The sequence below is a fragment of the Loxodonta africana genome, chromosome 15, assembly GCF_030014295.1.
Source record: "Loxodonta africana isolate mLoxAfr1 chromosome 15, mLoxAfr1.hap2, whole genome shotgun sequence".
Lineage (NCBI taxonomy): Eukaryota > Metazoa > Chordata > Mammalia > Proboscidea > Elephantidae > Loxodonta > Loxodonta africana.
This window is the reverse complement of record NC_087356.1, coordinates 75,923,279-76,026,667: the sequence shown is the minus strand read 5'-3', so window position 1 is coordinate 76,026,667 and position 103,389 is coordinate 75,923,279. Positions and strand designations below refer to the sequence as shown.

Genomic DNA, 103,389 nt, shown 5'->3' with positions numbered 1-103,389 from the left:
GGATATAGGCACCTTGACTCTTACCTACCCCCAAGTAGGTTCTCTGCCCATTCCAGAAGCTGAAAAAGCCTTTTCCCCACTTACTTTGGGCATGCTTTAATTCCAGTGTCCTGGTGCCCTACTGGAGCCCTGGTGGTGCAGTGGTTAACAGCTCAGCTGCTAACCTAAAGGTCTGCAGTTGAAATCCACCAGCCGCTCTTTGGAAACCCTGTGGGGCAGTTCTACTCTCTCCTACAGAGTTGCTATGTGCCAGAATTAACTCAACAGCAACGGGGTTTCTTTGTTTGTTTTGGTGCCCTACTGGCACAGGGATGCCAAGTTCTCGCATAATAAGACTCTCAGAAATCTGTTCCAGAGTTTCTCAAGGGAGCAAACACATTAACCCTTTCCTATTCATTTGTTTATTGAGCTGGGTATCTACAAAGATAGAGATAAGTATATTTTGAAGGTAGAGAGCATTTGGTAGAGTCAGGAGGAATTCCAAGATACTGGATTTAGCAATTGGTATGAAAAGTGGTGCCTTTTACTGACATGGCAAAGACTAGAGTAGGATGGGATTTGGAGGAATGGATAGAGATCTCTATTTGATCTTTAGATTATCCAAGTGGAAATATTAAATAGGCAGTTAGATACGTGTGATATGGAGAAGGCTGGGTTGATGATTTGAAATTCACCATCATGAAGATGCTATTTAAATCTAGGGCAATAGATGACATGACCTAGGGAGAGACAAGAGAGAGGAGAGAAGAGGGCTTTGAACTGAGCCCTAGAAAACCCTAACATTTGGAGGTAGGGTAGAGGATGAAACCTCTAAGGAGAATAAGGAGCAGCCAGCATGAAAGACAAAAACAAGAAGCAAGTGATGCGGCCTTCACCAGAATGAGTCCAGCACAACTAGATGGTGCCCAGCTACCACAACCTACTGCTCTGACAGGGATCACAGTAGAGGGTCCCAGACAGAGCTAGAGAAGAATGTAGAACAAAATTTTAACTCACAAAAAAATACCAGACTTACTGGTCTGACCGAAACTGGAGAAACCCCAAGAGTATGGCCTCTGGACACCCTTTTAGCTCAGTAAGGAAATCACTCCTGAGGTTCACCCTTCAGCCAAAGATTAGACAGGCCCATAAAACAAAATGAGACTAAAGGGGCACATCAGCCCTGGGGCAAGGACTAGAAGGCAGGTGGGGACAGGAAAGTTGGTAATAGGGAACCCAAGGTTGAGAAGGGAGAGTGTTGACATGCTGTGGGGTTGTTAACCAGTGTCATAAAACAACATGTGTGCTAACTGTTTAATGAGAAGCTAGCTTGTTCTGTAAACCTTCCTCTAAAATTCAATTAAAAAAAAAAAAAAGAAGCAACTGATGTCCCTGAGGCCAAAAAGAAGGGAGGGGCTGAGTGAGGCAAATGCTACTGTGATTTTAAAATGAAAGCAGAGAAGCATCCATTGGTGACTCTCAGAAGAATGGTTTCAGTGGCGGAAACAATCCACATCCAAGCAAACCAAGAAGTGAATGGTGAGTGAAGACACAGAGACAACATGTGTAGCCACTATTTCATTGAAATTTTACTGGGCCAGGGGCTGGGGGCCATAGAAGCAGTAAGGAAAGGGTACAGAATGTGAAGTCAGGGAGTATTTTTTTTAAGATGGGAAATACCGCAGCAAGTTTATGTTGTGAAGGGAATCATCCGGAAGAGAGGAAGAGACTGGTGAAGCATGAAAGGAAGGGAGAAACTAAAGGATGGACGACCTTGCGTGGTTGTGAGCAGAAGAAATCCAGAACACAAGAGGAAGAACCAGCCTTGTGTAGGTAATGGAATACATCCTCCGTCGTAGCAGAGGAGAAATGGGGCAAGTGCAGGCGGGCTTTTAGGGAAGGTATAGGAAGATAAACGAGTCCACACTGATGGTATCTATCTTTCTCAGAAAGTCTGAAGTGAGGCCATCAGCTCAAAAGGAAGGAGAACATGGAACATAAGAGGTTTGAGGAGACAGAATGTCATTCTAGGGAGTGGGAAACTAGAAAAGCTCAGTAAGATGGGTGGGGAACGCTGAGTGCCTGTGTGTAGTCTGAGAAGTGAGAAGAAGTTAAAGTACGCCCAGTCAGCTCAGTTATGTGAATTTCTCCAGCAGCATTCAGCTCCTCTGCTACAGCACAGTTAGCGTTATCCTGGGATTTGCCACGCAAGAAGGACAGGGCAAAATGAGGAGCGCTTCAATTGAGGATGTTTGCAAGGAAGCAAGCATAATGATAGGCCATGAAATCTAAACTGTACAGCACCTACTACAGTGCCTGGTACACAGTGGACAATAATGAGCTAAGAATAATACTGATCTCCTCTTATATGACTTCCATAACTCACTTATGTATACCAACAAAATTAAAAAGTATAGGTCTCGTTAGTGGAGACAGTATTTGGGCAGGGACTTAGGTTCTATAAATTATTATTTTTTCATCAGCTTTATTGAGGTACGGAAACCCTGGTGGTGTAGTGATTAAGAGCCACAGCTGCTAACCAAAAGGTCAGTAGTTCAAATCCACCAGGTGCTCCTTGGAAACCCTAAGAGGCAGTTCTACTCTGTCCAATGGGGTCGCTATGAGTCGGAATCGACTCGACGGCAATGGGTTTTTTTTTGGTACTGAAGTATAAATCACATACTATAAAATTCCCCACTCTGAAGTGTACAACTCAATCGTTTTTAGCATCACCACAGTCAATTTTCATCAGCTCAAAAAGAAACCCTATACCCTTTAGCTACCATCTCCACTGCTAATCTATTTTCTGTCTGGACTTTCATATGGAGGGAATCATATGATATGTGAACTTTTTGTGTCTGGCGTCTTGCACTTGGCATAATGCTTTGAAGGTTCATCCATGTTGTAGCATGTATCAGTGCTTTTATGGCCCAGCAATATTCCATTGTATGGATATAACACATTTTGTTTATTCACTTGTCCATTGATGGACATTTGGGTTGTTTCTCCTTTTTGGCTATTATGAATAATGCTGTTATGAACATTTGTATACCAGTTTTTGTGTGGACATGTTTTCATTTCTCTTGGGTTACTTAGGTTCCATAAATTCTTGAGCCATAGACATCTAACAAATTCTTTATTTCCCTTTCCCTATTATAAAAGAAAAAGGAAAAAACCCAAACCCATTGCCATCGAGTCAATCCCAACTCACAGCGACCCTAAGGACAGAGTAGAACTGCCCCACAGGGTTTCCAAGGAGTGGCTGGTAGATTCGATCTGCCATCCTTTTGGTTATCAGCCTTAGCTCAACTACTGTACCATCAGGGCTTCACTTTCCCCATTATGGTATTTAATTAAAACAAAAAACCAAACCCACTGCCGTCAAGTCAATTCCAACTCGTAGCAACCCTATAGGACAGAGTAGAACCGCCTCATAGGATTTTCAAAGCCATAAGTCTTTATGGAAGCAGACTGCCACATCCTTCTCCTGTGGAGCAGCTGGTGGGTTCAAACCACTGACCTTTTGGTTAGCAGCTTAACCACTGCACAACCAGGGCTCCTGGTATTTAAGGCTCTATCCTATAGGGTCACCGTGAGTGGAAATGAACTTGCCAGCAATGGATTTGGTTTATATGGCATATCAAATATAAATATACATACACCACACAGAACAAGCAAATTGTTTACTTTTGTGAGCCCTTTGCCTGAAACATTATTCTTAAGAAATTTAGAGTTTAATGGGGTCGCATATATAAGTTACTTGTCAAAACCATTAGAGAAAAATTTGTAAAGTTCCTGGAAGCACAATGGAAGGAGCAATTTAATTTTGTCTTGTAGGTAAGGGTGTCTTTAAAGAGGAACTGATGTATAAACTCAGACTTAAAAGATAAAAAATTTCATTTAAGTCTTGAATGTTCAATAGAAACTCACTTAAGGGAATAGAAAGAACCTATAATAATTATAATAATAGCTGACAATTACTGAGTGTTTACTACGTGCCAGGCACTAAGCACTTTACATACTTTAGCCATTCAATCTATGAATAGGTTCTATTTTTATCCCTATTTTTCTGGTGAGGACTAGAGGGATTGATTACTCAGCTCTTTAGTGGCCCAAATGGAGCTTAAACCCAGGTTTTCCTGATGCTGAAGCCCAGGAAGAGGGAACAGCACCAGCAAGGGCCAGGGGAATGTGAAAGAGCATGAGGTGCTCATGAAGGGAGAACAGTCTGGATGGAGGAGAAAGAATGAGGAGTATATCAGGGGCAAGGGAGGGAGGAACAATGGAAGATGAACCAAGACAGCATCCTTAACTATGGGTGGGTTCCAGTTATCTACTGCTGTGCAACAAACTATCCCAAACTTAGTAGTATAAGACAACCAATTTGTTAATGTCATGGATTTGGTTGGTGTCATGGATTGAATTGTGTCTCCCAAAAATGTGTGTATCAACTTGGCTAGGCCATGATTCCCAGTATTGTGTGACTGTCCATCATTTTGTTATCTGATGTGATTTTCCTATGTGTTGTAAATCCTGTCTCTATGATGTTAACGAGATGAGATGGGCCACAGTTATGTTAATGAGGCAGGACTCAATCTATAAGGTTGGATAGTGTCTTGAGCCAATCTTTTTTGAGATATAAAAGAGAGAAGCGAGCAGAGAGACAGGGGGGCCTCATACTACCAAGAAAGCAGTGCCAGGGGCAGAGCTCATCCTTTAGACCTGGGGTCCCTGTGCAGGGAAGCTCTTAGTCCAGGGGAAGATTGGTGACAAGGACCTTCCTCCAGAGCCAAGAGAGAAAGTCTTCCCCTGGAGCTGATGCCCTGAATTTGGACTCATAGCCTACTAGACTGTTAGAAAACAAACTTCTGCTTGTTAAAGCCATCCACTTATGATATTTCTGTTATAGCAGCACTAGATAACTAAGACAGTGGGTGAGGAGTTCAGAAAGGACACAGTAGGATGGATTGCTCCTGTTCCATAATGTCTCCTGTTCCATAATCAGCTCCAAGGCTGGGGGTGATTCAATGCTGGGGGCTAGAAGGATGTGAGGCTCACTTACTCATACATCCAGTTGTTGATGTTCGCTGTTGGCTGAGACCTTAGCTGGGTTGTTTGGTGAGAATACCTTCACACAACTTCTTCATATGGCTACATAGGCTTCTTCACAGCATGGTAGTTGGGCTCTAAGCACAAGTATCCCCAGAGAACAAGGCCATAGTGTGTGGCATTTTACTCCACAGACTGAGGAAGACAGGTCCATCTAGGTTCAAGAGCAGAGGACAAACACCCCACAACTCAATGAAAGGAGTATCGAAGAACTTGTGGGTGTATTTTAAAACTACCACAGAATCAGAATCAAGTCATTAAATAAGGCAAGACATTTAATTTAAGAGAGAGCTAGTCTACCAGCATTGAGGTGATGTCTATTGCTATGCAACTACCTTCTCCATGTAAAATGTGTGGAATATTACTACCCATTCTTCCAAACTCCCTCCTGATGCTTTCATTTCCTCATTTCCTTTTCCCTTTCTGTAGTCTACTTTACTTCTCTCATTTACAACTTTATGTGAGAAGAACCAAGTTTAAAGGAGTCATATGGGAGTATACCTTGAAGATTTTTAGAGAAAAAGTGATATAAAATTCTAACATACAAATAATGAAATAACATATAACAAAAGAATTTTATATTGGAGAGGATTACCTTTCCAGTGTCTTAGTAGTTGGATGGACCTTTTGGACTAATATTGTATACAATATTTTTAATTATGTCCAATGTTATTTCCAAATTGGTACAATTTTTTAAAATGACGTATGCACAGAGCTCAATGGAATCTCCTGAGGTAAGTGAACAGCTAAACCTTCCAAGACAGATGGATACCTATAAGCTATATTTAATCTTACTGACGTGCCAGGATTACCTATGACAAGTTCCTGGCTTGGAAGCAATGCTTACTGTGATACAACTTTGCTGAGCTAAATATTCACACAGAGTAGAGAGTAACAAGATAGCCAAACAGCTGCATTACTGTCAGCTGTCATTTAAAACATGCCTAAGAACACTTGATTAGATGTTTCCGTGTATCTTCAACTGGGCCTACCAATGGCTCTTCAAAGTGCAACTCAGTAATATAATCGTTAGTTCAATTATGCTCCAATGTTATTCATTTATTTCTTCAGCAAATATTTATTGACCAACTACTGTGGTCAAGTTTTGAGCTAGTTACTGAATGTTATCAACTAGCTATACATTTAGAAGTATGTTGTTTTTAGAGAGATTCCCCTTTAAAATTGTTAATCCTTACTGAAGAGTTCACATAAGATTTATCTTTAGAAGCTAAATCAGTTAAGCACATGAAAAGTTAAGAACAGTATTTGGCTCCAGGAAGAGCTCAATACGTGTTAGCTACTATTATTATTAAGCTCAAACTGCTCACTGAAATTCCCTAAAGTTACCCATATCCATTCTCATTACATTTCTTGAGTGGGGTCAGGGATTAGTAAAAAAGCCAAAAAAGAAGCAGCACTAGAAATGAATTGGCAACTTCCATTTCTAGCTTGGTGAACTGGATATCAACTAAGCCTCCCTTTGAAGACAACTAGAAAAGCTGGACAAATATTTTTTAAAACCTGCTTGTGGAAATCGGGTAACAAATAAAGCAATAAAGGGGCCCAGATCTGGGAGGAGAAATCCAGAGAGGCATTTGGGGCTGTTTCTGCCCTGGTAGTGTATGCTGATTTAAGAAAAGACAATGAGAAGCTTATAAACTGAGCAGTGCTTTTGATAGCACCATGGGGCTAAGATATAACACAAAAACTTGTCCAAAGCCTAAAAACAGGAGTCCTGATAACTCATCATGTTTCAGTTGGTGTATTAGCTTCCTAGGGCTGCTGTAACAAATTACCATAAACTGGGTGCCTTACAACAAAGAAATTTATTCTCTCACAGTTCTGGAGGCTAGAAGTCTGAATCCTGGGTGTTGGCAGGGCCATGCTCTCCCTGAAGGCTCTAGGGGAAAATCCTTCATTGTTTCTTCCAGCTCTGATGGTCCCAGGAATTCCTTGGTTTGTAGATGCATCACTCCAATCTCTGCTTCCTGTCTTCACACGTCATTCTCTGTGTAAGTCTCCGTGTCTGTTCTCTTCTTATAACGACACCAGTCATACTGGATTAGGGACCATACTACTCTAATACGACCTCATGTTAACTTATTACATCTACAAAGACCCTAATTCCAAATAAATTCACATTCACAGGAACCAGGGATGAGGACTTCAACATATCTTTTTTGGGGGACACAATTTAAGCCGTAACAGTTGGGTATCTAAAAGACTACTTAGAAGGAAGGATGAACCATCAAGTAGATGAGCTCCCAAAGATTTTGAAGCCTAAATTCAAATATTCTCTGAAATTGGATTAAGTTTTTCCTGGGTTATTAGTGTTCCTGGTTGTCTGCCCAAAGAAAATATAAACCCTTTCATAGAAACATAATATCATCTTAGGCCTCAAATTACTACTAGAATTTTTAACTTACAATATCTTCCTTGTAATCAAAATTAACCACGCAAATGAAGAGTCAAGAAAATATGAAAGAGAAGCAATGTACAATTGAATTAGACCTGTAGGCACTCCAAATTACAAGTTATGACACATAGACTTAAAAAAAAACAAAACCCTATCCCTAAATTATTCAAAATAAGAAAAAAAATTGACAATTTTAGCAGATAACCAGAAATTATACAAAATAACCATAGAAAAATATAATAAGCAAAATTAAGAACTCAGTGGATGGATTCTATAGCAGTTGAAGAAAGAATTAATGTACTGGAATATAGGTTAGAAGCAAATGGTCATAGTGAATCATAGAGAGACAAATAAATGGAAAATTTAAAAGTGAATGTAAAAGACAAAAGGGCATGCCAAGAAAGCCTCATATACGTGTAAATGGTGTCACAGAAGGAAATAACACATGGGTCAGAAGCTGTATTTGAAAATGTAATTGAAGAGAATTCTCAAATGTGATGAAAGTCCATCAAGCCACAGATATCTTCAAGCACCCTGTGAAATCCAAAGGTGGGAGTGGTGGAAGAAACCACCTAGTGCATCAGTTTAAAACTGCTGAAAATCAAATACCAATATATAAAAAAACAGACACCAAATTTGGTTCTGACTCATAGGGACCCTATAGGACAGAATAGAACGTCCCCATAGGGTTTTCAAGAGCAGATGGTGGACTTAAGCTGCTGACCTTTTGGTTAGCAGCTGAGCTGTAACCACTGTGCAACCAGGGCTCCCAAATACCAGTAGAAAACCTTAAAAGCACCCATAAAAATTTTTAAAAAGATTATACCAAAAAGACCCAGAAATTGAACAATTCAGGAACAATCAACTGTGACCTCTACTATAACACACTAAAAGCAATCAGAGAACTTTGGGAAAATGGCTGATTTCAGGTATTTCTTGTCATAACAAAGAGCAAGAAAGCTGTCAAAGACTACCAGTGCTGTGGTCCAAGTACTCATGAGCCACTTGGAAGAGGATCCCTCTAGCCAAAGATAGAAAAAGTTGAGCATCATAAGAATGATAAGTGCAACACATTAAAACACATCAAAATATTAAATCTATGAATTCATAGTCATACTTAAAAACAACTCATCTGTCATTTTTGGAGCATTTAACTTGGTGTTCTTATGAAATTGTTACCTAAGGGCAACCAAATAATAAATGAGAAAACAGTTCTCTTTAAAGAAATACTCTAGCTAGTAAATTAAGTAAGAACTACATAATTAGAATATCATTTTCCAAATGATTGATGTAGGCAATGATCATTGGTGGCCACCAACATTACAAAAAGAGACAACTCAATATTAAATGCCTCCAGATAGAAGTATTCAATACTACCTCTGAAGTATTCTTGCCAAAAATGTAATCTGAATCAGACCCAGCTTCTAAATTTAATTATCACTATAATGTGTTAAAAATAACAAGGATGCAATTGGCAAAGTCCAGAATATGGGAAACTACAGGACACACAACTTGATTTCTTCAACAAATAAACTATAAGAGGGAAAAAAAAGAGAAGGGAAACCTACAGATTAAAAGAAACTTAAGAGGCGTGTCAACCAAATGCAGTGGGTAGATTTTGTTTGGATCCTCATTCGAACAAACCAACTGGAAAAAAAAAGGCATTTATGAGATACTCAAAGAATTTAAAATGTTGACTGGGTGCTTGGTATTATTAAGTAATTATAGGTATAATCACCGTGATTCCTTATTGTATTAGGTAGAATAATGGTCTCCAAAATGTGTTCAGGAAACCCTGGTGGTGTAGTGGTTAAGTGCTACAGCTGTTAATCAAAGGGTCGGCAGTTCGAATCTGCCAGGCACTCCTTGGAAACTCCGTGGGGCAGTTCTACTCTGTCCTATAGGGTCGCTATGAGTTGGAATCGACTTGATGGCACTGGGTTTGGTTTTGGTTTTTTAAAGATGTTCACATCATAACTCCTGGAACCTGTGAATAGGTTATGTTACATGGCAAAAGGGAATTAATGTTGCTAATCAGCTGACCTTGAGATAGGAATATTATCCTGGATCATCCAGGTCAGCCCAATGTAACTACAAGAAGTGGAAGAAGGAGGCAGAAGAGGAGAGTCAGAGGGAGATGTGACTATGGAAGAATGGTCAGAGAGATGCATTGTTGCTGGCTTTGAAGAAGGAAGGGAACCACAAGCCAAGAGATGTGAGCAGTATATACCTGGAAAAGGCAAGGAAACATTTTTTTTTTTTTTCCTACAGCTTCCAGAAAGGAACTCAGCCCTGCCAATACCTTGAGTTTAGCTCCAAAACCAAAACCAAATCTGTTGCTGTCAAGTCAATTCTGACTCACAGCAACCCTACAGGACAGAGTAGACCTGCCCCACAGGGTTTCCAAGGAGCAGTTGGTGGATTTGAACTGCTGATCTTTTGTTTAGCAGCCATAGCTCTTAACCACTGCGTCACCAGCTCGGTGAGACCCATATCAGATTTCTAATCTACAGAACTGTAAGGTAATAAATTTGTGTTGTTTTAAGGCACTAAGTTTATGGAAATTTTGTTACAGCAGCAATACAAAACTAATATACTTATCTTTTGAAATATTTGCAGGTGAAATGATATAGCTTTTGGGATTTGCTTCAAAATTATTGTGTGGTGGATGAAGGTATAGAAGACACAAGAATGTTCTTAATACAAAGGCATTTGTCGTATTATTTTTTTCTACTTTGATGTGTATTTGAATTTTGCATAATAAAATTTTGAAGATTACCTTCAAAGGAACAAAAATTATCCTGACAGGTGACCTTTCAAAAGAAACAATGAATGCTAGAAGCTAATGGAATAATAACCTCAAAGTCCTGAAACAAAACTTCCTGCTGACCTAGGTTTACCTAACAAAAATATCTTTTTGGAATGAAAAAGATTAAATAAAGACCTTTTTGCAGGGATAATTCATCACCTGCAGTCCCTCACTAAAAATAAAATTTGAAGATTTCTGTCACAAAGAAGGAAAATTATTCCAGATAGAACATTGTAGATAATGGAAAAATAAAAAGCAAAAAAAAAAAAGTGATTATTATACAGGTATTCAAAATGAATACTGACTGAAAAAACCAAACATGGAACAGGTAGAACAAATACAAATCACATTGTAAAATGGTTGATTTAAACCCAAATTTATCAGTATTTGCATTAAATGTAAATGAATAAAATTCTCCAATTAAAAGATAAAGAATGTCAGACTAAATTTAAAAATATCACTCTTATTTTTTATGAGAAATGCATGTAAAATATAAGAACTTGGAAGTAAAAGTATAGGAAGATCTACCAAAAGAAAGCTGGTGTGGCTAGATGCGTTAGTTTCCTACGGCTGCAGTAACAAACTACCACAAACTTTGTGGCTTAAAACAACAGAAATTTATTCTCTCACAGCTCTGGAGCCCAAAAGTCTAAAATCACAGTGTTGGCAGAACCATGCTTCCTCAAAAGGCTCTAGGGGTGAATCCTTCCTTGCTTCTTCCAGCTTCTGGTGGCTCCAAGCGTTTCCTGACTTGGGGCTGCACAACTCCCAATTTTTGCCTCCATCCTCATATGGCCTTTTCCTCTTCTCTGAGACCCTGGTGGTGCAGGAGTTAAGAGTTTGACTGTTAACCAAAAGGTCAGCAGTTCAAATCCACCAGATGCTCCTTGGAAACCCTATGGAGCAGTTCTACTCTGTCCTATAGGGTCGCTATGAGTCAGAATTGACTTGATGGCAACGGGTTTGGCTTTTTTCTTTTTGGTCTCTCTGTGTTTTCTCCTCTTCTGTCTTTTATACAGACACTTGTAATTGGATTTAGGACCCACCCAGATAATTCAGGATGATCTCATCTCAAGATCCTTAACTTAACTACATCTATAAAAACCCTTTTTCCAAAATAATGTCACATTCACAGGTTCCAGGATGTGGGCATATCTTTTTGGGGGCCATGACTCAACCTACTACACTATATTAATATCAGAAAAAATAGCATTTAAAGTAAAAGCATTACTAAAGATGAGTGGGATAGTTCACAAGGAGAGCGAGTTGAATTTACCAGAAAGAGAATATAATTCTAAATTAATATTTATCTGATACCATAGCATCAAAATACTTTAGTCAAAAATTGACAAAGCTACGAATAAAAATGAATGTATCCACAGTCATAGTGAGATATTCTTTAACAAATCTCCCTTAATAACTGATGCAACAGACAAAAAAATCAATAAAAATAAAATATGTTTGAAGAACACAATTGACAAACTTGATCTAATTGACTTATATAGAACACTGAACTCAACAATTGCAGCAAACATATTCTTTTCAAGCACTCACAATTCTATTACAAATTGACCATATTCTGGGCCGTAAAGCAAATTTCAGTAATTTCTAAAGGACTGAAATTATACAGAATGTGTTCTCTAACCGCAGTTTAATTAAATTAGAAATTTACTAAAAATCACTCAAAAGCTTTTATATATTTAGAAATTAAGAAATATACTTCTAAATAAGCCATGGATTACAGAAGAAATCACAACTGAAATGAGAAAATATTTAAAACTGAATGACAACAAAAATACTACATATTAGAACTGTGGCACACAACTAAACCTGTATTTATAGGCATATCACAGTGGTTAAAGAGTTCAGCTGCTAATCAAAAGGTTGGGAGTTTGAATCCACCAGCCATTATAAATGGATGTTTGCAGTTCTACTCTGTCCTATAGTGTCGTCATGAGTCAGAATTGACTCGATGGCAATGGGTTTTTATATAGTTTTAAACACATACTTTAGAAAAGGTGAAAGTTAAGAAAAGAATAGCAAATTATATATGATAAGAGTAGAAGAAAGGAAATAATAAAATTAAAAACAAACAAAAAATAAAACAGGAAAAAAATAACAGAGGTTAAAAAAACAACAATTGTTTCTTTGGGAAGACCAACAAAATTGGTGAGGCTGAAATTTTTGTTTATTTTTTTTGATCATGAAAACTATAGGGTCGCTATGAATCGGAATTAACTTGATGGCAGTGGGTTTAGTTTGGGTTTTGATCATGAAAAAAAGACAGCACAATTACTCAATATCTAGAGTAAAGGGAGAGATTACTGCAGATCCTGAAGATATGACAAAGTTAGTATTATGAGCAATTTTATATTAACGAAGTGAAATTTTATATACAGTGAACAAATTCCCAGAAAAATACAACGTACCAAAACTGACTCAAGAAGAAATTGAAAAAAAAAAAAAAATCCAAATAATGTAATAATTATTAAATAAATTGAATTTGTAATTAGAAGCCATAAAGAAAACTCTAGGTCCAAATGGCTTCACTGGAGAAATCTAAAACACATTTAAGGAAGAAATAATGTCAACATTACACAATTTTTTACAAAGAAAAGAGAGAATACTTTCAATTAATTTTATGAGGCTGATATCCCCTACGCATCTGTCAGTTTGTTGTACTGTGGAAGCTTGCATGTTGCTGTGATGCTGGAAGCTATGCCACAGGTATTGAAATGCCAGAAGCATCACCCATGGTGGACAGGTTTCAGCTGAGCTTCTAGACTCAGACAGACTAGGAAGAAGGACCTTGCAGTCTACTTCTGAAAAAAATTAGCCAGGTGAAAATCTTATGGAACCAACAGAACATTGCCTGTTATAGTGCCGGAAGATGAGCCCCTCAGGTTGGAAGACATTCAAAATACCAACGGGGAAGAGCTGCCTACTCAAAGTGGAGTTGACCTTAGTGATGTGGTTGGAGTCAAGCTTTCGGGACCTTTATTTGCCAATGTGGCACGACTCAAAAGGAGAAGAAACAGTCGCAAACATCCATTTATAATAGGAAGGTGCAATGTATGAAGTATGAATCTAGGAAAATTGGAAATCATCAAAAATGAAACTCATAAATATCAATATTTTAGGCATTAGTGACCTGAAATGGACTGATGTCAGCCATTTTGAGTTGGAAAATCATATGGTCTACTATGTTGGGAGTGACAAATTAAAGAGGAATGACACTGCGTTCATCCTCAAAAGGAATATTTCAAGATCTATCCTGAAGTACAAACATGTTAGTAACAGGATTAACATCCATACGCCTACAAGGAAGAGCAGTTAATATGACTATTATTCAAATTTACACACCAACCACTAAGGCCAAAGATGAAGAAATTGAAGATTTTTACCAATTTCTGCAGTCTGAAATTGATCAAACGTTCAATCAAGATGCATTGATAATTACTGGCAACTGGAATGTGAAAGCTGGAAACAAAGAAGAGGGATTGGTAGCTGGAAAATAATGTCTTGGTGATAGAAACAACGCTGGAGATCATATAATAGAAGCTTGCAAGACCAACGACTTCTTCACATGGTACTGAAGGAAGAGGTGCAAGCTGCACTGAAGACATTGGTGAAAAACAAGGCTGCAGGAATTGATGGAATACCCATTGCAATGTTTCAACAAACGCACGCAACACTGGAGGTGTTCACTCAACTATGCCAAGAAATTTGGAAGACAGCTACCTGGCCAACTGGAAGAGATCCATATTTATGCCTATTCCAAAGAAAGGCAATCCAACAGAATGCGGAAGTTATCTAACAATATCATTAATATCACACGCAAGTAAAATTTTGCTAAGATCATTCAAAAGTTGTTGCAGCAGTACATGGACAGGGAACAGCCAGAAATTCAAGTCAGATTCAGAAGAGGATATGGAACGAGGGATATCATGCTGATATCAGATGAATCCTGGCTGGAAGCAGAAAATACCAGAAAGATGTTTATTTGTGTTTCATTGACTATGCAAAGGCATTTGACTGTGTGGATCATAACAAATTGTGGATAATATTGTGAAGTATGGAAATTCCAGAAAACTTAATTGTGCTCATGAGGAACCTGTACATAGATCAAGAGGCAGTTGTTCAGAAAGAACAAGGGGATACTGCGTGGCTTAAAGTCAGGAAAGATGTGTGTCTGGGCTGTATCCTTTTACCATACTTATTCAATCTGTATGCCGAGTACATAAGCCGAGAAGCTGGACTATATCAGGAAGAACGTGGCATCACGATTGGAGGAAGACTCATTAACAACCTGCAATATGCAGATGACACAGCCTTGCTTGTTGAAAGAGAAGAGGACTTGAATCATTACTGACGAAGATAAGAACTACAGTCTTCAGTGTGGATTACACCTCAACATAAAAGAACATAAATTCTCACAACTGGACCAATAAGTGACATCATGATAAACAGAGAAAAGATCGAAATTGTCAAGGAATTTGTTTTACTAGGATCCTCAATTAATGCCCATAGAAGTAGCAGTCAAGAAATCAAACGTCGTATCGCATTGGGAAAATCTGCTGCAAAAGACCTTTTTAATGTGTTATGAAGCAAAGAGGACTAGGGTGTGCCTGACCCAAGCCATGGTGTTTTCAATTGCCTTATATGCTTGTAAAGCTGGGCAATGAATAAGGAAGACCGAAGAATTGATGCCTTTGAAACATGGTGTTGGTGAAGAATATTGAATATACCATGGACTGCCAAAAGAACAAACAAATCTGTCTTCGAGGAAGCACAGCCAGAATGCTCCTCAGAGGCAAGGATGGCAAAAAGACAGTACTTTGGACGTGCTGTCAGGAGGGCATCACGCTTGGTGAAGCAGAGGATCAGCAAAAAAGAGGAAGATCCTCAACGAGATGGACTGACACAGTGGCTGCAACAATAGGCTCAAACATAACATTGATTGTGAAGATGGCGCAGGACCGCAGTATTTGGTTCTGTTGTATATAGGGTTGCTATGAATAGGAACCTACTCGAAGGCACCTAACAACACTAACAACAACAATAAGAAAAAGACAGGCTAATTCAGTAGAAAAAAAGCCCTAATTTCTTCATAAAAGAGGCTACCCAGATGGCCCATAAACATGTAAAAAGATACTCAACCACCTTACCATCAAGGAAATGCTACTACACAGATACTACTATAAAACCACCAGACTGGCTAAAATGAAAGACTGACAATACCAAGTGTTGATAAAGATGTGGACTAACTGTAAATCTCAAATACTAGTGTCATGAATGTAAATTGGTACAACCACTTTGTAAAACTGTTTGGTAATATTATCTAAAGCTGCACTCTCCAACATGACAGTCACTAGCCACATTTGGCTCTTGAGCACTTGAAATATGTCTAGTTAGAATTACTGTAAGCATAAAATACACACTAAATTCAGAAGACTTAATATGCAAAAAAGAATGTAAAATACCTAATTAATCATTTTAACACTGATGTTGGCAATGGTAATATTTTGGATACATTAGGTTCAATAAAATGCACTATTAAAATTAATTTCACCTGCTTCTTTTTACTTTTTTACTGTGGCTACTAGAAAATTTAAAATTACACATGTGACTCGCGTTTATAGTTCTATTAGACAGTGCTGACATAAAGCTATGTATGATCTACCAACTCTCCTCCTGGATATATTTCCAACAGAAATGTGTATATTTGTGCACTTAAAGACAAGCACAAGAATGTTCATAGCAGCATTATGCATAATACTCAAACCTGAAAACAACCCAAATGTCCATCTACAATGGAATGGATAAGTAAAGTGCAGTGTAAGTATAATATGAGTAAATTATATCTATATGGAACAACACGGAAAGTTCTAACAACATTAAATGAAAGCAGTCATCCCATTTGATTCCATTTATATAAGGTCCTTGGATACTCTATCAGGCAGTTCTACCCTGTTCTATAGGGTCGCTATGAGTTGGAATCGACTCGATGGCAGTGGGTTTTTTGGTTTGGGCTAAGGTTTTAAAACAGTGGAAAATAAACTATAATGTTATAAGTCAGAACAGCAGTAACTTTGAGGAGAATAGTGGGTGTAGTGACTGGAGAAAAGCTCTGACCTGACCTGAACGATGGCTACATGGGTGTTTGCTTTGTGCTAATTCACTGCACTGTATGTTTATGCATTTTGTAGTGTTTTGTATATATGTTATTCTTTACCAAAATGAAAAGTAAGTGTGGTCAGTGAGCATCCTAGAAATCTAATGCAAATGATTTTCATAAACTTAAGAGCCTTTTTCAAAATTAAGCTTTATTATGGTGCAGGACCGGGCAATACCTTGTTCTATTATACATAAGGTTGCTGTGAGTTGGAGCTGACTCAACGACACCTAACAACAACAACGACAACCTTTTAAAATAAATTCTTATGGCTGATCTATCCACGTAAATTGAAGAAAAGCAAATTAACAGTTGTTCGTTTAAAACCATATCCTCCCAGTAAAGCAATCCTGAAACTTCCTTAATAAGTTATTTTTATGACTTTCCAGTTTAAAATAAAAAATCTCTGCCCTTTTTTGGTCAGTAAGCTTGGCATGACAGTCCATTTCCTGACAAATATGTCAATGATGTTGATAAAAATAAAATAGAGAATTGCAGAATTTCAAGGCTTCTTACTCATCTTTGAGTTGCGATCTCTTTGTAAATCTGATGGAAACTCTGCCAGTCCTTCTTGAAAAATGGATATATTTGCATATACACAATGTTTTACCCATGGTTTCAGGTGGTTCACTGTGGTAGTTTATCTAATCTAGGTTACAATATTTGGGAAATAAGGCTCTAAAACGAAACACTGCCCCATCCTGAGCCATCCTTACAATCGTTGTTATGCTTGAGCTCATTGTTGCAGCCACTGTGTCAATCTACCTCGTTGAGGGTCTTCCTCTTTTCCGCTGACCCTGTACTTTGCCAAGCATGATGTCCTTCTCCAGGGACTGAGCCCTCCTGAGAACATGTCCAAAGTATGTAAAACGCAGCTCTAAGGAGCATTCTGGCTGTACTTCTTCTAAGGCAGATTTGTTCGTTCTTTTGGCAGTCCATGCTATATTCAATACTCTTCACCAACACCACAATTCAAAGGCGCCAATTCTTCTTCTGTCTTCCTTATTCATTGTCCAGCTTTGACATGCGTATGATGCGATTGAAAATACCATGGCTTGGATCAGGCGCACATGAGTCTTCAAGGTGACATCTTTGCTCTTCAACACTTTAAAGAGGTCCTTTGCAGCAGATTTACCCAATGCAATGCATCTTTTGATTTCTTGACTGCTGTTTCCATGGCTGTTGATTGTGGGTCCAAGTAAAATTAAATCCTTGATGTTAAAAAAAAAAAAAAAAAATGAAATTCTTGATGTTAGACAGACCTAAATATAAATTGTGCATCTGCTATTTACCAGCTATATGTTGCTGGGTTTATTACTTAACCTAAGTCTTTTTTTTTTTAAGTCTTACTCAGTATATCTGATAGTACCAAACCTACTTCATAATATCATTGTGAGGATTAAAGGAGAGAATCTGTGTAAAATATCTTGAGCAGTGTCTGGCACAGTAAAATCTCCGATAGTAGCTATGAATGTCCTTATTGCATACTCAACCATATATTAAAGACTCAATTGGAGGAACATAGTCTTAGAATCTTAGAGTAGAACAACCAGTCCAATTGATCCAGGAATTATTTATACATTGTTCTAACAGATTCTACTTTTACTCAACTTATTCCAATGACAGGGATCATTAGAACTGATTGAAGCAGCTCCAACTCTTCAAAGTTCTTCCTTATAATTAGGTCAAACCATATAAAATTGCCATTTGTAGGTCAAAACGATCAAATATCAACAATTTCTAAAAAAAAAAAGACCAAAAATTTGCCTTTTTATTACTTTCTCTCACTTTACTTCACCTTCCTTTCTCTCCTTTTATGCCAGTCCTTTAGATATGGAGAATAAATAGTGAACAAGATAGACCTAGTTCTTGACTTCACTGAGGCTTACGTGCTTGTCAAAGAGAAGGCAACAAAAAAATAAGCAATTACATATAATTTTAAGTCTTAAGGAAGTGGAAAATGAGTGATTCAAGCAAAGGCCTAGCAGAAGGAAAATCCCATAAAACATATCATAAGTGAAGAACTTTCTGTGATGATGAAAAAAATTCTATACCTGTGCTGTCCAATACGATTGACACTAGCCACATGCAGCTATGGAGCACTTGAAATGTGGCTAGTGTCATGTGACTGAGTGTGGTGCAATGGGTTTTCTTTTACGTGGCCTTTCTGACCCTGGGTTTGTAATTTTCCAAGGACGATTGGTTGGCCACAATCTGCCAAGGAATTTGTCTCTTTGCTATCCGTATAAGTGGCTTGCAAGGATTGGTGGTTTATGATCCATGTTTACAGAATTGGCTGGGAGGCCACACCCAGCCTGACATTTACCAGGATTGGCTGAGGAGCCCACCCAGTGACTGATAAAAACTCCAGAACATGGAGGCTCAGATGGGGCTTCTCGATCAATGACAGCCGGGAGAGGGGCATGTCCTTTGAACACAGGGCTGAGAATCTCCTCTAAGAGTTGTAATACAGTGCAGGTCAGGGACTATAATACTGAATTGGTAACACTGAAGACCAAGAGAAACTGCAGCAAGCACACCAGAGCTGAATGGCAGAGAAATGGCAGCAGTGGTATGAGCTGTGGGAGCCATGAGACCAGTAGACAGCAGCGGTTGGCAGAGTTGGCCCAGAGAGTGGAGATGGGCACCTCCAAGCAGGAGGTCACCAGTGGAGCAGAGGCTCGGGCACACATCATACAGGCGTTGCCTATAAAACGGTTTTGCCTTGAGAGCACTGGCCCAGTGTTGCCCTAAAGTTGCTGGTTGAGAGCTGGACCAGCAAGCTCAGAGGGCCAGACCCAGTCAAGAAAAGCCTTGGAGAGAGACAAAGACAGAAAACAAACAGCCACGCCATACATGACCTGGGCTGATGACACAGCTGCGGAGAGAGAGATACCTGCTGACACCTGATCCACAATGTGCCCACTAAGTGACACAGAAATGGACATGGGTAATTTGGGACGTGTGAGTGCGTCCTCTTTTAGACATAAGTAGGTTCCTCTCCTACAATACTAAGTGGGGTACTCGTAGGAGTGGAGGGGACTGTTCACCTCAAATCTGTTTGCTTTCTATAAGTAATCTGTTCTTGTTGTTTACCATTTACCTTCTATAAACAACAGTAATGTCTTTCAATTGCCAACACTGTGTACGGGTCTTGTGTGTATGACCCTAAACCCTGGTGGTGTAGTGGTTAAGAGCTACGGCTACTAACCAAAAGGTCAGCAGTTCGAATCCACCAGGCACTCCTTGGAAACTGTATGGGGCAGTTCTACTCTGTCCTATAGGGTTGCTATGAGTCAGAATCAACTGGGCGGCAATGGGTATGGTGTATGACCCAACTGGATCGGATAGTACAGTCCTCATCCCAGCAGTCTTATCTTTGCTTGTAATTTTGAGGCAACTGGCATGTGTTTATGCACACAGTTCACTGAGGATCTGAATTTTTAATTTAATTACCTAGTAACTACCATAGTGTACAGAGCAGGTACAGAGTAAGAGGAAACAAGGACAAGAGATGAGGCTGGAGAAATAAACAGGGCTCAGATCATGGAGCCTTCTAAAACATATTAATAATTGTGGGCTTTCTCCTGAGGGCCATGGGGAATCTGGGGAGGGTTTTAAGCTCTGGGAAATAATATGATCAGATATGACTTTTAGAAAGATAATACTGGCTGTTTTGTGGAGATAGACAAGAGATAGGTGGAGACTTTGATCTTGTCTTTAGGAGTCTTCTCTATAAGGGAAAAGATGGAAACAAAAGACAGAAAAGTTTCTCAAGGATATCTCAAAGAAGTATATAACCAATCATTCCCAGCCATACACAATACTTAAATACGTGTTTATATACATAGTAATACTATTTGTTAACAGTAATGACCCACATTTCTTCTTTTTTTCTCCCAGTTGCTGATAGTGCATCTAACCTATTTTGATCCCCCAAGATCACCTGAGCTCATGAATCAGTCAGTCAACACACTATTTATGCCGCATTCACCTTATTTTTCTTCCTCTGCATACTTCACTCAGCTCTACCCTTCTCATGGTCCTCCGCACGGAGACTACACTTGAAGGTGGTCGTGCCAATGCTCCTGGTGCTTCCAAAGCCATTAATACTTAAAGTGCCAAAAGAGTGCTCAGCTCATCGTGGAAGGCAGAGGAAAGCCCCAACCTGGGCAACCTAAACCACATTGCTTGGCTCACCTCCTTTATCTTCAGATTTCTATAATCAGTTCCTTTAGCTGTTTTCTCTCTAACCCCTCTAAGTCCTACCTATGGGTTAAGGAAATACAAAACAAAACAACAAGTCCCTGGGAACTGATGGTGGTAAGCTGTCATTGGATCCCCCCTAAATAACTGTCTAGAAACCAATACATAGATGTGCAGCATGCACCCCATAACCTTCCCGCCCCCTTCCCAACACACACCACATGAAAGCACACACACCTTATGCATGGAGACCCCTTCAACTCTTAGCACTTCAGCTAAATTCTCTTCAGGAGCAGCCAGAACCACCCCTATTCCATGTACATTCCTGCAAAAGAAACAGATAAAGAAGTACAGAAGCAAGCATAGCCTAACAGTCACATGTAATGTGTTTGGACCTAGGAGAGTATGGTATAACATGAAGCACGTGGTACTAGGCTGACCTGAATTCAAATCTCAGCCTGGTCACTTTTACTAACTGGGTGGTCCTCTTTAAACTTCAGTTTTCAATTCTACAAAATACCTAATTTTAGAAGGTTGTAAAAACTAGAAAAGGCATAAGTACATTGCCTGGTGCCTAAAAGGGGCTCCATAAATGGCAGCTACTATTATTACATTTACATCCTGTCAGTTTGTTGTACTGTGGTGGCTTCTATGCTGGAAGCTATGCTAAACAAAACAAAACAAAACCCAGCGCCGTCAAGTCAATTCTGACTCATAGCAACCCTATAGGACAGAGTAGAACTGCCCCATAGAGTTTCCAAGGAGCACCTGGTGGATTCGAACTGCTGACCCTTTGGTTAGCAACTGTAGCACTTAACCACTATGCCACTAGGATGCTACCAGTATTTCAAATACCGGTAGGGTCATGCATGGCAGACAGGTTTCAGTGGAGCATTCAGAGTAAGACAGACTAGGAAGAAAGGACTGGTGATCTACTTCTGAAACTTAGCCGATGAAAACCTTATGGATCACAAGAGAATATTGTCCTATATAGTGCTGGAAGATTAGCTCCTAAGTTGGAAGGCACTTCATAACAGCCACAACAATAAACTCAAACATACCAATGATTGTGAAGATGACACAGGACCAGGCAACATTTTGTTCTGACATAAATAAGGTCGCCATGCGTACAAGTCAACTCCACGCCAACTAACACCAACAATTATTACACTGGTGTTGGAGTATTAAACCTCACGATGGCACAAGCCTTGTGAAGGGGACACAATAACGGCCAGAGCGCTACCATATCCTGATGAGCACCATGGAACAGTATTAAGTTACAGCCGACAGTTCACCTCGTATAGTTTCTTCATTTTGTGGTTGAGGACACTGTACCCAGAGACAGGAAGCGACTTGATCAGGGTCACAGAGCAAATTAGTGACCAAGCCAGAACACGATTCCAGGTCTGTCCAGAGAGGTGCAGCCCAGTGCTCCTTTCTGTGAGGCAGCAACCTCTCAGCCGCCTCAGCCTCTGGTCTGACAGGCCCCTCTCTCTCTCTGAGGTGCCAGTTTGTACTCTTCCTTTGCACCTGAGGTGTCACTTCACCTGGACGAGCCAGAGAAGCGCAGGAGAGGAGGTGTGTTTCCAGCGAAGCCCAGCCCTGTACAGACATCCCCGTCGCCATGGGAACCCCAACTAGGTTGGAGAGGACCTGCTCCTCTGGCGCCCCCGCCCATTCACGCAGCGGACGTGACACGTGCGGCAGGGTCACGTGTTGTTGTTGGGCCGTGAAAGCTGCTTCCGGGTCAATGCAGGACACTGGGCTCGGGCGGCCGGAGTGGGGGACGCGGTGAAGCGGTGCCGGTCCGCGGCCGGCCGGGACCAGGCCGGAGGCCGAGGGGCGGCGACGGCGGAGGCCGGGAGGGGGGAGGAGAAGAGCCGCCGGAGGAGCCGCCGCAGCAGCTCCCCCGCCTCCCGGGCTGAGGGGTGAGTGGAGCCTAGGCCTGCCGGCTCTGCCGGGTTCTCGGGGCCCGGGGCGCTCCCCTCCGGGGCTGCGGCGGGGAGGCCGCTCCTGCTAGGGCGCGGTGTCAGGAGGCCCGGGGAGGGGACTCCGAGCGCGAGGGTGCCGGCCTGGGGCAGCGGGACGGATGGGAGACCTCCCCGGGCTTGGGGGAGGATGGAGCCTGGCCTGGTTCCGGGACGGGGGCGGAGCGGGAGGGCCCGGGGTGGCAGAGGGAGGCCGGACTCCGGGTTGGAGGAGGGGGTGTGGGGACCTTGTCTGCGGTCCTAGGAGATTCAAGGCTGCTCGCTGTGCTCCATGGGCTTGGGGGATGGGGGGATGCCCCCTGGCTGCGGTGGAGACGTGTCCGGGGCTGCTGAAGAACTAGTAAACTTGTCCCTGAACCACTGAGTCACCCCTGGGGCAGTGTCTCCAGGGAGGTTTGCTGGGCAGAGGAGGGGAGGGGAACATTCCCAGGTTTCTAAAACACTAGGTCGGTTTCTACCCCGGGGGTGATAAAAAAGGGTGCGGTAGGTAAATAAGGGCTTTGGGGAGAATAGATTTGCCCCAAGTTGGGAGATGCTGAGAATGAGAAGATTGGAATAAGACAGGGACTGGGAGGAGGAGGAGAGTAGTCTGTCCTGGGATCTTTGAGGGGAGTGTCAAGACCTGTGTGGAGGAGCTTATCAGTTGAGAATGAGGAAGAGAGTGTTCTAAATCCTCTACGAAGACATTTTGAGAAATGCACAGTGATTCTAGAATTGTAGTTAAGGAAAGTTTGTTGGGAGTGATGAACTGTTCACGGTCAGTGAAGGAAGGAGGAGCTCTACTCTGAAGGTTGCTAGGCTGCAGAGAGCTGGTAGGCAACCGCCTAGAGCTGTTTCAGGCAAGCTAGCTATCCTTTCAGGTCTAAATATAGCCTTAGCAAGGGCATGTCCCAGTACTCTGTCCTGACCTGGGGCTCTTAAATTGGTTTCCAAGGGTCCATCTTGAGCAAAGAGACTGTAGGTGCTGAGGACTAATGAAAACACTCAGCCTTTGTCCCGAGGTGTTAGGGAGTAGCTTTCCAACTTTTTCTTTTATCATGCTCCACAGTAAGAAGTACATTTTTCATCACGATCTAGTACACACCTACATGTGATTGCAAAGTTCCACAAAACAATATAAGCCCTTTTTAAATGTAATGTGTTCTAATGTTTTCTATTCTAGTCTGTTCTGTTTCATTAAAAAAAAAATCCTGCCCTAAATCCATTAAATTGATTTTTGGGTTACAACTTGCAGTTTGAAAAACACTGTCTCTTAGACACATTTGTTGGACTTCAATCAGTGACCCCACGGTGTAAGTTTGTAGAGAGCAAAGGTGAGTTTTTTTGCGGGGGGGGATGTTAGGGGGAGTGAAGTAGGGACAGCCAGGTGCAATTGACTGCTTAATGTTTACAACATGTAGCATATTTGACCCTTGTTTTCTTAAGTACCAGAATCTAATCTTTGATATCTTAATGCTACCTGATCATTTGATGAAGTTTTTGAAATGCGTCCGTGTTTTACTTTCCCTTTAGCCTTTACTGCATCTGACAAATGTGAGATGCCTAGTTCCATTTATTTATCACTACATGATAATTTTATTTTAATGTTCCAGTGTTGTAAAAATACACTAATGTGCTTTTTTTCTCTTTACAAAATCTCAAGTTGAAACCCAGACTGTTCAGACTCTGGTAATTGTTATATGGTATATTTTTTGCTACGTGATTGAAGGTGTAAGGTTCAGGGATTTAGTCTTTATTTTATACTTAGTCATAAACTTAGGTATAACTTCCGAGTTAGTTAACACCTAAGTTTCCTCCATGGAAATGATGTTTTCTTCTGTTTATAAAATAGGTAGGGCCTTTAATGGATAAAAGTTAATAAGTGTTGGTGTACAAAGAGAGAGGGCTTCATGTATTGCTATGTTTAAAGTATTTTTAAAAAGTTGTCACAGAGCCTATTGCTGTGAAGTTGAGTGTCAAGTGATGTTGCCTAATACCAATAGGTGTATTTGTAGGGTATATATCTAAGACCAGTTTATTCATGTTGATCTTTGCTGAGGATGAGTGCATATTGTTTGGAACATGACATTCAAAGGCACAGCCACCAGGAAAGGATTACCAAATTAAACTTAATCAGTGAGGCTACACTGTTGGTTAGTTAGATAGATGCCTTATGAAAGCATCCTCTCATCTTCAAACTTTGTGTGTTACAAAATATATCTTTCTTGCCTTTGACTGTATCTTCGTTACTGATGACAAATGCTGTGTTGGCATGTATCAGCCATCCTTTAAAAAGTATCTCTCTTAATTAGGTAGATATTATTATTTTAAAAAATATTTAGTTTTTAAAAAAGGTTTTCTTTTTGTTTGAAACATTAAGGAAAATTCTTTATTGATTTCAGTTTTTGGAGAATAATTTGTACCTGACAATAAAGAATTGTGGCGAATTTAGCCTGAGTGATTGTGTGTTTGTTTGTTTGTTTGCTTTTTGAGTTTTCATTTTGTAAGTATGTCTACTTATAGCGAGCTTTTCCCGCCTTGAAACCTTTGCTTTCAAACTTGTGTTTGAAAGTCAGATATAGGCAATCCCTGGGTTATGAACGTCTGATTTAAGTACAACCATCAGGATAACCTGTTTCGAACCAACCCCTTTAAAGTCTATTATGTTAAAAATTTGAGGTACATACAGTGGTTTGTAATAAAGGAGCGCTACTTTGTGCCGTGCAGCAAAACATTATTACTGTATCATGACGTTAAAGGTATTTTAGTGTATCTGCAAGTGTTTAATGCTTTTTATGCATAGAAAGGTACATTATATACTATATACTAAAACATATGACTAACCAACGTTAGATATGAATGAACCATATCTAACTGTTCCAACTTATGTACAAATTAGACTTAAAGACAGACGTAGGAATGAAGTTCATTTGTAATCTGGGAACTGCCTGTGCTTACATTTGTTAGAATTTTAAGTAAGATAGGGTCGTATAGCTCTGAAAAATGTCCTTTCATTCATATTATGTGTACCATATTTTTACGCAAATAATGCTCATCTTCTATCTTTGTTAGCCAACTGCACCTGTCTTCCCACAAGGTATTTTTGTAAGTAGCTATGCCAGTTAATTTTACCTGTTGTGTATTATTTGCATAAAAACAGAAACCCTGTGGAGCAGTTCTGCTCTGTCCTATAGTGAATTCGACAGCAAAGAGTTACATGTATACGTTGTTTGGTGCCCTGGATTCAGTTCCAACCCATAGCAACCCCATGAACAGTAGAATGAAACACTGCCTGGTCCTGTGCCATCATCACAGTGACTGCTGTGTTTGAGCTCATGGTAGCCACTGTGTCAGTCCATCTCATTGAGGGTCTTCCTCTTTTTCACTGACCCTTTGCTTCAAGAGTGATATCCTCCAGGGACTGGTCGCTCCTGATAACGAGTCCAAAGTACGTGAGCCAAAGTTTCACCATCCTGGCTTCTAATGAGCATTCTGACTGTACTTTTTCCGAGACGGATTTGTTCGTTCTGACAGTCTATGGTATTTTCAGTATTCTTCACCAGCGCCATGATTCAAAGGCATCAGTTCTTCAGTCTTCCTTATTCATCATCCAGCATTCCCGTGCATGTGAGACGATTGAAAATACCATGGCTTGGGTCAGGCACACCTTAGTCCTCAAAATGACATCTTTTAACACTTTTAAGAGGTGTTTTGCAGCAAATTTGCCTAATGCAGTTCAGCCTTTGTTTTCCTGACTGCTGCTTCCATGGGCGTTGATTGTGGATGCAAATAAAATGTATCCTTGACGACTTCAGTCTGTTCTCCATTTATCATGATGTTGCTTATTGATCCAGTTGTGAGGATTTTTGTTTTCTTTCTGTTGAGGTGTAATCCATACTGAAGGCTGTAGCCTTTCATCTTCATCAGGAAGTGCTTCAAGTCCCCTTCACTTTCGGTAAGGTTGCGTCATCTGCATAATGCAGGTTGTTAGTAAATCTTCCTCCAATCCTGATGCCACATTCTTCTTCATATAGTCCAGCTTCTCAGATTATTTGCTCAACATACAGATTGAATAAGTACGGTGAAAGGATACAGCCCTGACGCACACTCTTCCTTGCTTTAAACCACGCAGTATCCCCTTGTTCTGTGTGAACAATGGCCTCTTGGTCTGTGTACAGGTTCCTCATGAGCACAGTTAAGTGCTGTGGAATTCCATTCTTCTGAGTGTTATCCATGATTTGTTATGAGCCACACAATCGAACGTGTTTGCATAGTTAATAAAACACAGGTAAACAGATTTATGGTATTCTCAGCTTTCAACTCGGATCCATCTGACATCAGCAGTGATATACCTGGCTCCACATCCTCTTCTGAATCCAGCTTGAATTTCTGGCAGTTCCTTGTGGATGTACTGCTGCAACTACTTTTGAATTACTTCCAGCAAAATTTAACTTGCATGTGATATTAATGATATTATTTGATAAGAAGAGTGAGCCCTTCTAGTGTTACATCCATTTGTTGAAACATCTCAATTGGTATTCCATCAGTTCCTCAAGCCTTGACATTCAGGGCCTTCTGCAGCTTTCCTACACTTTTCCTTTTATGACTTTATCATTTAATTCCTAAATGTAGATCCTCCATTCCACTCATTGTATCTTACTTTGTGAATAACATCTCTGCAAATCTCTGCATAGAATGTGTTCCCTTCATGAAATCCTACTCATTTCAGGCGACCTCTTTTCCTTGAAATCTTGTTTGCTTGTATTGTCTGTACTACTTTTCCTATATCGGTTTATATTGTTTGTGTACCTTATTTGTACCTGTTTTAGATTGTAAACTCCTAGAGGCCAGGCAGGTGAAAGATCTTTGAATTTCTAGGACACCTAGCACATGGTTTATCAGAGTGTAGTTCATGGACCAAGTGAATCATAATTGACCGAAATTATGGTTAAAAGTGTGGATCCCTGAATCCCAGCCTAGACTTACTGACTCAAAATCTGGTAGAGCTTGGGAGCCTGCATTTTAACAAGCTGCCCAGGTGATTTTTCTGTACAGTAAAATTTAAGGATCACTGACTTAGTATGATGCTTTAAATTACAGTAAACCAAAACCAAGTCCATTGCCACTGAGTTGATTTCCACTCATAGCGACCCTATAGGACAGAGTAGAACTGCCCCGTTGGGTTTCCAAGGAACGGCTGGTGGATTCGAACTGCTGACCTTTTGGTTAGCACGTGAGCTCTTAACCAGTAGTTAAACACAAATAATTCAGCGAATGACGTAAATGAATCGAGCAATGTCATAGTTCAGCAGATTGGTTTAATTCTAGGGCTTTGAAGTCAGATGGCCAAGATTTGAATCCTGGCTCTGTCACTTAGTAGGTGTGTGACCATAACCTCTTTGCTTCAGTTTTTACATCTGTAAAATGGGGTTAATAATAGTATCCCATAAAGTTGTGAGAACTGAACAAGCTAATGCATGTAAAACAACACAGTACATGGCGCACAATAAACTCCCAATAGGTTTTATCTGTTGTGATGATAATTAGTATGGTATCAGTAGGCATGATAGTAATGAAAAACAGGGTTGTGAGAATACGTTCCATGTCAGTTGTTGTCAATAAGCAAATTGCTGATACAGTTTCAAGTATTCAGGCTTAAAATTGTTTTCTCTTTTAGGTCAACAGACAGAGCATATATATTGTATTTAAAGTTATAAAGGTGTTTTGCCTTCTTTAGAAGGATTAGTGTCACATAGGATGTTAAGTTTTTTTCTCATTCATTTCCACATTGCCTGAGGAACAGAGTCCAAATTTTTAAACAGAGGACTTTAACCACTTACCTTCTGGCCATTACCTGGCAGTCCTTAATCTTCCTGCCTTCTCCCCACATACACTCCACACCAGCTGCATTACATTTCTCACTTTTTCTTGCATGCCACACTCTTTGACTCATTTGTGCCTTTACACATGCTTTCCCCCATCTTTTTCTTCTGGTGAATTCCTGCACATTTCTCTCAAGACTCAGTTTTATGTGTGACTGACCTCAGTGAAGACAGTTATTCTCAAAGTGTCCTGTTCATACTTGTTATGTATTACCTTTGTGCATATTTTCCTTCTTGGAGGAAAATGATTTAGTCCTGATGTGTGTTCCTGGTACATTGTGTATAGTGAATCCTCTGCTAGAGACGGGGGATGTTTGTTATCAGGTTTGTGTTCACCATTTGTTTCGACATCCCTGCTCTCAGCTATCAGCATCATCATGGTGACTATAATTTCTTGAGCACTTATTACATGTCAAACACCTACTAAATGCTTAAAAAATGTTATTTCATTTATCTCCACAATAACTATGATGTCATATTATTCACTACATTTTCTAAACGAGGAAGCAGGCATAGAGAGTTAAGTAACTTGCTGAAATTTCACAGCAGAGTCGTAATTGAACTTAGGGCTAGCTGAAGCTCGTGCTCTTGATCACAGTGCTCTGGTAAAAGCAGGAGATTTAAACAGATGGTACATTTCCAAAACTCAGGACTCTGTGGCCATGTGAAACTTTCATTAATGTCCTTAGGAATGTGACCCGTAACTAGTACTGCTGAGAAAAGGACTGCTGAAAATTGTTCTTAGGTTAATGCTTTTCCAGTAATTTTCAAAATTTCCCTTTTTCCCATTCTGCCATACTTCTCTTTGGTGTCCATGACTCCCATTTCACTGTCAGAAGGTGAAACATGAAAACTTCATGTTTATCCAAAGTAAAATTTATTTTTCGTTCATCCAACAGGTATTTATTGCCATGAGCCACATGGCAGGCTCTGTTCATATAATGCTGAAGTGGACCAACACATCTCAGCTTTTGTGGGGCTTACGTTCTAGTGGAGAGGGACCTTAAACCAGTGAACCCTAAACTAATGATTGTGATTAGGAAAACAGAGGTGAAATGATGACAAGTGATTGTTGGTGGTATGGTGCTATTTTTGATGTGGTGGCCAGAGGCAGCCCCTTTGAGGAGGTAACATTTATGTTGAAATTTTAAATGCCTTAATGAAGCCAGCCAGGCCAAGAACCAGGGAAAGGACATTCCTAACAGAGGAAACTGCAGGTGCAAAGTCTCTTAGAGGGGAAAGAGCTGGGTGGGTTTGAGAATTAGAAAGCCGTTATGTGTCTGAAGCATAGTGGGCTATGAGAAGGGTGGAAGGAGGTGAGGTTAGAGAGGCAAGAAGAGATGAGAGTAAATGAAGCCTGGAAGACTAGTTTAAAAAGTTTGGATTTCATTTTAAGTGTGAAGGGAGGCTATTGGAGAGTTTAAAGGACATGATTTCATTTAAATTCTGAAGAGTTCATTCAGCTGCTTTATGTAGATACCAGGTAGGAGGCTATTGCAGCGGTCTTGGTGAGGTTGATGGTGGCTTGAACAACAGTAATAGGGATCAAAAGAACTGGGATATTTTGGAGGTAGAGTTGATAGGTCTTGCTGATGAATTACATGAGGGTGTGAGAGGAAGAGAAGTCAGATACAACTTGTTCGATGGGAAAGAGTAGCAGGAGGAACAGGTTTGGGAAGGAATCAAGAGTTATGTTTTTGCCCCATGTGCCTCTCCGTGATCATACACACCCCTACCCCACCCTCCAAGGATACTACTATTTTGAATTTTGTGGTTTTTATTCTTTGGGTTGTTTTTTAAATAGTGTTTACCATGTATCTTACCCTAAACAATAAAATGATTAATTTTCCATGTTTTTGGATTATGTATAAATGGGATTGTACTGTGTATAGTGTTATGATTAGCGTTCCCCTCATTTATCATTTCTTGTAAAAGTCATTGATGTTCGTTAGCTATCATTGGTTAATTTCCATTGCTGTGCAACATTTTATATTATGTATGTATCACAATTTATTTCACCAATTGCCTGTTCTGGGATATAAGGGTTTTTTCCCCAAGATTTTGTAACTTCAAAAAATGCTGTTGTTAGGGACATTTTTGTGCTGGTTTCTTGGTGCACATGTACAAGTCCCGCAAGAATTCATACTGAGAAGTAGAATTGCTGGATCATTAAAAAGAAACAAAAAGTCTAACTTGTTGCCGCCGTCGAGTTGATTCTGACTCATAGTGACCCTATAGGACAGAGTAGGGTTTCTAGTGAGTGGCCGGTGGGTTTGAATGGCCCACTTTTTGATTAGCAGCTGAGCTCTTAACTGCTGCTCCACCAGTATATGCATCTTCAACTTTACTAGACAGTGGTCCGTTATTTTCCATGGTGTTTTTGGATGGTGCAAATGGTTAACATGCTCAGCTGCTATCTGAATGGGTTAGAGCCCACCCAGAGTTGCCTTGGAAGAAATGCCCAGCCATCTATTTCTGAGAAATCAGTCATTCAAAACTGGACTTAAGGTGGGGCCAAGATGGCGGAATAGCCAGACGCTTCCTGCAACCCCTCTTACAACAAAGACCTGAAGAAACAAGTGAAATGATTATATTTATGACAAGTTAGGAGCCCTGAACATCAAAGGCAAGGTAAGAAAACGTATTGAGTGGCAGCAGCAAGGAGAGACGGTTCAGAAGCGGAGAGGAGTTACTGGACCTGAATTGCTGGGATCCCTCAGGCACCATTCCCGGGAGTGGCTGGTGGTAGCATTTGGCAGCAGCTTCCTCAGGGAGAAGCAGCCAGCCACACACCGTGCTCACACCTCCAGAACCAGAGAGGAATGGTGCTCTTGGGAAAATTTAAGGAATTGTGTAATTTTACCGCGCCCCCCAGCCCCAAGCCGTCTTCAGTGGCTATTAATTTCCCTGGGCCAGAGATAGGCCATGTTGAGTGCCTGGAGCCATCCTCCTGGCCTTGGAATAAATTCACAAGTGGGTGAAAAGATAATTTGCCAGCTCCACTAACCGGGGAAGCTCAGGACAGAAGCGGCTCCTGTCCAGGCATAAACGGTCCGTGGATGTGGAATACCTTTCCCCCATACATGGACCTGTGTGGGCCTATTTCAGGAGAATAGGCACTTGTTGGCAGACTGCAACTGTTTCAGCTGTGCGATAAAGGGGTGGGTGTTTGATATTTGACACTGCTTTGCCTATTAAATAGAGTCATCACCTGCCCACATCAGGGGGCATAAGGACTGGTGGCTCCACTCAGGTCACACAGCCACCCATGACAAGGGTCCAAGGATAATTGGTACCTCCCAGCCCATATAAGAAAAGCACTGGGTGCCTATGGTCCTTCTGCAGAACCCACCCACCTGTACGCTCTAGGGAACAGGGTTGCGCATTCCTCACATATATTCGGGGGATGGTTCTCAGCCTCCTGCCTTGTTCAGAGCATGACCTCCTGCTGCAACCAAATACCGGTACCTACATCAATCACCCCTGCCCTTCTAAGGCTGTAAGACAGAGTCTGTACCACATACTTAATGATCAGCTACCTGGACACCTGAGCTGAATTCATACAAGAAAAGTTAATGGATTCCTAGACTGATAAATCTGGTAACTACTGTAGCCATCTGGTGACAGGGTGTCAGAGATTCAAAGGCGAAAATAATCAACGTAGCTCACTCAAGCAACCCATTTGGGCATATCAAAACAAAACAAAGCAATAAACTAGGATATAGTAGAAAAGTGCCGTAACAAAAGATAAAACAATACAATAACTTCTGGATGGCTCAGAGACAACAGTCAATATCAAGTCACATAAAGAAACAAGACGATGATCGCCTCAACAGGCTCTCAAAACAAAGAATCAATGGATTTTCTGGATGAAGGTGACTTCCTGGCATTACTGGTTGCAGATTTCAAAAGATTAATATGCAGAACTCTTCAAGACATCAGGAACAAAATTAGGAAGGAGATCAGGCAATACGCAGAACAAGCCAAGGAACACACAGATAAAGTAGTTGAAGAAATTAAAAAGGTTATTCAAGAACATAATGAAAAATTTAACAAGCTGCAAGAATCTATAGAGAGTCAGCAATAAAAAATTCAGAAGATTAACAAAGTTACAGAATTAGACAACTCAATAGAAAGAGGAGCAGAACTGAGCAAGTGGAAGGCAGAATTGGTGAACTTGAAGATAAAGCAATTGATGCCAATATATTCGAAGAAAAATCAGATAAAAGAATTAGAAAAAAAATGAAGAAACTAAGAATCATGTGGGACTCTATCAAGAGAAATAACCTATGAGTGATTGGAGTACCAGAACAGGGAGGGACAACAAAAAATACAGAGAGAATTGCTGAAGATTTGTTGGCAGAAAACTTCCTTGATATTGTGAAAGATGAGAATGTATCTATCCAAGATGCTCATCGAGCTCCACATAAGGTAGATTCTAAAAGAAAGTCACCAAGACATACCATAATCAAACTTGCCAAAACCAAAGAAAAAGAATTTTAAGAGCGCTAGGGATAAACAAAAAGTCTCCTACAAAGGAGAATCAATAAGAATAAGCTCGGACTACTCAGCAGAAACCATGCAGGCAAGAAGGCAATGGGATGACTTATAAAATTGCCAGCCAAGAATCATATATCCAGCAAAACTGTCTCTCAAATATAAAGGTGAAATTAAGGCATTTCCAGATAAACAGAAGTTTAGGGAATTCATAAAAACCAAACCAAAACTATAAGAAATACTAAAGGGAGTCTTTGGTTAGAAGATCAATAATATCAGGTGTCAACCTAAGATTAGAACACTGGACAGAGCAATCAGATGTCAACCCAGGCAGGGAAATCACAAAAATAAATCAAGATAAAAAAACGCTCACAACAGGGAAACAGTGATGTTATTATATAAAAGAGGACAATGTTCAAACAATAAAGAGGGAGTAAAATGTAGTCATAGCTCTTTCATATGGAGAGGAAAACAAGGCGATATAAAGAAGTAAAAGTTAAGTTTAAACTTAGAAAAATAGGGGTGAGGTAACCACAAAGGAGACTAACTAACCTACTCAACAAAATACAAGAAAAAAATAGACTCAAAATCAACAACAATGAATAAGAGGACAAGACAATATATAAACCACTCAGCACAAAAAATTAAGTGGGAAAAAGAAACTCAGCAACACACAAAAAAAGACTTCAAAATGACAGCACTAAACTCATACTTATCTATAATTATAGTCAATGTAAATGGACTAAATACACCAATGAGACAGAGATTGGCAAAATGGATAAAAAAACACGATCTGTCTATATGTTGCCTACAAAAGACACACCTTAGACTTAGAGACACAAGCAAACTAAAACTCAACAGATGGAAAAAAATATATCAAGCAAACAACAATCAGAAAAAAGCAGGAGTGGCAGTATTAATTTTTGACAAATTACACTTTAAAGTTAAATCCACCACAAAGGACAAAGAAGGACACTGTATAATGATTAAAGGGACAATATACCAGGAGGATATAATCGTATTAAATATTTATACACGCAGTGACAGGGCTGCAAGATACATAAAACAAACTAACAGCATTGAAAAGTGAGAGAGACAGCTCCACTACTACAGTAGGAGACTTCAACACAACCACTTTTGGTGAAGGACAGGACATCCAGAAAGCAGCACAATAAAGACTACCCAAAAACCCAGTGCCATTGGCACAGGGAAGATCTAAATGCCACAGTCAACCAACTTGACCTCATGACATATACAGAACACTTCACCCAACAGCAACCAAGTATACTTTTTTTTTAGTGCACATAGAACATTCTCTAGAATAGACCACGTATTAAGTCATAAAGCAAGCCTTAGCAGAATCCAAAACACTGAAATATTACAAAGCATCTTCTCTGACCATAAGGCCATAAAAGTAGAAATCAATAACAGAAGAAGCAGGGAAAAGAAATCAAACATTTGGAAACTGAACAATACCCTGCTCAAAAAAGACTGGGTTTTAGAAGACATTAAGGATGGAATAAAGAAATTCATAGAATTCAATGAGAATGAAAACACTTCCTGTCAGAACCTTTGGGACACAGTGAAAGCAGGGGTCAGAGGTCAATTTATATGAATAAACGCACACATCCAAAAAGAAGAAAGGGCCAAAATCAAAGAATTATTCCTACAACTTGAACAAATAGAAAGAGAGCAACAAAAGAAACCCACAGGCACCAGAAGAAAGCAAATAATAAAAATTAGAGCAGAATTAAATGAAATAGAAAACAGAAAAACAATTCAAAGAGTTAACAAGTCCAAAAGCTGGTTCTTTGAAAAAATTAACAAAATTGATAAATCATTGGCCAAACTGACAAAAGAAAAAGAGGTGAGGACGCAAATAGCCTGAATAAGAAAGGAGATGAGCGATATTACAACAGACCCAACTGAAAAGTATATCAGATTACTACGAAAAATTGTACTCTAACAAATTTGAAAACCTAGAAGAAACAGATGAACTCCTAGAAACACACTACCTACCTAAACTAACACAAACAGAGGTAGAACAACTAAATAGACCCATAACAAAAGAAGAGATTGAAAAGGTAATCAAAAAACTCCCAACAACAACAACAAAAAATCCTGGCCCAGACAGCTTCACTGCAGAGTTCTAGCAAACTTTCAGAGAAGAGTTACCACCACTACTACTAAAGGTATTTCAGAGCATAGAAAAGAACAGAATATTCCCAAACTCATTCTATGAAGCAAGCATGTCCCTGATACCAAAACCAGGTAAAGACTCCACAAAAAAAGAAAATCACAAACCTATATCCCTCATGAACTTAGATGCAAAAGTCCTCAACAAAATTCTAGCCAGTAGAATTCAACAACATATCAAATAATTCATCATGACCAGGTATGCAGGGGTGGCTCAACATTAGAAAAACAAATAATGTAATCCATTATATAAATGGAAACCGTGGTGGCGTAGTGGTTAAGTGCTACGGCTGCAAACCAAAGGGTCGGCAGTTTGAATCCGCCAGGCACTCCTTGGAAAGTCTATGGGGCAGTTCTACTCTGTCCTCTAGGGTCGCTATGAGTCAGGAATTTTCCTTCTATTCCTATTTTGCTGAGAGTTTTTATCATGATTGGTGCTGAACTTTGTCAAATGCCTTTTCTGCATCAATTGATAAAATCATGTGGTTCTTGTCTTTTATTTATATGATAAATATAAATATAAATAAATATTTGTATATAAATACATATTTACATGATATTTATGATAAATATAGACATTTATATTTATATAAAATATATAAATATATTTTATTTGTTTAAACATCTATATATAAATAAATATTTATATTTATGATAAATATAAATATATGATATTTATATAAAATACATAAATATATTTTATTTATATAAATATTTGTATATAAATATTTATATATTGATTTATATAGAAATATTTATATATTTATATTTATCGTATAAATATTTCTATTTATCATATAAATAAAAGATAAGAACCACATTATTTTATCAATTGATGCAGAAAAGGCATTTGACAAAGTTCAATGCCCATTCATGATAAAAACTCTCAGCAAAATAGGAATAGAAGGAAAATTCCTCAACATAATAAAGGGCATTTATACAAAGCCAACAGCCAACATCATCCTAAATGGAGAGAGTCTGAAAGCATTACCCCTGAGATTGGGAACCAGAAAAGGATGCCCTTTATCACCACGCTTATTCAACATTGTACTGGAGGTCCTAGCCAGAGCAGTTAGGCTAGCTAAAGAAATAAAGGACATCCAGATTGGTAAGGAAGAAGTAAAATTATCTCTATTTGCGGATGACATGATCTTATACACAGAAAACCCTAAGGAATCCTCAAAAAAAAACTACTGAAACTGATAGAAGAGTTCAGCAGAGTATCAGGATACAAGATAAACACAAAAAAATCAGTTGGATTCCGCAACACCAACAAAAAGAACATCGAGGAGGAAATCACCAAATCAATACCATTTACAGTAGCCCCCAAGAAGATAAAATACTTAGGAATAAATCTTCCCAGAGATGTAAAAGACCTATACAAAGAAAACTACAAGACACTACTGCAAGAAAGCAAAAGTGACCTACATGAGTAGAAAAACATATCTTGCTCATGGATTGGAAGACTTAACATTGTAAAAATGTTTATTCTACCAAAAGCAACCTATAGATACAATGCAATTCCGATTCAGATTCCAACGACATTTTTCAATGAGATGGAGAAACAAATCACCAACTTCATATGGAAGGGAAAGAGTCCCTGGTTAAGGAAAACATTACTGAAAAAGAAGAACAAAGTGGGGGGCCTTGGTCTACCTGATATTAGAACCTATTATACTGCCACAGTAGTCAGAACAGCCTGGTACTAGTACAACAACAGATACGTAAACCAATGGAACAGAATTGAGAATCCAGACTTAAATCCATCCACATAGAAGCAGCTGATATTTGACAGAGGGCCAAACTCATTTAAATGGGGAAAAGATAGTCCATTTAACAAATGGTGGTGGCATAACTAGATATCCATCTGCAAAAAAATGAAACTAGACCCATACCTCACACCATGCACAAAAACTAACTCAAAATGGATCAAAGACCTAAATATAAAATCTAAAACAATAAAGATCATGGAAGAAAAAATAGGGAGAACGCTAGGAGCCCTAATTTATGGCATAAACAGTATACAAAACATTACTAACAATGCCGAAGAGAAAGTAGGTAACTGAGAGCTCCAAAAAATCAAACACCTATGCTCATCCAAAGACTTCACCAAAAGAGTAAAAAGATTACCTACAGACTGGGAAAGAGGTTTTAGCTATGACATTTCCGATCAGCGTCTGATCTCTAAAATCTACATGATACTGCAAAAACTCAACTACAAAAAGGCAAATAACCCAATTAAAAAGTGGGCTAAGGATACGAACAGGCACTTCACTAAAGAAGACATTCAGGTAGCTAACAGATAGATGAGGAAGTGTGCACAATCATTAGGAATGCAAATCAAAACTACGATGAGATTCCATCTCAGTCCAGCAAGGCTGGCATTAATCCCCAAAACACAAAATAATAAATGTTGGAGAGGTTGTGGAGAGACTGGAACACTTACACACAGCTGGTGGGAATGTAAAATGGTATAACCACTTTGGAAATTGATTTGGCATGTTCTTAAAAAACTAGAAATAGAATTACCATACGATCCAGCAATCCCACCCCTTGGAATATACGCTAGAGAATTAAGACATTTACACGAACAGATAAATGCACACCCATGTTCATTTTATCACTGTTTACAATAGCAAAAAGATGGAAGCAAGAAAGGTGCCCATCAGTGGATGAATGGGTAAATAAATTATGGTATATTCACACAATGGAATACTATGCATTGGTAAAGAACAACGATGAAACATTTCATAACATGGAGGAATGTGGAAGGCATTATGCTGAGTGAAATTAGTTGCAAAAGGACAAATACTGTATAACACTACTATTATAATAACTGGAGAAATAGCTTAAACGGAGAAGAAAATATTTTTTAATGATTATGAGAGGAGTGAGGAAGGGAGGGAGGGAGAAGGGTTTTCACTAATTAGATAAAAAATATCAATTATTTTAGGTGAAGGGGAAGACAACACAATATAGGCAAGGTCGGCAGAACTGGACTAAACCAAAAGTAGTTTCCTGAATAAACTGAAGTCTTTGAAGGCCAGTGTAGCAGGGGTGGGGGTTTGGGGATCATGGTTTTAGGGGATATCTAAATCAGTTGGCATACTAAAATCTATTCAGAAAACATTCTGCATCCCACTTTGGAGAGAGGCTTCTGATTGACAGATGCCATTATCTCAATAGAGAAGCTTTGTTGAGAATATTTTTATTGTTTTTAGGATCATGGTGTTGCTTTAGGAGCCTCTGGGTGGCATGAATGGTTAAGTGCTTGACTACTAGCTGAAAGGTTGGCAGTTTGAACTCACCCAGAGGTACCTTGGAAGACAGCCTGGTGATCTGCTTCTGAAAGGTCACAACCTCGAAAACCCTGTGGAGCAGTTCTCTTGTGCACCCGTGGGGTCACCATGAGTCTGGATTGACTCGATGGCAGCTAACAACAACAACAACGTTGTTATTTTAGTTCATAGGTAAATGTTTAAAGCAAATAATTTTAGGAAAGATGGTATCTCTTAAGATGTTGAAAACAAGTAAATAAACTCATTATTGTGATTCCTATGAGGATCATATTTTGTCATAGGTACTACTAATAACTTAAGGTACAAGTTTTATAAAGGCAAGTACCCTTTGGAAGTTGAAATTTAAATATTACTGCTGTTAGTCCCTCATTCATTTAATGACATTTCTCCTCATAAACATCGGTAAAGGAGCCCAAGAAAAATATAAATGAAGATTTTATAAATCACAGATCAAATCTCTTAGAAATGAGTTTATTGAGATTTGACTCGTTAATTCTTCACTTACCGTTTAAGATCCTCAAGTGAATTGTTTATATTAATTTGATAAGGGTGCTGCGAGAGTAAGAGCCACAAATTTTGGATTTGACCTGTATTCATCTTTATTGAAAAGTACCTATTGTGCTGAAGTATGGCATGTTTTACTAACTCCTGCTTGTGGTCTGTAAGGTCTAGATGTGGATACAAAATTATATATTCAGTATTAAATCTATTGTACCTGTGGTTCTTGCAGAAGATTTTAGCTTGGGCTACTGTCTTAGGCTGGGTTCTCTAGAGAAGAAAAACCAGTGAAGCATATATGTGTGTGTATGTGTGCCAAGACAATGGCTTGCACGATTGTAGAGGCTGACGAGTCCCAAGTCCATGGGTCAGGCATCAGGATGGAGGCTTCTTCTGACTCATGTCGCTGCAGGGACTATTAAACTCAAGATCAGCAACTCATACAGCAGGCTGCTGGCTCACGGGCTACAGAGGCCGACAAATCCAAGATCAACAGGTAGGATGGCAAGCTGCTGGCTCACAGTCTTTGGATGCTGATGAATCCCAAGATTGCAGGCGGTTGGCTCAAGTCCCAAGAACTGAGGTTAGGTGGTAATGAACCAGATGCAGGATCCAGAGCAAGCGAGTGAGCTTTGCCATGATGTCCATATACGTATTGACGCCCTGGTGGCATAGTGATTAAGAGCTTGGCTGTAACCAAAAGGCTGGCAGCTCAGATCCACCAGCCACTCCTTGGAAACACTGTGGGGCAGTTATGCTCTGCCCTATATAGGGTCACTATGAGTTGGAACCGACTCGATGGCACCTATCAACAACAACAAAATGTACTGGATGCAGGCCATACCCCTGAGGAAACTGCCCTTACGACTGATTGGCTGATCACATCAGGGAGGATGACTACATCATATAACTGCCAAACTGCATCATTACATAACTCCTAAACCACTGAGAATCATGGCCCAGCCACGTCTACACACAATCTTAACCATCACAGCTAGATAGGTAGCAAGTATTTCTGACTCTGCCAACTACTTTGTTTACTAATTATGTCACCTTTTCTGAGTCTCTGTGGAGAAGTAGATACAATTATGTATTCCAGTGATAGCTACGAAGCATTTGTGTTTGTAAAGCACTGTAATCTCAGAGTTTATTAATAAACTTGCTTTTCCCACTTTATGAAATGTATTTTATGTACACAATTAGGAGTGATTAGAAAACCCTCTGATTAACACATTGGTTATTGTTAGGTGCCGTCAGGTTGGTTCTGACTCACAGCGACCCTGTGCACAACAGAACGAAACACTGCCCTGTCCTGCGCCATCCTTGCAATCGTTGTTATGCTTGAGCTCATTGTTGCAGCCGCTGTGTTAGTCCAACTCGTTGAGGGTCTTCCTCTTTTCCACTCACCCTGTACTTTGCCAAGCATGATGTCCTTCCCCGGGGACTGATCCCTCCTGACAACACGTCCAAAGTATGTAAGACACAGTCTCGCCACCCTTGCTACTAAGGAGCATTCTGGTTGTACTTCTTCTAAGACAGATTTGTTCGTTCTTTTGGCAGTCCATGGTATATTCAATATTCTTTGCCAACACCACATTTCAAAGGCGTCAACTTTTCTTCGGTCTTCCTTATTCATTGTCCAGCTTTCACATGCACATGATGCAATTGAAAATACCATGGCTTGGGTCAGGCGCACCTTAGTCTTCAGGGTGACATCTTGCTCTTCAACACTTTGAAGAGGTCATTTGCAGCACATTTGCCCAATGCAATGCATCTTTTGATTTCTTGACTTGCTGCTTCCATGGCTGTTGATTGTTGATTGTGGATCCAAGTAAAATGAAATCCTTGACAACTTCAATCTTTTCTCCGTTTGTCATGATGTTGCTCCTTTGTCCAGTTGTGAGGATTTTTGTTTTCTTTATGTTGAGGTGCAATCCAGACTGAAGGCTGTGGTCTTTGATCTTCATTAGTAAGTGCTTCAAGTCCTCTTCACTTACAGCAAGCAAGGTTGTGTCATCTGCGTAACGCAGGTTGTTACTGAGTCTTCCTCCAATCTTGATGCCCCATTCTTCTTCATATAGTCCAGCTTCTCATATTATTTGTTCAGCATACAGTTAAATAGGTATGGTGAAAGAATACAACCCTGACGCACACCTTTTCTGACCTTACACCAGGCAGTATCCCCTTCTGCTGTCGGGACAACTGCCTCTCGATCTATGTAAAGGTTCCTCATGAGCACAATTAAGTGTTCTGGAATTCCCATTCTTCGCAGTGTTATCCATAGTTTGTTATGATCCACACAGTCAAATGCCTTTGCATAATCAATAAAACACAGGTAAACATCCTTCTGGTATTGTCTGCTTTCAGCCAGGATCCATCTGACATCAGCAATGATACCCCTGGTTCCACATCATCTTCTGATCTGAAACCAGCCTGAATTTCTGGCAGTTGCCTGTCAATGATATACTGCTACAGCCGTTTTTGAATGATCTTCAGCAGAATTTTGCTTGCGTGTGATATTAATGATATTCTATAATTTCCACATTCGGTTGGATCACTTTTCTTGGGAATAGGCATAAATATGGATCTCTTCCAATCAGTTGGCCAGGAAGCTGTCTTCCATATTTCTTGGCATAGACGAGTGAGCACCTCCAGCGCTGCATCTGTTTGTTGAAACATCTCAATTGATATTCCCTCAGTTCCTGGAGCCTTGTTTTTCACCAATGCCTTCAGAGCAGCTTGGACTTCTTCCTTCAGTACCATTGGTTCCTGATCATATGCCACCTCTTGAAATGGTTGAATATCGACTAGTTCTTTTTGGTATAATGACTCTGTGTATTCCTTCCATCTTCTTTTGATGCTTCCTGCATCATTTAATATTTTCCCCATGGAATCCTTTACTATTGCAACTTGAGGCTTGAATTTTTTCTTCAGTTCTTTCAGCTTGAGAAACGCCGAGCATGTTCTTCCCTTTTGGTTTTCCATCTCCAGCTCTTTGCACATGTCATTATAATACTTTATTTTGTCTTCTCGAGAGGCCCTTTGAAATCTTCTGTTCAGTTCTTTTACGTCATGAATTCTTCCTTTTGCTTTAGCTGCTCAACGCACAAGAGCAAGTTTCAGAGTCTTTTCTGACATCCATCTTGATCTTTTCTTTCTTTCCTGTCTTTTCAGTGACCTCTGGTCCTTGATGTCATTCCACAACTCGTCTGGTCTTCGGTCACTAGCGTTCAGAGAGTCAAATCTATTCTTGAGATGGTCTCTAAATTCAGGTGGGATATACTCAAGGTCATAGTTTGGCTCTCGTGGACTTGCTCTAATTTTCTTCAGTTTCAGCTTGAACTTGCATATGAGTAATCGATGGTCTGTTCTACAGTTGGCCCCGGCCTTGTTCCTACTGATGATATTGAGCTTTTCCATCGTCTCTTTCACAGATGTAGTCAGTTTGATTTCTGTGTGTTCCATCTGGTGAGGTCCATGTTATAATAGTCACCATTTATGTTGATGAAAGAAGATATTTGCAATGAAGAAGTCGTTGGTCTTGCAAAATTCTATCATTTGATCTCCGGCATTGTTTCTATCACCAGGGCCATATTTTCCAATGACGGATCCTTCTTCTTTGTTTCCAACTTTCACATTCCAGTTGCCAGTAATTATCAATGCATGTTCAATCAATTTCAGACTGCCTCTGCTGATAAAAATGCTCTATTTCTTCATCTTTGGCCCTAGTGGTTGGTGTGTAAATTTGCATAATAGTCGCACTAACTGGTCTTCCTTGTAGGCATATGGATATTATCCTATCACAGACAGCATTGTACTTCAGGACAGATCTTGAAACGTTCTTCTTGATGATGAATGCAACACCATTCCTTTTCGAGTTGTCCTTCCCAGCATAGTAGACTATATGATTGTCTGATTCAAAATGGCCAACATCAGTCCATATCAGCTCACTAATGCCTAGGATATCAATGTTTATGCGTTCCATTTCATTTTTGATGATTTCCAATTTTCCTAGATTCATGCTTTGTACATTCCATGTTCCGATTATTAATGGATGCTTGCAGCTGTTTCTTCTCATTCTGAGTCGTGCCGCATCAGCAAATGAAGGTCCCAAAAGCTTTACTCCATCCATGTCATTAAGGTCGACTCCACTTTGAGGAGGCAGCTCTTCTCCAGTTATCTTTTGAGTGCCTTCCAACCTGGGGGCTTATCTTCCAGCACTATATCAGACGATGTTCCACTGCTATTCATAAGGTTTTCACTGGCTAATGCTTTTCAGAAGTAGACTGCCGGGTCCTTCTTCCTAGTCTGTCTTAGTCTGGAAGCTCAGCTGAAACCTGTCCTCCATGGGTGACCCTTCTGGTACCTGAATACCGGTGGCATATCTTCCAGCATCAGAGCAACACACAAACCCCCACAGTATGACAAACTGACAGACACGTGGGTGCCAATTATGTGCAAAGCTCCAGTCTTTGATAAATACAGAGAAACATTAGAATACGGTCCTTACCGTCAAGAGCTATACAGTTGGCATAGATACAGACAAATATTATATTACTATAAAAAAAATTACTATGCGTGAGTTAAATAATACTGTATATAGGACGAAAATGAAAAGGTGATATGCCAATATGTGATTAATTGCCCACTGAATATTTTAGGCTATAGATACCATGAGCTCAGATCAAATGAAACATATCATGGCAGGACATATCTGAAAACGCTTCATCTCAGAAGTATGTTCTGAATAAGACCTTGAAGGATACATAATATTTAGAAAGGTAGAAGGGAGAGGGGAAGACCTTCCAGTTAAGGAAGAATGGCCTTATAAGTGTCAGACATTTTTACTGTGCTGCAGTCATTAAGTGGCATGTTCCTAGGCCTAAAAAATTAGGTCAAATCTATTTAACAGAAATTGCAAGTCCCCAGCCCTGCATTCATGCTACCATGTTTACTGGGTAGTGATGGTAGTAGTAGTGGTGGTAGCAGTAGAAGTAATAGTAAGCAAATATTCAGTGCTTTCTATGTGTCAAGCACTGTGCTTCAACATTTTTTACCCATATAATCTCCATTCATTTTTTAGTGACCTTATGAGCTAGGAGTTAGGGGCTATCTCTTATCTCGTTATGGATGAGGAAATGGAGGCTTAGGAAACTTAAGTAACTTTCCCACAGTCACAGGGAGTAATGGAGTCAGGATTTACATCCAGGCAGTTTGTTTCCAGAGCAAGCAGGCAATACTGCTGTGACACTCAAATGTGGAAGGAGCTGGTGAATTTTTTGTATGCCCTGTAGACTTCTGTAATCTATCTGTGCGTTTTAGCATCCTGGCAATCACTGTTTATTAGCTGGAGTGGTTTGTAAACCACAGAAGGCTGCGTGCAGCGTGATGAACTAGTAGTCTTCCTGACGAGGCTTTGCTTCTGTAGCTACTCAGGAGCAGAGATAATGGCGTAGTCTGTTCTGTAAACAGCTGACTAATGACCTTAAACGTGTATTCACAGCTGAAAGAAAACATGCGTATATAATTTTCTTCTGATGAAACCTAATCCATTCAAGAAACAAATATTCATTGCTTTTTTAGAGAGACAAAAAAGAGTAATTTTTTCCTCTAATGACTAGACCAGTCAGTACTGCTGCTTATTTTTTTGTTTCAGTTACTTTGATTTGGTTATAAGATGTAATTTTGCTGTTATGTTTTTTCATACATTTGAGTAAGTTGTATTTCTATGGTTTGTGTGTGATGTGATATACTGCTGACATGAAATACTCCTTTTTTGGTAAAGATGGCATGGCTGGCTCAACAGATTAGGATATAGAAAGTATGACTAAGCATGCTGTTTGGGCCACAGAAACCTAAGCAAGTCACCTCAGTTTCTTGTTCTGCAAATAGAGATAAGTGTTAGCCTGTCTGTCTCAGATAGGCTTTAAAAGGATTGTTAATCTCAGTGTAGGGATGCTTGGTTTGGGGAACATCCATTCAAGAGGAAATGTATCTGCTCCTAAACTTTGAGTAAGTGCAGCATTAAAGCTTTGAAACTTTCCCAAATCAAATCTGGGCCAAATAGAAATGTAGGCATAGATGCAAATTTGTTTGTGAAGGAGGTTAAGTTTGCTTAGCTTCAGAGTTGCTGGTTGGGGGTAGAACTCTTCTTGGAAGCTATTGAAGTAAATGGTATAATGAATGTTAAAACTTTTGTTGTTGTGACTGCTCAAAGTATATGTAAAGTGCTTTGTTCTATATTTCAGAATGCCTAATTTAATAGGGGTACTTCAGTACAAGAAGCAATGTTAATTTTTTTCCTCTCTAATACTTTCTCATCAAAAACATAATATTCTTGGGCTAGTGGATTTGGATCAGAAATGTCAAGTGCTGTGTTTACAGTTCTCAGTGGACTACAAGCATGAGAGCCAGTCTTACTCGCCAATGTGCAGTTTTAGAGGAGAAAAGTTTGTCCAACATCAAATGTGTTTTGTATGCAGTGTGATACTTAAGCAGAAAATGTAGACAGGTCCTAGGCAGTACTGTTCACTCATAGCATTGAGTCGTGGTTTTAGACATCTTTGGTGTCACTAATATTATGAAATAAAGAATTTTAGGTAGGTATTTTAATGTTTGTGATGCTTTTAAGGAGAAGCATAGTGCTGCGATAAAAGAGGGTAGCAGTGCCTTACTAATTGGACAGCATGGTTCAAGGAATAGTCAGGACCCTGAATTCACATTTCATTTGGAAGTGTTGGATTTTTTTTTTTTTTTAATCTTCCACCAAGAATCTACCAAGATCTGCTACATTATTACACTTGCTTGCAGTGTAATAGACCGTTGAGAAAAAGACTTTAAGAAACTGGGTGGTTCATAGTAGGGTGTGAAATCGTGGTGGCATGGTGTGGTATAATAATGGATTTATCAGTTACGCTAAAGCTTTTCACTTGGAATGCTTTAGTAATAAATTTATTTAATTGGATAATTTTAATTCTACAGAATAGTTTTAAAAGTTTAATTAGTTTATTTTCCTGGCTTTCCATATATTACATAATGCTCAGGGAAGGAAACCGAGATAGAATTGTAGGTATCAGTACTTTAAGATAAATTAGAAGTGCCATATAGAATAAGACTGACCTGCCGAATCGTTTTGACTTGGACAATGTCACTGAGTGGTTTTTTTTTAAAGACATAGCTCGCATTCATTACTTCAGCCACAAAAGCTTATTAATGGCATATTTTACAAATCTTAAAAATGATTAGATGTATATTTATTGACAGAAGTTTTTTTTTATGAGTTAATTGGTGAGAAGGCAAGTTACAAGACTATCTAAAAGTAGTTCAGCTTTTGTGTAAAAATATATATATCTACGTAGCATGGGAAAAGCAACCTGGAAGGATATAGACCATAAGGTGTATTCTCAGGCTCAGTCTACTTGCTAAATCTGTCAACTGAGGCCTCTGGGTATGGCTATGCCTCTAAAATGGTTCAGATATGAAAAACTTTTTGCAACACTTATTAATGAGCTTAGCTTGGGGAAAAAAAGACACTGAAATGAAATGTCACCTGTCCAGAAAATTTAAAGAAACCTAAAGGCTGCTGACTGAAAGATTGTAGGTTCAAGTCCACCCAGAGGCACCTTGGAAGAAAGGCCTGGCAGTCTACTTCTGAAAAATCAGCCATGTGAAACTGTATGGAGCACAGTTCTACTCTGACACATAGGGTCACCATGAGTTGGAGTCAACTCGATTGCAACTGGTTGGTTAAAGGTGAAATTGTGGAGCCTGTGACCTAAATGCTTACCTTTTGTAAAAATCAGCAAATGTATTCAAAATTAACTTGAAATGGACCAAGGACTTAAATATAAGAACTGAAGCCATAAAACTTGTAGAAGAAAACATAGGGGTAATGGCTCAGAACCTACTTTTTAACAATAGATTCTTATGATACTGAAGGTATGAGTAGCAAAAGATAAAATAGGTGGGCCCTCATCAAAATAAAAACCTTTGCACATCAAAAGATTTTATTAAGAAAGTAAAGAGACAATCTACAGATTGTGAGAAAATTTTTGGAAACAGCATATCTGGATAAGTTGGCATATTTTACAAACCTTAAAATGATTTAAAAAAAAAGATTAGATGTGTATTTATTGACATGAAAAGTTTTTTTTTTTAATGACCTAATTGGTGAAAAGGCAGGTTAAGGGCTTAATATCCAGAATGTATAAAGAACTCTTAAAACTTAATAACAATAACAAAAACAAACAACCCAGTCAAAAATTGGGCAAAGGACTTCAATAGACATTTCACCAATGGCCAGCAAACACATTAAAAGATGCTCAGTGTCATTAAAAAAAAAAAAAAAAATCAAACTTGTTGCCATCGAGTTGATTCTGACTCATAAGGACCCGATAGGACAGAGTAGAACTGCCCCATAGAGTTTCCAAGGAGCACCTGGTGGATTTGAACTGCCAGTCTTTGGCTTAGCAGCCATAGCTCTTAACCACTACGCCACCAGGGTTTCCTCAGTGTCATTACTCATTAGGAAAATGCAAATCAAAACCACAATGAGATATCTCTTCACATAGACTAGAATGGCTATGATTTAAAAAAAAAGGAAAACAACAGCTGTTGGCAAGGATATAGAGAAATTGGAACTCTTGTGCATTGCTGGTGGGAATGTAAAATGGTGCAGCTGCTTTTTGAAAAAGTTTGGCAGTTCCTCAAAAAGTTAAACATAATTACCATATGATCCAGGAATTCTACTCCTAGGTATAGACCCAAAAGAATTGAAAGCAGCAACACAAACAGTGTTCATTGCAGCACTATTCGCAGTAGCCAAAAAGTAGAAACAGCCTAAATGTCTATCAATAGATAAATGGATAAACAAACAAAAAAATATGGTACATAAATATAATGGAATGTTACTTAGCCCTAAAGAGAAATAAAGCCCTGATACATGCTACAGCAAGAATGAACCATGAAAACATTATGCTGAGTGAAATAAGCCAGTCATAAAAGGACAAATGTTGAATGATCCCACTTACATGAGATATCTAGAATAGGCAAGTGTATAGAGGTCAAAGAGGTGTTGAAAACCAAATGTTACTTTGAGGACTAAGGTACACGTGTTGCCCAAGCCATGGTATTTCAGTGGCCTCATATGCATACAAAAGCTGGACGATGACTGAAGAAGACCGGAGAATTGATACATTTGAGCTATGGTACTGGCGAAGAATATTGAACATACCGTGGACTGCCAGAAGAATGAGCAAATCCATCTTGGAAGAAGTACAGCCAGACTGTACTTGGTAAGTACAGTCAGCCTCCTTGGAAGCGAAGGTGGGGAGACTTCATCTCACATACTTTGGACATGTTATCAGAAGGGACCAGAGACCCTGGAGAAGGACATCATCCTTGGTAAGGTGGAGGGTCAACGAAAAAAGGAACACCCTCAACGAGATAGACTGACAGTGGCTGGAACGATGGGCTCAAACATAGCAGCGATTGTGAGGATGGTGCAGGACCAGGCAGTGTTTTGTTCAGTTGTACATAGGGTCGCTATGAGTCGGAATCAAATTGATGGCATCTAAAAACAAGAACGATGATTCTGTTTAACTTTTTCAGAAACTGCCAAAGTGTTTTCCACAGTGCTGTTCCATTTTACAGTCCCACCACAATGCACAAGAGTTCCAATGTTCCTACATCCTTACCGACACTATTTTCCATGTTTTTGATAATAAGCATCCTAGTCTGTGAGAAGTGATATCTTGTTGTGGTTTTCATTTGCATTTCCCTAATGACATTGAACATCTTTTAATGTGCTTTTTTTTTGGCCATTTGTATATCTTCTTTGGAGAAATGCCTATTCAAGACCTTTACCTTATTTTATAATCGGATTATTTGCCTTTTTGCTGTTGAGTTGTAGTTAATTCTTTATATATTCTAGACACTAAACCCTTATCCAGATACGTGATTCCAAAATATTTTCTCCCATTCTGTGGGTTGTCTCTTTACTTCGTTGATAAAATTCTTTCTTGGTTGTACAAAACTTTTTAATTTTGATAATGTCTAGTTAATCTATTTTTTCTTTTTTTGCTTGTCTTTTTGATGTTAATCTAAGAATCCATTGTCAAAAACAAGGTCTTGAAGCTCTACCCCTTTGTTTTCTTCTAAGAGTTTTATGATTTTAGTTTTTATATTTAGGTAGTTGATCCATTTGCAGTTAATTTTTGTACATGTTGTGAGGTATGGGTCCAATGTCATTCTTTTGCATGTGGAGATTAGTTGTTCAGCACCATTTCTTGAAGAGACCCTTTAGCATTCTTTCCCCATTTAATGGACTTGTCACCCTCGTTGATGTTTGAGTCTGTTTCTGAACCCTCAGTTCTATTCCATTGTTCTGTACGTCTAATCCTTGTGCTGGTACCAGAAGGTTTTGATTACTGCAGCTTCATAGCATGTTTTGAAATTGGGCAATGTAAGTTCTCCTTCTTTGTTCCTTTTCAAGATTGTTTTGGCTATTTGGTATCCCTTGCATTTCCATATGAATTGGAAGGTTTGTTTTTCTGTTTTCTGCAAAAAAGGCTGTTGAACTTTTAGTAGGGATTGCATTGAATTTTAGACCACTTTGGGAAGTAGTGACCTCTTAACAATATTAAGTCTGTATTAAGTCTCCAACCCGTGAACATGGATATCTATTTCCATGCCAGGCCATGAACACTGGATGTTTTTAGGTCTTTTTTAATTTCTTTCAGCAATGTTTTATAATTTTCAGTGTACAACTTTTTCACCTCCCTTGTTAAATTTTTTCTATGAATTTTTTTTCTTTATATACTATTGTAAGCAAGATTGTTTTCTTGATTTCCTTTTCAGATTAGTGGTCCATAGAAACATCACTGGTTTTTGTGTGTTGATCTTGTACCCTGTAACTTTGCTGGATTCATTAATTAGCAGTTAGTTTTCTTGAGGGTTCTTTGGGATTATTCTGTATATACCTTCATGGTCATCTGCAAATATAGTTTTACTTCTTTCTGATTTAAATGCTTTTTATTTTTTTTTTTTTCCTTGCCTAATTGCAGTGGCTAGAAAACTTTCAGTACAATGTTGAATGTTGTTATTGTTAGCTGCCACTGAGTCGGTCTCTGACTTATGGTGATCCCATGCACAGCAGAATAAAATGCTGCCCGGTTCTGATTGGTTGAAGATTGTCCTGTTTTGATCCATGGAGTTTTCATTGGCTGATTCTTGGAAGTAGATTGCCAGGCCTTTCTTCCTAGTCTGTCTCAGTCTGGAAGCTCCGCTGAAACCTGTTTATCATCACAGCAACATGCAAGCCTCCACTGATAGATGCTTGCTGGGTGCTCATGAGGTATTTTGGCCAGGAATCGAACTCAGGTTTCCTCCCATGGAAGGTGAGAATTCTACCACTGAACTGCAGTGTTGAACAGCAGTGGTGAAAACGGGTATCCTTGTCTTGTTCCTGATCTTACAGGGGACACTTTCAGTCTTTTCACCATCAAGTATGATGTTAGCTCTGTGTTTTTTATAAGTGCCCTTTATCATGTTGAGGAGTTAACCTTCTGTTCGAGTTTGCTGAGTGTTTTTATTGTGAAAGGGCTTTGATTATAGTAGTTTCATGTCAGAGCTCGTCTAGGTTCTTGAGGGATAAGAATCAGGACGAGCACAAAGCTGGTTCCTATAAGGTGGAGGTCAGATATAACGTCCACTCTCCAACTTCTTCACCACTTCTGATGCCGTCCATTCCCTCCACGGCACTCTCTACTTCTCTACTGGGCGTGGTTAATTCATTGCAATGGCCACACAGAACTCACAGACCATACTCACAGTTATGTGATTTATTAGGGGAGTAATAGGCTACAACTCAGGATCAGAATCAACTTGGAAGTAAGACGATACAACTCAGGACAGGATCATCTTCAGGACAGCTTCCAGCTAGGACCGCTCTCTCAGCTCCTTGGCCATGCTAGTGGCTGACCCTTCTTGGCTGTTCTAGCCAAGCCTCTCAGCTGTTCATGCCCCCTCTGGACAGGGCTCCTGTCAGTCTTTTCTTGGCCCTTAGGCCTTGTCCCCTCTCTGCCTTAGGGTTACAGCTCTCAGCATAGCCAGGCATCTGCCACTGCCAAAGACAGGCCAGCTATGCCTCCACACTGCCACTTGCTCTGCCCAGGCGTTCACTTTTATGAGGCACCTAGCTCCATTGGTGACCTCCTGCCCAAAGGTGCCCAGCTCCGCTTTGCAGATCGACTTCCAATTGCCACTGTCTGCTGGTCTCTGGTTCCTTCCACTCTTCCTGCTGCCCATGTTTCTCTGCTGCTGAGCCCTGCTGTGCTTTTGCACCATCTCATGCCATCTCACACCATCTTCATTGTTGCAGCTTTTGACCTGTATTACAGCTCTTTTAGGAGGTCACCTCCTCTGCTCTCTCTCTGCTGCCCCTCTTCTCTCTGCTTCTTCTCTGAAAAACCTCTGGGAGGTTGGCTGCTTAGTTAAGCAAACTCCTTGTCAGCTCCCTATCAAGACCATAAGCAACCAATCCCCTCAGTGAACCGCAAGTCAGTCAGTCCTATAGGGTGGATTTTCAAACCGCTATTTGAATAGCAAGCCAACCAATCCGTGCAAGGTATGTGAAATAGACCAACCACAGGGCAGACTGTGGCCCAACCAGTCATTTTTGGCAGAATTACGAACCCAAGGCCAGAAAGGCCATATATAAAGAGAAACCATGGCACTGCAATTATACAATTTTTTAAAAATAACCTTTGTTATTTTGGTAGCAAAATATTGGCTAGGGAGCTTTGCCAAATGTATTTTTTCTTCTCTTCTCTGATGAATAGATAATAAAGGTTTGTTGTTTATAAATGGGTCCACCTCAAGTGCCTGAAAGTAAATTTAAACTATTTCAGAGTAATTTCCCCTTCTCCATCATGTTTATGCTATGAAACTCTTGCTGAAGATTTGGCCCCCATCCTAAATTAATGCACATTTTGAATTATTGTAATTTTGTTTCAAAACTGTAAAACAATTCCCAATTATCTACTAGTCCAGTAACTTGAAATCTTAAGGAAATACCTTCCTGCTAAAGGAAACACCACTCTTTTCTCTGTTAAAGTCTCCACGGTATGAGGTGACAGAGAGGCCTGAACCTTCTCAGGCATCCTTAGGCTTGATCCCTTTGTTATCTTCTGCCTCCTAGTGTAGTTTGGCTCCAGAGTCAGGATAATTTGAATAAATTTGGATAATTTAGATGAAAGATTTGGGTAATTAGCACGTTTGACTTTGTTTGCAAAAGAAGAGAAACTGGGCAGTCCTTAGAGTATTCTTCTAGCTCTTCTGTATAATCCATACCGTAGCTTTTGCTTTGTCCTTTTTAAAGCTGTGGTAGAGAAGAGTAGAACAGTGTGATTTGGCTCTGGCATCTTATCCACCTTCATCTCAACTGCCCCTCTCATTTTTTTGGAGTTTAGTTCTGAGATCCTGGGTGTGTTTTGTTTCTGCTATCTAATCTTTCCCAGTGCGGTCATACATAAGTACCTGTATTTGTTCTGCCACCCATTTTATTTCTCTTTTCTTTCCTGGATCCTGAATTTATTTTAAAAATGCTTTCATCCCCAAATATGTCACCTAAAAGTGTTCTGCGTTTTGAATAGATAATGAATGCATATGGTAAGCTCAGATGGTTCAAAAGGGTAAACAGTGAAGAGCAAATCTCCTTTCCAATCTTATTTCTCGTTTCCTCTCTTTAGATTCAACCATTGGTACTAATTATACTAATTTCTATTTTATCCTTCTGGAGATAGTCTATACATAGTTTAGCAAATAAATCCATTTTTATAGATTTAAAATTTATGTTTTGAGACTGTGGGATAGTGTTTGTATATTTTGGAAATGGTGAGTAAAGCAGGTGGTATTTATACTTATGAAGCGTGGTACTCTACTATAAAGTTCCTTTGTGCAGTAAATATTGATCCTGCGTACCAACATAACACTTGTATAGCTCACAGTGTTGGTGGTCAGATATGGCCCATTTTCTCTTCCCAGTTGTGTTGAGTTTCATACTAATTTTGACTTTACCTTTAATTGGGAACATAAAGCACTTACTGTTTGGTAGCAATTGAGGATACTGGATATTTAATCCATCTGACAAAAGTACATGGAGCACCTTATCCTGCAAGGCACGCTTCAGCCTGACTTTCACCGAGCACTTTACAAGAGTGTATCACAGTCAGGATCTTGGGGCGCAAAGGAGTTGAGATTTTCACAGCACACTCAATGACTTCAAAATGGAACCAAGCAACATCACCCAAGATTCCTGGCTCCCTGGCTTTATGCTCCAATTCAGAACACTTTTACAAATGCATTAGAACTCTGCCAGTGGTAGAGGTAGTCAGGTGTGATTTGACACCTGTTATTTCCAGAAAATCATAGATACTCCCCCACTCCCCAAAAAAACCTTTCAAAAGGCTCCAGTTAAAGATCTTTTTTCATCCTGTATTTCCTCATTTTTCAATCTGTTTTGGTTTTCAGCCACCCTTTTCCCACCCGCTGTACCTCCTCAAACTGCCCCAACAGATTTTGAATAGATTTATGTTACTGATGCATTTTGAAATCTTTTTCTAATTCAAAACCCATATATTAAAGTGTACTCCATCTGCATTCCTGGGAAGCTATTCCAATAAAGTATCCTGGAAAATGACCAAATGACAGCACCTGGCATTGCTTTTCAATCCTTTTTTTTTATAAAAAGGGATTAAAACAACAACAACAACAAAACCAGAGACTATTTGGAAGAATTGTTAAAGGCTGGGCCTGAGGAAAAACTTAAGTTCTCATGCTTGCTTGCTTGCATGCTAAGCATTAGTTTATCCTAAATGTCTTTAATCGTACTATCCCTCAGTTTCTCTATATTTAAAATGAGTATATGAGTATTGGAAACCCTGGCGGCGTAGAGGTTAAGTGCTATGGCTGCTAACCAAAAGGTCGGCAGTTTGAATCTGCCAGGCACTCCTTGGAAACTCTATGGGGCAGTTCTACTCTGTCCTATAGGGTTGCTATGAGTCAGAATCGACTCGACAGCACTGGGTTTTATATGAGTATTACCCTTGAAAAAAAGAGGTTTGAGTTTTCAGTGGTTCTGAAGCCTTAAGATGAAAGGTACTGTTCAAACTCAGTGGCCATCATTTTGACAGTGACAGTTCAGTACCCTCCCCTCACACTTTTTATTTCTTTTGAATTGTCAGTTGTACAGAAGGTTGTAATGCAACTTCTACTTTTTGTTAAACGTTCTAAAAATTCTGGCATTGTGCTTGAGACAGGTTTTTTATAAGAGCTGCGGTGCCTGTCAAGGAGCCCTGGTGGTGCAGCCGTTAAAGTGCTTGGCTGCTAACTGAAAGGTTAGAGGTTCGAATCCACCAGCCACTCCATGGGAGAAAGATGTAGCAGTCTGCTTCTGTAAAGATTACAGCCTTAGAAACCGTCTGGGGTAGTTCTACTTTGTCCTGTAGGGTTGTTATGAGTCAGAATTGACTTGTGGGCAACAGGTTATGGTTCCTGTCACTGTGGTATAGCATCTGTTCTATGTCATCTGCTGTTGGTGGTGATAAACTGACATTCAAACAAACAACAAACAACCTTTCAACCTGAAAGTTCCTAAAGCCCTCGATGAACACAGCACAGTTCAGTTTCCACCCAGTCATTGCTGGGATAGGGGACAGCAGTTTTATAGGCACTCATCACTCTCTGGGTAGAAAGAACAAACTGTCTTACACTAAAACAGGCTCTATTGTTAAGCTCACAAATGAGGATTATAAAAACGGGGGGTAGCTTGTATTTTCAAGGTAACTTGTGATATAATCATTATGGGATATATTCCATAGTCTATAAATTGTACAGATGGAGCTTTTATTCAGTGGATAGATGTATTCAGTGAGTGAATACTCTGTGTTCTAGGCATTTGTGAATTGATTTCACAGGGACAGTAAACATGGTCATGGTGATAATCTAGGAAATGGGCCAAGTTTAAAGGCCACTTTTATATCCATGCATTTAAAAACTTCTTATTACAAACCTGAGAGGCAGGTTGTAGCCCATCAAAGGTGAGAAAATTCAAGTAGACAGAATTAGCTAGCTTATGCTTACCCAGCTAGTAAGTAACGGAGCCTAAGTTTTCTATGCCTGTGTTCTTTCTACCATAATATAACTTCCTCTTATAATTAGTAGCACTTGTATATTTTAGAGCTTTACAACACCTCTGTAATCTAAATAATACGTTTGCATATTTTAGAGCTCTACAGCAACCTATAATCTAAGTAGTATAGATATTAACATCTCATTTTACAGATGAAGACATTTGAGCCCCAGAGAAATTGAGTGACTTGCCTGACCACACAAAACTATTAAGCAGTGGAATTGGGTGGGGTTTAAACCTGCTGAATTCTCTCCTGTTTCTGCTTACCATTTTGGAGGCTAGTGATTTTAGTACTCAGCAACATTGATTGAGCCCTTACCATGTGTGCTTTACTGTGGCAGAGGACACTGTTTGACTCCCGTTTATAATTTAATGGTGGAGTTAGGACAATCATGAGAAAAACACCTAACATTCAATGTAATTAAGCTGAATAAGCAAAAACAAATTAATGCAATTGTAGCAAAATAAATAATGTCACCACTAATGGTAAACGATATGGAGTATTATCTGGCTAATATCAAACAGCCTTCTGAGAAGATTTTTAATGCCCATTCTTGCTGCTTTCTTCTAGAACCATGTACCAGTGGTCATTTCTGGCCTCTCCAGCTCTCCTGGCTTCTTCTCTGTAGTCTATAACCATGTTTTTTTTTTTTTCTTTTAAGTCTCTCCTATTTTAGAGAAAAAAATCTTAAACACTTGCTCCTGATTCCCTTCTCACTCCTATCCCTGCCTGGCTTACCATTCTATCTTCCTCCTCTCCTTCTCATCAAAACTTCCTAAAACATTGGCTGTGCATTCTACTATCTGGTTATTCCTTCTTTTCCTTCATGATTCTGCTTTTTCTGCCTGCCCCTTAAATAGCGTGCCCCCAGAGTTCTGTTGTCCTGCTGTTCTTATTCAAAACATTCTCTGTGTGCTGCTCATGGTCAGATCTTCTCCTCCAGCCCACGTTTCTTCAGACTCTTTCCCTGGTACCTGAGAATGAACATGCATAAAATAGAGTTCATTATTGTTTTCTCTTTAACACTGGCTCATTCATATATATATGAATCGACTTGAGGGCACTGGGCTGGGATATATATATATATATATATTTTTTTTTTTAAAGTAAATGGTATCACCATTCATCAGGTCACCTGTACTAGAAGCCTGGGGTCAGCCTGGACTTCACACTCTCCCTCACCCACTGTAATTCCTGAAAAGTTTGCTTTCTAAGTTTATCTTGAATCTGCCCCTTCTTGTATTTGTGCTACTAATGTATCGCCTCAGGCCCTCATCATCTCTCTCCTGTAACTTTCCAACATCTTCCCAATTCTTCTCCCTGCCTCCATTCTTTCTTTCTTTCCTTCTTTTAAAATATATTTATTTTGTTGTTGTTGAGAATATACACAGGAAAACATACGCCAATTCAATAATTTCTACATGTACAATTCAGTGACATTGGTTGCAGTATTTGAGTTGTGCAATGATTCTCACCCTCCTATTCTGAGTTACTCCTCCCCCCGTTAATATAAACACACTCCCCTCTAAGATTTTTACCTAATTTTTTGAGTCGCTATTGTCAACTTGATCCAACGTAGGATAGTTCTTAAAACAGCATAATGCTGAAGGGAGACTTTTTTTTTTTTTTAACCAGTTAAGCTAAACTAAAATTTGTTAGGTTTTAAGAAGACTTCAGGGAATATTTTTGGTTTAAGGTTTAAAGATTATCCTAGGGCAATAGTTCCAGGGGTCATCTAGCCTCCATGGCTCCAGAAAGTCTGGAGTTCATGAGTGTTTGAAATTCTGATGTGCACTTTCCCCTTTTTGATCAGGATTCCTCTATAGAATTCTTGATCAAAATGTTCGGTAATGGTAGCTGGGCACCATCCAGTTCTAGTCTCATGGCAAAGGAGGTAGTAATTTATGGAGGCAATTAGCCACGCATTCCATTTCTTCATCCTATTCCTGATTCTCCTTCTTCCTCTCTTGCTTCAGGTGAATACAGACTAATACTTGTACCTTAGATGACTGCTTGCAAGCTTTTAAGACTCCGTATTCCTTTATTCTTATTCACCCCATATTTATGCACCACATAATTGCCAGTGTGAGTTTTCTAAAAATATTCAATTGTTGTATTCCCTTCCTTAAAACTTTTTTGTTTCTTCTAGTTTTCTGCAGAATAAAGTTCAGCCCCTTGATGTGGCTTACAGGATCTCCTATTTAGATACCCCTGACGCTGTCTTCCTTAGTCGTGCTGCTTCTCCAACACCAAGTCTCTTGTGGTTACACATATGTATCACTGTAGTTTCTCGTTGCTATACCTTTTTTCATGGTACACCTTCTTCTTTGAGTGTTCTTTATCCATCTCCCCTTTTCTGATCACCTCAGTAAAATAAAACAGCTGATATCTGATTGTTAGAATTACAGAGGTCAATTATAGTTGCCTAAAAAAAAAAAAAAAAAAAATTTTTTTTTTTTTTTTTATGGTTTGAACCCAACAAGCAGCTCCGTAAGGAGAAAAGACCTGGTAATCTATTGCCATAAAAATTTCAGCCTAGGAAACCCTATGGGGCAGTTCTACTGTGTCATATAGGATCACTCAGTGGCATACAATAAAAATAAATAAATAATGACATAATTAAAAAAAAATAATGACATGTTTTGGCTGACATTTAATACAGGGCATAGGCCAGCCCCTCAAGGTAATGGGTAATCAGGCTGTGAGATGTTAGCATGTTGTTTAATATTATCTGTTTTAACATACGCTGAAAGGATGGTGGAGTTACTAAATATTTGAACTCTTAACTGAGGTTAGTTAGAGAACATTACCCAAACTGAGAACTTAAAAGAAATGACATTCTGTGTTAGAATTCAGTCCGGCTGTAAGTAACTAAAAGATGGAAAACAACTATAGCTTAAATAAAATAGAAGGTTATTTATCTCTTGCTGAAAAATTGAGAGATATGCAATCAAGCACTGGTATGGCAGCTAATCTCCATGAAGTACTCAGGAACCCAGGCCTCTTTCAGCAATTAGATCCACCATCCTTAGAGTGTGGTCCTTAGGCTTGTGGTCCAAGGTGGCATCTGTTTTCAAGGCACCAGAATTGAGGAAGAGACAAAGAAGGAGGGGCAAAAGGCACATTCTGGCTGTTTTTTAAGAATTGTCCTCAGAAGCTGCCACAGAATACTTCATTTCTAGCTCATCAGCTAGAACTTAGTCATATACCCATTCCTAAATGTAAGTAGCCATGTTTACAATTTAAAATTCTTTTACTGTGGATTTTGAGTGACAGACAGCAGTCTCTTATCTATTATGCTCCTGTCAGCAGAATGGAATCCCTGGGTAGTACGAATAATTAATGTACTCAGCTGCTAACTGAAAGTTTGGAGGTTCGACTCCACTCAGAAACACCTCAGAAGAAAGGCCTAGTGATCGCCTGAAAAATCAGCCACTAAAAATCCTATGGATTTGAAATGTGGCGCCTGGGGTCGTAAATGCTAACAAGCGGCCATCTAAGATGCATCAATGGGTCTCAACCCACCTGGAGCAAAGGAGAATGAAGAACACCAAGGTCACACGACAACTAAGAGCCCAAGAGACAGAAAGGGCCTCATGAAATAGAGACTTACATCATCCTGAGACCAGAAGAACTAGATGGTGCCCGGCCACAATCGATGACTGCCCTGACAGGGAGCACAACAGAGAACCCCTGAGGGAGCAAGAGATCAGTGGGATGCAGACCCCAAATTCTCATAAAAAGACCATACTTAATGGTCTGACTGAGACTAGAGGAATCCTGGCGGCCATGGTCCCCAAACCTTCTGTTGGCACAGGATGGGAACCATCCCCGAAGACAATTCATCAGACATGAAAGGAACTGGACAGTGGGTGGGAGAGAGATGCTGATGAAGAGTGAGCTAATTATATGAGGTGGACACTTGAGACTGCGTTGGCATCTCCTGTCTGGAGGGGGGATGGGAGGATAGAGAGAGTGGGAAGCTGGCAAAATTGTCACGAAAGGAGAGACTGGAAGGGCTGACTCATTAGGGGGAGAGCAAGTGGGAGTACGGAGTAAGATGTATGTAAACTTATATGTGACAGAGTGACTTGAATTGTAAACGTTCACTTGAAGCTCAATAAAAGTTAATTAAAAAAAAAAAAAAAAACCCTGTGCTGCACAGTTCTACTCTTGACACACATTGAGTCACCATGAGTCAGAGCGGATTTGACAACGGTGGGCTTTTTATCAGCAGAATGGTTAACTTCATTGCTCTTGAAAGAGGAACAAGAAATGTGTGCATGTAGGAAAGAAGGAATGTCTTTTTTTTTAAGTAGCATATTAAATAATAGTTTTAATTTCTGAACTTGTGTTTGCTAGAAAAAAGTGATTAAAAGTAGATTATCTTAAGGGAAAGATTAGTAAAAAGGACTGTGGACCACATCTGCCACGGCCTCCACCAGACTGAGTCCAGCACAACTAGATGGTGCCCGGCTACCACCACTGACTACTCTGACAGGGATCAGAATAGAGGGTCCCAGACAGAGCTGGAGAAAAAGGTAGAACACAATTCTAACTCAAAAAAAAAAGACCGGATTTGCTGGGCTGACAGAGACTGGAGAAAACCCTGAGAGTATGGCCTCCGGACACCCTTTCAGCTCAGTAATGAGGCCACTTCTGAGGTTCACCCTTTAGCCAAAGATTGAACAGTCCCATGGAACAAAACAAGACTAAAGGGGTGCACCAGCCCCAGGGCAGGGACTAGAAGGCAGGAGGGAACAGGAAAGCTGGTAATAGGGAACCCAGGGTTAAGAAGGGAGAGTGTTGACATGTTGTGGGGTTATTCACCAATGTCATAGAACAATGTGTGTACTAACTGTTTGATAAGAAACTTGTTTGTTCTGTGAACCTCTGTCTAAAGCACAATAAAAAAAAGGATTGTCTAAAACTATTTGTTTCATGTTACTGACCTTTCTACCCCACTTCTGCAGGCTTTTTGCCCCAATCCTTCTTTCTTTTATTTTATTAACGATACTACAATTTTCTCAGTTACCCAGTTCCACTCTCTTCGTGTTCTGTCTTTCTACATAAACCGGCCAGTGTAATCTTTCTGAAACATCACTTTTAATGTTATTTGTTTGTTTATTTAGAAACTCCGAATGTATGTGACTTGGTCAAAGAACTATTTAGATTGATATGTTCAGTCTAGATCTCCTTTTCAGTCGCTTTTCCGATTACTTACCACGCGAGCCCTGTGCACTAGCCAAAACCTTTCTTGTTATTCTTCGTTGGAAATGATCTCTTCCTCTTCTAAATTTTGTAGCACTTTTCATCTGTACTGCAACTTACACTGTATTGCCATCATTTGTCTGCACATTTAGCTTCCTTAATCGTAAGGTCTCCCAACAGTGTAAGTTCCTGGGGACAGTGGCCATGTCTTATATAGTGTGCAGCCTAGTACCTTATAAGTAATTGGTTCTCAAGAAGTATTTCTTATCTGAGTAATAAGTAATTTTGATGATTTCTTGGTTTCTTGTAGAATTTTAGGAAAGAAAGATGGCTCAACCTACAGGGAGAAGTTTTATGCAAGTATTATGTGAAAAATACAGTCCTGAGAACTTTCCTTATCGCCGTGGTCCTGGGATGGGAGTCCATGTTCCAGCTACACCTCAGGGCACACCTATGAAAGGTAAGAAAGATGGAACCAACACCATTTATTTATTAAAACTTACTTAAGGTGTGGGATTCCCTGGGTGGCACAAACAGTTAAGCACTCGACAGTGAGAGGTGCCATGGAAGACAGGCTTGATAATCTGCCTCCGAAAGGTCAGAGCCTTGAAAACCCTATGGAGGAGTTCTACTTTCCACGCATGGGGCCTCTATGAGTTGGAATCGACTAGATGGCAACTATCAACAACAGTGTGACAGTTACGGGGTTAAATCAAAATGTTGCCTTGTTTGCAAGGTTTCCTTTATTTTGAAGGATGAGTCAAATAGTGTTTCCTCTTGTGATTTCAGAATTTTTAAGAACCTGGCAGGACTTGTTTTCCTTCAGATTGGTCAAAAGGCATTTTAGGTGCCCTCATATGGTAAGAATAATATTTGAGTGATAATATTTTCGATGCCTTTTCTTTCAAGGAACTTGGAGGGTACAAAGCAGTACAGGGCTGACCTGTGCCCTCAAGGGCCTTACAGCCTGATTGGATTATAAGGTATTCACATTTACGAAGATGTGACACCAGGTAGTCTATATTGAGCCAAATGAATGGCACAGAGCTTGGGAAAGAAATTTAGAAGAGAGTTGATTGATAGAATCCGGAAAGGCTTTAAAACTGTGAGACTTGATTTAGCCCTTCATGAATGAATAGAATTTGGTTAGAGAAGTGACAGAGGCATTCTGGGAGAGGGATTATGATATGAGCAAAGATCCACGACTAGAAATGTATAAGGTGTGTCTTTTGCTTGCCTTTTAGTTTAGTGTTGTAATTAACAGCCTTTGAAAGTAGTTATCATTAAAAAAAACAAATCCACTGCCGTTGAGTCGATTCCAACCCATAGTAACCCTATAAGATAGAGTAGAACTTCCCTATAGAGTTTCCAAGGAGCGCCTGGTGGATTCGAACTGCTGACGTTTTGGTTAGTAGCTGTCGCACTTAACCACTACGGCATTATGTGGGATTAAATATTAAATCAAAAGTGTTAGTTCCTGTGTCCAGAGGTTACTGAGTGTTTGTTATTTCTCAGTACAGCTATCTTATCTCTGTATAAACTGGAATGGCAGGGAGGGGTGAACTTCTTTCTTGATAGTTTGTTTTTCAGGATCCATTCCCATTCTAAGAAATTTGATACTGAAAAGTTACACCAAGGTGAAAAACCATATAATTTGGAGCCTCTGTTAATAATTTATTACCTTCTTAAACCCTTAAGTGATTGAATTCTCATGCTTATCCTTTTTATTGGAGATAGTAACTAATTTTTTTGGCACATGTGTTTTTGAACCAGGCCATAGAGCCTTGTTCCTTCAGTTTGACCAAGTTCGTTGAACAGTTTTAAGACTCTGAAATGCTTTCATTTTCTCCCATTAAAATTATATTTAAAAAGAAGCTAATCTCATGAGGGGCAAATTCTATTTGGATATGAAATAGGGATGATTGATGAAGTATGAGAAAAAGAGATGTAGTTTTTTTTTTTAATTTTTATTGTGCTTTAAGTGAAAGTTTACAAATCAAGTCAATCTCTCACACAAAAACTTATATACACCTTGCTACATACTCCCAATTGCTCTCCCCCTAATGAGACAGCCCACTCCTTCCCTCCACTCTCTCTTTTCCTGTCCATTTCGCCAGCTTCTAACCCCCTCCACTCATCTCCCAGAGATTTTTTAATGGAGCCACTTAAGTAAGGAAGATTTCTTGAATGATATGAACTGGAAGGACAGAAGTAGTTTAGCAGATAGACTATCTAGTGGTCTGTGATGACTTTCAGACACAGCAAAAGGTAAAGATAAGCATCAGAGAGAAAAGAGATATCCAGAATGATGCTTTTGAGCTAAATTTTAAAAAGGAAAGAATTGAGGCCAGCAAGAAGGCAGTAGTAGTCCAGACATGAAAAGCATGGCCCTAATGTTCAGATGGTAATGTAGTCTAGTGTTCAGATAATGGCTCGGTTGTTGGTAATTGTCATAAACAATCCCGTAGGAGTTAAACCCTCAAAGACTTGGGGGTGGTACTGGTCCAGTGCATCTCATCTCCCCTCGGTCATATTGGCTGCCCCCCCTTAGAAGTCAGTATTCTCAGATCCCATTATATCCTAAAATTTTTAGGTCCTTGTATAATTTTGTGCAGTTTGATTTTTGTTTCTTGATGATTCCTAGGGGCCAAATGTATGTAGACAAGAATTAGACTGACATAGGAAATGTCTTGTTTCCCCTGTGATTCAGATCGCCTCAACCTCCCAAGTGTGCTGGTGTTGAACAGCTGTGGAATAACCTGTGCAGGAGATGAAAAAGAAATTGCTGCCTTTTGTGCTCATGTATCAGAACTAGATCTTTCTGACAACAAACTCGAAGACTGGCATGAGGTAAGGTTGTTACATTGCTGTGTTTTGGTGGAATGCAACAATAACCACTGTATTATTGTCTGTGTTGTTAAGTAGTTTGCTGATTCTGGTTCTCACTTGAGATTCTTGTCTGTGTCTTCAGATAAATAGTTGACTGCTTCAACTTTGATTCTGTGGTGATTTTTCGACCAACTTTGTTATTGCTCATTTGTTTTTCATCATTGTAAAAAAGCACTGAGGAACTTTATTCCAGGCGTGAAGAGGTTAATGAGACTACAGAGGTTTACACTCTCAACAGTGCGTTAAATTCTATACTTCTTCACTACTTTATGCGTTCTGTGTTCATCCTCTACTCCTACTTCAATATTTATTATTATAATTTGACATAAAATTGCTTGAATTCAAAACCAAGAATATAAAAATGTATTCTTATTGCTGAAATTTATTCTGAATATTTTAGAACTTTTTCTTATGTTATTAAGTCCTTCTGGTGCTTTGACATAAATGATGTCTTTTGACTTCAGTGTAATTCTAAAACACATACACAAATAACAGCACTGTCTCTTATTATTATAACATTACCTACCTGATTATAACATTAGCTGATAGAAGATACCATTAAAAATAAGGGAAAAATAGCTCTTCCTACTTGGTTCATTCTCCTGCCTTAATCTGGGCTCTTATTTCTTGCTTAAAACCAAACCCAAAACCAAACTCATTGCTGTTGAGTCGATTCTGACTCATAGCAACCCTATAGGTCAGAGTAGAACTGCCCCATAGGTTTCCAAGGAGTGGCTGGTAGGTTCAAACTGCCAGCCTTTTGGTTAGCAGCCGAGCTCTTAACCACTGCGCCGCCAGGGCTCCTATTTCTTGCTTACACTATTGAAAAAGTTTCCCAATGGGTTTTCCTGCCTCCGGTTTTATCCTCCTTCCTCTAAGCTTCCACAGTGTTACCAGATTCCTTGTAATAAGTGGAACATGATTCTGACATTCTCCTGCTTGAAATCCCTCATTTGCCCAGAAGTTAAGGCCTGAACTCTTTAAGAATGTCCCTGCTTTGTATGGACCGTTGCTATTTCTAGAGCTTTATGTCTACCTTTAGCCATGTGGTTTTTTTACTCATGCTAAACATTTCATTCATCCTGAATCCACTGTTCTTCTTCACCTCTTGTCTACTTGGTCACTTGTATTCATCCTTGAAGGCTTGGCCCAAGTGGCTGTTGCTCTGTGAAACTTTCCCTGGCTCTTCTCAGCAGAATCAGATTAACATGGGGTACCTACCATACTGCTCTGAAAAGAATTTATCTTAATATACTGTCATCACTTGCTTACTTGACAATTTTCCTGTGAGACTGTGAGCTTATTCAGAATGGATATTTCTGTCTTTTATTATCACCACCACCCATCATAGTAGGCACTCAAATCTTTGTTGAATACATTAATGAATCAGTGATTATATCTTAAGGATTGATCAAGGCCGCATGCTCCAACCTTTCCTGTGATTTAGAGCAATTCGTTTAATCCTTTGGTGCTTCAGTTTTACTCATACATAAGGCAGGGCTGCTAATAAAATTAATCATCGAAGCACTTTGTAGATATTGAGTGCTATATGAATTCTAATACAGCTTTCTTATTGAAGAAAAATTTATCTATAACCAGCTTTCTTCAGCTTATATTTATCCATTTCGTAGTCTTGTTTAACCTGGTAACTGTGCCCTAAGTTCTGTTTTCTACGTTTATTAAGATATTAACCAAAATTCTTTGAGATACATGTCCCCTGACTTCTGAGTGACTTGAATATATGCAGGTTAATAGGGTGGTTCAGAGAAACAACTTCTATTTGTATGTATTTTATCTATTTATTTATTTTGCTTCTCTAAACTAGTACAGTCCACTGTCTGCCAACTTACAGTCTGTGCCTTTGTGGTCCTTTGAGACACTTAACTGACATGTATGCTTTGTCCACAAATGCAGAAAAGAGCTGGTTCATAATTCTCCTTCTCATCCATGGTCCTCACAATAGTCCTGCTGCTGAAACCTCTGGTGAGATTTGTGACCTGCGTAGGTGACAAGTCCAACCAAATCTTCCTCTGAATCAGCGCAGCACCTGTGTTTACATGCTGACTCCCCTAAATATGTTTCTTTGCGAGTATAAGATTTTGCATAGGTTTTACACTCATTCTTTGAAAATGAACATAAACTTTTGCTAATTGGTGGGAACAGTTTAACAGTGATGTATTTGCTACCTCAGAAGGAAGATTCATGTAAATATGGGTGAGTACACAGTTTACATTGGGTTATCTAGCTGTCCCTCTGCTTAGAAGAAGGTCTGCTCTCAATATTTTTCATACCACAGTGATGCATATAGCCATTTATCTGGACTCTTTTTACACCCACTTTGCATGTTCCTATATGTGCTTTATATTCTGTTTTCAGGTAAACATTTATTGCTGCTATTCTTCGGGTTTCTATTTTGCAATTTATTTTTGTCTGTATCGTTCCTTTATAATCCCTCCTTATTCTTAATGGTAGTTGATCCAATCTTCTAGAGTATATATTAGCGCACAGAGATGGCAGAAATACTGACAGCAATGAATATTGATTTTTCAGGGTTGATTAAACTCTTTGCCAGGCTACAAATGCCTCATAGATCACAGTTTTAAAACATTACATTTCAACCAGGGTGTCGAACCTGTTGTTCTGGTTCAAATCCCTGCTGAGAAATTGCATTTCCACCCCAGATATACTTAATCTGAATCTACATTTTAACAAGATTCCCAGGTCATTCTTATGTGTAATAAATTTTGAGAACCACTGCTCTAGTAGTGGTTCTCAGAGTTGGTCCCTAACCAGCAGCATTAGCATTGCCCCAGACACCCTGCTCACCCAGAACTGAAGCTGCTTTTGAAGTCCGCCTTTCATCCAAAGATGAGACAGACCTATGAAACAAACAATAGCACACGTGAAGAACGTGCTTCTTAGTTCTGTCAAGTATAGGAGACCGAGTGGACACCACTTCCCCAAAAGCAAAGACAAGAGGGCAGGAAGGGACAGGAAAACTGAATGAATGGACATTGAGAACCCAGGGTGGAAAGGGAAAAGGGGAGAGAGCTGACACATTGCAGGGATTGCAGCCATTGTCACAAAACAATTTGTGTATAAATTTTCGAATGAATAACGTACCGTAAACTTTCACCTAAAACACAATAAAATTAAAGGAAAAAAAAAAAGAAATGCAAATCTTCAGCAGGGGTTCACCCCAATTTCAACCTCATTACGACCCATATCCCTGATTACCAAAAAGATAATTAATTCCTGGCAATTAACTAAGTTTATTTCAGCCAGCATTTGAAACAGCAATGTGCAGCAAAATAATACAATTTGTTCTTTGTAGTTTTTTAATGGTCACTAATGTTATGAGTTATGAGTAACTTCTTTTGCAGTTTATACTACTGGCTACTACATACCAGAGACGAAGATAATATGGATAAGAAGTGTTAATACTTTAGGGAGAGGGAACGGTTTATCTTTATCCTTCTAAAACTGGACACCTATGCATAAAATGAGGACTAAGGTGCACCTAACCCAAGCCATGGTGTTTTCAGTCGCCTCATATGCATCTGAAAGCTGGACAATGAATAAGGAAGACTGAAGAGGAATTGATGCCTTTGAATTATGGTGTTGGCGAAGAATATTGACTATTCCATGGAGTATCAGAAGAATGAACAAATCTGTCTTGAAACAAGTATAGCCAGAGTGCCCCTTGAAAGAGAGAATGGCAAGACTTTGTCTCTCATAATCTGGACATGTTATCAGGAAGGACTAGTCCCTGGAGAAGGACATCATGCTTGGTAAGGTAGAGGGTCAGTGGAAAAGAGGAAGACCCTCAGTGAGGTGGACTGACACAGAGCCTGCAACAGTGGGTTCAAACATAGCGAAGATTGTGAGGATGGTGCAGGACTGGGCAGTGTTTCACTCTGTTGTACCTAGGATCACTGTGAGTCGGAACCCCCTCGACAGCACCCAACAAAAAAAACATGCATTAAAAAAAAAAATGCATTTCTCTAACCTTTTCCTTGAATTTTCAACTAGGTGGATTTTTGTCTGACCTTTCCTAAGGTATCTCCTTTTTCCTTTCTTCCTTATCAAAATTATTTTATAATTTTATAAAAGAAATTAAACCAAGTAGTTGAGAGGAGAGCAGAATTAGCCACTCAGGTGAGCTGCATAATATAAATTATGTATAAATTACAGATGGTTATCTTAAAACCCTTTCCCTATATTTCTTAAAACTGTAGTTTCTTCCTTTTTTTAAAAGCCAGAGTAGAGGGTCCCCTATTATAGAATTGTGGAGACCTAAAAAGTGATGTAAGTTCATCTCCATGTTTCTACATATGTGTGTGCTGAACTCATCCCTGCTAGAGGAGCCATTTTTATTTTTAGAATTTAAAATAACTTAAAAGGGGGAAGTCAATATTCTGAGTGCTGGGGACCATGGTCTCAGGGGACGTCTAGGTCATAACATAGTTCATAAAGAAAATGTTCTACATCCTACTTTGGTGAGTAGTGTCTGGGGTCTTAAAAGCTTATGAGTAGCCATCTAAAATACATCTGTTGGTCCCATTACGTTCAGCGCAAAGGAGAATGAAGAAGACCAAACACACAAGGAAAATATTAGTACAAAGGAGTAATGGACCACGTGAACTATAGCCTCCACCAGCCTGAGCCCAGGAGAACTAGATGATGTCTGACTACTACCACTGACCACTCTGACAGGGATCACAATAGAGTGTCCCAGACAGACTGGGAGAAAAATGTAGAACAAAATTCAAATTCACAAAAAAAGACCAGACTTGCTGGTCTGATAGAGTCTGGAGAAACCCTGAGACTATTGCCCCTGGACTCCCTGCTAACTCAGAACTGAAGCCACTCCCGAAGTCCACCTTGGAGCTAAAGATTAGACAGGCCTATAAAACAAACAATAACACGTGAGGAATGTGCTTCTTAGTTCAAACAAGTATATGTGACCAAACGGGCAACATCTGCCCAAAAGCAAAGACTGAAAACTAGATGAATAGACATGGAGAACCCAGGATGAAGAGTTCCCAGGGGAGAGTGCTGACACGTTGCAGGGATTGCAAGCAATGTCGCAAAACAATTTGTGTATACATTTTTGAATGAAAAACTAATTTGCACTGTAAACTCTCACCCGAAACACAATTAAAAAAGAAAATACATATATACTGCCCTAGAAACTCATGGAATGTCGGTCTTACAGATCTTTCCACTGTAAGTAAATTTACTGTAATATTGTATAATGAATATTATATTTTCCTGAATTTTATCATTAATTCAGAGTTACCCCCAAAATCTTTTTCATTTCAGCCCTTTAAAGAAAATGTTTATCTGTATGTTATTTTCTCCTACCTGACTTATTATTATTAGACTATAGTCCAAGTTTATCTTTTTAGGGTATTCCAGGGTTAATGAGTCATTATTCTAAATCTTTATTGTCATTATACAGTGGTGGAGAGTGTATTAAGTATCTAACCTTAAGAAATCTTCCAGAAATTGCTCTAAAAACCCTTAAAATAGTACTCTTTTTACTATTTTCTTCTTTATTATAAAAATGAAATATGGAGCATTGTGGTTAGCCAAAGGTTTATAGTTTGTTTTTTTTTAACTGGGGTTGTGCTTTAATTATTCTTTATGCTTTACTTAGAGCACAATTCCTCTTCATCTTCTTTTGTCCTTAAAAGAGGTGAGGTATAGTGGGCCATCATCTTCTGTATGAAAGTCTTGCATATCGTTAGTATTCAGGCAGCAGAATGCAGTTCGGGGTTGGTCCTTGTATGGGGAATTTAATTGTATTGTGGCCACAAACTCCCAGTTCTAGCCATCTATCTCACAGTGTTTGATACCATTTGATCACAAATACAGACTGGTATAAATTCCTTACTGGTACTAGAAGAACATTTTAAGCTGAAGCCTAGTGCTTTTTCTCTAAAAGATAGCTCATTTCTTCATTTGTAACATGAAAATAAAAATGGCACCTACTTCGAAGGGCAAGTTTATGGAATCGATGACAATATGGTGTGTAAGGACCATTCCCTCTGACATACTTCTCTGAACCTTCTTGGAATTGATTGACTTCTCGCTGGTTTTATAGCTCCTGAAATGGACGGTACACAGTAGATCTGATTTGAAGTACTGATTGCTTTTTTTCTACCCGTAGTTCTCAACCCTGGCAGTCCTTTGGCATTACCTACAGAACTCCAAAAAGAAACAGATATCTGGGTTCCAACCTGAAAGCTTGTCCCACCTGTGAAGCTTCTGATTCAGTCATTTATGGTGGAGCCTGGCAGTGGGTTTATTTTTAAAGTTCTACCAGTGATTCTGATGTATAGTCGGGGTTGAGATATTGGTCCATACTATAACCAGAAAACCACACCCATTGCTGTCCAGTCAATTCTGACTCATAGCGACCCTGTAGGACAGAGTAGAATTGCTCTGTAGGGTTTCCAAGGCTGTAAATCTTTACAGAAGCAGACTGCCACATCGTTCTCCCGCAGAGCAGCTGGGGGTTCCAGCAGCCGACCTTTCAGTTAGCAGCTGAGTGCTTTAACCACTATGCCACCAGGGCTCCTTACTATACCTATCATATTAATAATAATTTAACACGTATTGAATGATTTTGTGCCATTAATTTATTCAGTAAATATTAAGTGCCCACTATGCAGTTATGCAGTGGTGAACTAGGTATAAGTACTATCCCTGCTTTCATAGCTTCCCTTCTTTTGTGGTGAAGTAAGGGAACAGGTTTCTAAAACATGTACCAATTACGATACTGAGTGCTTTACACGTGTATCTCATTTAATCCTACCAGCAATCCTGTAAAATAAATGGGTACAATTTTATTTTCCATGTTTTACAAGTGTGGAAACCGAGATTTGGATGATTTACTAGAAACCCAAACTGGATGCCCTGGAGTCGATTCCAACTCCCAGCAACCCTACAGGACAGAGTAGAACTGCCCCACAGGGTCCAAGGAGTGGCTGGTGGATTTGAAGTGCCGACCTTTTGGTTAGCAGCCGAGCTCTTAACCACTGTGCCACGAGGGCTCCACGTTGATTTACTAGCTGTAGTATATTGGAAAGAACAATGACTCTGGTTTTTAAATCCCAGCTTTGGCTCTTTTGACTGTAAAACCTTAGTCAAATTATTTAGCATCTCTGAGCTTCAAGTTTTGTCATTTATTACAATGAAAGTAGTGTTATCTTACAAGTTATTTTGAGAATTTAATGGAATAAGCTATATCAAAGAGACTAGTATTATGCAGAGCTAATAATAAAGGTCTGTAATGCTCATTTCCTTTTTTTTTTCCTAAAAAAAGTTGCTAGCTAAATTGTTAGATTGATCATGTTTTCTCTTTCATTATGCAGCTGTGGATCCTTTTTGCTTTTAAGTAAAAATATTTTAAAAGTTAGTGTATTTTGAACCAAGCTGAAACTGTTTTCGAAGTGATTATGACTACTCAATGAAGTTTGAGCATAAGAATTGTTATCCTATCGTCTTCAGGAAACCTCTAGTTAGCCTTAATGTTGTGCTGGGAATGGGGGAAGGAGGATATTCAAAGAGAATTACAGGGCCTGTCTCAGCTCCTTAGGCTGTTGTAGTCTCACGTGTCATCTAAACTCTTTTCCTCATTTATCAAAGAGAACAGCATCAGATAGAGCAGAATCAGAAAATTCGCTAAAGGCAACATAGGGCATCTTTCTTTTGTACCATTTCCTGTCAGTTAAGCCATCATTTTATATAAGAGATTAAATTATTTGCCAAGATTTGTGGAAATTACTCATGCCCCATCACTGAATAGGACACCCTAATGTAAATACTTCTTTGCCTGGAGACCGTCCACTCGTTTAGGCTCTCATGAGCGTGATTGCTGTTTAAAAGCTCTGATTGTGCCTGATGTCTTTTCTTTTTTTCTCCTTAGGTCAGTAAGATTGTGTCAAATGTTCCTCAGTTGGAGTTTCTAAACCTGAGTTCCAACCCTCTGAATTTGTCGGTTTTAGAAAGAACATGTGCTGGGTCCTTCTCTGGGGTTCGCAAACTTGTCCTCAACAACAGCAAAGCTTCTTGGGAGACAGTGCACACGATACTTCAGGAGTTACCAGAGTAAGCCCAGACAGCATGATGGCAAGGGAGCTATGTTGCCATCTGTGTTATTACATAGAATTACTGCTGATCTTCCGTCTCAGAAATACTAGAACTGCAGATTGAATGGAGAATGAGGTTAGAAAAATGAAGTAATTAGAATCATAGTGTTAGGATAATCTAGTAGCATTTCCATTGGAACATGGTTCAGGGTGTTGAGTAGCACCAAGATATAGGATACGTCATCCTTTGGCTAGAAAATACTCCTGAGAAGTATTTATCACTGACAGATCAACCCAGCCTTTCTCCAGTTTAATCTTCTGATTACCTGATTTAAGAATTTTGCTCATTAGCCCTTTTCTTTGAGAGGAAAAAAACCGTATTTATCTCTAAAATATGTTAACACTGAGATGATTAAGTGTCTAGCTGGCCTGATGGGAAAATGGATATTTTTATATTCTTTTCAATAATTTAAGCAAGTATTTTTTTCATTTGTGAGTTTAGAAATCCTTTCTATATTTTGTTTGTATTTATCATTGTATATGCACATAAGTGCTCAAAGGGGGCAATTTAAAGAAATACATGAAGTTCTAGTTTTTTTGACTATCTGAAAATGGAAATTATCAAAGCCCTTCAGAATCTGGTCTCACCTTACTTATTCCAACTTAGTTTCTCACTTTCACTCTAACAAGACTGATTTCATCACTGCACGCATCGTGCAGCATGGCATGGAATAAACTTTTAAATCCCAGTTCCATTTACTAACTGTATGATCTTTGGCAAGCTACTTAACCTCTTTGAGCTCAGTTTTCTTGTCTGCAAATTGGGAGTAATTGTATCTGCCTTGCAGAAATAGAAGTGAAATATACAAAGCACCTGGCACAGGGTACGAGTTTAATAAATGGTGGTTACTATTTCCATTTCTGAACATATGTTCATGTTGTTTCTGGAATTTTCTTCTGTCTCCTCTTAACTTCGGGAAGTTCAGCCCTCCTTCAAGGCCATGCATCCTTTCCTGATCATTCTAACTTCAATTTCAATTTCATTCTTACATGAACTACTACTGTGCTTACAATTAGTACTGCTTAATTTGGCACTTAATTATTTGAGCACAAAATTAATTTGGTATTGGCCTGTATCATTCTCTGCTGTTTCATGTATTTTAAGTTTTGTCTTCCCAGCTGTATTTTAAGCTTCAGGGAGAAATCTATATTTCCTCTGCAACACCCAGCAGAGACTCACATGTAGTAGGCACTTATTTATTTATTAAATGAATGAAAGTAGGTGTAAAGGAGAAACTTAACTGCTTTCCACAATGAAATATTTCCTTTTTTCTCTGCAGTTTGGAGGAGCTTTTCCTGTGCCTTAATGACTATGAAACAGTGTCTTGTCCTTCTATTTGCTGTCATTCTCTTAAGCTACTACATATAACAGACAATAACCTCCAAGACTGGACTGAAATACGGAAGTTAGGAGTTATGTTTCCTTCCCTGGATACCCTTGTCCTGGCCAACAATCATTTGAATGCTATTGAGGAGCCTAATGATTCACTGGCAAGGTTATTTCCTAATCTACGATCCATCAGCCTTCATAAGTCAGGTTAGTACAGGCTTCTTCTCATTCTACACGCAAATCAACCTAAGTGTATGCATGAAATAAAATGAAAGTATATTTCTTTCAGTCACATCTCTACCTTCTTATGGGATGAATTTTCAGTGGTGATGTGCAGATGCCTCTTGATCGGCTAAGTTTAAAGCACTTTCATAAATGCTCTGATAAATATTCAATAGCATAGCATTATACTCACATATGTAGTTCTGTACTAAAGGGGTCATGCTATGAAAGGAGTGAAAGGAAATTGATGAATTAGATAGTAAAAGGCAAAGCACAAAGAATTACAAACTGAAACAAACATTTTATCTGGATTTAGGTTGTAGAATCCCAACCTGCTGTGCCTTTTCAAATACTCTACTTTTCTGTGATTTCATAGGAATGAATATTTTTTGCTCATTTCTTAAAACAACTGCATAACTAATAACTCTAACCTACAGCTGAGAAAACGTAAACTTTAGCTTTATTCGCCATAGGGTTTGTAAGTGTGGGAAATAAATTTAAAAACCCGGCATTTCTTGTAAGGAAGCTATTTATTTCATAATTCCATTCCTCTTGAGCTCGCTCTATTCCTCCTCCTAGATGGAAATGCCATTCTGAAGGGAAGAGGATGGTTGTGACTTGGGATAGTTATACACCAGAGTCCTCATAAATTGCTCCTCTGCCATTTTCCCTTGCTGAAGGTTGATAGAAATAGGAAGGGGCTCCATTATACTCTGAAATGAATTTAGTGTGTTGCTATCTTGACCAGCTTCATTATTACAGGACTGTTTTTCCTACCAGTGGCAAGTATTGACCTGGATTTATACATTTCCTCACAATCAGAGGGAGTGTTTCATTTTAGGACTAAAAAACCTTCATGTGTGACATGTTCTCCTTACTCAAAGGTCCAGGTTTTCTGTGTTTCTTTTTAATATCATTTTGAATTGGTTTTCCCTGTCTGCAAAATGAGAACAATTTGAAAGAGAGATGATACTTAGTTTCTGGTTCTGTTGAGCTTGCCCCATTTTAGAATTTGTCAGGTAAAAATTTGTGTATGGCAGTATCAACTCTGATGAATAATTATTATTTTTTTCGGTGTGTGTGATTGGGTAGTTGAGTGAAATGAGCTGGTCATCACTTTTTATTATGTAGTCATGGAATACACCCTGATATTGAGACCACCAATGACCCTTTCTGCAAGCAGTTTTGGGGGAGGATAAGTAAATGAGTGGATGTTGGAAAACAAGATAGTTCTCCTTGACTGCTGGGATCACAGGGATAGGAGAGACTCTAGGGAAGTTTTTATGATATTCTACTATATTCCACTCTTTCTTGGATAAAGAAAATTTTCAGGCTCTGTAGCTTTAGTATTATTTTAACATTTTAGAAATTATTAATTGAAATAATTTTTTAGTATGTTTATCTTCTTATTTGTGTGATTTTATGGATTTACTTAAACACTGTATTTCCCAAATTAGGTTTGCATTCTTGGGAAGACATTGACAAACTAAATTCATTCCCCAAACTTGAAGAAGTGAGGTTATTAGGAATTCCTCTTCTGCAGCCATATACCACTGAGGAGCGAAGGAAGTTGGTGATAGCCAGGTCTGTTGTTCTTTAGCTTTCTTTTTGAGATGCCTTATTGTTTCCTTAAGGATCCCTGGTGCCGCAGTGGTTAAGCACTCAGCTGCTACCTGAAAGGTCAGCTATTTGAACTCACCAGCCTCTCCTTGGGAGAAAGAGGTGGCAGTCTGCTTCTGTAAAGACTGCAGCTTTGGAAACCCTACGGGACAGTTCCACTGTGCCCTATAGGGTTGCTATGAGTGGAAATCAGCTCATCGGCAATGGGTTTATTGTTTCCTTAAAGGGTTAATGCGCCATCTGAGCGGAGTGTAGTGTGAGCTTATCTGTCTCTTGAGTAGACTGCTTGAAGAAGCTGCTCTGTAGCTCCCAACTTAGATGAAAAGGAATGTAATCTGATGAGAAAAATGTGAAATTGAATTGGCCTCCCAAGACCACTGAAAAATTTCCTCACATCTATTCTATTTTTAAACTTTTTGATACATAAAAAAAACCAAACCCACTGCCGTCAAAGAATATTTGAAATCCTATTTTGGGTCATGAAAAAAAGCACATATAATAGGAAATTCGTTCTATTTTAATTTTCCGTATTTTCTCTGTTAACATAAACCAAAAAAAAAAAAAAAAATGCAAGCTAGTTGCTGCTGAGTTGATTCTGATTCATATTGACTTCGTGTGTATCAGAGTAGAACTTCTGCTCTGTGGGGTTTTCAGTGGCTGATTTTTCAGAAGTAGATCAATAGCCCTTTCTTTCAAGGCACCACCGGGTGTACTTGAAGCTCCAGACTTGTGGTTATAGCCAAGTCGGTTCACCATTTGCAACACCCAGGTATAAATTGGGCAGTTTCATCAATGTGAAACTTATGGGAACGACATCAGTGTTTTCTCCTTGAATGTAGATTAACTTAAATATGGCTACCATTACTGTTACCTTCTTCCTTGACTCCCCTCAGACTCTACTTCCCACACTCTACTGAAATGTCCCACTAGTGTTTATTTTTGTATGAATGTTTAGCAGCAATACGAGGTTGGCTAAAGTGGAAAGGGTCATGGGACTGTAATTTGTTCTCTCTGTGTGCATGGTAGTTTTGGAAGGAGAAGAGTCAGTTTTAAGGTTTTTTTTAAAGGAAGAGTGGTTCTTTAAACAAGTGTATGATATTCTGACCAACTAACACCTAGCCCATCCTTAATGCTTTGCAGTTGTTAACATACACATTAATATCTCACTAAAGAAATTAAATTTCAAGGTACTTTTCTTCCAAGAAGAATAAGTCTTGCACTAGGCCTTATACTTTATTTTCGTTATACAAGTCTTTTGTAACTATATTAATTCCTGAACTATATAACCAAATTGTACTGACTTCTCTCTAGACCTGTGCTGTCCAATATGGTAGCTACTAGCCATGTGTGGCTCTGGGGCACTTGAAGTATGTTTTGTCTGAATTGAAATGTGCTATAAGTGTAAAGGAAACCCTGGTGGCGTAGTGGTTAAGTACTATGGCTGCTAACCAAAAAGTTGGCAGTTCAAATTCACCAGGCGCTCCTGGGAAACTCTGTGGGGGCAGTTCTACTCTGTCCTATAGGGTCGCTATGAGTTGGAATCAACTTGATGGCAGTGGGTTTTGGTTTTATAAGTGTAAAATATACACCATGTTTCAAACACTTTATATGAAAAAAAAAAATGTAAAATCTCATTAGTTTTTTTTTTTTTTGATACTGATTACCTGTTGAAATGACTATATGCTGTATGTATTGGATTAGCTAAAATATATTTTTTTATTTAATATTGTATTTTTGGTGAAAAAGGTTTACACAGCAAGTTAGGTTCCCATTTAACAATTTCTACAAAAGTTGTTACATAGTCAATTTCTATATAGTTGTTAGGTAGCCAGTGCCGTTGATTACATTCTTTACAATGTACAACATTCTCATTGTTCTCATGAACATTTCCATTCTTGTTATTCTGTTTGCATTAATCTAGTTTCCCTGCCACCTTTAAGATGTATTATTAAAATTAATTTCACCCGTTTCATTTTTATTTTTTAAAATGAGCTATTAGAAATTTTAAATTTACATATATGGCTTGCATAATATTTAAGTTGAACAGTACTGGTCTAGAATCTTAGTTTAAATGGTGGGAGGTATAATTTTAAAAAGTCTGCATCGTACCCTAAAACGAAACTGAATTTTATTGATTCTTTCTGTTATACCACCTTAGTTCATGCCAGTAGTTGTACATAAGCAGAGCTACTACATACATCAAATGCGTTGTTTTAAGAGAAGAAGACTAGGCCTCAAACCACTGATTTTTAAATTTCTAAATCTAAATATTTTTAGTATTTTGTAATGTCTTTATTTTGGTTTTGACTTGTAGATTGCCATCAGTTTCCAAACTTAATGGCAGTGTTGTCACTGATGGTGAGCGGGAAGATTCGGAGAGATTTTTTATTCGTTACCATGTCGATGTCCCACAGGAAGAAGTGCCATTCAGGTAAAAATTCCTCGTCAGGTTGGCGAGACACTTCAGGAAGTGTTGAGGCAGCTTGGGAACTGTCGTTTAGAGCAAAATCTAATAATTTGTTACTGGGTTTTTCTTAGAGGACTTTGGTAATAGATTATTTAAAAAAGGGGAGGGAAGCAATATAAAAGCAAGCCTATTTTATTTCATTTTCCACAGTGTATTTCTTCTAGCCTTGCACTTATATTAAGAATGATTAAGTACTTGACTGCTTTCCCACTCCATACACTGTATCATTGATTCCTTTTTGATCTGCTTCTTCAGGGGTATGTTTTCACCCACTGTCAAAATGCAATGTGAAAAGACAAAATTGTGTCTTCTCACATTACATCCACTTGTAGGATATACTAAGTAATGCAGTTTAGAAGATCTGGCAAATGTACAGTTTAGAAAATTCGAGAAAAGATCTAGAAAAAAAAGCTCTTGAGAAAATATTAAAGGAATTAGGATAATTGAGTATGAAGAGAAATGCTGAGGGCTAAATTCATAATTTTTAATTTAGTAATTTTCCATATATGAAAAGTTAATCTGTTGTTTGGTAAAGAGCTACCTTTAATGTTTTGAAAATGTAAAAGGAAATGTAGTGAGTATGATACACGTAAATATATAAGAAACAAATTCCTCCAACAATACCTCTCTAGGTTTTGGTAAACTGGAATAAGTTGCCAAAAAAGTTACGGGCTTCTTTCCATAATCATTTTAAGAATAATATGAATACCCACTTGACGGGAGGCGTTGCAGACAAATAGGACAGCAGTTAGGGCTGAATGCGAATCAAATCATTTGATTCTGCTCCTTACAGATTTTTGTGATTCTTACTTATTCTTTTTGAACACATCTATTTTTTTCTCCTAAAGTCCTCTATTATTGACAGACTTTGAGGGGGTCGACATTCTATTACGTCTCAACCAGCGCTGTATAAAAACATTTTGTGGTATTATTAGTAGTATTTCAAAGCCTAAGTGTTTAAAAATATTAGACTAAGTAAGGAATTTTAAGATAATCTTTAAAAATTAACTAAGAACAGCCAGGCAGGGAGAAACACGGTCCAGAAATATTAAATATTAGATTAAATGATATCAAATTGTGCTTTTTTTATTTTTTAAGAAAAACTTGGTTTAATATCTATAATTTCATTTCATTCAAGCTAACGTATTAATTGAAGAATCTAACGTATAAATATTCTTACTTTGATCATAAGTCTTTCATTTCAGTTTACTTAACTTCCCGTTGGCTACAAGAAGTAATATCGATATATGCAGGAAATTGTTTTCTGTCCCTGATGGTGTAATTATCCTAAAGTGTATTTGTGCATCCATACTTGCATCTTGAATGAAAGACCTATAAATCAACCTTGATTAACTTTAATAAGGAGAGGAACTTGTGGGAAGGAGAGTAGGGGAAACTAAAGGAATTATTAGGCAGGAACCAAGGGAGGCAAGGATAGCCAAGTGTTCAATATTGCTGCTGCAACGTCTTCTCTAGACACGTACCACAGTACTGGACTTCACTGCTGCACACATGCAGGCCTGTCATTGGACACTTTTCCCCCATAAATGTCAGAAATAATGTCTTGATGATCTTTGCTTCATTCCCCAGAAGTCAAAAATCTGTATGGAACTAATCGATTGGTTGTGTATAGGGCATGTGCTCACATGCTATCTCCCGGGGGATAGGGAGAGCTATTATCTGCTCTACGTTGGCTTCTGTAGTGGGAGGTATATCTTGCTTCCCCTGGTCTTGGAATTCTGCCCCAAATAGAAAACATTTCAGCAAAAATAGTATCTACTATAGTCGGCCACTTGGACTATCCAATGTCTATGCATACCTTTTCTTCACAATTATATTTTAGTAAAAATTTATTTCCACCTTCCCTAATATATTCCATGTACAAATGAAAACACATTTACTTTCTTCTTGAAATGAGATAACCCAGAGTTTTATCAATTGTTTAATCTAGTTCCAAGTCTTGGAGCTTTTGATGGTATCTATTTCTCCTTTATTTCTGTATCCTGCAACCTATTAATTCAATTGCAGAACTAACTACTTCAATATACCCATTATAAAATAGAGAAGAAAGAAAAATCAGTTAAGATTTATAAATATTTACAGAACACAGCAGTCAATGCAATATAAATGTGGATTGATGCTCTCATTTTTTCTACATTGGTCCTGAGGCCATAATTACTATTTACGACTTCTGTCTTCATTACCTGCCCTTTTTGTTTGCCTTCAGCTAACTTCGCCACTTAGTCAGTCAGGGTTCTTTAGCTACTAGGGGAAATCTAAACCTTTTTTCTGTGACGTTTGCACCCTTGGTGGTATTGTCTGTATGTGGTTTCAGTCAAACTAAAAAACCAAACCTGTTGCCGGCGAGTCAATTCCAACTCATAGCGAGTTGATTCCAACTCATAGCAACCCTACAGGACAGAGTAGAACTGCCCCATAGAGTTTCTAAGGACCACCCGGTGGATTCAAACTGCTGACCTTTTGGTTAGCAGCCATAGCACTTAACCACCATGCCATGCCGCCAGGCGTGGTTTCAGTAGTCTTGGGTTATTTTTTTTACCACTAGGCCTGCTAATACCAGGAGACACCACCAGGGATACCGTGGGTTCCATCCATACTCCGGTATTACCTCTGCTGTATTTCTCCTGACAGTCAGCGTCAGTTTTCTCAGATGAAAATAAATTCTTTTTCTTTTCTTTGGGGGCAGGGGTTTTTTGCCTTGTGATTTCTAGAACCTAAAATGGGTAGTAGAAGTCTCATCTTCCAGCGCATTGCAATAATTGTAGTATTGGCGGAGAGTTTCCCTCTTGGACTCTAAAACCTCTAAACCTTGCCCTCCTAGGGTTTATAGATGGAGAATGGGTGGAGCAGTAACATGGGTGTCACAGTAATTTTCGTTATCCCTATGTCCCAAAATCTTTGAATTCCTTCTTTCACATTGTCCCCAATAATCTGTGGCATCTCAGGCTCTTTTAGCCTAGACCACCATGTGTCCAGGTTCCAGTACACCAGCTAGATAAACACTTAGAGCTGCTCCTAGTCGATGAAGCTAGCCTTTTGAATTCAGAATCTCTAGTTAATGTGCCTATATCAATGAATTGAGCTAGGTCTAAGATTGCTTTTCCTTCCTTGGTCTAACACACTCAGAATCTGTTTCTGTACTTATTTTCCATTCTTTGGTCCTATAAATGACCAGAGTCCTTTAATTCTTTTGGTATGTTTGTTATTGAACCCCACAGAGCATGCTATGGTATAATGCTAGTGGAGCAGGGTGTATGTGTGCAAGGGTGAGGTAAATAGGGAACTAGTTTGCTCTTACAAGGTAATTCCCTCAGGCACAGCGATTAGTTCCTTTTCCAGCAAGATAAAACCAGTCTCACTAGACAAGAGAGGAGGGGCTATTTCAGCTAGTAAGGGGAGGAGAGGGTTAAGTGAGGGTTAGGGACTCAGGGTATGACTAAGCCCTCAGAATTCTCTCGTATATCCCTATTCCAATAATTTTTTTTTTTCCAATCAGTGCCCAACTTTAATATAAGAGTTGCAGTAAGGGTGCAAATTTAACTGACTTGTAATTCTGTAAACTTGGAGCATTAAACCTGTGTGGTTTGTTTGTTTGTTTGTTTGTTTGTTAGCTACCTCAGTTCTGTTGTAGGAGAAAAAAAGTGCTTCTCTTAAAAATACGTAGGCTTCGGCCTGTGTCTCATATTCTCTTTATTTAAATGATCTTGTGCCCTTAGAATAAGTCAATGCTGTACTCCCATGGTCTTGAATTCTTCATGTCCTACATTTTGTTCCTTTCTTGGCAGCAGTCTCTCAATCACCCAGAGCATCTTCTTCAATAGACACTTCATTCCTAGTGACCTTAGGTTATTAGTTTTTTCACTGTACCAAGTCATGGACTTGCAAAATCCCTTCCATGAACACTAACATGATATCACTGACCCCAACTAGAGCAGAAACCAATCCCAAAATGTCCTTATTACCTGAGAGACTACTGCCTACAACTACTCCCTGGTAACAATTTTCTTAGTGCAAGTCAACTTTGGCTAATTTAAGAAGGAGAGGGATTTAGTGTGTGGAGCTCACAGAACTGACAAGAAGATTAGAGAATTAGGCTTGGGAAGGATTTATGGGAAGCAAGACATAGGCCAAGATTTCTGTATCTCACTATACAAACAATGTGCTTCTGACACCAGTCATTCGACAGTCATCCCAAGATGCTGGACCTCATTGTTCTCAGACATTTACAGCCATGCCTTTGGACTCGAGTCCCCTATATCTGCTGTGAAATATCTCTGTTAGACCTTATGCCTTTGCGTTACTCCTCAAGATTTAAAGTACCAGTTATGTTTAGACATGCTTAGGTCACCTTCCCATGATCTAGCTTCCAGGGAGGGGAGAAGAGAGTATCTACTCCTCTTCAGCTTCTGTGGTAGGACATGGTTCTTGTTCAACTAGTTGAAGTTTCTTCCAAATCAGAAGGGTATTTAGATACTGTGATCATGTATCCACTATAGTATCTGTTTCCAAGAGTTTTTCTTAAAAGTTCTCTGGTGAAATCTCCATTTATTCAGCAGGTAGTTTTTGATCCCTCATGATGTACCAGGAACTGTTAGACACTTAAAAAGAACTGTAATAGCAGGAGGTGGTGGTGAATAAAAGCAGAGGAATTTGTATTAAAATGCATTCATTAGGAATTAAGAATAGTGATATGTAAACAGGAGATTAGTGATATTCTTATCCTCTCTTTGTTCTTCAAATTATATGCATAATCTGTCCCTAAAAAAAACCAATGAATAGAGAACAATGCATAGTTAGTAAAAGGTGAAAGTTTAACTCTCTGGATAATTCAGCATTTCATACAGGATCACGTTTGAGCTTTAGTCTCTAAGTAGGATGAAAGGGTTCATTTATTTGGAGAAAAACGTTCCTTTTCATTTGACCCTGGAGTTTTTATCAGTGATTAACTTGATTTTCCTACAAATTCCAGCTTGTGCCACAACCTCACTTTGTTTGGTTCCCTGAACTTTCCCTCTTCCTTCATTCTTCTGTCTGTGTCGGTTAAACATGAGATAGCTCTACTCAACTTAGACACGAGTAAGTTAGCTAAAATGTCTTTGCAGACATGAGCACAGAGTCATAACGATCAGCTGAATGCCCTTGATGGCAGCAACATTACTTTGTAAGTCAGTTGGATTATTCATGCACATCTGGTGCCATGTGATGAGCCATTTTGGGAGCGTAAGACTTTAAAGATAATTCAGAGATTCCCTTATTCTGTTTTCTTATCCAGGAATAAAATGCTGGCTCCAGTTACCTGAATTGTTTGAATTTTTTATGATGAACAGAATAAAAATGTTTAGGGGACTGAAGGGAAGCATTCTTATTAAGAGTTTTATGATTTCTCACAGGTACTCAATTATGCTTTTTATTATCTTCCACTGATTGGCAGAGCCAGAAGCTTAGCTATTCTACTATGACCACTTATGGTAGTAATGGACTAACACAAAAAACTGAGCAATCGGCCATATGTTTCATGTTTTTTTACTATGTGAAACAACAGAAGATGAAAAGTTGCTGTTTTCCGATTCCTGGCCTTTAAACGTCATAGTATTTGCCTTTGCAGTCAATAGACTCTTTTCTTCCAAAGCTTTCAACTGTGCCTTGTCTCTTAGTGGCTTGAGCAACAGTGGTGTGGTGTTTCAAAATAAGCTCAGTGTATGCTGCAGGTGGCTGAAAAGATGTCCTCGCTGGGCTGGTCATGTTTCCGTTATTAGACTGTCGGGTCTTATCTGGAGAACTTCTAGGAAATAACTCTACATTCTAGCTGGGTTTCAAAGGACAGTTTAATTCATTTACTTGATACCTACTATGAACCAGGAGGCACTGTGCCAGAAGCTACAGATAAAAAGACAAAAAAGTAATGCCTGCTCTCAAGAAGCTTGCCATGTGGGCTAAGCTAGAGATACGTTTCTTTGCCGGATTCTACTCATGTTCCCAACCTCTAAAAATTGAGTTACAGCTGGACGTAGTCCTTGGACTTCTTTTCCCCTATACTCGTACCCTAGATACTTTTCATTAGTCCTGCAGCGTTAGCTGCCTTCTATATTCTGATAGCTGCCAAACTTTTACTTCCAGCTCTGATCTGCCCCTAAATTCTAGACTAGTATTTTTTAAAATTTTAAACCGCCTACTTGATATCTCTGCCTGGATGTCTAAATTTAACATGTCCAAAACTGAACTTTTGATCCCCTCCCTTACCCCACCTGCCAAATCTGTTCTCCAGATTTCTCCCATCTCCATTCTTCAGTTGCTGAGAACAAAAACTTGGGAGTCATCCTTGATTTCTTTCTCCCACACCTCATACATAGTCCATCTGTTATCTCTATCAGTTCTACTTTAAAAAAAGAGAGAATACAACTGCTTCTTACCATTCACATTAGTCCAAGCCTCCGTCAGCTGTCACCTGTATTATTATAGCAGCTTCCTAACTTGCCTCTCAGAATTCACTCTCTCCTTCCTGTAGTCTATTTTCTGCATAACTGCCAGTTTATAAAAACTCAAGTTTATAAAAACTTGAATCATATAGATGACGTTACTCCATCCCTCAAACACATCAATCATGCTCTCACCTCAGGCCTTGTATTTTTATCCTCTCTTTGGAGCGTACCAAGTTATCTGCTTGACTCTTTCCCTCTGTAACACCCTGCCCATATTATCTAAAATACCTTTAGTCCTCTTAACCTACTTTTATTTTTCTCATCACTTAGGAATACCTGACTTACATGTCTTGCATGCTGTCTTCCCCACACTGGACTATAAGTTCTCAAAGAGCAGGGACCATCAAATTGTAAACGTGGAAGCTGTGTTGGCAAATGTTTTGGTGTGTGTATCTTCACCACAATTAAAAAAAAAAGTGGGGGCTTTTTCTGTTTTGTACCTTGCTATATCCTCAGTTCCTAAAGCAATGCCTCACAATGTAGTAAGTGTCCAATAAAATCATTAACTCTTTACATTTTGCTCTGGGAGCGTGAAGGAGTACTTAGCTCTGCTGGAAGAGAGGGTACTTCCTAGAAAACACTTGCATTAATCCGGTGAAGGTGAGAAGAGAAGATTCCCGACAGATGTGAGTACATGGGAAGTAAAGGCACGAAGGTATTAAATAGCTCTTTATGTGCAATGAGCAACAACAGTTTGCTATGACTAGGTGTAAAGTGGAAAATGGGACGTCATGGCAGATAATGCTGGGGAGGAAGGTAGAAGCTAGGTACGGCATACTGAAAGACCTGGACTTTATCTTGTTGACAGTGGGAAATCATGGAAACACAAATGTTTCAAGTGAGGAGGTTACATGGTCAGATTGTATTTAGAAGACGAAACTGAGAGAGACCCAGAGACCTAGTTAAAACTGCGACTTTAGTAAAGGAGGTTGTGTGTTTTGGAGATTGCTTGTGTCTATTTTGAGAGGTGCTGAATTTCACTATAAAATTTTAAGTGGTCCTCAGAAAACACATTATGGAGTTCTGCTTTTTTCTAATATGAACAACCTTGATTTCTCTAGGGGTATATAAATATCAGAGGAGCCCTGGTGGTACAGTGGTTAAAGCACTTGCTGCTAACTGAAGGGTTGGTGGTTCAAACCCACCAGCCTCTCCACGGGAGGAAGATGTGGCAGTCTGTTTCCATAAAGATTTACAGCCTTGGAAACCCTATGGGGCAGTTCTGTTCTGTCCTATAGGGTCATTATGAGTTGGAATGCTCAACAGCAACAGGTGTTTTTAAATTTTATATAGATAAATATCAGGAGTCCCTGGTGACACAAACAGTTCAGCACTTGACCACTAACCAAAACGTTGGTCATCTGAACCCACCCAGAAGCACTTCGGAAGACAGGCCTGGTGATCTGCTTCCGAAAGGTGATAGCCTTGAAAACCCTATGGAGCACAGTTCTATTCTGCATACATGGGGTCGCCACGACTCAGAATCAACTTGACGGCAACTAACAACAATATTAATATCATTTAGAGAGAAAGAAACCTCCACATTTATGAATCGTGCACATATTTATTATTTTTGCCTTACCCTTTATCAGATGTCTGTCCACATTGTATAGTTACCAGTTTTTCTTTTATTTTGTGTTTGCTTCATCTCTCCGTTTCCTGTGAGATACTGAATTTGCATTGCTTATTTAATACTTAACTAATACACAGTCCTCCTCTGTTTAGTTTTAAAGACAGAGAGGGGTGGGGGGAAGAACAAAACCAAGCCACTTTTCTTTCAGAAATCAACATATCATGTATCTTTTGGGGTTTACTGGTCTCCTGTTTTTGAGTACAGTGGGGGGAAGTGAATTCATTGATTTGGGGTCTCATTTTTTCACTCTTTAACATTTTGCTTTTCATAAAGAGGGCTTGTAACAGGCATAGCTTCAGTAAACAAGTATTTGGTAGATGGAGGAGGTGCTGTTATTGTCAGAGATAGGGTGGCAAAGCCACAGAGGTTTTCTTAAAGGCTTTTCTTTGCCTTTACTCTCCTGTAGTGCCTTACTTTCTTTTTGTCCCAAGAAACCCCTAAACCATGTCCTAGGAAATCCTTATTTATGATGTAAAGGATTATATTAGGAATTCCTCCTATGCTTATTTGATGGTCGTTAGAGGTATGCTTTTTAAAATACGGAGAATATGTTTTTTCCTGCTTAAGACTAATGGCTTTTTCTAAATAGAGCTGATTGTATCTTCCTGTTATTGTGAGAGCAGGGCAGCAGCCTGTATTTGGACACCACCTCAATGAAGGCTTATTTTGTCTCAGATGCTGGAGAAATGCTAGTGCGCTGTGTCCGTTACCTCATGTTCCTTCCACACAGAGGACCTGCTGTTGTGAAGAAACATTCCTCCGTTTGACATGAGTCTCCTGGGGTTCTCCATATTGCCGGGCTCCATCATCCTCTGACAAGGGCAGTGACACAGCACTACTCGCATTAAGCCCTGGGTCTGATGAGAAACAAAAGGGGCGTTCTCCTGGGTGAGCCATGGAGAGGCTGTGAAACGTGAGCTCCCCCTGGGACTTGCAGCCTTTGTCATTCCAGTTACCTTGGACTCTATTTTGACTTCTTGCTACTTTCCCAGCCCAGCAGAAGATAGGCTACCTTCCTAATCTTGATTGGAGTTATATATGAGAATTTGAATGTACCTGCAAAGGAAAGAGAGAATGAGAACCCAGTGCCGTCGAGTCGCCCTCCCAAATCATGTTCTTGGGAGGAACTGTCTTTGGTGTCTGAACTGTTGTTTCGGCCAGTGCAGGGGGCCAGTATTATCTTTTTTGTTTTTTAGAATTAAAAGAAGTACTGAAAAATACTGAGAATATAATAAACACTCAGGTTCACAATATCTTCTTATCTGTGAACATAGACTACCTTTCCATTTAATTCGGGGTATCTTTTATGTCTTTTAATATTGTTTTCTAGTTTTCTCAGAAAGACCTTGCATATCTGTGTTAGATTTATTTCCAGGCACCTAATACATTTTGTTGCTATCTTAAATAGCATTTTTTTTTTCTGTTACTGCTTTCTAATTGTTTGTTGCTGTATCGGAATGCTGTTGATTATGGCTGTTGGTTGTGTGTCCATCCTTTTTACTGATGTGTGTCGTAGTTAATCTTTACTTTTTTTTGGCAGTCTAGTAGACAGGCGTATCTGCAAAGAATTTTTACATGTTTTTTATCTTTCTGTTGGGTAGGATCTCCAGTGTAATGTTTAAAAGGAACAGTAAAAGAGGACATCTTTATCTTGTTTCTGACTTTAAAGGGGGTGCTTCTAAAGTTCCAATGTGAAGTACTTGGATTTGAAGTATGACTTTTGTTGTAGGTTTTTGATAGATGCCATCCATCAGGGTAAGGTAGCTCTTTTCTATTCCCGTTTTTCTAAGAGTTTTTTTTTTTTTTTTTAAATCATGATTGAACATTGAATGTTATAGGATGTTCTTTCCGGATCAGTTGAGATAAGCATGTATTTTTCTTCTGTTAATCTGAATTTTAATGATAAATCTTCAGATATTTGCATTCCTGGGATAGATTGAACTTGATCATGAAGTATTAAGTTTTCTTATAAACACTGTAGAATTTAGTTTTATAATGTTATTTGGACTGTTTCCATCTATTTTCATATGTAAAATTGACCAGTAAACTTATTTTCTACTGATCTTTTCTGATTTTGTTATAAAGGTTGTACTAGCTTCATAAAATGAATAGGGTTGGTAATTTAAATTTTTCTGTTAAATTAACTGTTTCATTTAAGTCTAAAAATTTACAGTCATTCATAGTGTTCTTATGACTTGGGGATAGGTGTTTTAGTTTTTTCATTATTTTATTATATTTAATTTTCATTTAGACTAGGTAATAGTCTCACATGGAAAACTTAAAAAGGGTGTAGACCAAAAATTAAGTCATCTCATGCATATCTTTTGTAGCCACTCAGATATTTGGCCCCTTGAAACCCCTGAAAACTAATTTCTTGTTAATAGTTTCCGTTGCTATTCAGTGTATAATTTTTATATACAAATGATCACAAAGTGTACTCTGTACACTTGCCTTTTGCATTAAATGGTAGATCTTCACTGCTATAATGAAGGATCCTTGTGATTAAAAAAATTACTATAGATTCATCTCTTTTTTTTTATTCCTAATAATGTTTAACCCCACGATATGTCGACACACGCTCTTCTCAACACTGGGTTCCCTATTGCCAGCTTTCCTGTTCCCTCCTGCCTTCCAGTCCCTGTCCTAGGGCTGGTGTGCCCCTTTAGTCTTGTTTGTTCCATGGGCCTGTTCAATCTTTGGCTGAAGGGTGAACCTGAGGAGTGACCTCGTTACTGAGCTGAAAGGGTGCCTGGGGGCCATGCTCTCAGGGTTTTCTTTAGTCTCTGTCAGGCCAGCAAGTTTGGTCTTTTTTTTTTTTTTTTGAGTTAAAATTTTGTTCTACATTTTTCTCCAGCTCTGTCTGGGACCCTCTATTGTGATCCTTGTGAGAGCAGTCGGTGGTAGCTGGGCACCATCTAGTTGTACTGGACTCAGTCTGGTAGAGACCTTGGTAGAAGTGGCCCATTAATCCTTTGGACCAATCTTTCCCTTGTATCTTTAGTTTTTATTATTATTCCTTGCTCCTGAAGGGGTGAGACCAGTGTAGTATCCTCGATGGCCACTCACAGGCTTTTAAGACCCCAGATGCTACTCACCAAAGTAGAATGTAGAACATATTCTTTATAAACTATGTTATGTTAATTCAGCTAGATGTTCCCCCACGACCATGGTCCCTGTAGCTGTCAGCTCAGCAATTCGGTCCCTCAGGGAGTTTGGATGTGTCTGTGGAGCTACCATGACCTTACCTTGTACAGGTTGTGCTGGCTTCCCCAGTGTTGTGTACTCACCAAAGTTTCCCCTTATCTGTTATCTTTGTCTGTTATCTATTATCTAGTTAGTGTTTTTCCATCCCCACCCCTCCCCTCCCTTGTAACCATCAAAGATTATTTCTTTTTGTCTGTAAACCTTTTCATGAGTTTTTACGTGGTGGTCTCCTACAATATTTGTCCTTTTGTGAATTGATTTATTTCACTCAGCATAATGCCCTCCAGATTCATTGATGTTATGAGATGCTTCACAGATTCATCATTGTTCTTTATCGTTGCATAATACTCTGTTGTGTGTATGTACCACAGTTTATCCATTCATCTGTTGATAGGCATCTAAGTTGTTTCCATCTTTTTGCTATTGTGGACAATGCTGCACTGAACATGGTTGAGCATATCTATTCTTGTGACGACTCTTACTTCTCTAGGATATATTCGTAGGAGTGGGATTACTAGATCATATGGTATTTCTATTTCTAGTTTTTTAAGGAAGCACCATATCGCTTTCCAAAATGGGTGTATCATTTTGCATTCCCACCAGCAGTGCATAAGACTTCCCATCTCCCCTCAGCCTCGCCAACATTTGTTATTTCCTGTTTTATTGATTCGTGCTGATAATGCCGGGGTGAGATGGTATCTCATTGTGGTTTTGATTTGCATTTCTCTGTTTGGGCTAGAGATCGTGAGCATTTCCTCGTGTGTCTATTAGTCACTTGAATGTCTTCTTTGGTGAAGTGTCTATTCATTTCCTTTGCCCATTTTTTTTTTTTTACTGGAGTATTTGTCTTTATGTTGTAGAGGTATTGGATTTTCTTATAGATTTTAGAGATTAGACCTTTGTCTGATTTGTAATAGCCAAAAATTTTTTCCCAGTCTGTAGGTTCTCGTTTTACTGTTTTGATGAAGTCTTTTGATGAGCATAAGTATTTAATGTTTATGAAAATCCCAGTTATCTAGCTTATCCTCTGGAGCTCATATGTTGTTGGCTGTGGTTTGTACCCTGTTAATGCTGTGTATTAGGGCCGCTAGCGTTGATAGTATTTTTTCTTCTATGAATTTCATAGTTTTTGGCTTTATATTTAATCCATTTTGAGTTAGTTTTTGTATATGGTGTGAGGTCTGGGTCCTGTTTCATTTTTTGCAGATGGACATCCAGTTTTGCCAGCACCATGTTAAAAATACTGTCTTTTCCCCATTTGATGGTAGTTTTTATTTAATAGGGGTTTCTTTTGGAGTAAGATAGCTTTATTTAAAGACTCCGATTGATTGTATAGGTCTGCATTTGGGGAGCAACAGATTGACGGAATTGATAGGGTTAAGACTACTGCCATAGGCCACCTGTGAATACACCTTTAGGCAGTTGTGAGGGATAGATGGGACACCTCCTGGATACCTACAATCTCAGTGTGATACAGGCAGCTGCAGAAAATGTAAATTCCATCATTTCTCTCTAGGACGCACCTTGAGATTGTGAGTTGTTGCTTTTATAAGGATTTGGAGACATGAAGTCCAAAGGCAGATGCTCTCTGCCACTGGAAGAAAAGCCCCTGATTATAGACTGTAATTTTCCAGCTTCCAGAAAATTATGTACCGTATTTATTGTTTGTACCCTTAGTACAGTTTATGAGGCTACTCAGAGCTGAGAATGGTTTAAATTGAATTAACCTTTTGTCTCTATCCATCTTTGAGTTCCAGGTATTGTCATGAATTCCCCTCAGGCTAAAATTCCTGGCAGGAACCTAAAGTCTTTTTGAGATAGTTCGCCAGGTTTTCATTTGTTCTGTAATCACAGACTCATGACTGAATTGTGATTGAAGAAATGCTCCCAGGTACCTTGGGAATAAAGGGTGAGGATGGGCAGTAAGGAGCAAGGCGCGTATGTGTCCCAAACCTGATCACCGTGCCACTACAGTCTGCTTGTATGCCACCCGAGGCAGGTGTGCCATAGCCCAGGCACCCCGCGGGTGTGAAGGATTGCTTATGTCTGCATGGAGTAGAGCTAGCCTAACACCACTGGAGATGCTTCATTCTCCAGTCCCGTTTGTTAGTACCACCTTCAACCCCGCTCTGTCACAGGCCTGATTTCTAACTGCTAGTGATTCAGAGACCCTTAAAGTAAAAGCTTTTCACTCTGTGAGTGTTTTTATTTAATAGAGAAGGGAAGAGGGGGGAGGAGGAGCAAATATTACTTTGTGGGTGGAGCTCTTCATGGGGCTGTGGCTAGCATTTGGCTTCCGTTTATCACTCTCAGTTAACCGTGTGTAGTAACATTTGTTTCACCTATGATGTGGTTGTTTTCTGTTAGAAGGTCATGGTAGAATGGGCTAGAGGACCCCCAAACACAAATATAGTATATATTACATTTTAGCACTTGATGATTGCAATACATCTCTGTCAATAATATATTCCAAGGTAGGTTTGTAGCATTTTGCCTACTTTAGAATAGAAATGAGGCTTATAAATTTTAAATGTTGTTAAAAATTAGATAAAGGAATTGATCAATAGAATATAAATTGAGAAGAATACTTAGTCATTACCTTTTAAGACTGTAGCTTGGGGCAGCCATTGGGACTGGTGCTAAGAAAGCTCAGATAATACAATGTATGCAAACAGAGTCCAGTTTGAATTGAGTTTTGAATAGTGAATAAGCTAAGCTGGGAGACTAGGTAGAAATTGGTTTCCAGAATTTACTGGGAGTTTTGTAAAATTAAGATTTCTTGTGTTTACTGATTTACCCTGTGTGAAGATAATCCAAAATAAGAAAATTGGGAGTAAACAGATTATGCTGAAATCATGATTTTTATTTATGTAGCTTTTGCAGGAACTCACCCAGGGTATATAGTGAGTCACAGCCCAAATACTGTTTTTCGTTTGTATATAATGAAGAGTGAATATTTGTTATAGCCCATATCCAGAATCTTACCCCTATACAAAAGTCTGCTGGCCTTTGATAAATAACAGCCACCAAATACTGACAAAAGTGTCAATTTTGAGATTTAAACAGTGGGAAGGGAGATGCAGAAAGTGATAATGGTGATGGCACAAAGTGAGGTGAGGTTGGAGAGTTATGAAGGAAGCAGATCACGAAGGGCCTTTTATATCGCTGTATTCATTTCCTATCGCTGCTGTATTTGTTAGTGGCTTAAAACAACATCTGTGTATTATCTCACAGCGTCTGTGGGTTGAGTCTGGGAACAGCATGACTCAGCTGGGCTCTCTGCTTAGGGTCTTTCTCACAAGGCTGAAATGAAGGTGTCAATGGGGCTGCGTTCCTTATTGGAGGCTCTGGAAAAGGATCATCTTGCATGCTCATTCACGGTGGTAGCAGAATTCTGTTGCTTCTCATATTCTTTATGTGGCCCCCTCCATCTTTGAGCCAGCAGTGGGCGCAGCAAGTTCTTCCCTTGCTCTTAATCTCTCTGACTTCCTCTTCTACCTCCAGCGGGAGAAGCTCTACTTTTAATTGCTGTGTGATTAGACTTGGCCCACCCAGATAACCTGCCTATTTTAAGGTTGGCTGTGCCGCCTAAAATAATCTTGAGAATAATACTAGGGGACAAAGGTCATGAAGCCAAAATTCTGCCTGTGGCGATCATGTTTAAGAGTTAAGGCTTTGTTGTCGGTATTGTGTGATTTTCAGTAGAGAAGTGATGTGATCAAATCTGTGCAGCAATCACTCTGGCTGTAAAATAGACAAAGGATGGCCCGGGGCCACTCTGAAGTCATGGAAATCCAATTGAGAGAATATTATTTGGGATTCTGTTACAGATAACAGGAGCTACTCTAGCTATTTTAAGAAGAGGTTTAATACAGGGTATTAGTTACTTACAAAACCTTTGAAAGTATTGGAGGAGCAGGCTTAGGCTGCCTCCCCAGGCTTAGCTCTAGAACAGTACAGGGGGACTGGCCCATCTCTGCCAGATTCTAAGGGAAGAATCAGGAAGCTGCTGTCCCTGGGGCTGGATCACACACAGCACCTTAGCCATGATCTGGAGATCAGCAAGCTGCTGCCAGGACTGCTGGCTCCGGGAACACACTGCCTGAACTGCAGTCTGTAATTAGGAAGCCTGTACCCAAACTATTCCCACACCATGTCTGCTAGATCCACTACTTCTTTCCCAAGTCTGATTGAATGTGCCTGATAGAAGCAAAATCTCATTTGCAAGGGAGTGTGGGCAATGTAGATTTCAGCTCCCGAGTTTTTGCAGTACAGGAAGGCTCAGCTCCCGAGTTTTTGCAGTACAGGAAGGCTCAGCTCCCGAGTTTTTGCAGTACAGGAAGGCTCAGCTCCCGAGTTTTTGCAGTACAGGAAGGCATACCAGAAAGAGGTTGGAACAGATGTTGAGGGAGCTCATCTAGCTTTTGCATCCACAGAAAGCTGTAGCTCTCCAGATTATTAATGGTAGTGTCTTGAATTTACAAGGCAAATAGGCAAGAGAGATACAGAGAGATTCATATTTAGGAGGAGGAATTAATGGGACATGGTACTTGATTAAATGAGAGGAGAGGAGAGATAGGACAGAATTAAGGGTGAGTCTCCAGTTTCTGGCTAGGATACCTGGGTGGTTTCTGGTGCCATTTACTGAGGTAAGGAAGACGAAGAGAAGATGGCCGGAGAGTGGCGATGAATTATTTTTGGACATGTTGATTTTGAGAAAATGGGGACCTTAGAGTATCCCAATTTGTAGGTTGTATACTCTGTAGATAAAAACCAAAAAAAAAAAAAAAAAACCAAACCCACTGCCTTCGTGAGTCGGTTCCGACTCATAGTGACCCTGTAGGACAGCATAGAACTGCCCCATAGAGTTTCCAAGGAGCGCCTGGCAGATTTGAACTGCCAGTCTCTTGGTTAACAGCTATAGCACTTAACCACTATGCCACCAGGGTTCCCACTATGTAGATAGACTTGACTATTTGTAGCAAATAGGCTAGTGTCTGCATGTGGGTCATAGCTTTGTGTGCCCACATGTTTAAGATCAATTCAGATGGTTATAATGTCTTAGTATAAATGAGTTTAGGATTATGCCATTAGTATTATAAGATTAAAAATGTTACAATGACTTTGGGCCACTGGTAATAATGATTTTATAACCCTGTGACCACCGTTAACATCCTTCATTTCTCTCAGTCATCTTGCAAGTAAGTGAGACTGCAACTGTGAATCAGTATACATCACTATTAGTCATCTCAGAAGTATTTAGACTCTAATCTTCGGGATGCTCAGCAGCACTATGCCACGCACAACTGCAGAAAAGATCATGTCACCTGTAAGCTTCCCTTAGTGTGCCATCATACCGCAGGAGAGATGCATATGGTTGCTGTCAGTGAAGCTGTTCAGTTGTGCTCAGATCTTCTGATCAGCTGTCAGGCCTGAGGTCTTCAGGTGTACGTGTCCACTGATCTTTCAGTGGATATATCAGTAATAGCGTGATATCAGAGAACCAGGCATTCACCTAGGTGATTTTTTTAAGACAATGACTCTATTATTTTATAAAACAGGATACAAGTTCACTATTAAAAATATTAAAGCATACAGAAAAGTGCATGGAAGAGAGCAACAAATCAGAATTCCACCATCCAAAAGAAAAAAAAGCAGCATAATTAATTAGTGACTCATCATTCCAGACAGCTGTAGATAAGTGGATACATAAGTAGGGAGGGAAGGAGAGAGAGAGAGGGACTTACATAGGTAGATAGGTTGGCAGGAGGGGAGGAAGCAAGATAGGTAGATAGATGGATAGATGAAGGTATTAATTTTATAAAAATGGAATTATACAATATATAGCATTTATGCTATTTTAATAGAAGCCCTGGTGGTGCAGTGGTTAAGTGCTTGGCTAATAACCAAAAGGTTGGCAGTTCAAACTCACCAGTCACTCCTCAGGAGAAAGACGTGGCATTCTGCTTCTGTAAAGAGTTAAGGCCTTGGAAACACTGTGGGGCAGTTCTACTCTGTCTTACAAGGTCGCTATGAGTTGGAATTGACTTGTTGAATTTGGCTTTTGGTTTTTGTGCTATTTTAAACAATTAAATGTAATTTTACTTGAATTTAATATGAAGAAAAAACTAAAGCAACACTGAACTTCATATAAATATTTCTTCAAATTAGCTTCTAAGAGAACTTTTCCTAGGACTGAGAAAAAAAGATCATGAAGAATGCTTTGACATCAAAGTTTTTATTTTTTAATTCAGAGTTTCAATTTTAGATAGTATTGATCAACTCCCTGTTGTGAAGACTTCTTTTGCTCACACCTCCTGATTTTTATTGGTTATATTACTTTTACTTTTATAAGAATATATAATACACATTTTTTTAAATAGAGTCATAGTTGTTTAGTTTTACATTTTACTAGATTCAGAGCTCACAGCTAATTCTTTGCTAAGTAGCTGCTTTTATTTTTAAGGATTCACAGGTGCTCTATTCCCTGAGTTCTTTCTTCTTTTGGAATATCTGCTTGTCAGATTTATTCCTGAACAAAACTTAGCTAGGTATAACATCCTTGAGTCATGCTTTCTCATCTGTTTGGTCAGTAATGGTGATGTTTTACTCCTTGGTTTGTTTTATCAGCTCTGCAATCTCCCCTTTTATCTCACTCTGCTCTTTATCATTTGTCTTTGAGCTTTTGTTTTATTATATATTCATGCACTTACTAATTTCAATAACTTAACGCATTTGTGGAGCATTTCCATTTCCTTTTTTCAGATTGAGTTCTGCCTCGGCCTTTTGCTTATTGTGCTCCTTTCCTTAATTCTTTTTGCTTAGCTACCATTCTGTGTCTTTTCTTCCTGCTTATTCTTAAAAAGTGGGTTCCTCTCCCCAGACATTTCTTTGCTGAAATGTAGTATGGACAACTTCTCTTTGATCACTTTGCCATTGGTTCTTCTTTTCCTCCTAGTCCAAGCTTGAGAGCCAGGGTTCTGCCCACTTTTCTGTAATACGAAGGGAGAGCATCTCCGGAGTTGGGTTCAGCTCATATTTGACCACCTGGGTTCTGCTGTTTTTTTTCTGAGATTTTGTTAAATTATTATAACCTAAAAAACAACAACAAAAAAAAGTAGTGCCGTCGAGTCTATTCCGACTCATAGCGACCCTATAGGACAGAGTAGAACTGCCCCACAGAGTCTTCACTTATTTCAGGGCATACACTAGTAGATAGGGTTAGGGAAAGATACCCTTGGACTTTGAATCATTTCCTTTTCAGCTTGGGAAGTTTCAAGCCCTGGTAATTTTGTTTGTTTGGCTTTTTTGTTTTGTTCGCCTTTGCTAAGATCCTGGTACCCTGGCAGTGCGAAGTAGAGGTTCTTGGCCCTCAAGGCTTTTCCTCAACGTCTCTCCTGGCTGACCCCTTACCCCATCAGCCCGTGCTCTTCTGATTGGGAGGTATTAGTCAGTATGCTCAGGATTTTGTCTCCTCGCCTTCTTTATTTTGGCTTCTGGGGGTTGGGCAAGGATCCTCACTTAGCTGAACTCTACCTAGTGCAGAGCTTTCAGTTCCTTTTAAAAGGTTGTGGTGGAAGGTGATGCCCCCTTCTTTTGTTGGCTACTGCCACAACCTTTTAAAAAATAAACTGGTGGTTTATTTACCCTTTCACAAAATACTATTTTTGGCTAAAGTCTTGGGAGAAGAAGATTTTATAATCTGTTTCATGACTTCTTTTCCAAGAAGTCCCACCTAGGTAGATTTTAATCTTATATTTTCTAAGGGGTGTGCTTTATATGTTTTAATAGTGTAAGATCCAGAATAGCAGGAATATAATGTTAATATTTCTTATTTGTATATGAACTTAGAATTTGCAAAATGCTTACTCATTATCATTTCTAATTTTTTGTTTATTATGGTAAAATTATGTAACAAAAAATTGCCATTTCAACCATTTTAAGGTTTACAGTTCAGTGGCATTAATTACGTTCACAGTGGTATTTCCCATTGGTGGTTACCATCACCACTACCTATTTCTAAAACTTTTTCATCACTCCAAATAGAAACTCCACAATAACTAAGCAATAACTCTCTGTTCCTTCCTTGCCCCAGCCCCTGGTAACTTCTAATCTACTTTGTTTCTGTATGTATTTGTCTATTCTAGATATTTCATATGAGTGGAATCATACAGTATTAATCCTTTTGTGTCTGACTTATTTCCCTTAACATAATCTTTTCAAGGTTCATCCATGTTGTAGCATGTATCAAAACTTCATTCCTTTTTATGTCTGAATAATATTCCATCATACATATACATCACATTTATCTATTCATCTGTTGATAGACACTTGGGCTGTTTTCACCTTTTGGCTATTGTGCATCATGCTGCAATGAACATTGGCATACTAGTGTCTGTTTGAGTTCCTGTTTTCAGTTCTTTTGGGCATATACCTAGGAGTGGAATTGCTGGATCATATGGTGATTCCATGCTTAACTTTTTTGAGAAACCATTTTCCACAATGGTTGCACCATTTTACATTCCTACCAGCAGTATATGAAGGTTATAGTTTCTTCACATCCTCACCAACACTTGCCGGTTTCTGCTTTTTTTGTCATCGCCATCCTCATGTGTGTAAAGTCGTATCTAACTGTGGTTTTGATTTACATTTTCCTAATGATGAACGGCACTGGGCATCTTTTCATTTGTTTATTGGCCATTTGTATACCTTTTTTGGAGAAATGTTGCTATAAACCTTTGATTGTTTTTCTGAGTTCTGACAAAGTTGACTGTGACAGTTTCTGCTTGTTTTTTAATGCTTCTGTGAAGGGATGGTAGCTTGGAGCTGCTTACTTTGCCATTTGGCTGACCAGGAAGCTCTCATTATTATTTTATTTAATTTATAATTGTCTTATAAAGGTAGGAAGGGCAGAAGTTATTATCCCACTTTTACTAATGAGGAAACTGAGATCTAAAAGGATTAAATGAGTTGCCAAATTACACAGCTAATTAAAAGATAGAGTTAATAACAGATATATGAGGAAATGTTCACGATCATTAGCCATTAGAGAAATGCAGATCAGAACTACAGTGAGATTTCATCTTACTCCAACAAGGCTGGCATTAATCCAAAAAACACAAAATAATAAATGTTGGAGAGGCTGTGGAGAGATTGGAACACTTATACACTGCTGGTGGGAATGTCAAATGGTACAACCACTTTTTAAATTGATTTGGTGCTTCCTTAAAAAGTTAGAAATAGAACTACCATACGATCCAGCAATCCCACTCCTTGGAATATATCCTAGAGAAATAAGAGCCTTTACATGAACAGATATATGCACACCACTGTTTATTGCAGCACTGTTTACAATAGCAAAAACACGGAAGCAACCAAGGTGCCCATCAACGGATAAATGGGTAAATAAATTATGGTATATTCACACAATGGAATATTACGCATCGATAAAGAACAGTGAGGAATCTGTGAAACATTTCATAACATGGAGGAACCTGGAAGGCATTATACTGAGTGAAATTATTCAGTTGCAAAAGGACAAATATTGTATAAGACCACTATTATAAGAACTTGAGAGATAGTTTAAACCGAGAAGAAAACATTCTTTTGTGATTACGAGAGGGCGGAGGGAGGGAGGGTGGGAGAGGGGTATTCACTAATTAGATAGTAGATAAGAACTACTTTAGGTGAAGGGAAAGACAGCACACAGTACAGAGGAGGTCAGCACAATTGGACTAAACCAAAACAAAGAAGTTTCCTGGATAAACTGAATGCTTCGAAGGCCAGCGTAGCAGAGGCAGGGGTCTGGGGACCGTGGTTTCAGGGGACATCTAAGTCAATTGGCATAATAAAATCTATTAAGAAAACATTCTGCATCCCACTTTGAAGAGTGGCATCTGGGGTCTTAAACGCTAGCAAGCAGCCATTTGAGATGCATCAATTGGTCTCAACCCACCTGGATCAAAGGAGAATGAAGAACACCAAGGACACAAGGTGATTACGAGCCCAAGAGACAGAAAGGGCCACATGAACCAGCGACTACATCATCCTGAGGCCAGAAGATCTAGATGGTGCCCAGCTACAACCGATGACTGCCCTGACAGGGAACACAACAGAGAACCCCTGAGGGAGCAGGAGAGCAATGGGATGCAGACCCCAAATTCTCATAAGACCAGACTTAATGGTCTGACTGAGACTGGAAGGACCCTGGAGGTCATGGCCCCCAGACCTTCTGTTGGCCCAGGACAGGAACCATTCCCGAAGCCAACTCTTCAGACATGGTTTGGACTGGACAATGGGTTGGAGAGGGATGCTGGTGAGGAGTGAGCTTCTTGGATCAGGTGGACACTTGAGACTATGTTGGCATCTCCTGCCTGGAGGGGAGATGAGAGGGTGGAGGGGGTTAGAAGCTGGTGAAAAGGACAGGAAAAGAGAGAGTGGAGGGAGAGAGCAGGCTGTCTCATTAGGGGGAGAGTAATTGGGAGTGTGTAGCAAGGTGTATATGGGTTTTTGTGTGAGAGACTGACTTGATTTGTAAACTTTCACTTAAAGCACAGTAAAAATTATTTAAAAAAAAAAAAAAGATAGAGTTAAGACTGTGAAGTTCAGATCTTCCAACTCCAAGGCCAGTGCTATTTTTGCTGTACCATATTACTCCACTTGTAATGGTTATCTCTATCCCCAGGCACAGACATCTTACCATGCCTTTAATGTTCCTACCACCCTTATTATGTCACTGGTTTTAACTGAATTAAAGCCAAGAGCAGGTGGAGAGGTAGGGGGATAATTGTACATGACTGTTGTACTCTGATCCTGAATTAACTCAGTATGTCTTGGTTATAATAAAGCTGACCAAGATCTTTTTAGCATTTTCTCCTTCTCTGTGCGTAGGAAACTCCCCAGCTTCCTCAATAAAGCCAAGCCTAGATCTTCCAAGGCTGGCAGTGGAGACAAGATTTTCCATGTTGGGAGCTTGACCTTGTGGGCCTTATTTTCATCTCTATAGTTTACTTTCTTCTTGGTATCTTTTGTTTCTTACTCTTGTCTTAATCAAGGAACTTGTATCCCTCATTTGCCGCTTTGTTGTAAGAATGTATCTTTGACTTTTCCATAAATTCTTTGTGTGCAGCCAAAATGAAGCTGGAACATTAAAAAAAGGGTTCACTGCAGGAGCTGGATTAGCAGCTCACATACAATTAGATGTTCTTGTTTGTAAGTTATAGCTCCTCCAGGGCTTGGAAACTGTTGGCCTACTTCCGTCTTCCCACCTGTTACCGAAGAACATGCACTTAGATGTCTGCCGTTCTTGATGATGACACCCAGGAAAGCAAGTTTTACGGAGAGATTTGACTTCTCTCTGTTGTCTTTATAGGGCTTACCTTTCTAGGTTCTACTTTCCTCTATAAGCCTATTCGTATGTAATGATTAACAGCAGTCATGGTGACCATCTTCAGGAGAAGCCCTTCCTCTAGCCGTGGGACTGTGGTTTTACTGTGGCTTCAACAGGGCAACCATATCAGGTCATGATATTCATCCAAGTAATATATACATGTGTATAATGGCAAGGGGTAATATTAGAATAGAATATGAGAATGATATTGAGGATAGCAGTGTATTTATAGTTATGAAGAAGTCCATAATTCATGTGCTAGCAGTTTAAACTGTTTTCCTTTTTATCGTTCTAGGTACCATGAACTAATCACAAAATATGGGAAGTTGGAGCCTTTGGCAGAAGTGGACTTAAGACCGCAGAGCAGTGCAAAAGTAGAAGTCCACTTTAATGATCAGGTGGAAGAAATAAGCATTCGTCTGGACCAAACAGTTGCAGAACTAAAGAAGCAATTAAAAACTCTAGTGCAATTGCCCACAAGCAATATGCGTCTCTACTATTTTGACCATGAAGCACCCTTTGGCCCAGAAGAAATGAAGTACAGCTCTCGGGCATTGCATTCCTTTGGCATTAGGGATGGAGATAAAATTTATGTGGAATCCAAAACAAAATAACCTCTACCAGCCTTGTAAAAACACATAGAAGGACTTCTTGCAGGGCATTTGTTTCCAATGTGGTTTTCTTTAGGAGGGAGAAGTTTGTTTTTATTGGTTTTGTTTAGGTTTTGGGGGCTTTTGTATAATTTTCCCCTAGGTTGGGCAGGGGGCTGTTTTGGTATTTTCTAGTACAGATTTCTTTGGCTGAGCCAGTATTACTGGCCAGATCTCCAGTCCATGCGCTGTCCCTATGAAAGAAATGACTAAGAAATCACTGACTTCTTACTGTGCTCACGGGATTTGTCTGACACTTGGTTATCATTACCATTTGGGTACACCTGTGAAAATAGCATGAATAGTATATCCCCTCAGAAGGGTGTGTTATGGTATTTAAATCAGGAAATGAGGAATGTCTACAGGAAGGGCCAGCACTTCTTCCCATTCCTCCTTTTTCTTCCCTCTCCCTCCTTTTCCCTTTTGGCTCAGTTTTTTGACTTGTGTCAACACATGTTTACCTAATAGTTTTATTCTGTCTATAATTAATTTATTTCTCAACTTGGGTGACTTTTCTTATTTCTCCCTTTTGAAAGAATTTAAAGTGTTTTAAGCATTTCTCAACCTGGTTCTGATCTCAGGTACTCAGTAAGAACCTGTATAACTCTGTTCGAACCCTAGAGAGGAGTAGCTGGACAGTCAAAGCTCCAGGAAGACATGTTGTTATTCTGGAAGCACAGACAGAGCCATCTCATTTCTTTGTATGTTGCTATCTCAATTTAATGTTCCTCACATATTATACCAAGCGTTGCTTCAGTAACATGTAATATTCCAGACTCCAGTGTTCCTTTTTTGTTTCAAAGAATATATTTCCTCGTATCTTTCTTTTTCATTCCTTTAAACTATTGGGAATAGAGGCCTGACTTTATGGAGAATCCAATACAGTAATGGATATTGTGCCAGGAGGGTTGGAATTAGCTTAGAAACTGTCTGTGGCGTGTGTGAGAGAGTGAAGTGGGGGAACATGGGAGGAAGAGTGCACCAGCCCTCCTGTCGGTATCATCAGTTTGAAGCCCCCTCTCTTGCACTTTTCATTAAAACTGGGAAATTCTAATCAAGGGAGCTTTGATTCCCAGTTCTTTCCTGGGATTTTGTGGTGTCATAATTGAGCAATTCTTTTTGTTTTACATTTCAGTTTAGTTGCCCCAATAGAAAAACATTTCTGCCTAATCTGTGAGTAAAGTGTAAGTATCAAAACTTCAGAATGTTTTGTAAAAGCATGAAGTCCTTTTTCTTCAAAAGCTGGTTCTACCTGCTCTGAAATCTTTCTGTTTGTTCTTCTTTTCTCTTGTTTATCAGATGCAATCCCTTTCTTTAATATATATCTTTCTTGGTCGACCATGTTGACAGTGAAAGACTTGAGGAAAATAGTTAGCTTAACTGGGGCAAAAGTTGTGCCCCTGAAGTATTTTTCAAAGAATGTAATCATTAGCTGATTCCATTTGACATTCTGACCTTTGTTACCTGATTCCATCTCCCTACAAATTCTCTAATTTCTTTTGAAGATTTGGGTGAATCATAAATTCTTCACGTGTGAGGAGTTGGTTTTATTATTGCTACTTTTTTATTTTCGTGTGCCATAATGGCAGATGTTTATTCTCTTCATGCACTTCGGGTTCATTATCTGTAAAGCCTTTGACTCAGGCCTATGAGTCAAATCTACATTCACTGTAACATTCAAGGTGGAAACCAAAGGGTTTGAGAAAGATGAATGAGGCCTGTTCTCCTGCTGCTGCAGACTTTATCTTTCAGAATCATAAAAATGAGCAATGGAGATCCAGGCTGGGTGTAGACAAGAATAATTATTTTGCAATCACATTTTCCTGACACATTTTTGGAGGTGCGAAAAAAGTGTGGTGGCAACAGTGTCATGAAGATTCAAACTGTGGGTGCTCCGTGTGTGTGCGCATGAGTGCAGAGAAATTTGAGAGGGAAACAGTGTAATTGAGCCTGTTGCTGTCGCCAGGCTGGGAAACAGATGTACTCTTATTTTTTGAAGTTGTATGACCCTGACTGTCCCACAGCAAAAGGCAGAGCAAGCACTTATGTTATGCTTTAATCATAAGTGGAATGGTCATAATAAGATATTTTGTATATGACAAAGTTTTATGAAATGCTTTTTTATTGTTAGAGACCTGTTTCTTTTGTTATTATAGAACACAGTGTTCATCAGCTGCAGGCATACCTCTTTTGTTATACAGTTGCATGTAAGGGGAACTTCGAATTTAATTCAGTGGACGTGGGTATTTTTAGAGCATTGTAATTGATGGTTTTAATAATTGCCGAATAATTTTTGATTAAGAAAAATCTCATACAATTACAGGTCTTTTAGAGTTATAGAAGAGCAGTGAATGAGAAAAGCTATTTGAGCACGTGTGCTTGTATATTCATTTGGTGGCTGAGTAACGATGCTGCTTTTGAAATAAAATGGGTGCTGTGTAGACACGCGTAACCAAAATTATTTTTATAGCAGGCTTAAAAAAAGGAGAGAAGGGACCATGGGCCTTTGAGTCTACAAGTTACGTGTAACTGATCGGCTACAGCATATCTGTATTTTAATATTGACTTTGTCCAGATTCAATGAGAACACATTATTGACGTTTAAGAGGCTGAATGCTGCCATAGCCAGTATTACAGATACGTTTGCTACAGGCAAAGTGTATGGAACATGCCTTTTCTAAAATAGACATTCTTTTCAGTTATGACAAAAGAAGAGAGTAACGAAAGAAAGCCAAATCAAAACCAAGGGATCCTTTTCTATGTGTGGGCTGCTGAAGCCACAGTGAAAATCAGTTTTTGGATTTGAATTGTTGAAATATCTCAATATTGCTTTAAAGGAAAAAACGTCCAGAGTTACGTCTTTTTTCATTATTAAAAGTTTCTGTTGTTTCT

At 39.2% G+C, this 103,389-nt stretch overlaps 1 protein-coding gene across 1 annotated transcript; it reads left to right on the top strand.

Moving 5' to 3' along the window:
- The first annotated feature begins 22,502 nt into the window (after positions 1-22,502).
- TBCEL (tubulin folding cofactor E like) lies at positions 22,503-102,938 on the top strand. Its single transcript, XM_003418198.4, has 8 exons — positions 22,503-22,622; positions 60,745-60,894; positions 63,145-63,284; positions 71,260-71,441; positions 72,763-73,019; positions 74,492-74,618; positions 76,969-77,085; positions 100,143-102,938. Exons 2-8 carry the CDS (start codon positions 60,762-60,764, stop codon positions 100,459-100,461), a joined length of 1,275 nt encoding a protein of 424 aa, XP_003418246.1. The 5' UTR covers positions 22,503-22,622; positions 60,745-60,761; the 3' UTR covers positions 100,462-102,938.
- The last annotated feature ends 451 nt before the right edge of the window (positions 102,939-103,389 follow it).

Excerpts from the sequence above, each read along its gene's own strand:
- TBCEL (XM_003418198.4), top strand. The coding sequence starts at position 60,762 with ATGGCTCAACCTACAGGGAGAAGTTTTATGCAAGTATTATGTGAAAAA. Across the intron at positions 73,020-74,491 it reads CATCAGCCTTCATAAGTCAG|GTTTGCATTCTTGGGAAGAC; the intron begins GTTAGTACAGGC and ends TTCCCAAATTAG. Across the intron at positions 74,619-76,968 it reads AGGAAGTTGGTGATAGCCAG|ATTGCCATCAGTTTCCAAAC; the intron begins GTCTGTTGTTCT and ends TTTGACTTGTAG.